This window comes from Malus domestica, chromosome 17 (genome assembly GCF_042453785.1).
Source record: "Malus domestica chromosome 17, GDT2T_hap1".
NCBI lineage: Eukaryota > Viridiplantae > Streptophyta > Magnoliopsida > Rosales > Rosaceae > Malus > Malus domestica.
The window spans coordinates 10,978,952-11,103,323 of NC_091677.1; the positions used below are offsets into that span (position 1 = coordinate 10,978,952).

At 37.4% G+C, this 124,372-nt stretch overlaps 8 protein-coding genes, 7 long non-coding RNA genes and 1 pseudogene across 25 annotated transcripts; 6 read left to right on the plus strand and 10 right to left on the minus strand.

Moving 5' to 3' along the window:
* Positions 1–9,096: 9,096 nt before the first annotated feature.
* Positions 9,097–10,976, minus strand: LOC103405098 (photosystem I chlorophyll a/b-binding protein 3-1, chloroplastic). The gene is made up of 3 exons (XM_008344062.3): positions 10,534–10,976; positions 10,378–10,439; positions 9,097–9,889 (listed from the first exon to the last, which is right to left on the minus strand). The coding sequence occupies exons 1-3, from the start codon at positions 10,687–10,689 to the stop codon at positions 9,274–9,276; spliced, it is 834 nt and encodes a 277-aa protein (XP_008342284.1). The 5' UTR covers positions 10,690–10,976; the 3' UTR covers positions 9,097–9,273.
* A 1,483-nt stretch (positions 10,977–12,459) lies between these two features.
* LOC103405097 (DEAD-box ATP-dependent RNA helicase 53, mitochondrial-like) lies at positions 12,460–16,574 on the plus strand. The gene is made up of 8 exons (XM_008344061.4): positions 12,460–13,036; positions 13,183–13,310; positions 13,454–13,865; positions 14,221–14,319; positions 14,403–14,627; positions 14,921–15,082; positions 15,506–15,989; positions 16,129–16,574. The coding sequence occupies exons 1-7, from the start codon at positions 12,620–12,622 to the stop codon at positions 15,944–15,946; spliced, it is 1,884 nt and encodes a 627-aa protein (XP_008342283.3). The 5' UTR covers positions 12,460–12,619; the 3' UTR covers positions 15,947–15,989; positions 16,129–16,574.
* A 274-nt stretch (positions 16,575–16,848) lies between these two features.
* LOC103405095 (vacuolar protein sorting-associated protein 53 A-like) lies at positions 16,849–26,148 on the minus strand. Its single transcript, XM_008344059.4, has 24 exons — positions 25,889–26,148; positions 25,652–25,746; positions 25,481–25,537; positions 25,191–25,341; positions 24,970–25,040; positions 24,494–24,618; positions 24,051–24,211; positions 23,800–23,941; positions 23,111–23,174; positions 22,007–22,192; positions 21,874–21,909; positions 21,364–21,468; positions 21,210–21,269; positions 20,767–20,844; positions 20,371–20,478; positions 20,216–20,281; positions 19,391–19,468; positions 19,180–19,313; positions 19,005–19,098; positions 18,672–18,749; positions 18,255–18,317; positions 17,920–17,988; positions 17,743–17,838; positions 16,849–17,450 (listed from the first exon to the last, which is right to left on the minus strand). The coding sequence occupies exons 1-24, from the start codon at positions 25,935–25,937 to the stop codon at positions 17,148–17,150; spliced, it is 2,469 nt and encodes an 822-aa protein (XP_008342281.3). The 5' UTR covers positions 25,938–26,148; the 3' UTR covers positions 16,849–17,147.
* A 1,709-nt stretch (positions 26,149–27,857) lies between these two features.
* Positions 27,858–33,169, plus strand: LOC103405094 (uncharacterized). Its single transcript, XM_008344058.4, has 9 exons — positions 27,858–28,268; positions 28,730–29,197; positions 29,283–29,454; positions 30,101–30,398; positions 30,957–31,029; positions 31,359–31,449; positions 32,066–32,145; positions 32,261–32,710; positions 32,879–33,169. Exons 1-8 carry the CDS (start codon positions 28,194–28,196, stop codon positions 32,672–32,674), a joined length of 1,671 nt encoding a protein of 556 aa, XP_008342280.3. The 5' UTR covers positions 27,858–28,193; the 3' UTR covers positions 32,675–32,710; positions 32,879–33,169.
* Positions 33,170–34,092: 923 nt separating this feature from the next.
* On the minus strand, positions 34,093–38,976 carry LOC103405093 (uncharacterized). 2 transcript variants are annotated; one of them, XM_070817660.1, is made up of 12 exons: positions 38,603–38,976; positions 38,315–38,450; positions 38,113–38,195; positions 37,903–37,978; positions 37,713–37,780; positions 37,055–37,136; positions 36,838–36,962; positions 36,660–36,743; positions 36,062–36,208; positions 34,991–35,099; positions 34,789–34,908; positions 34,093–34,549 (listed from the first exon to the last, which is right to left on the minus strand). In XM_070817660.1, the coding sequence occupies exons 2-12, from the start codon at positions 38,400–38,402 to the stop codon at positions 34,473–34,475; spliced, it is 1,059 nt and encodes a 352-aa protein (XP_070673761.1). In that variant the 5' UTR covers positions 38,403–38,450; positions 38,603–38,976; the 3' UTR covers positions 34,093–34,472. The 2 variants fall into 2 exon arrangements, with proteins under 2 accessions (XP_070673761.1, XP_070673760.1); XM_070817659.1 differs by having other exon boundaries at positions 36,838–36,974; positions 38,603–38,773.
* Positions 38,977–39,443: 467 nt separating this feature from the next.
* Positions 39,444–43,302, minus strand: LOC139193904 (uncharacterized). The gene is made up of 3 exons (XR_011578441.1): positions 43,089–43,302; positions 42,535–42,612; positions 39,444–39,720 (listed from the first exon to the last, which is right to left on the minus strand). It is a non-coding gene; the product is annotated as an uncharacterized lncRNA (long non-coding RNA).
* Positions 43,303–54,717: 11,415 nt separating this feature from the next.
* On the plus strand, positions 54,718–56,007 carry LOC103405258 (F-box/kelch-repeat protein At3g23880). The gene has a single exon (XM_008344235.3). The coding sequence runs from the start codon at positions 54,718–54,720 to the stop codon at positions 56,005–56,007; it is 1,290 nt and encodes a 429-aa protein (XP_008342457.3).
* A 4,216-nt stretch (positions 56,008–60,223) lies between these two features.
* On the minus strand, positions 60,224–62,066 carry LOC103436521 (7-deoxyloganetin glucosyltransferase-like). The gene is made up of 2 exons (XM_070817661.1): positions 61,419–62,066; positions 60,224–61,311 (listed from the first exon to the last, which is right to left on the minus strand). Exons 1-2 carry the CDS (start codon positions 61,948–61,950, stop codon positions 60,380–60,382), a joined length of 1,464 nt encoding a protein of 487 aa, XP_070673762.1. The 5' UTR covers positions 61,951–62,066; the 3' UTR covers positions 60,224–60,379.
* A 2,147-nt stretch (positions 62,067–64,213) lies between these two features.
* Positions 64,214–68,607, plus strand: LOC103405092 (uncharacterized). Of its 6 annotated transcripts, none has more exons than XR_011578386.1 (8): positions 64,214–64,379; positions 64,493–64,574; positions 64,704–64,811; positions 64,937–65,058; positions 65,164–65,261; positions 65,354–65,441; positions 66,858–66,947; positions 68,218–68,355. It is a non-coding gene; the product is annotated as an uncharacterized lncRNA (long non-coding RNA). The 6 variants fall into 6 exon arrangements; XR_011578388.1 differs by having other exon boundaries at positions 64,237–64,379; positions 64,713–64,811; positions 68,218–68,607; XR_011578385.1 differs by lacking the exon at positions 68,218–68,355 and having other exon boundaries at positions 66,858–67,060.
* Positions 68,608–71,811: 3,204 nt separating this feature from the next.
* Positions 71,812–72,918, minus strand: LOC139193869 (uncharacterized). Its single transcript, XR_011578390.1, has 2 exons — positions 72,306–72,918; positions 71,812–72,228 (listed from the first exon to the last, which is right to left on the minus strand). It is a non-coding gene; the product is annotated as an uncharacterized lncRNA (long non-coding RNA).
* A 10,258-nt stretch (positions 72,919–83,176) lies between these two features.
* Positions 83,177–89,744, minus strand: LOC139193802 (uncharacterized). 2 transcript variants are annotated; one of them, XR_011578285.1, is made up of 3 exons: positions 89,283–89,722; positions 88,935–89,144; positions 83,177–83,800 (listed from the first exon to the last, which is right to left on the minus strand). It is a non-coding gene; the product is annotated as an uncharacterized lncRNA (long non-coding RNA). The 2 variants fall into 2 exon arrangements; XR_011578284.1 differs by having other exon boundaries at positions 83,177–89,144; positions 89,283–89,744.
* Positions 89,745–93,365: 3,621 nt separating this feature from the next.
* LOC114821732 (uncharacterized) lies at positions 93,366–96,369 on the plus strand. 3 transcript variants are annotated; one of them, XR_011578364.1, is made up of 6 exons: positions 93,387–93,583; positions 94,130–94,224; positions 95,119–95,382; positions 95,567–95,764; positions 95,897–95,940; positions 96,019–96,369. It is a non-coding gene; the product is annotated as an uncharacterized lncRNA (long non-coding RNA). The 3 variants fall into 3 exon arrangements; XR_011578363.1 differs by lacking the exon at positions 94,130–94,224 and having other exon boundaries at positions 93,366–93,583; positions 96,062–96,369; XR_011578362.1 differs by lacking the exon at positions 94,130–94,224 and having other exon boundaries at positions 93,374–93,583.
* Positions 96,370–97,131: 762 nt separating this feature from the next.
* Positions 97,132–98,502, minus strand: LOC139193840 (uncharacterized). Its single transcript, XR_011578344.1, has 2 exons — positions 98,156–98,502; positions 97,132–97,949 (listed from the first exon to the last, which is right to left on the minus strand). It is a non-coding gene; the product is annotated as an uncharacterized lncRNA (long non-coding RNA).
* Positions 98,503–103,426: 4,924 nt separating this feature from the next.
* Positions 103,427–104,392, plus strand: LOC139193613 (uncharacterized). The gene is made up of 2 exons (XR_011577942.1): positions 103,427–103,603; positions 104,209–104,392. It is a non-coding gene; the product is annotated as an uncharacterized lncRNA (long non-coding RNA).
* Positions 104,393–106,308: 1,916 nt separating this feature from the next.
* On the minus strand, positions 106,309–109,248 carry LOC103436495 (7-deoxyloganetin glucosyltransferase-like; annotated as a pseudogene).
* A 2,823-nt stretch (positions 109,249–112,071) lies between these two features.
* On the minus strand, positions 112,072–114,498 carry LOC103436496 (7-deoxyloganetin glucosyltransferase-like). Of its 2 annotated transcripts, none has more exons than XM_008374930.4 (4): positions 114,293–114,498; positions 114,055–114,123; positions 113,402–113,961; positions 112,072–113,095 (listed from the first exon to the last, which is right to left on the minus strand). In XM_008374930.4, the coding sequence occupies exons 3-4, from the start codon at positions 113,904–113,906 to the stop codon at positions 112,164–112,166; spliced, it is 1,437 nt and encodes a 478-aa protein (XP_008373152.2). In that variant the 5' UTR covers positions 113,907–113,961; positions 114,055–114,123; positions 114,293–114,498; the 3' UTR covers positions 112,072–112,163. The 2 variants fall into 2 exon arrangements, with proteins under 2 accessions (XP_008373152.2, XP_008373153.2); XM_008374931.4 differs by having other exon boundaries at positions 114,055–114,104; positions 114,293–114,491.
* Between the last annotated feature and the right edge of the window lie 9,874 nt (positions 114,499–124,372).

The following is a 124,372-nucleotide window of genomic DNA, read 5'->3' on the forward strand; positions in this document are numbered from 1 at the left end:
CTAACAGATACTACACTTCACATATAACAAATTCACTTAAGAAATGAAAAATCAACAAAAACTATCAAAATTATACCTCATTTTTCTTGCTTTTTCTTCCTTTTCTAACAGCTAGAGGAAGATGAGTGGTAGGACATCTGGCCTTGTTGTGTCCCGAGGCCTTGCAAACACTACACTTCACACTTTTTTGCCCTATCTTGCTTAGATTGAATTCATTTTCATCACCTCCTTATGTCTCTTTTTTTTTGTCTCCTCGGCTGCCTTTTAAAAGTTAGAGGAAGAATGCATTTGTTTTTAGATTGCTCCCAAAATTTCATGCCTTGGACATGTTGAATCAAGTTTTCGTAAGCTTCAAAGTACTTCTCCTTCTTGTACCAAGAGGAAACAAATTCCTCAGGCTGTCTCCTTGCATAATAGATGGCTGAGTAACCATGTATGCAAGGAAATCCTGTCAAATCCCATCTTTTGCATGAGCAAGTGCACCCATTCAAATCCACCACAAATATATTGCCTCTACCTTCATCCACTTCAATTTTTTCTCCTCCAAACCATGTAGCTATAGTGTGTGAGCTTTTCAGTTTGTACTCCTCCAACTTCTTCTGGATTTTTGGGCAGATAGCTCATTTATCCTTCCTCATTGCATCTTTTCTCAACCATATCTTCGTCATCAATAAAATTCTTATAGTTTCCAACATGGTAATAATAGGTTTGTCCCTAGACCTTAGGATAAAAGAATTAAAGCTCTCACAGAGGTTGTTTAAGAGAATGTCACACTAAGTGTGTGTCTCAAAGTGTGACCTACTCCAATGCAAGACTTGTCTCTTCTCCAACCATTTATAAGCTTCTTCATTCAGCCTATTAACCTCAGCTATACTTTCTCTAAAATCAGCGATGGTTGTTGCCTTGGCAACATTCCATAAGGCATCCTTTAATCATTTCCCTTTAAACCCATATGCCATGTAGTTGGTGTATAAGTGCCTAACACATAACCGATGTTTACAATTAGGCAGCACCTTCTCAAAAGCTGGTATTAAACCTTTTTGTTTGTTAGAAATGAAAGTCCAAGCATGCAGGTTCACAATTCCCAAGTCAGCAGCTAGCAGTTCCAAAAACCAAACCCAACAGTCTTTGTTCTCGAGCTCTACTATAACATATGCAATAACCCTTGTTTGTATATTTGCATTTCCCACTGTAGACAGTAATTGGCCCTTAAACACTCATTTCAAGCGACAACCATCCAACCCTACAAGCTGCCTACATCCATTCTTAAATCCATTTTTGCAAGCCCCCAAACAAATATAAATCCTCTGAAATATCACATGAGCATCATCATAGGGTAGCACCTTCATCTGAATTATACTACCCGAGTTTGTCCTCCTAAGCTCATCACAGCACTCCCACAACTTTGTGTATTGATCCATATTACTCCCTTTAAGGATTTTCAAACACTGTGCTCTCACTCTGTAGGTTGTCTTGAGAAGGATCTCAACCATTCTTTCCTCATTCACTATCTCCATAAATGTAGTGATGGGCATGCTTGGATTGAGTCTGAACTAGTCCACATACCTCTTCACAAGCCATGCCACTTTGCAGTTAAGATTTTCCCTCCAAATCCTCAGACATTCATGTTTCCCATTATAGGTTTTCACTTGCATTGAATCTTCATTGTACATCCTAGAAGCATACAATCTCTATGGACAATTTTTCTCACACTTTGCACTAATCTTCCTTTTCTCATTCCTTTTTAGCTTAATAGAAGGTGCACCATGCTTAATGGAGTGAGACCACACTACCTTTCTCAATTGTGCAGCATCTCTAAACTTGAATCCTTTTTCAAACTTTGGATCATCCATGTCGGCTTCTTCATTAAACTTGTTTATACCATATTTAAGGCCTCGTATTTAGATCTCGTACAAATACTCGAGTGACTTAAATGTAATTATGTGATAAATGAAGGGGCAAATATGTAATAAGTGAGGAGTCCTTATTCTATAAAATGACCCATCACTCTCACAATTACCAATTCCTAGGCCCTCTCACCCTCTCTCAAAGCTCTCACTCTCAGAGCTCTCTCTCCCTCAGATAAATACATAATCAGTGTGGACATAGCCCAAACATTGGGGTGAACCACGATACATCTTTGTGTTCTTGGGCGTTTGCATGATTCACGGTCGGATTTACGTTGTTCCAAGACCTTCCGATTTTATGCATCAACATTTGGCGCCATATGTGGGAATCGACACGAAAAGTTATGTCGGTTTTCTTTCAATTTTTCACCTCTGCCGTGAATCTGCAAAAACCCAAGAACCCAAAAACCTCACTCTTTGGGTTTCTCCAGAAAACTTTCGCAGACCTCCAACCACCTCTGTCTCCTTTCTCAGTCAGTCAACACGGAAACCAAAGATTTCAGTTGCGAATTCACCTGCTTTTGCAGCCTATCCACGCCACTATGTCCTCATATTCCCACCGAGTTCCAAAGTGCTCACCAGAAAAAAAAAAAAAAAAACAATGGCTTCCATGTCATTCTCTGCAGCTTTTTCAACACCTTTATAGATTTTTTTTTTCTCAAGCAAAAGAGATGCAGAGATGCACTCCTGCCTTGCCATAGAAGGCATAACGAGGCCAAGTTCCTTCTCAGGTGGGGTCGAAGTTCTTCCACGTCCCCCAAGGTTTTCTTCACTGATTCCATCACTGAATCTGAGAAATAGAAGAGAAAATAAACTCAGAGGGTGTGAGGGTAGCAGATCTAGACAGCAAAAATTCCAAGTTCGGAGATTTCTCTCTCAGGAGCTCAAGCAGCTCATCCGCAACGTCCGGCGATGGAGCACACAGAACCGAGGGAGAGGAAATGTTGGAGCACTCAGTGTCTGAGGACCCAACAACCTTGCGCTACATACATCAACGTATCGAGAATCTTGATGGGCTTGTGCAAACTCTCCGAAGAGGATGTTAAGAGCGAGTACGCAAAGTTCCAAATGGAGCCGGCAGACAGTGGTTACGGAGGACTCGTGCATATCAAAGGCTGTTTCAACAAAAAGTACTTGAGAAGGGCGAACGATCACCAGTACTAGATTGTAGCTGGAGCTAACGAACCAGAGGAAGATAAAAAACATTGATCCTGCACATTATTCGAGCCTGTGGTTATCCATTCAAACAACAAGGCAGTCTTCTGATTACTCCACGTGCAACTCGGGCACTTTGTGACGTCATTCACTGTTAACAACTTCAACCAGTGCCCCTTCGCAGAAAGAAACACCCCCAACCTCTACAACGATATGGATGTGTACATAGTCGTCGACTTGGAACCGCTTGTACTACCGAGCCCCCTTTTGTGCTGAAATCAAACAATAACAACATGATCGTACGAGCGAGTTCGCAAAGTCCAAGTGGAGCGGGCAAACAGTAAGGACCACCAAAATAATCATTACGTTCATATCAAATGTTGAGGCACAAACGTGACCGTCAACAGCCGTGGGCCGAAGTCTTCTACTCCTTCTACAATCCCAGCCATGCCCATTACCTCAAAAAGTCGTCCCCGTCGCGGAGCGAGAGTGCCACTTCCATCCCCAGCTGGTTTTTTCGCCGACCCTTTCCGCCTCCGTCGCCAGTGAAGCACATCAAGGCCGGACTTCCTCCTCCAAACCTTCAGCAGATGCTGATGGAGATACCAAGAAAAGCAAAAGATGAGATCACCGTCTGCTGCCAATGATGAAAGTAGAGATACAGATAAGCTGTCTTACAACAATACCATTATTATTCCACTTTGACGTGGTCTGCCATCTGCCAAAAAAGAAAAGAGAAAGAACAGGAGTGGGAGAAACAAAAGCAAAAAAAAAAAAGAAATGGAGTGACAAAAGCAGAAAAGAAAAGAGCACATGAGAAAACAAAAGAAAAAGCAGAAAAGGAAAAGAGAAAAGCAATGGGAAACAGAAAAAAGAAAAGCAAAAGATCTTCCTATTATTATGATTCCTTATGTTTGCCAGATGAAGAGACAGAGAGAGTGCAGCAGAAAAACACTGCAAAAGTAAGGAATAAACACCCCACCATAATGATGTAATTTATTTTCCTTATCTTTCAGAAACATCTATATAAACCCCATCAAAGGGTAATATGTATAAACCCCATCAGAGGGTAATTAAAAAAAAAAAAAAGGCAAAGCCCAAAATATATAGGCTAGAATGTTGTGTGGAGAGCGAATGCCCATAAGCCCAAAATAGCACCAACCAGGTCATCAAAAGTACGCCCAGTACTCCACAATTATTCGACAACCCGCCGCTATTACCACCAACCAGGTCATCAAAAGTACGCCCAGTACTCCACAATTATTCAGCAACTCGCCGCTATTACCACCAACTAGGTGATGAAATGTACAACCCGTACTCTAATATCATTTGGCAACTAGCCATTCATGTCACCAACCAGGTGATGAAATGTACAACCCGTACTCTCCTTCATGCCACCAACCAGGTGATCAAAAGTACGCCCAGTACTCCAAATTATACATGAGCATTACTCATGCCATTCATACATAAACATTCATGAGCATCACTCATGACAATCATACATAAACATTCATGACCGTCATTCATGTCAACATTCATGAGCATCACTCATGTTAACATTCATGAGCATCGCTCATGATAACATCCATGAGTATCACTCATGTCAATCAACATAAACATTCATGAGCATCACTCATGTCAATCATCTTCAAAAGCTTCATTTACAGAGCTCTAGCTTCAAAGCTTCACATGCAAAGCTTCACCTACAAAGCTTCAGTGGAGGGTATACAAATACCGCCTCCGAACAACCGCCACTTCGGCCCATACATGGATTCAATTTGAAGTCTCCAGCCAACAGACTCTATTGACCGAAGACTTAGGGGACTACATTATGTACCATATATTGGGCCTCAACTGGGCCTTATGAAAAATACTTAGGGAACTTAGCCCATCACTTATGTATTGAGAAGCAAGCCCTTATTCTATAAAAGGGACTCCCTCACCATCATTAGAGAGCATTAACTCTAGCTCGTTATTCATGTATTGATGAGCGAGCCCTTATTCTATAAAAGGGACTCCCTCACCATCATTAAAGAGCATTAACTCTAACCCATATTTAAGTATTGAGGAGCGAGCCCTTATTCTATAAAATGGACTCCTTCACTTTCATTAGAAAACACCTATCACTTATGTATTGAGGAGCGAGCCCTTATTTTATAAAATGGACTCCCTCACCTTCATTATAGAGCATCGCCGCCAGCTGAGTAACCGCCTCGCCGTGAGCATCAACTCTAGCCCATCACTTATGTATTGAGAAGCGAGCCCTTATTCTATAAAAGGGACTCGCTCACCTTCAACGCCACAAGCCGAGCCAACTAAGGCAACATAAGCCACAAGCCAAGCAGTCTCGCAACATGTGCAACTTCTAGCTGAGCATCATTTCACTTTGAGCACCGCCTTATATCGAGCATCAGTTTAAGACAACATCTAGTTACTTCGGCCCCACACATGGACTGAATTTCAAGTCTCCAGCCAAAAGACTCTCTTGACTGAAGACTTGCTTGACTACTGTTTATACCATATTTAGGGCCTCGTATTTAGATCTCGTACAAATACTCGAGGGACTTAAATGTAATTATGTGATAAAGGAATGGGCAAATATGTAATAAGTGAGGAGTCCTTATTCTATAAAAAGATCCCTCACCCTCACAATTAGGGAAGACCAATTCCTAGGCCCTCTCACCCCCTCTCAAAGCTCTCACTCTCAGAGCTCTCTCCCCCTTAGATAAATACATAATCAGTGTGGACGTAGCCCAAACATTGGGGTCAACCACGATACATCTTTGTGTTCTTGGGCGTTTGCATGATTCACGGTCGGATTTACGTTGTTCCAAGACCTTCTGGTTTTGTGCATCAACAAAACTCAAAGTAGATGACTTTCTCATCACATTCTGAACCTGAATCGTCAACACTGTGCAGGCCATCTGAGTCTTGTCTTTCATCATCAAAGGGAACGTCTTCTACATCCCTTGCATCAATAACGTCTTATGGATGTTGGTTCTCAACCCCTTCACCCCTTTCCACATCTCTAACGACACTTTCTACAGCCGTATCATCTACTGCATGACCATAATCATCTTCCAAACTGTAATCACTGTCCACAAACTCACTATCTGTAGTGTCATCTTCTGTATTTACTACCACAAACAATGCATATTTGTTAAAAACCTAAACCTTGCAAAAATAATTGAATACTGAAATTAAAATTGTAAAAATAAATGTTTCAAAATTTTTACCTTCATTAGCTTCTACTTCGGTCCCTTCATTAACTTCTTCAGCTTCGTGACCTTCTTCAGTTTCATCACCTTCATCATCTTTATCACCTTTATTATCAACATTGAGAGGACCATCTTCAACCTCATCTCCACTTCCTTGTTCTCCCTCAGTTGCTTCAGCCTCATGTTCATCATCACCATTGTGGGCTATGTCATTCAAAAGACATAGCCGTTTTTCTAAGTCATCTACACCCTCTTTTGCTCTACCTTTCTTCAGTTTTGATCTACTTCCCTTTGTAATTGAAATCGCCACCCTCGATTCCTCAATATCTTCTATAATGACACCTTTTTTTAATATGGCACTCTTATCTAGATTCATCAAAAGCTTATGTTTCAACGTAGCTTGCTTCGAACTTAGATGTTCTAGGTACATTTCTATTTCCCTAACCCCTGGAACATACTTGCACATTTCAGCCACATCTTGGTCCCGTTCAATAAGCCTTAATCCCTCCCAATAAGACATCCCAGGAATCCTATAGTGATACAACATAAACCCATCATATCCTAACTCCTTAACCATTTCATCAATCTAAAAAAAAAAGACATGAAGTCTTGTCTACGTAATCAAACCAAGCCTCAAACCCTCTCGTATATGCACTTTCAGACCACTTCCCATCATGGTTAATTTTAAGACTAAATAATTCGGGCATGCCTGCAAAGTCAAGGAGAAAGGTGAAAACAACATAAAATCCTGGAGGCACATGGGGAAAAAGGTGAAAACACTAGTAGGACCATGAGGAAAAAAGGTGAAAACAAAACCATGGGGACCACAATTGAAGACAAAACCACATGCACAACCCACTACAAAACACAATTCCAGAAACCATAGAAAAAAAAAAGGGTTTGGAACTCACAGATCCCTAATCCCTAAAATTCAAAATTGAAAAATCGGAAAACCTAAACCCATATTATCTACACTTCGAAAAAGGTAGGTTACTTACAATAAAGTGGTGTTTCACCCACTTCGCTCCTTTTTTTTTTCCCACCCCATCACCAGCGATGGCTTCACGACAATGTTTCCCAGAAACGTCTGTGCAACATACAACGACGTGCTAGGTGGAGCAACGGCGAAGTCAAGTGACGGCCCATTGGTAGGGTTTCAGACGGAGATGGGGGGTCGGATTTACTGGGGGAGTGAAAAGTGATTTCACTTTTCACCTTTTCACCTTTTCACCTTTTCTAGGGGAGATGAGGGGTTGCGAATTTTGAATTTTGAAATTTTTTTTCACTGAAACCCTTTATCTAAAAAAAATAAAATAAAAATTCCGCGTGGCGCCCAGTCATTGTTCACCTGGGCGCCACTTCACAGTTAACGGGAGACTTAATAGTTTGACTAACGGATGTATGAGACTGTTCCAAAATTTACACTTTAGGTATGACTCTAGGACGAAAAAAACTTAATGTACTAAATGTTGAAAACCACGAAACATGAGGGTAGTAAACAGAGATTTACCCTATTTTTTTTTTTATAAAAAGGTTTTAATTTTGTAATCTTAAATGTTCCCGTGCATATAAATTTTCAATTTTTTTTTAGTTTTGAATGTACCCATTCTTAAATGTACCAATTTGGTATACGAAAAATGTATCATTTTTAAAATATAAAATGTACCTATTTTTTTATATTAAATTCATTCAATTTTTTCTAATCCATTTTTTAAACTTATATGTGTATATTCTCTTTCATTGATTTGAGGATGTATCCATGCAAAGTTTCATCGAAGAAATTTAATAATATTATTAAGCCTAATATCTTTTTTTTTTTGGTAGTTTTGAAAAATGCACTCATGTTTTGGTACAAGAATTTTTTGGTTAATTTTTAAGAATGTACCTATATATATATATTTACAATATATTGGACAGTATATATAATTTATCCTTAATATTTTTAATCCCACAACTTATTGGTTTTATTTAAAATTTCATAAATATAAACAATTACAAATTTCAATTTTCTATTTAAAATTATAATAACCTATATAGAAATACATTATTAAATTAATGTCAGGGACTTCGATAAAAATAAAAATAAAAACTAAATAGCTAAAAACCGCATCGGAAGTCTACCTAAAATAATTTACAATAAAAAATCACCTTGCCAAAAATAAAAATATAGAGTGATTGTGATTGACGGCCTTTTCCGTTTAATCATTATTATCCTTTATGAAATTGCATTGTTATCGTCATTATTATATGCTTGTTACAAACTTTAGTTTTTATCATTATCGTTTAATCTTATACCATTAGGGTGTGATTATGTAATATTGCCAATAACGTTGCAACCACTGTATTTGGTAGGAATGTATAAACATGGATATGCTTTTTACACCTTTGGAAGTAAAGGTTAGAAACTTAAACATCAAGCAAAGATGTGTCGCATACGAGATACGACCTTTATGTCATTTCTAATACTATCTTTAGCTGACTCACGATACCAATTACGTTTATGTCTTTATCTCGACCCGTTCTTGCAAAACATGTAATATAACAAAACGTTACGATAACGATGAATTCGTTCTGTTTAAGTTGTTCTCCTAGCTCAAATGCGGATAGTAGGGCTCTTAACCTTGTAATAGTGAGTTTGTTGGCCATCCAACAGGAGTTTGGTTACTTTATAGATACGAAATTATGTGTTACTAAATTCGAACATGAATAAGCAAAGAAAGTTCGAATAAATGTTTTAAATGAAACAAAGTTCTCAAACTTACAACAAAAATATATCTACTAAGTAAGATAAAATATAAATTAAGTACGATAAAATATAAATTTAATGAGCATCTGTATTATAATACATGAAATCTGATAACATTAATTAGGGTTCTAATATAGCTCTTTTTAACATGTCATTTCTTACAAAGAGTCACAGAAAACGAGAACAAATAACAAAGATCATATCATATAATCTTACACAATGAGAGGCCGAATTAAATTGTGCAAACTTAATGGAACTTGAGGCTGGTCAAGATGTTGTTGTTGACCGGGTCAGCCAAGTGATCCAGAAGGTTCTGGTAGGGCCCCACACCAGTCACAAGACCCTGAATAAAATAACCCAAAATTGCCAGCATGGCAAGCCTCCCATTCTTCACTTCCTTGAGCTTCAACTCATTCATCGACTTCTCGTCTTTCCCAAACCCTAACGGGTTGAACAAGGGCCCACCGGGGTAAGCTGGGTTACCCGACCCGCCCAAGTACTTCTCAAGGCCCAAGAAGTATTGCTTGCTCATGGACCCGGGGTTGTACCAGTCCTGGAACCTTCGGTGCTCGGCGAAGCCCATTAGGGCAAGCTCGAAGACAAAGAGTGTGTAGGGGTCGGCCCAGTAGTTGTAGGTCCCGGCTGGTGGGATAACTCCGGTTTGGAACCAGGGAAGGGCAGTCTCGGCCGGGATAAGGCCGAGCTTGCCCAGGATTTCTGGGGCAATTGCACCAACTGCACCCAGCATGGCGTAACGTCCGTTGATGACTTCACCGTAGGCTAGCCATCTGGGCTCGATGAACCCACCTGTGCCTTCTGGGTCAGAGAGGCCCAATGGATCGAATCCGAAGTCGCCGGGAAGGCTGCAAGTTAAATTTAACCATTTCTCAAAAGTTAATTTAGGTGATGACCAAGTGCAGTGCTTTAAATTTACATTTGTTTTTGGGAGAAAATTTGTCTTATAATATGTTATACATTTCGTCATGTTTATCTCTGTCATCACGGAATAAAGTCAAATACAATGCATACAAACACAATTGAATTTACAATTAGAAACAGCTAGTTTTTGTTCAAGGAGTACTAATTATGTGAGTCACGTCTATGGGCGGATGAACAATGAGTATGTGTCGTGATGGATTTTGGCCAGAAGCACAATCCAATTTTTGTAGATTTTAATTTGCTTTTCTCTGTGTTAAATTAAGCTTATCCTCCTGCTAATTGTCAACCCTAATCCATCTCCTACGTTCTCATCTCAGTCAAATAAAAAAAACCTAGTTCCGTCACTCAAACTACACTATATGAGTCATGACGGTGTTACAGTCATACTAAAAGGTGAGTCGAGCATTGGTACCTGCCATCCAAGTAAGAAAGGCTCTGCTTGGAAGCAAACCACAACTGTCTGTCTGCTCCTTGCTGCACCCAAATCAAACCACAAAATCATAAACTTACACTAATCGAAACCAAATAGTAACACCACGTGACGGTACCAAAAGTGACATCTACGTACCTTAACGGGAGGAGTAGATGCCGCCCTTACTACAAAGGAAGCAGATTTTCTCGACCCAAATGGAGATTGGACAGCCTTTGTTCCTCCAAATATCTGCCTAGCAACCTCCTTTGAGGCTGTTAAAGAAGATGATGAAACCAGAGCTTGTGCTGCCATTTTCTCTCTCTAGCGCTCTCTCTCTCTCTCTCTCTCTCTCTCCTCCGGCCACTCAAATATTTTGCTCAGTCTCTCACACACCACAACTTCCTACATGTAATAAGGAAGATACGGAATTGGTGTGGGCCAGGATGGAACCAAAACTTGTGGCAATGTGCCGCTGGGTTCTTGGGTGGACATTGGAGCTGGACTCAGGTTTCAGATTAGGTTGGGATCTCACTGCCCAACAAAGCTTGTACACGTGGCGCCATCACCTGGATAAGAGATATTGCAAATTTCTCAACGGATTCCTGATTTCACAAACTTGGTTTGGTAAAAGGATTTTTCTGTAATATACTATTAAATGATACATAAAAGTGAATAGCTGTAATTGAAAATAAAATATCTATATAGTTGTAGAAATTAAATTTAATGGCTAAACATCTGTAATGCCCGATTTTACAAACTTAGTTTACTACTACGTGACATTAAATGATATATAAAATGAATAGTTGTGATTAAAAATAGAATATATAAACAGTTGTAGAAATTAAATTTAACGGTTAAACCATTTGTAACGTTAACAATGCGTAGCATCAAAGCCACACTCTATATGATGAAGACATTCGTTCGATCAAGCTGATTATTTGAATTGATACTTAATTTGTTAAGAGTTGTTGTATGAGCAATGCTGCAAGCACTACAAGTTATCAATGTGCTTGGTTAGGTAGGTAGTACTCAATTCGTATGGGGGCTTTGTAATTATAGTGGTAGAGTATATGTATGCAGAGAATAACTTCGTTATTTTATATTGTACACAATTAGATGTCATGTCTTTCTTATTGCGTGATTAGTTATGTGATGATACACATATCAGTTACAATTATGAATCCATAATTTTGTTCTACTTTTCATAAGTAAGCATCTTGCTACATACATTGACTGCGCCTCTTTGTGACATTTTGTAAGCAGCTTGCTCCAAAATCATGCTAACATCAAAGTAAAATTGAGCCGTTCCATTGTATATGTAATATGAGACGGAGGCAATCACATATACTAGTCATGTGGTATATAAGCCTATGCATGGTTATATAATATATACAACTGGTTGCACTTGAATTATCTTCACAGTCATATGCTCATATTCAAACTTTTCATTTCCATTTTTTTTGGGGAAGTTTCTTCGACACTACTAGCATTAAATGATACGGGAATGAATGATTGTAATTGAAAATAAAACATCTAAACAGTTGCAATTTAAAAGCTAAAACACTTGTTGCATTGAATGATACGTAGCATTAAAACCACACCTTTTTTGTGAGTAACATCGATATGAGACTGATGAAAAGGGATCACCACCAATAAAGAAAATTATGATTCGTTTTAGGTGAGCCAAACTCCATGTGAAAACAATTATCGAACAACTGTCTTCGAACCTTACGACATTGAATTAAAGGAAAACTAATGAAAATAACTTGAAAACTTTGAGTTTTAACGATAAGGACAAAATAAGGGTAAATTGAATAGTGCAAGGATTGACTTTTTAATGTAAAATATGATTTTTGGTTAAAATGAATAATACCGGGAGCTTTTTGTTAAAATTCTCTTGAATTAATTGGCTAGCAAAAAATTGACGTGGGCCTCAAAATTCAATATCTAACCCAAATTAGACTTCAAAAGGTAAAGCTAGCCCAACATGAAGACCCAAATTACAAAGTAAAACGTGGGTCCCAAGGTCGAGCGCAGAGGATCCCAACCCGTAGATATCCCTTTCATTTCGTTTCCATAAACCCCCTTTCGCTTCGCATCAGAGGTCTCATTCACTCACTTCCTCGCCTCTCACTTAAACCCTAAACCCCAAACCCCAAATCTTAGGGTTTCTCTCTCTCTCTCTCTCTCTCTCTCTCCCTCCCTCCTCCGATACCCTTAACCCCTTCGGATTGGATAAAAAATGATGACCACCATCCTCCGCCGTACGCCTACTATAGCCACGGCGCGGACCTTTGCCGCCATCGAAACCCTCCTGATCAACCACCATTCATTTCTCGGGACGCCGGCCCCCGAACTCGTACTTCCTGAAAATGGCGCCGTCGGCGGCGAGGCTAGGTTCTACACCGTCTCAGCCCCGAAGACGAAGTTGGGCCCTTCGTACGGGTATCAAGTGAGGGACTTGCACGCGAAATCTGGGCCGTTGAGTTTTCGGGCGTCGACGCCTCTGGGCGCGCAGTTTGCCGTTGAGTACTCATCCGAAGAGTCGACCAGAAGGAGTGGCGACGATGAAGGACTCGAGATCGCGAAGCTAGGGATTGCTAAGGAGATCGTGTCGGCTTTGGCCAATAAGGGTATCAGCAAGCTGTTCCCCATACAGGTGATTAATCATTTCCCAATTTTGTGCTCTGTTTGGTTGATGAGAAAATGATTGAAAAAAGAAGATTTTTCTTTTTTTTTAGTTTATCTGTTGGTTGATTTGTGTGTGGACGATGTATTAATTCATTGTTTGGGGATTTTGTGTAGAGGGCTGTGTTAGAACCAGCAATGCAAGGGCGGGATATGATCGGTCGCGCTCGAACAGGAACAGGGAAAACTCTTGCGTTTGGGATACCCATCTTGGATAAAATCTTTAAATACAATGCCATACATGGGTTTGTTTCTCAAATCACAATCATCAGTTAGATTATTAATGTGCTCCGATAGGGGTTTTCAATATGACCATCTAATTTCCCCTTGCAGCATTTTCTTTTTGGTTTTTAGAGTTTGTATTTGATTTATGTTTGATTATATATAGGCGTGGAAAGAATCCTTTGGCTTTGGTTTTGGCCCCGACAAGAGAACTCGCAAAGCAAGTTGAGAAGGAATTCCATGATACAGCACCTGGTTTGGATACAATCTGTGTCTATGGTGGTACCCCCATTTCAAGTCAAATGAGAGCACTTGACTATGGAGTTGATGTGGCTGTTGGCACGCCTGGTCGTGTAATTGATCTTATCAACAGGGGAGCCCTGAATTTAGAGGAAGTTCAGTTTGTTGTTCTTGATGAAGCTGATCAGATGCTCCAGGTGGGATTCCAGGAGGATGTAGAGATAATCTTAGAGAGGGTGCCAAAGAAACGTCAGACATTGTTGTTTTCTGCAACAATGCCCGGTTGGATTAGAAAGCTTACTCAGAATTATCTAAAAGATCCAGCCGTTATTGATCTTGTAAGTATGTTTTTATTTGCCTGTTCTTCGCCGACCATGTGTAGCTACTTCTAGGATCAGATCATAAGCAATGGCACAACAAGCTTAAAACAGAAGGCTTTCTCTTCTATAACTGACATTTTCGTTAAATTGAACGAGCAACGTGTCTTCTCCATTTTCTGTCTGGATATTTAGTGATAGTTTGCAAAGACGGAAGAATTAGGTTTCTAAAAAAATTTCAAATTGCACCAGTGGCAATATATTTTCTTGTGATTTTTTGTTTGGTTACATGGAAACTACTAGTATAAAGATGGCTTATGGGATAGACATATTCATCTGATCATGTTTGCTAATTGAGAGCTGGCACGTGCTGTAGGTTGGGGATTCTGATCAAAAATTGGCAGATGGAATTTCTCTATACTCGATTGCATCAGACTCATACGGAAGAGCATCAATTATTGGACCACTTATAACAGTAAGTAATCTTAACCTTTTCAGCTCTTCTTACATTTTCCAACATCTGGTCCCTCTTCACCATCAAGTATGTGTGCCTGTTAGGAACATGCAAAAGGAGGAAAGACTATTGTTTTCACTCAGACAAAGCGTGATGCTGATCGATTGTCGTATGTCATGTCAAGAAGCTTTAGATGCGAGGCTTTGCATGGGGATATTTCACAAAGCCAGAGGGAAAGGACCCTTGCAGGTTTTCGAGATGGGAATTTCAATATTTTAGTTGCCACTGATGTTGCTGCTCGTGGGCTTGATGTACCCAATGTTGATCTGGTGAGATTTATTTAACTGTTTACTTTTGATTTAGTTTCATGTGTATTAATCTGTGTAGGTCTGCCCTAGTTTATAGTCACTGGACAAATGTACTACTACGATCTTTAAGCTAGTAGTTTCTACAACATCCTCTCTTTCCCTTCCCTTTCATTAGCTTTCATGACTTGATTAAAGCTTTTAATGCTCTGGTTAGGTCCATATATGGTTTTTCACTGCATTTGGCAGTGATAATGTTATGGATTCGAATTAAGGAAAAGGAGTTGGACTGACTTTCTTCGCTTTCTTGGTCTTAGGTGATACATTATGAGCTGCCAAATAATCCAGAAATATTTGTTCACCGGTCTGGCCGAACAGGTCGTGCTGGGAAGAAAGGAAGGGCTATTCTTGTTTACACACAGGATCAATCCAGGGCTGTTAGGACTATTGAGAGAGAAGTAGGATGCAAATTTACGGAGGTAAAGATGAAGTTTTTTTATCTATGCATCTTCCATTTACTTTTAGGCTGGACACTGTTCATAGTTCAAGGCATTGAGAGTAACACAATTCTGACTTTGATTATCATGTGCTTTTGGGTAATTGAATGATACTCATTTGACAGAAACAAATAGATGTTCCCATTAAAGATCTGTGTTTCCTCTAAAATGTTTGTGTGGATTCACGAGCATGCTTTCTGCTCATGTGATTTTATTCTTAGTTTGAGTCGAAGCTTAAAGGAGGTCTGACATGGTGCTCTCCGGTATAGTATGGCGAGCTTCGCAAAATTTTGCATGCTTAGATAACCGAAAAATTCTATTATATATATTTCTCCGAGAAAATGTCTGGTTTTGTGTATGTACTAGCATCCCAGACTGATTATATGATTACTATTTTATGACCAGCTTCCCCGGATTGCTGTTGACAGCAAAAGTATAGACATGATGCCAGACATGGGTAGAGATCGATTCACAAAGGGTAGTCGATTTGGTGGTCCATCAGGACCAGGTTTTAGCCGTTCTGGTGGGTTTGGTCGTTCCAGTAGCTATGGTGATTCTTCTGGTCAGATGGGTAGATCTAGTGGACCTCGTCCCGGTCGTTTTGGTTCCTATGGTGATTCTCAATCTGGAGGTGGGTTTTCCGGATCTAGCTCAAACCGCGGAGGAAACTTTGGTAACTCAGGTTTCGGTCGTTCAAGTGGTTTCGGTAATTCTGACCGTTCAGGTGGTTTTGGTAGTTCTGACCGTTCAAGTAATTTCGGAGGGTTTGGTAGCTCTGATCGTTCTGGTGGTTCTAGGAACAATAATTCTAGCCGTTTTGGCAGCTTTGGGGATGGCAAGTTTTGATGATGAACAAAACGCTAGAAGACCCTTCGAACTTTATTCAATGGTAAGTCTGTTTACGTATTTCTTATTGCTATCCCATACATTTACCGACTCAGGTTGGTTTCTTTTAATTGAGATATTCCCATGTGGGATTGGGTGAACAATGCTTACGATTCACTGACTCGTCTGTCTTGCAATGCCAGTTAGGAAGATACGGAACCCAGGAGGAAAGAATTACCAAGAACAATTATTTGCTTTCATGAACCGAAGTTAGAGGGGGGGCGTGTAGCGAATAATTGTTCTTGCAATACCACCCGAAGTTAGAGGAAGCAACAATAGGTGTTTTATTCTGTTTATATTATTAAGTTTATAAATTAGAGTATGAAACGAAAGTCAAGTCATCGTATTCGGATGATGAGAGGGCTCATAAAATGTAATGTATCTTTTTAGTATTATTATGTTGACGCTACTATTTTTTGTTGTTTATTTGGGTTGTCTTAATCCTTGAGACTTGAGATTAGTGGCTGTACTTGGCAGTGTTTGGTTACGTAGTCCCATAAAACGCCCCCCATGGACAAGGATTATCATATCTTACTGGAAAAATATGTTCGGATTAATGAATGTGGCTATGAGCTGTGATTGATCAGCATTTCAGATCTCTCTTTTACAGCGTCCCCTCTTTTAAGTTTTAAAGCACCGGGTTTGTCTTCGGTAGTTCAGCCGAAATCCTTTTGAACAGTAATCACCATTTCGATTTTTGAGTCAATATTCACCTGTATTTTTTAGTGTAATTCTTCACTGTTCATTTTTCGGACTACTCAGGAAAATATGTTTTAAAGTTACTCTCTTCCAACAAAGTGAAAACTGCGGGTCAATAAAATGTTAGACGTAATTCGGGTTAACAAAATGAATGGAAAATTAAGGACAGTAATTTGAGGTTTATAATAATAAGATGACACCATGTATTCACGTTACAAATTTTGGACACGCTTCTCTCAAATTGATTGGAATTTCGTATCGTACTGTACGCCAAAGCCAAAAATAGCAAAAAGTGTACAGCACTAATCTAATTCTACTTGACCATTGCGAGATTTTGAATACGATATTTTGTGTTACAAAAATTCCCTCCGAAAGCGACACGAGATTAGCAATACAAAAAATGAAAAAAGAAACAAGGTAAGAACCAGTACATGATTTACATTTCTATAGGATATAAATGTTGTCATGCGTTGAAGAGCTTTCTGAAAGGCCCGTCTTTTCTATCTTTTGCAGCTTCGGTTAACGCCAGGAACCTCTTGAACCCTGTTGTGGCTGCACCTCGCCCGAGTGCAGCTGCTCTGGTTAGCACATCGTCTCTGGATGCAATAAGGGCGGCTGAAGTAGGATTTTGTATCAGAGCAGCTGCGGGGGCAGTTGGGAGTGGGATAGTTGGGGCAGCCGGGGGTTGGAGAGCAGGTTTTGTGATTCCCGGGCCATGCTTGTTAAAGTCATCTAGTATGCTTTGCTGATCTGCTTTCTTAAGACCCTGCACATTCATACTCAAATTCAGTGAAACATACATTGAATTAACCGGATTATCCAACTCGTAACTCTTTTTGAAAAGTAAACATTTGTTCCAACTCTTGAAGTGGTAAAAATCTGCAGTTTCCTTTTGTTCAAAATAGTATGAACAGAACAGAAATGCGCTAAAATTCAACGTCTGCTTGCACGTCAGTCTCCTCTAGTTTCTTAAGAACTTTGAATTGATGAATGGAAAGAAAAAATGTCTCATGTGAAAAATGAATGGATGTGAAAAGGCAGGAGAAGTTGATGACCACCTTGAGCTCCAAAATTCTCTGAAACTCCATGGGCGTTCCCTCTGGTAGCAACGCACGATATGTATCCGCAACAGAATCAATTGGCGACAGAATGACCTGTATGCAAAAAAGAGATAAACCTACTTCTGAAAAGAAACCAGAGGCTGCCAGAAAGAGCACCAATAGACTGATACCTACCTTCAGAAGTGCTTCAGCTTTGCTCATCTCCCGGCTTACAAATTTCGAATAGCTAGCAGCACGTGAAGTCTGTTTGAAGAAATTATATTGATCTGTTAACAGGTTTGATTTGTGTGCTAAGAAAAATAACTAGTCAATTATGACGAGAAAGCTATCACGGGCACTTATGAGTAGGAATCAAGAAATGATTTTCATGCTTTCAACCCTGGAATGATACTTTAGGTGGAGTGTGACACTAATAGGATCATAATAGCCGTAAACAAGGAAGGGGCTACTTGTACTTTATAGTTCTGATCATACTCGTAACTATAAACATATATCAACAATTCACTCACTTGGTGACCAAGGGATGGTATCTCCAAAAGAATTGTCTTTACAGCTTGAGTATCCAGTAGCATCTGCAATAGCATCCAAAGCATTTTTATTAATCACATGAATCAATCACGAAGTTCACTTCAGATATAAACTATAAAATTGCTTGGAGAAAAAAGATATACATTTGATACATGTATAAGAAAGATACCCTAAACTAGAGAGATAAACATATAATAATTCAAGATGAAAGTTTGATTGATTTCTATCACAAGGTAAGATTTAAACTACTTCGAATTCAAGAATCGAGGGAAATCCCCGGTATATATCCCTCAACTCTCATTTGTGAAGCGGTTATATATACTTGTTCTCATCTCTTAAAATAAACAAAATCAGGTTTAAAAGGAAACAGAGGCGATTATTAGGAATGCAGTCCCTACTTGTTGAGCTCCAGTTTCTGATATTTGCTTGCATTTGAAAATGTTAGTATAGAAACGCGGACCAAGAGATGATGCAAGCTGCACAGATGAAGTCAAGAGATTAGAACTACATTAGCAAAATGTTCAGAACGGACTTAGTGTTAAGTATAAGGTAGATAACTGAGTGAAGGATGGCGCTACACGACTTTAAAATGCTTGCAAAAAGCATGTCATATCAATAAAAGAAAGAAACATAAAATTATAGAAATAAATAATGACTCATGAACCTTGGGAAGCAAGACTAAGATCTATGGTAAAAAATATAACATAAAACACGTCAGCCCCTTGTACTACCTTGTCCAAGAAAAATTGGAAGTAAATTGGTGAGAGAAGTGTTCCAAGTATAGGAATACTACTAGCAAGGATCATATTTATGCCATTAACATACCTGCAAAACGGTGGGTTTAGTCATTTGTGGAAAGTGTGTATTTGATGTAAAGGAGCAGAATCTAGATTAATGCTAGCTTACTCTGATTGGTCACCAACACTTTCAAGCGTAGCCCATGGAACTCGTGTCATTGCAGCCATTTCAGCATCAAACTTAGTTTCTAGGCCATGCACCAAGGTTACCAATGCTTTTGTTATAACGGCTGAAAATTCATCCTGCACGATTGCACAACTCTTGTAGAAAATGAACAGAAAAAAAAAATGCATTAGGCTACTTATAAAATAGCTTATACCTGCACTTCCGACATATCCACCCCATCAGCAAACTGAGTATCAATTATTTTGGATACACTTTCAGCCAGTTCACCAGACTGCAAATAATTAAACATAAATTATCAAGAATGTAAAATAGTTTTCATTCTTGTACTATAGTTGTTTATGCATACACACACACACACACACACACACACACACACACATATACATACATACATAAATCATGTGAACGCCAGATTCAGTGCTAATCATAAATTAATCACACCTCACAGTGATTTCAGAAAGAAGACATGCAATACCAACTAACTCAGATAGAAAACTGAAAAACCACCAAGTACTGACAACAATTTCCATCGGAATTCAGTGTACATGGTAATTACAAGTTTTTTTTATGATAATTACGAGCACATATGTTTCACACCTCATGTGAAAATTTATAAGCTGATCAAGATAACAAGATTCACACGACACATTATGGCAACATACTAATGGACTCGGTGATGCATACAATAAGCCGTGCATTCATTTTTCACTCAAGTTATTATGGAGGTATGTGTGTCAGACACCCTACAATCAGAATGTAATGTAAATCATTAATTTAATCAGTGCCCTTGTTAGCTTCTACCTTTTGTAATGCAAAAAGATAAGAAAATACATTAGACAAAAAGAATCATCTAGTTCTAATTTATCCAGAAATTCCCATCGGACATAGTACCCCTTTCTCAAAACAGCATCTGCTGTAAGTTTTAGTTGAGACGAGGCATTACAGCTTCACACGCAGATAGGAATTCAGCTAACACTCAAAAGTCAGAGCAGTTGCATGTCTCCAAAAAACTGCTTACCGTCTTATGGCAGTATTCTGCCGAGTTGACAATGTAACAAATCACCTTTTCATCTCTGTCAGATGTCTGCTTAAGCATAAATGAAAATTAGCACCTATTCAGAATAACAAGAATTTTGTGAAATAGTCATGAAGCTTAAAATTGGTCTTTTATACCTTTATCTGTCCATCCATACCAGTTGCTGCTGCAACAATTCCTGTACCACCTTTAGGTATTCTTGCAAAAAGCTTGGTAGCATATCCTTTGAGAATCCTTTGAAACACCTAAACTTGGAAAGACACATCATATCTGATTATTTAAAAATATCTATTTACTTGTACAGTTCAAGTCACAAGGAGGAAATTTGAACAAAAAAAAAGTCGCAAGGAAGAAACATGCATTTTTCTTCTACGTTTGAAGGTGGTTGAAGTAGAATAGTCTTGCAACAAAATATGATGGCCTAATATCACTAGGCATCCACAATAGAGTTTTGTTTATGGATATGTAATATTATATGCACTATGTGTGTCGATACCAATTAGGATATTAAGCGAGGAACTTCAATAAAGTACCTTGAACAAATTAAATAATGTCTGGTTCTTTGTCAAAGCACTGCATCTCTTTAAGCTCCTCTTGATTATAAGAAACAACTGCAAGACCAAAACGTGCAACCAAGTCAACATTATTAACATCATTAAAGAAATAACCATAACCTAAAGAAAATTTAGCCATATAAGATTCTAAGGCATGGTTCTAAGAATTCAGTGTCCTGAATAAAAAAAGTTTCTTGAAACAAATAAAGGATCTACAAGAATATAACGATTTGAGTATTGAATAACATTTTATATGTTCATATCACATAAATAAGTTAAAGAATGACATCAATAAACTAAGAGTGACTGAGAACAGTGGAAACACGCCCTGGGGCCAAATCAAAGGCACTCAGTCTTATTCTAGTCATTCTCATTAACTGCAACACTAAACTTCTAAAGTGACGGTAGGAAAATGTGCTTACCTGCATGCTACTTGATAAAACATTATTCTGACTTCCCTCCTCAATGTCCCATGTTTCCTCCTATTGGAAAGATGAAAACAAAACCTAAATCAAATGGGAAAAGACACTAGCAAACTATTGAACATTTGTTGTAGAAGTAATAGATCTATTCTACCTGAACAAGTTTCTCCAAATTCTCCATCAGTGTCTTCTCTTCTAGTTCTGTGTAAACATTCAAGTGAGGCTCAAAGCAAGATGAAATGATTCCACGGAAGTTGAACTGCCAAATCAAACAGTACAAGTAATTCTCAGAAATTATATGTATGAGAAGATAGACTTGGCACTAAAATACAAAAGGACCATAATAATAGACTGTAACTGCAAACATGATGATATCTTAGTCATCTTATACCAAAGTGACAACCCCAAATTTTTAACCAGGATACAACAAGTCAACATCTTGATATAACTTTACATGGATTGCTTAAAATTATTTTCAACACACACTCAAGCAATCTCACTATATAAGAGTCACCATTATGGTATGATATAGGTAACGTAGAAAATATACAGGAATGACATACAAGAAAAGTCAAATCTAATTATACACACATTAATCGCTCATTTCATATATATTACGAGGTTACTTATTATGAAAGAATACATGTAGAAGAAAAAAATTTACCCCAGCTGCAGGAGCTGATAACTCTTTATCCTTTTCCTGGAAAATGAAAATCAGGAGAGCTTATTAACTTGCTGTTATAAGGAATTCACATTGTGAATTTTCAACCATATTAAGCAATACATAACATCCATACCTCTGTGCTACTTTCCTGATGTGCAGCAAGCTTCTTTTCATACTTCTTTCTAATATCTGAGGCACTTTGACTAGAGTTTTCCCCTCTACCAATTTCTTCAATCTCATTTCCGATCTCCCTGCCTCGAGTACCACCACCAAATTTCTCTGCCAATTCATCCTCAAATTCAAGAGTTCGCTGTAGTGCCTATAGGCAGCAGTCAAAGCATTAAAAAAACCAACAAATGAGAACGTTTTGAAGGCCATGAGATTGGATATAAAATGTCAACAACAATAAAAATTATTGCGTTATATTTATCACAACCATATCCTTACAAAAACCCTAATATAGATGTGCCACTTGAGGTAAGGAAATGCTTAATGATTATAGTTTCCCATATGAAGTCCAATTAGGCAGATCTAACCAAACTTGCACAGACAATCCAATCACGACCATAATTGGGTTTGGTTCAGTTTGCTCTTGCTATTGTTTTTTCCCTAGTATAAACTTCATTGATTCATTAAAGAGAGCACCCATACAGATTAGCGACTGGAAGATCTAAAGAAGACAAGCAATGCATGATCCATGTGGCTCCTAAAAAATTACATATGCATGCACTATATCACTCATGGGTTGTTTAAAGGTTTCAACAGATGTACCCAATATTCTTAAGGAAAAAACTAAACTAAGCTTTTGTACTCTGCTGATTGGTTCAACATCTTTCGCGTGGTTTCTAAAAAAAAGGATCTCTCACTTGTTTAATGCCCATTTCCAGTTATTTTCAAGAGGCAAAACAAATGATATCACATCATATGGATATGGAGTTGAAATAACAAATTGAAGAGAATAACTGGCTGCAACAAGAGACGGATGGCTGCACTTATACCTAAGCCAAAAAGGAAGTGGATTAAAATAGTGCAAGACGACATGATAACATAATGATATTTGATTCAAATGCCTCAAAAAAAGTTGAAATTGGGTTTATCTGAGCTTAGGTTGTTTGTGCTGCTTCTACAAGAATAGACAAGAGTCAAACTAATCTAAGACAAACTAAAGAAGCACCAAATATCACTCCTCAACTACATGTAAAATCAATCCAAAACATAAATAAGAAATACGGCTTACCAACAATAATATGCCAACATCAGGATTTTCTTTCTGATTATTATGTATATCTTCCAGCTGCTTTCTGAAAAAAGAACAATACAAAAAAGTTTTCAACTTTTTAAGTTTCTTTGAATTCATTCTCAAAAACTAAAAAAAAAAAAAGGAAAGAAAGAAAAAAGTTTCTTTGAATTCTCTGGTGAAATCAGATGTAAACTAGAACCCCCTATGTCCAGAGAGTCAAGTAAACGGCAAAAAAGGAAACAAATAAAATGTCAACCTCAAAAGTAAACTAGGTTGTGTCTTTTATGGAATTTTGCTTCAAACATTTTTCTTCTCCTCTGATAAAAAAAAAATATTAAGGATACTAAAATCTCAAAACGTTAATGGAGGAAAGGAAGAAACATGTATTTTATCTCTATGTGTGATGCCATCACTTGCCTTCCCTTCTACTTAGTTACACGTGTGACCACCAGCACAGAGAACACTACAATGTTCAGATTTTTTCTTGGTTCACCATGTCGAAACCTTGAATATCATAAGGACGGCAATAGGAACGACAGTTTCCAAATGCTAACAGTTCTTTTTGGGTATTTAAAGAAGTTGATGGCTACATTTTATGTAAATGGAAAACTAAGAAAATTCCACCCTCTGTGAAAAGGAATTGAAGCTATCGACAAACTTTGATATCAGAGGGAAGTAGATTGTACCTTGTTTTTTTACAGAACTGAATACAGAGCCGATAAGGAACATGCCATGAAGTAGGAAAGATTTTCCAAATTTCTTCATTTGTTCTCATACGACGCTTGATCCATGCATATCTTCGTTCAGTTTTATCCAACTTAGCTAGTTCTACAAATAGAGAAAACAAGATGAAATTCAAAATTAAGGACAATTAAAGTGAAGTCTTCATACATACTGAAAGCATCTGCTAAGAATAACATCAAACATGAGCACACACCAGCTCCTTCAAATATCTGCTCATATGAAGTAAGCTCCCTGCTGCAAAAGTTATTTACTAGTTCTTCCCTCACAGATGGCTCCAAAGCATCAACAACCAGGCAAGCATCAGATAACTGCTGAAGTAAATTTGTTTCCTCCGTCTCCTTTCCAGTACCTAAGCTGAGAAGAAACCGCAATAGAGAAGATACTAAGGATACTAAAGAGTCAAAGACAGCAAAAACATTATAGTTGCAGCAGTTTAACTAATAGACATACACAAACAACTCCATTATATAGTTCTAGGCACACATATCCTAACAAAGAATAAAGAATATGACCAAATGCTATAATTACTAAACCCCAAAACCTAGTATCAATAGTTGTTCAATGATCTATCCTTTTAATGGTTTGCTTAAGCATTAATTTGTATATACGGCACTGCATATTATTTCAAACACATACCTTGAGAAATCAGAAAACACGTGCGACTTTAGTATTTGTTTGATATTCTTAAATTTTTCCCTCAACTCTGTGATCTTTGGAATGTCCTGATAAGCTTCAAAATGGCTACATAACTGGTTCACTGCCTGATACGCATCATAAACTCGAATCAAAATGAAGCACTTTCTCAAAATTCATATAACACTAATCTTCTAAAACTAGCAGTTACTTTTCAATCATCTTTGTATAATGCAAAAGTTCGTATCACGAAAAATACTATTCTATTCCCAAAGATATAACAAAAGGAAAATAACACAGAATGCATAAAAAAAATGCACTTCTTATGAGGATCTTCCAATCGCTTAAATAGAGTGTAACAATAACCAGATGCTACAAAAGACCAAAGCATAATTGAGAACATCAAACAAAAGGAGTCACAAAGTAAGCTCCTGTTTTATCTACAGTAAAATGACACTGTATACTAGGAGATACCTTACCTCCAACTGTGCGGCTGCCTTTTTATATTGTCGTTTCGAAGCCATTACTTGAAGCTGCTCAACAGCAGAGACTGCCATGTTACCAAAAAAGAAAAAAGTGCACTCCCATGAGAATAATATAAAGGCAAAGGCATTCATCATCAGTTTCTAATCAGGGTCAAACAGTTGATCTATAAATCTTGATCAATCGTCACTGTAAAAATCATAAACGAGGAACTAACCAAGCATGGTTAGGCGATGAAGAGCAGTAATCGTCGTTGTTATATGCTTCTTTGCAGAGTCTAACTTCTTAATATCCCTACATATTTCTTGAACCATTGTCTCGCTTTGCTCAGCTTTCGTTTTAATTTCGCGGATTTTATACATGAGTTCCTGCCTTAGAGCATCACAAAGTAAATAAATAAAACAAAAGAAAAAAAACTAAAAGCCAAAGAAAATCCATTTACATCAATTACAACCCTTTTATTCTGCAAATTGCATCAATGCTTATGAACCGAGTTTAAGAACAGACCTCCACGGCACGTGTAGCGGCAGCAAGATCTTCTTTTGCTTTCATGCCCGAATTGCTCTGGAAAACCACACCAGCCAATCCATCAAAAACTACAAAACTAGTAAAAAAAAAAAAAAAAAAAACGTGCAATTGCAGTTGTGAGCTCAGAGCTCAAAAGGCAAAGGCGACGACCTGCTGGCGAACCGCGGCTAAAATTCCAGCATCTACTCGCCGAATCTCACCGTGTATCTTTTGCATTAGCGGCTCCACACCAGATAAAGACGCCTCTGTTTTGCACAATTCAAAGCATTCAAAAAGTAAGTTCAACACCTACACATTCTGCTTATACAACACAAACAGATATATATACGCATATAAATATATATATACAAACACATAGAGAGAGAGGGAGGGAGGAGAGAGACATACCTGTGGGGAACATCTGGTTGATGTATTCCAAAGTGCTTGACTTATCCATGGCTGCCAAATTAAGCTCGAGCTCGTTGCGTTGGAGTAATGAATGGGAGAAACAGTTGGAAGGAGGAGATCTGACAATTTGGAGAGTGGATTCTCTCTCTTCTCTCTCTCTGTCTCTGAGAGTTGGAGCTTTGCTTTTGATTCAGCTGTGGCGCTGGAAAATGGGTCGATCTAGGATCGACGTGATTGTGTGAACCGGGTTTCGGAGGAGTACCGACTCTGACCCGAAATGTTTGGAGCGGGCTAGAAAGCGCGGGTTTGTATCTAGCTTACATGGGCTGGGCCTCTACTTTATGAACCCGTGGGCCGAAGAATTTTGCATGAGTTTCTTTGACGAATAAACGATTTTTTAGTAAAATCTAATTAATGTAGTTTGCAGCTACTTAGTACTGCAGTTTAATGATATTTTTGTTTACTTGTAAGTGAGAGGTTTTAGGTTTGATTCTTGCCGAATACGAATTTGAACAATATTATTGCTAGTCTATTGTGAGGCTAAACTCACCCCCTCCTCCTTAATCTACATAATATCGTTTGTTAAAAACAAAATAATAATAATCTAGTCTTCATATACGGTTTCACTCGGTCGCTAATGACATTGTTTACGTCTGTTATACAAATTAGCTTCTTTTATCGTAAATTAGAAGATTACATTTTATTAAAATGAAAACTAATGAAAATGGTTTGAAAACTTTGAGTTTTAATGATAAGGACAAAATAAAGGGTAAAGTGAATAGTATCATGATTGACTTTTTAGTGTAAAAATATGATTTTTCTTTAAAATGAACAGTATCGGATGCTTTTTGTTAAAGTTCCCTTTATTAAAACCCATTCTAGCCTTATTTCGGGTGGGGCACATATTTTGAGAACTCTTCATCATTAAGCCTAAACTCTCTTAAAGAAATTGCTAATCAATGATTTATTTTTTAACAAGACAATAAACTATTCTAAACTACTCTCGTTTCTTAATAGAACTTAAACTCACATTAGTTATACTCATATTCATAGAGAGAAATGTTAAAGAGTTTCTTTCAAAGTGAGACTCTTCATGGATTCTGTCACTTCACTGTTTAACGTTGATTCTCGTGTCAATATTATAAAATATTGTACAAAAAATTCCTGAAGAGTTTTACTTTTAAAAGAGTCTTTTTAATATTTGTTTGATTTCTTATCAACCAAATAATAGAATTCATTTCTTTGTACAATTTAATATGATCTTGTTTTAAATGGAACGCTTGTTTCGATGATTCCTTCCCCTCTTCAAACTCAAACTCTGATTTATTATGACATAGGGAAATCTTTGATAAGTAATAATTTAATTTTCACTTTACCAGACAATCGAATATAATATGAAAATTGATAGAAGGAGTTTATGAGTTTGTTCACCATAAAATATTTTAGTTATTTTGTAAAAAATCTGTTATTGTGCTCGCTAAGTGAATGCGAATACCTATAAAAAGGTGATCACATGATCGTTCACGTGATAATTTAACGAGAATATTAATAAATTTTTCCTTGAAGGATCAAAAGTGGACAAACTTAGAAACCAAATTATCCAAAAACCAAAATGAAGAGCTGAAAAGTCTTACTTCAAATAAAAGAGTAAACATATCTAATTAAAAACTTAAAATATTTCACTACTTAGTACTACAGGGTAATGATATTTCTATTTACTTGTAAGTGAGATATCTTAGATTCAATTATCGTCAAATGAGAGGTTGAACCATATATTACTAGCCCATTGTGGAGTTAAGTTCATCCTTCCCTAGTATAGGTAATTTTTTTATTAAAAAAAAAAAACATTTCTAATTTAAAACTCAAAACAGGACCCATAAAAAGCTATTTGATGTGTCATCCTTTTTGTCCTAAGCCTTTGTTTGTCTTAACAAGTTAAATTAAAGCAGCTAATCATGCTTAATTAATTAACTAAACAAATCAAGTAGTAAAGTAAAGCAGAAGCAAGGGTAAAGTCAGAAAAGAGAATCCACCACCACCAGCATTGAGCACGCAGATTACGTTGGCGGGGATTATAAAGACAAAAACGATTTAAAAGTTCCCAAATCCAAAAGGAACAAAATCTGACTTAATATTTGATAATTTTGATTCATGTCCGATCGCAATTTGTTGTCTCCGTCATTGCCACTGTTTTCTGTGTTTTTCAATTTATGCTCAATCTTGGTGACTGCCAGCTGAAAGCAGACTCTCTCAGTTTTCCAGATTAGGGTTTTTTGGGTTCCATTTTTGGTAAAGTTCTCTGGTTATGACGGAGAATTCAGCTTCCGAGCTTCGGCAGGGTGAGGAATTGACTTTGGAGAGCTCCTCTGAGCAGTCCCAGGTGAGTTTTTGCAATTTTCAGGTCCCAGATTTTACTCTGTAGTAGTTGCAGAAGTAAAGTTTTGATTTTTTCTGTTTGTTTCCTGCATTTTCTGGGTAACAAAACAAAGTATTAGTATTTTGCCTTTGTCTAGTTACTCTGAATTGGAAAATGATAACTTTAAAAGGGTTATTCTCAAAAGATGATTTTTTGGTTCTTTGTTGCTGAAATTTGGGTTCCATGACTTCCATTAGTGAAAACCACTTTGAGTTATATACTTATATGCACAAATTACTTTGCTTTCTTGTTTTTAGCATATCGGACTTCGGTTTCTTGACAGTTCAGATGTGGATATAATCGTATAAAGTTTTTAATTTTAGTTGTTGTCCATGTATTTACTTATGGTGAAGTGATTGGACACTATAAATTTTCGATCTCATTGTTGAATTGCGTAGCGATGGAATCGTTTGATGGTTTTGCAGATTCATGATCAAAAGTTAAAGAATGAAGAAACCTTGTTGGTTCAGCAGTCTAGACGACCAAACCTTTCCTCATTGCAAATACCGGCAAGGACACTGGAAAGTAGTTTGTCCACTTTTACGAGAATTGATATTCCCTTTGCGCCAAGTCCAAGTTCTAGTAGAGTTGGACTGCCGCCTAGGCCACATTCAGCTAAGATCAAATCAACGGTGAAAAATCTGTTTCCTCAAAAAAGCTTTAGGGTGAAAAATTTGCCCCTGGATGGTGAGAAGACCATTCTCATTGTACCGGACACCCCCCCATCAGATAGTCCTTTGGAAAAGCCTTCTACTTCGCAGTCTTTCTCTCTTAATAAGGTTTTCTTGTCTACATCAATGAAAGGGACACATTCTTTACCAGTTACACCAAGTGCAAATCTGGGTTCTGAGACTGGGCAGGGAAGACATATGGAGAGTCATTCTGATTATCCTGTAAGTGATTCTAATTTACCGTTTTCGTTTACCAGTGCCCAGTTTAGAAATTCTTGTGTCACACTAAAAATGAATTTTGTTTCAGAGAATTGAAGCTAAGCATCATATGTCCCGCTCATTCTCAGTTCCAGTAAATATTACAGGCAGAAGTTTAAGGCGGATGGATTCTGGAGGCATGATCCGTGTAATTTCAGCAACTCCACGTCCTTCAGCAGTTGAGGGTGCCTCACCAAATGCTGACCCAGCACTGGAAACCGGTAAATGCTACCTCTTGTCATGAAAAGAATTTGAAAATTTTGGCTTCTAGGAGATTGAGTATATATGGTTAATATACTTTTGTTCGAGTATTATATGCAATAATCATGCTGGAAGGAAGAATGAGCATCTTCACAAACCTCTCCTACAGACACGATTACTGCATAGATACTCCTACGGGTGTCAAAATTTGGCTAGTAAGAGAATGATAATATTCACAAACCTCTCCTACAAGTAACTCCGGAAGTATAGTACATATAATACTCCAATAGACTTTCTATTGGTTTATGTTCCTTCACTTGCAACTGGGAATGTCATTCGTAGTTTTAAAATAAGAAAAATTCAAAGCCATGGTTTTCAAACTTGCTCGGTTGAAGTTTGAACCATTAACTTTTATCAAATTCTTACAGATTTATTAATTTACTTTTCCCATATTTTTTTTTAAATTTATTATTATTAAGGGAAGGGGAGGATTCGAAACTATTACAAAATTTAGGGGAGGAGGAAGTTTTGAACCCGAGACGCATGGGTGGAAACTCAACAACCTATCCACTAGGATATCCACATGCATTACTAAGCCCACTTTGAGTGCTTCTTAAATTTTTGTATAATCTAAGACATATATCTGTAATTTATGATGGCCTTCAGCTACTGAAGATTCTGGTGAGGATATTCCCGAAGAAGAAGCAGTTTGCAGGATTTGTTTGGTTGAGCTCGCAGAAGGTGGTGATTCTCTTAAAATGGAGTGCAGCTGCAAAGGAGAGCTGGCGCTTGCTCACAAAGACTGTGCAGTAAAGTGGTTTAGCATTAAAGGGAACAAGACCTGTGATGTCTGCAAGCAGGATGTCCGAAACTTACCTGTAACACTACTCAAAATACACAATCCTCAAACTGTTACTAGACGACCACCAACAATAATGGAGCATAGGGAAGTTCCTCGTTACAGGCAAGTCCGAACTTTTCTGACGTTCATAATGATCCCACATTCCCAGCATGGCGTCGTAGTTATGACTCATTGTAAAAGAGTCCTAAGGCTCCATGTTTCCAAATTTAAAAGAAATGCATGTGGTCTGTTCACCAAATAATGTTTCTGCTAAAAGAAAAACTACACACAACCACCTCCCTCCCTAGTAAAAATGAAGAGAGAAGACAGGTGTTATGCTGTTGTATCTATGAAATGTTCACAGATATCATCACATTGATATGTTAGTGATTCTGGTTACTTGATGGCTGACTAAACTACGCTCCGTTAATTCACCATGTTTTGTTTCTTTTTGTTATGTTCTTCATTTTCACTTTTAATATGAGTTACACTTCTGATAAAATGGATTTTCACACATCTTCTACAACTCCTGTTAAGGTGCATAGAAAAAAAATGAGTCAAACATATCACTCGGTACATTTTCTAGAAACTTTTGGTATCATGCTCTTTGTTGACACTTGAACTATTACCATTCGAGTTTGATTTTGGATTTTTCCTTGTTCCATGCATGATGCATGACAGGGTCTGGCAGGATATACCAATTCTTGTCCTGGTCAGCATGCTTGCGTATTTCTGCTTTCTGGAGCAACTTCTGGTATGTTTTATGCTTTTTTACTATAAACTCAAGCTCTTCATTAATAGAATCATAGTTAGGGTTGTAAGCTCACTCTTGCTGGCAAAGAAGAAATTCGACTAGATTCTGAAAGTCACCTCAGTTGTCCAGTCATGCTTCATATTGTCCTTGATCTGAGCCTGATTTTGTCAAGATTTAATAATTTAACAAACATAACTTACGGGAGGAAACATGGCAATGCATTTTAGAAAATTTTCTTAACCTCAACAACTTACCAGTTGTGGTTTCTACATCTATGGTGGTTGTTTAAACATTTTACTAGTGACGTTTTCTTTTTTCGTTCTGAACAGGTATCTGACTTGGGCCCTCGTGCTCTTGCCATTTCTTTACCCTTCTCTTGTGTTTTAGGTCTCCTTTCATCCGTGATTGCTTCCACAATGGGTAAGTTTTTTCTTCCTTTTACTATCAGTATGTTTTTAATTTTCTGTCCTTTCATTTAATAAAAGATAATGCCATACAGCTCAATTATTTTCCTCAACCCATCTGTGAAGTTACTAATTTCAGTCTGTTCTCTTTAGTAAGAAATGGAAGCCTTGTCATATCAAGCTTTAATTAGGTAATATTTATTTGCACCCTTTTAAGAATAGAGTTGTGGCATCTATTGCCAACTTGAATTTTATATTGTCAATCCGATATGGCCTCGAAAGTTAAGAGGGGACAAAAAGGAACATCAAATCTTAAAAACATAAAAGTACACTGGATAAAAAGTACCCTAGGAGTTCATTTTGTACAATTGAAACAATAAAGGAGGAAAATCAGGAATTTTGACACGTGAGAAAGATATTATTCTAAGGAATTATTTTCTAAAGCGGCTTTTTTTTCTTTCAATGAAACGACCAGAGTGGTCCTTTACTGAGCAACTCATGAGTCATGATGTTTCCTACTCTCTCATTCCGCCCCCTTTCAAGCTCTATTTTTGCTTCAAATAGGTGGAGCATTCTATTTTTTCATGAATTATAGTTGAAATACGGTACCTGATTATGCATGATGGTGGCAGTGAGCAGGAGCTACATATGGGCTTATGCCTCCTTCCAGTTTGCCATTGTGATCCTGTTTGCTCACATATTTTATACTGTTGTAAGCAGAACCGATTTCTTTCAAGAATTTATAGACCCCACGTGTTCCTTTCTTTTCCTTTTTCTTCGTATTCTATTGGTCTCTGATGCAGCTTCTCATGTTCACTCACCGGCAGCTTAATGTAAATCCAATTCTCTCGGTTCTACTTTCCTCATTCACCGGGTTTGGGATTGCAATCAGCACAAATTCCCTTCTGGTGGAGTATCTTAGATGGAAAACCAGCAGACAACTGCAATCTTCCCATCAACACACTAGCAATGCATTGCATCGGCATGAACTACAACTGCAGCAGCACCGGCAACAGCACCAGCAGTGGCAGCAGCAAGAAGAGCAATATCAACGCCAATACCAGCAACGACGGCAACAATTGATGGAAGATTCACATAATCAGTACCAGCAACTACAACGACAGCTGCAGCAGCAAGAAGAAGAGCATCGTCGACACCAACAGGAGCAACAGCTGGAACAGTTTGACGGAGATCTAAATACTGATGGTTCCAGGCAGCTAGAAGTTGGACAGGGTGCATAGTTCATAAAGATTGAGCAATTTTGGCTTCCTTGATAGGTAAATTTGAGCTCTGTATACTGAAGATCATTCATCTTTTCCGATGCACATTAACATTTAATAATTTTTGTAAGATGGGGCAGCTGACCTTCTGTTTTCCTTGCCAGCCATGTAAAATCTGTATTTACTTTTTAATATGATTGCTTGTTTTATTTGAACTTATTGCAGATTTAAAGGTTATACAATGGGGAATCAGAGACTCAAATGGCGAGTAACCTAACAAGAGGAATGTTGTAGAAATACTCAGATTCTTAGGCAAGGCAGACCTGATGGTATGTTGTATTCACTAGCCTTGTGCTTGACTCATTTATGAACATTATTGTAAGCGAAAACATCTCGGGCACAACGAGGTACTCCCTGCCAATGAGAAAGTGAAATGCCCCGTCTTTGATGGACTGTGAAATCTTGACAGTAGCGACGAGAAATTTCAGAATTTTGAAAGAAGAAAATTGAGCCTGAGTTTTTCGCATAGTTTTATCTGATTATTTGTTGCGTTGTGCATTCCTTGTAATTTACAAAGCTTATCTTCTCATCTTGTCTCTGTCCATTTAAGGAACGAAGTTTTCTTTTAAGGGTTTTGCAAAGTCTCTGCCCCTTGCGCAAGCAGGGTTTACGCTTTTGGGGTTGTTTCACTTTAGTCGTCCAAATTATTTTTCCTGACAAGTTGGTCTTCAAATTTTTAGTGTGTACTAATGAGAAACAAGGTTCTAAATGACATTAGAAGTTACTCGGGCGGATGGTTGGGACCTAGCGCCTAGGCGGTTAGGCGGATTTAAGTAAATTTATTATATCGTATAAATAACTATTGGTTTATTCTTTAAAAAAAGTACATAATTGTTTTAGGATACATAAATTGCAAAATAAAATGATATATAAATTATAAAGTATCAACAAGTCTTTTGCATTCGCTAGCCCATTGTGGCTTAACTCACTCCCCTAAGTGAGAGTCGCGACCTAAGTAGATCTAGGCATGTTAGGCAAACGCCTAAGTAGTTTTAGGCGTTCTTTCTTAATTTTCAAACGCTTAAGAATTAATCGCGTCAATGGTCAACCTCTTAGTGCCTAGACAAGGTTTAAACAACAATAGGCGGAAATTTTTAAAACAGTAATAAGTACAGCAATGAAGCTTGCTACAGAAGTTGACACAAGTGAATAGGCCTGGGCGCGAAGCAGGTTGGCTCAGGTTTTGGACAGAATTGAACCTCACATGAACTTATAAGCTTGGACAGAATTGCACATCACATTAACTTATAAGTTTGAACATTCTTCAAAACGAATAACCGAAATATATGGTCATCGACGGTAACTCATCACTGCCCTCGATTGTTAGCACAATTCAATTGAAGATAATTCCTAGAGTGCAAGATTTTGACAACTGGAACGAGAAAAATTTAACAGAAAATTAATAGCAAGAGCTTATAACTGCTCGTAACATGTCACCAAAATTTGAACAGTGCCTAAATCGAAACTACGTAAATTGAAGGAATCTGTAAAGAATCATGCGTGTATCGATTTAGCTACAACAACCATGAGTTTCCCTCTGGCAGATCGAAAACTATAATAATATGTATAAAGAGATGCCAATGTATTTTCACATATTGGTCATCACTAAGAGGGGGAGCAAATAAGTGAGCTACATGAGCAGTAATGCACATTTCAGGTCTCGCCTCCGTTTTACATCCAATGTCACTTGCTAACCGGGAAACGTTAGTGTCCATCTGTAGATGCGCTTGAGTAAATTGTATTAGCAGACTCCCGGAATTTATCGCAGTACACTTCTAGCATGTGGTTTGGCCGTCAATGCTTCAACAAACCTGTACATCCATCTATCTAGCATTCCTGATGCAAGAGAAGGAATTACAGAGTTAAATGGAATGGGTAATTAATGAAAAGAGACCCTCCCATCTGCAACAAAATATGGTACGAATGGAAGTTTCAACTTTGATGGCCTAGACTCTGACATATAGCAGATCGATTAGTTGGAACTTCAATAAACAGAAACGGAAGTTCCAAATCCACGTTTATTTTGATAATGTTGACTTAAATAAAATGATACAGAATGAGCGAAAAACACAAACCTGTCAACGCAAAGGTACCACCCAATACAGCACAAAGCCGAGTGATGAAATGGAGAAAACTGCGGCGTTCTTCTTTGATAGTTACAGTAATTGGTGAGAGATCATACAAGAAGTATACAGCTGGACACAAACAAACAGGGTCGATATTTAACACCATGAACTCAATAAAAGGGACAGACAAATAAACTTCTTATAAACCTACCTGGCCATGTCCTATCAAACTGCTTCATAGGAGAGAAATATTCTGTGACAGAGAATTGATTGGTTGGCAAAACTTCTTTTGAGATATACCTATATTCAGTTGGAACAATCTGCACAGCAATGAAAGGAAACATTTTCAGCATAGATCATCAAGCTTGCTAATTTATTCACGAAAACCGTCTATAAAGAATATATCAGAACATGAAACAAATCCTTCTGGTTTTCTTTTCCTAGCAATTGGATCGTTTGAAAACATTAGTTTGAAGACAGATGCTTAATATTTCAAAAAATGAATCTTCTGAATCCTCTTCACGTTCACGACTTGTGGTGCTGAACTATATCAAAACGCCTACTGACAAATGAAGCAAAACTCCATTATACTTTGATAAGGAACTAACCAATTAACAATACAAAAAGCAAATCAAATCAAATAACTAATATTTGGTTGGTAATGACATTGACACATGAGGTTGATTGACTTTTTTATTCTAAAGGTAAGCGGTACGTATGTCATGCCTCGACGTTGAGGCAGAAGAACTGACAGGATACAGACCCGGGAAGTGTACAACTTTCTTATAGACGTTAGGTATAATTATTGTGATAAAATCAATTCAGGTATCCATTTCTGAACGCAGACATAATTATTAATTCGAGAAAAAGGTAATGAATACCATTACTCGACTTATTTCGGTATTAGCAAAGTATTGCAGACCACTTAATGAAAGAAACAGTATAAATTCTTGATGGGAAAGACAAGTTCTTGGCTAGTATGCCTTTTTGGATGCAAGTCTCTTCCTAGCCGGGAAACTTTCTTGCTTTGAATCTCTCCTATCTGAGTTAAAATATGGGACATCTACTTTATCTTCCAGAAGTAACAGAAGGGAGAGAAAAAATAGCGTTCATTTTAAGGCTTAGACTCAAGCAAGCAGTCCTGATTGGGCGAAAAAAAAGAAAGAAGCAAGCATTCCTGCACAGACGTGCATGAAATAGGCCAGCGTATATTGCAGATTCCAGATATTTAAATCTACCAAATAGCTGTATATTAACCCAGAAGAAGTTCAAGTATTCAAACCTTTATATAATATTTGAAAGTGCCACTTGTGTCATGCAAAATTCGGTCTGTCCCATCAAGTGGGTTGTGAATTCCTGGATATTTTGGGCCAAACGACAAGTCATGTATGATGTGGCTTACATTTACATTTCTAGATCCTTCAAAAATCTGCACAGAAACAGTAAGTTGGAAGCTGTAATAAACTAGAGTCAGCAAGCTTTAAAGATATGCTATAGTAAAAAAAGCTAGTTGGCACAATACTGATCCACAAAGCACCCCCATGATACAACAAGTGAGACGGATAAGTTTACTCAAGCACCTTCAATCCCCAATTCCCCATATCATTTCGAAACCCAAAAAGTTGAAAAAAAAAGATTAAAGATATCTAATAGGATTTAAACAAGAGTTTATCTAGTCAAAATGAACCGATCCTATGGTTTGGCAGTTCAAAATGCCAAAAACCAAATTTTATCAAAATTTTCATTCAGGGGACGATAATTTGTATCAACCATAAGTACTTCAGACCAGGCACAGCACTTTGCGTGTTCTAGAACACATGGAATCACAAAATGGAAAGAAATTGGAGGGAGAAGAAAACAAGATAATAAGGCAAACTAACCATTTGCGCAGCAAAAATGTTTAACCCATGAACTGATATATGAAAGTTTCCAGCAACCCTTTGGACATCTAAAACACCAAAAACCTGCAGCAAAATTTTATATCAGATATATGCAATATCAGAAGGAGCAAGTGCAGTTCATTAGTACAAAAAATGAAGATCTGTGTTATGAATATACCCGGCATCCTTCTCCATTTGCTATTGCATGCTTTACCCTCTTGATAAGATCTTCTGCAGCTTGATCAAAAGCTCCTTCTGGATGAACTTCCTTGTCCTTATCGTCGTGATGATCTTTGCCGTCACCTGGCCAAGGTTCTTTATCAGAAAACAAAAATCTAAAAAGCAAGACATACAATCAAAACAAAATGTGATATGTAATGCAACACAGACGTTACCGTGCTTGTGAGAATGCTCCTTTTCCACAAGGTCAGACACATATTCAGTGCCGATGATGTGTCCATGACTGTTCAGGCGAAGCTGCAGCCACTCTAAACTGGTTAGGAGAATAACCATGAGAGAAGGGAAGGACAGAGACAGATCACAAGTTGCCAATTTTAAAAACTAAATCTTACAATATAAATGCATGGGTAAAGGTAGTCTAATAGCTATGAGATTATAGTCAAAATTTAAGCCAGTGGATCAAGGGAAAGAACAAAAATAGTCATCACTACCAACTTTTCGAAAAGCCTAAAACCAATGATGGCCCAGCAAAGAATCACCACAAAAAAAGCTTGAGAAAGCACTAAGTAAAGGAAGATCCAAAGAATCCCATATGAAGTGGTGCAGGTTAAACGAATTATGTTTGCTTGTCTCATACTTGAACAGTTAAATTGGTACCTAGCAAACAATGTGCAGCATGTGTATGACAAACGTGAGGATAAAACTTAGAAGCCAAAACCTTTGTAATGCATTCATAAAAGTTTAAACAGATATAACACTTTTTTTTATCATTGTACAAATGCAGTTCTTTACTTTTTGACATGAAACACCATATTACATTGCACCCCAATATCAAGAAAAGGAAAATACATAAGAATCAATAAAGTCTCTTACTTTCCATATGTTTGTGTCAAGATCTACTTCATGCTTGCCTGACATATCGATTGCATCAACACTCAAGACTGCAATCAAACGTTGAAAGCCGAAGATTATCATCACACAAAGCTACCAAATGATGAACATATTAACCTACAAAGAAATCGGCATTCACTTAAATAGCAAGAGAAAAAAAAAACATGCTAACCATCACAAGGTAAAGCTGGAAATGTCATATTTATGTGAATCGGAAGAGTCTCTCCGCGCTTCAAGTCTGCAGACATCTGCCAAAAAATACAACCCTTTTCAATTAGACAACTTACAATCCCATGGCAATGGCATTTCTTTCAATTCATTACCCACTTATTCACCTAACAAAATCCCCCGAAAACGAAAGCAATGCATTCGAAATTCGAACCTGATGGACGGTATATGTAGTGAGATAATATCTCAGCTCGTGCACAAACAATGTCGCCATTATAAGCAGCCCAACAACAGAAACTACAAAATAAAAAAAACAATAAATTTCCAATCCAAAACACAATTCACAAAAAACCCAACCATCCAAAACACAATTCACAAAAAATACAAAACAAAAACGAAAATCTGGAGAGAATTACCGAGTGCCCCCGATTGTGTTTTCTGCAGCAAGTGCTCCTCCGCCCGAGGAAACGCATCCAGGCTCTTTAACGCTTGTTTCACTCCCATTTTTTACCGCGATTTTCACCAACAACAACCGATTAATTTACCCAAATCCTGCACCATTTTCAAAAATTTCAACTTTTGAAGCATAGAAAATTTACTCGGATTCAATGATTCCAATCAAATCAAAATGAAGGTGCTTTTTTAGAGAGGGAGAGGAGAGAGGATGGGATTTAATTGGAATTGAAGGATGGAGGGAGGCGTACCAGTAGATTTTTTTTGAATGAATCGCCCAAATTTTGCGTTCCGGAAGACCGAAGACCGAAGTCTGGAGAATTGAAGCTGTTGGACTACCCCGATTTTATAGTTCTGAGTTGGGTTATGGTGCGCGCGCGTCTAACTTGGTCCTCTCCTGAGCTCGCGCCTCCTTCTTTACTACTTTCATTTCTTCAAGATTTCAAGGGTCATTTTCTTTTGGAGTAAATTGTAGGGGTAGGCAAACGGTCCTGGATTCGTGGGTACCCACTGTTTGGGGCGTATACGGGGCTGGTCCAAAATTTTTAAACACAAAACGGAACCACCGGGGGGGGGGGGGGGGAGGTGGTTCAGGTATACAAAATTAGCAGGGTGTGGCAGATCTTAAAATAGGAGGGAACATGCCCCCAGCCTGGCCCATTTCTAGCATGGAATAATAGAATTGAAATTTTTTCCTCATCCAAGTCTTCTCGATCTCTCATCCTAACTCCTCTCATTACACCCATTGGCGGATCCAGGATTTTAACTTAGGGTAGTCCCAATATAAAAGTTCCAAAAGGGTAGTCCCAATATAAAAGTTCCAAAAAAAAAAAAGACGAAAATATCATTGAACAAATAAATGGCAAACTACAAATTTCATTAATAATTTTTGTGCTAAACAAGCTAGAAATACTAAATTTGTTCACGACGGGATCTCATACTTTGAAAACGTGTCATGATAGTTTTATTGTCAATACAAGAAAAAACATCTTTCTCAATATAAACAACTAAGCTATCATTTAACCATTGATCCCCCATTCTATTGCGGAGTGGACTCTTAATGATATTCATGGCAGAAAATGCTCTCTCCACTGAAGCAGTTGCAACAAGTAAAACCAAAGCCAATTCAATAAGTAAATACACATTTTGAAATACTCGATGCAACCTTGTTTCCACCATTTTCTTTGCAAGATCACTAATGCTTTGCAACTGAGAAAAGTCACTTCTCGAACGCATAAAATGAATATAAATATCGAGTTGATCTTCAAGTGCCAATAGGTCTTGCTTCGTAAAATCTTAAGGGTACAATTGAGCAAGGCGAAGTAGCTTTTCTTTGTCAAAAGCTGCAAAAGAATCATTTGGACTCAAACTAGCCAAACAAATGAGCAATTCGGTAATTGTTTCATTGAAGCGATCATTTAACTCTGTAAGTTGGGAATCAATGACAACAGAAAAGAGCTCCACTTTGTAACGATGACGGTTGGTCTTTTTGTGGGTATTACGGCGCAACCTCCCATGAGCTACATATGTCTCATCCATGTTAATAACCTCAATATGATGTTGGACACAAAATGACAATACTTTGTCAACCAAAAGGTCAAACCCCTCATCATTCCTCATATAGAGTAGTTGTACTTTACTTGTGTTGACTAAAGCCATTGCATTCATAATTTCTTGATCATCCCTTTGTAATGCTTGTGATAAATCATTCGTGATTCCCAATATAGATTTCATAAAAAATAAGAGAAACACAAACTCCAAAGATTGTATGTCTTTCAATAACCTATTTGCTTCTGCCACACTATCATTGGTATTATCATCAACAATCATTTCAAGCATATTGACCACAGATGAGAACATAGTAATCAAACTAATCAAAGTACCATAATGTGAATTCCATCTTGTAGCTCCGGCACGTTTGAGACTAGTTTCTTGATTTAAGCCTCGTCCCGTCATAAGAGAATCATTTTCAAGAGCTTTCATAAGTTCTTTTTGTTTCATCTCTCTAAGTGCATCACGACGCTTACATGAAGCTCCAATATTATTTACCACATTATTAGCCAATAGAAAGAATGTGTTAACATCAACATTATTCTTTGCTACAACAACAAGAGCTAATTGGAGTTGATGAGCAAAGCAATGAACATAGAATGCACAAGGTTGATCATTCAAAATCTTTGTCTTGAGTCCATTGAACTCACATTTCATATTACTAGCACCATCGTAACCTTGCCCTCATAAATTGGAGAAGCTTAACTCATTGAAATGAAAGAAGGCATCAATAGACTCCTTTAATGTGTTTGAAGTGGTGTCGGGAACATGTTGAACTCCTACAAACCTTTCAATGACTTTCCCATTTTTGTCCACATAACGCAAAACCACCGCCATTTGCTCCTTTATAGAACCATCACGTGCCTCATCAACCAATAGAGAAAAGAACCTAGCATTCTTCATATCACTTAATGGTGTCAATAGAACATGAATGAACAAGATATTTTTGTATTGAAGGAGCTATTAGTTTGAGATTTCCCAGAGCTTTATCTAACACAACAGCCTTTATTTTCTCATCATGATCCGCAAGGAATTGCAAGAGCTCCAAATAGTTACCTCTATTGTTTGAAGTGTCACTTTCATCATGACCACGAAATGAAAGACCTTGTCGCAACAAAAACTTAGTGCAATCAATTGATGCATTCAAGCAAGTGTGATAAGCCATACGAGCTTCTTCTGACTGTTTGACCAAAACTGTTTCAATATGTGTATTTTGATTCATTAGATTACCAGCAGCTTCAACAACTTTATTGTGAAAGCTACCAACCATTCCCACATGTTTTTCAAAACAGGCTCTTGCATGCTTCCAATTTTGAAAGCCTACCTCAGTAAAGACGTCACTGCCTGATTGTTCAAAGTTGATTTGAATAGATAGCAATAAAAGCAAAATGCAGCATCTTTAGATATACTATATTCCAACCAATGAAATTCCTTCAACCAATTATCAACAAACCGTTGTTTTTTATTCGAATGCAAAGTGAATGGAAAATCATGATCTTTAGCTCTAAAAGGCTCCATTAATATATATGCTATTCGGACCTCATCTCGAATATCTGGAGGATAATCCTTCATTGGAATTCTCTTTCCGGGATCTCTCTCAAGATTATCCAAATCAACTTTTAACTCATTTTGTTGTGGAGTGGAATTACCCCCAATTTGATTAGAACTACATGGAATTGGAGGGGAACTGTTCGGAATAGGACTGGAACTATCCAAGTTTGGAGATGAACTATTTGGAATATGATTGTCCGAACTAATTGATGATGATTTTCGCTTGTAATATTGTTCCATACTTCTAATTTCTACACATATCAATTAATAAAAAAATCTATATCAATTGATGAAACTAAACAAATATTATATGAACACTATGGCAATGCTAGAGATGCATATAGCAAAAATGCAGACACAAAGGCAATGCTAGAGAGGTGAACGAAAACATACCTTGCACTTGTGAGAAACGTACAGATTGTAGAATATATAGTTTATGCCTTCCAAAGGCTGCAGCTTGATCAACTCACTATACTCTACGAAATAGTCCCTGCAATTCCACTACCACCTCAAGTTCAGAAAACAAGCATGGAAACAATATCGAAAGAAAGCACATATTTTTACACACCATTTTAGCATCACAAACTAGTTGGACTCTCCAATTCACAATACATATAGCCAACACATTACACACCCTTTTCTAGACAATTTCTGCCTAATGAACACTATGCTTGTACATGAACCCTGCCCTTATTCCTTTATTATGATCCCAATAAGGCAGTGATAACAAAACTTAAGTATGCTATCAAGTTCAAAATAATTTACACTACCAGGGCAGTTGGATGTTAAAGGAAACCAATCCCTAGTCCTCTTGATCAAACCATATTATCAAATCAACCAATTACCATCTTTAACAGTCCAATTAGACCACTTAAATAGTAAAATACATACGATACAACCTCATTACATTATTGAAGAAAATAAAAGAATAATTGACACAGTTAAGTTTTAGTTCCTAATAAACCTTGCATTTCAAATTTGACCTTCTGACAATGGCCTTTGGATCAAACGGAAATTTTAAAATAGCTACAAATCAAATAGAAATATGTATAAAGAACACTCTTTGTGATCAATCACATACCTGAATTTCAGAAGACCAATCCTTCTTCACTAGAAGAAACTCAGTGTTTGCCAAATTTCGCACATCTCCGTTTTTAATCTGCAGAAATTAAACAGAAGGATTGACCAACAATGGAAAACGAAATAGCTGCTTAAACCAAGTAATTAATTGCACAACATTATAGCCTTTCAACACTTCAAAATACCAATTAACATACTGAAACTTCAGTCGAAAACAACAAAATCATCCTATAAACTCTTTCAATTTGAAACTTTAAGAATGTGATCAAATAATTTGCATTTCATAGTTTTCATCTAATACCCATTTCACAAAAGCAAGCAAAATTACAAATTTTTAGAGAGAGAGAGACAACTAACAGATAATAATAAGGCAATTAGAAATATAATAAGGCAATTAGAAATATAATAAGGCAATATCCGACTGTAAATGGTGGAGTAAAATTATTTAAATATCTAACACCACAAACACAAATAATTTAATATCAGATTCAGATAGTGGATGGAAAAATCATTTAATGGACAGAGTTAAATAGAGCAGAGTAGTAAAGTACAAACCTGAAGGAACGAGAGCGAGAAGAGAGTGAAGTTCTGATTGCTGTGCAGTGCAAGCAATCAGATTCAGATTCAAATTCAGAAACTAGAGTGCAGTGCAATCAAAATTACAATATCAGATTCCGAAACTAGAGTGCAGTGCAGAAGAGAGTTGATCGATGCCGACACCGTAAGGAACGAGAGCGGACCTTGTTGTGTGAAGGATTTGGTAACGAGAACGAAGAGAGTTGAACGACTTGGTAAAGTGAAGTTCTGATTGTTGTGTGAAGAAGCTGAGTCTGAGGGTTCTCGCGTGAGGTTTTAATTTTTTTTAATGACTTGGCTCAAAATGACGTCGTTTTGGCCAAGTCATTTAAAAAAAAAAATTTGGCTTTCTTCTTCCTCATTCTAAAATGCACAGCGACCAGAGCAGCCATGGCTGCTGTTCTTCTCCATCACTGCCCAGACTTGGGTGGTCCTTGAAGATCCTCACAGCCATTTTTTCGAGCTTCGGGTGGTCCCAGGACCACCCTGGTCCCTTAATAGATCCGCCCCTGCTCCCACCGTCCCAGCTCCGTACGCCGCCACCATCTTCATCAGACCTCAATCTCTCATCCTGATTCGCTTTTGTCTTCCTCGCTCCGTCCGTTGCCATCATCATCAGGCCTTGATCTCTCTTCCTAACTCACTCTCTAGAAATCAGTCTCTTTCTCTTTGACGAACTCAAATGGATGAACGACGAAGTCGAACAACTCGAAACGATGAATTAGTCATCTCATCCGTCTGACTTAGACCCATATTTGTGGTGCACGACTCTGCTCATAGTTTTCTTCAGTTGAAGAACCGCTAGTCCAATGGTCAGGGACATTGGCCGGTTAAGTCTGCTAATTTCATTCTTGATTTGCTTGAGAATGCTGAGAGTAATGCTGAGGTAAATGTTTCTCGTTTGTTGGCTTGGCTTTCGCCTCTTTGCTTGATGTTTTATATTAGCATTGAATGCAAACTAAGCTGTTTTCGTATTCTGTAGGTAAAAGGGTTTGATGTGAATGAGCTCTACGTCACTAACTTCCATGTAGTGAAACAACACCTATGCTGCTGCAGTGCTGTCGTGCACTGCAGTTTATAAAAATTATATATATATAAGAGTTGGACCCATGGACCCGTCTCGAATCAAACGGGCCGGGTTAGGTTCGGTTTCAAAACTCAAAATCCCTCGTCCCCCTGGGTTACTGTTTAAAACGGGTAAGGCCCGGTACCTCCAAAATTGGGCCCGACCCAGCTCGTGCCCAACCCTGGTAAATTGTAGTATAGGTCCATCAATTTTAACTCAATTGGAACAATGGTCTCTTAACTAAAAATTCATTACCATTGGTCCCTCAACTTATCAAAATGTGCAACTATGATCCCTCAACTAAAAATTCATTACCAATGGTTCCTCAACTTTAATCCAACTGGAGAAATGGTCCCCCAATTTTAACCCAATTGGAGAAATGATCCCTCAAGTTTAACCCAATTGTAGCAATGGTCTTTCAAACGTAACTCATTTTAACAAAATTTTGATAAAGTTGACGAAAATGACCATCTACACGTTTTGATGAGTAAAAGAACCAATGGTAATTGATTTTTAGTTGAGAGACCATTGATCTAATTTGATTAAAGTTTAGGGACCATTGCTACAATTTACTCTTTTCTTTTGCATTTATGTACACTAAAGGGTGGATGAATGTGCTAAACCTCACAATGGGGCTAGCAGTAATGTGGCTCAAATTCATCTTTGGCAAGAATCGAATCTAAGACCTCTCACTTACAAGTGAAGAGGAATACCACTAGATTGTAGTACTAAGTGGTGTTGGAAAATTTTATTTTAATTCATATAATTTCACTTTAGCAAGTGACTTTTTACCACAGTGGTGGAGATAAATGTTGCCCTTGTACCACGACATAGGTTCGAATCCCGTCAGCTCCCTATTTTAATATTTAATCGGGTTATTATACAAAATAGTCTCTGAGATTTGCATGATCAATAGAAATTGTCCCTGAGGTTGAAAATTAATAGAAATGGTCCCTGAGATTGTCCACCATTCATGATTTTGGTCATTCCGTTAAAAACTCTTTGGGCAATTTTCAAAGCTTTGTAACTCAATCGTTTCTTAACCAAATTCGACCCATAATATATCAAAATGAAGATAGGAAAGTGTAGAATAAGATTGTACTTAATAGGAAGCCCAATGGTTGTCGAAGATGGTCAAAAAATAGCCTAAAAGGTGATTGGTCTGCGGGAAAACTGGAAAACTCGTTGGAAACTGGGTAAATTTTAAACGTTCATAACTTCTTCAATACTCAACGAAATCGAATGATTCAAAAATGAAAATCATACTTTCTTGACGATACGAAGAGAATGAGACCTTTTTCGAAGGCTAACTCGCCATGGTTTGGTCAAACAACGGCTCGAATGAATAACTCGATTTCGTTGAGTATTGAAGAAGTTATGAAAGTTTAATTTAAAGTTTACCCAGTTTCTGGTGAGTTTTCCAGTTTTTCCACGGACCAGTCACCTTTCAGACTATTTTCTGACCATCTCTAGCAATCATTGGGCTTCCAAATAGGTATAATCTTGTTCTACACTTTCTTATCTTCATTTTGATATATTATGGGTCGAATTTGGTTAAGAATCGATTAAGTTACGAAGCTTTGAAAATTGCCCACAGAGTTTTTAACGGAAGGACCAAAATCATGGATGGTGGACAATCTTAGGGACCATTTCTATTGATCATGCAAATCTCATGGACTATTTTGTATAATAACCCTATTTAATCTAACAAATCTATCATTTGACTAAAAAAAAAATAATAATCTTACTCTACATGACACACCTCGACCCAGGATGTCCACTAGGATTCCGAATCGAGTTGTGTTGACCGACACCTGGAAGGTGAGGAGGCCATAAAGTGTAGTGATGTGGAAAATGTGAATAGATTTAAACCTAAAAGTGCCTAAATACAAGATTGCGCTGTGAGCGAGAATGAACCCATTTCACACGTGATGACAGAGCATAAGTACAGTACGGTAAAATAGGGTGAGAATTATACCAACGATGGTAATCGTCTACACCAAGATTTGCCAATAATCATCGTCTATATGAAAGCTCAGTTGCTAGAACCTGGAGGGGCGAAAAACAAGGGTGAGTATGCCTGAAAATAAAGTTTTAATAAAAACCTTTTGAAAGCGTTATAACCCCTTGCCGTAAAACCTGTATAGTTTCCAGAAAATCATACTACATATAAGTACGAAATCAAATGCAAATAGCAGTAAATCCAAAACTAAGCCATATCACCATATCTCAGCAATAATATAAATAAAATCCAGTGTACAACAAACTATGCTAGCACATAAGCTAAAGTCCCCTAATGCGACCTGTATGACTGAACCTATTACTCATCAATCTATGTTAGCACATGAGTTGAAGTTGCCTAATGCGACCTGTACGACAGGGCTAAGTGTAATAATATACGCTCTAGTGCTACGATCACGTGAAGACTGGCGGTTACCTACAAGTCGGAGTCGCTTAATGTGACTTGTACGACAGGGCTAACACCTACTTGGATCTAAGGCGAGCGTGCGGTGCAAGAGGTGAACCTATACGTGAAGGACTGGCTCTGGCCCAGGCCCGGGGCGGGAGCATTAACACCGTGGTGCAGCAATGATGAGCACTACATAAATATAAGCATGCCATAATGATGCAATGATTCCAACCAACACAGTAAACTTACCTGAACTTACTTGCGCATCCCGTAGGGTCATTTTGGCATTTCACAAATTCACAACAATGCAACATTTCTTAATAATGGCATGAAATGCATAAATCAATTCAAAACCATTTGTGGTAACTATAAAGTTTATATATATTTGAAGTTCGCGCTACAACTTCCTAGCACGAATATCGAGGCATCACAAACGATTGGCGCCTAGAACAATTATCAAATCACGTCTCAAAATTCTTATTGATAGAACACATAACTTACATAAAACACATCCTCAATGATATTGTAGAATGATTTGAAACCCATTGACCAAAAGTCAACCGTTGGTCAAAGGTCGACGGTAGGGTCCACAACCCTAAGTAATCCGATTTGGAAGATCTGCATCTTAGATTTCTGATCCGTAACTTCCAAATATCCACATTATGCTTCTAGAACAATATCCTAAAGTTTTGGAACGATCCAACGGTCGGATCTCCGCTAATTGCTAAAATTAAGTGGCGGCCAACGTTTTATTTTACAAACTTACAAATCCAATTCGAGAAGATCAGTACGTCGGATTCCTGATCTATAAGTTTCTAATATCCTTAAATATTACGTACTATAACGTATTAAAGTTTAGTGACGATCTAACGGTCGGATCATCAATTCATATAAGGATCAAGTGGCGGTCTCTATCAAAACTATGTTCAAATGATGAGATTTCATCAATCGGACTTCACCTATGGAATTGGGGTATCAAACTTAGCCTAGGAAGGTCAGGGGGTGCCTCGACCCACTCGCCACTGCCATGCACCACCACAAGTAGGTCTTAGTGAGATGAACAAGTTTCATACCTGTGGCCAAATCCAATTTGGCTGGGAAAAGCCCAAATTTCACTCAATCCAACCGAAAACACTAGAAATGGTGTACTACGATTTGGCGGAAAAACAACTTCTAATGCCTCGATCTCAGCTTGGGTTCTTTTCTTGGGGTTGAGAGAAGTTGTTTGATATTGGTGATCGACAACATAACTTACAGAAACGGCGGTTCGCCGTCGTGGGTACCCTAGGAGTTGACGTGGGTGTTCGTCATGAAATCGCGACCAAACGCCATCAAACTTAGGTGGGAATGGAACCTAGCACGACGGTGAGTTGTTTGGTGGTGGTGGTTCCCCGCGATTCGTTGGAGAAATTGATGGATATCATCAGAAAAGGCTCGGGGAGGTCTGGGTCTGAGTTGGGTCAAAGGCTGGGTCGAGGGGGATCCGGGTCCTATCCCCTCATTCTCTTCCCTTTCTTTTCTCTCATTTCTCTCATTTCTTATGTCTCTCATTGGTTCCTTTTTTCCTCTCTCCTTGATTGGTCAGCGATACCCCTTTCTTCTCTCATTTCCTTCTTATTGGGCAGCCCCTAATCCCTTATTTCTTTTCTTCTCTTTTTCTCCGTTCCACTTCTCTTCCTTCCCTCAATTCTCACAAAAAATTTTAAAATAATAATATCGTAATTATGAGAAATATATAAAATAATAAATAATAATCTTTACAGAAGTACTTTTCGGATTCGTAGTTCCATAAAACCTTCGTCATAGTTCCAATTTTCAATTCTGCTTGCGTTTATGCGTTCGCACCGTCGAGTGCTTCTGGAATACGGTAAAGTAATAGTTCATAAGCGTCATGAACTAACGGTCAACGAAAGTCAATAATCTCGCCTCTAGGGCATTTTCGTCAATTCACTCATTTAAATTTTTTTAAAAACATAAAATTAGGGACGAGTTATCACACTATATCCAATTTAAACTTTAAAATTTTAACTCTGAATTGCCTCTTTTATCTTATTGCATAATTGCTATTAAGTACAAGATGAAATTAATAATAAAACTAAAATTTATCAATAAACCCACACAGTCTTTATCTTACGTTAAAACCCTAAGATGATTTCAAAGAGAAAAGAGAAAAACAAGCTTTTTTTACCGATGCATAGTGATTTTGAAGTTTATAATCTTCCAACTAATGCATGAATTGGTTTATGCAAGTTTTTTTCCATTTGATTTCAATTTTTTTAGGGTTTATGAACAAGAATTCGGTGATTGTGGAGTTTCTTATATTTATGTGCCCTCTTTCTGGTTGATTTTTTTATTAAAATGTTTTCAGTTCACAAGACCTTAACGAACTTGAAGGCTGTAAGTTTTATTCGTGCAGAGTTTTAAGTGTTGTCACTACTCCCAAAATGTCTACATTTAAAGGTTGCATCACTTATAGTTTGTGTCTGTTTCTATTTGTATGTTCCTTTGAACATCTTCTACTTTTAAACTAAATTCATTTTAGGCTTAGAATTAAATTCGATTATGGTTATGTGTGTGGTCATTGCCACAGTTCCTAATGCAACCTTTGGGAATCTAAGTTCTTATGAAAACTGAAGAGTTGAGTGTCCTTGCCTTCTCGAATGGTAGAGAGATTTGAAATCCAAACCTTTTGACTAAGTAGCCATGTCTAAGTTCAATTAATAATGAAAACAAGTCTTTTCTGTTTATAACGGTGTCACTAGTCTTTCATCTCTCAAAATGACTTTTAGGAAGAAGAACCCCATACAATGGTGTCACTAGTTTTTCATCTCTCAAAATGGCTCTTAGGAACAAGAACCCTATAGAAGGGTTAGATTTTCCATCTCTCAAAAGGACACTAAGTTGTAAGAATACAAAAATTTTAGCAGAACTACACCATGTTTGTATAAAAATCATTGTGAGTGTTCTATAAAAGAAAGAAGGAAGGAAGGAATCACTCCCCATTTCAACGTCAGACATACTCCACAACATAATGAGATTGCTAAGAAACTAAATAGAACTTTGCTCGAGAAAGTTCGTTATTTGGTGTCTCAAGCTAAGTTGCCAAGAGATTTTGGGTAGAAGCTCTAACCTATGCATGTCGTATTTTGAACCGATTGCCATCAGCTACATTAGAGAGGAAAAATACCAATTGAATTGTGGTATGGAGAAATAGCTCAGGATTATGATAAATTATGATTTTTTGGATGCAATGCTTGCATTCACATGAAGGAAAATAAACTGGATCCACGAGCAAAGAAAGTTGTCTTTATGGGATTTAATAGTAATGTGAAAGGTTATAGACTTTGGTGTCCTGAGTTGAATAAGATTATAGTTAGCAGAGACGTGATGTTTGATGAAAGTTACATGAGGTTAAAAGAAGATGTTCAAATGGTAGAGCTTGAGGAACAAGTCATGGTGAACTCAAAGCCAAGTGAAGAAGCTGCGGAAGAAGAAAGACAAGGAGATCAACATGAATTTGAAGAGAATGTTCACAAAGAAGAGACAATACCAAAAGAACTGAAGACACAAGATAACTACATAGCCAAAAGGAAGGGGAAAAAAAGGGAAACATCCTTACCTACAAATACAAGGATTGCATGGCATGGATGTTATATGCACTGCTATAATTGAGGCTAAAATTCCCACAAACTTTGAATAGGCATCAAATAGGGAAAAAGAGAGTCTATGTCATGAAACAATAGATGATAAGATGTTTTCTCTTCACAAGAACAAAACTTGAGAATTGGTGGAGCTGTCTAAAGGAAGGAAAACGCTAGGTTGCAAGTGTGTTTATACAAAGAAGGATGGAATGCATGACAAGAGCTTGGTAAGATTCAAAAGCTAGGTTAATGGCTAAAGGATATGCTCAGAAGCATGGAATGGATAATTACAATGAGATATTTTCTCCTGTGGTTAAGTCCTCCTCCATTCAAATATTGCTTGTCCTAGTTGCACAATTCAACCTTAAGTTAGCACAACTAGATGTAAAAATTATGTTTGTACTATACTTGACCAATCCCGAAACTACTGAGCACCGGTTAACGTTATGCCGTCAAGGACCCAGAAGAGTTTCCCTCCAACCAGGAGGCTAATCACAACGCAACACGTGCCGACATCAGAAGCCAATCATAGGGCGACATGTGTCAACATCAGAAGCCAATCACAACACGACATGTGTCAATGTTAAAACAAAGCTAAAAACTCTTTTCTATAAAAGGAGATCATTCTCCCACAATATTTTCTAATGTCATTTATACTAAATCATTCACTTGTACTCACTAAAGGAGAGCTTGAACTTATGTACTTGTGTAAACCCTTCACAATTAATGAGAACTCCTCTACTCCGTGGACGTAGCCAATCTGGGTGAACCACGTACATCTTGTGTTTGCTTCCCTGTCTCTATCCATTTACATACTTATCCACACTAGTGACCGGAGCAATTTAGCGAAGGTCGCAAACTTAACATTTTCTGTTGTACCAAAGTCCCCACTGATTTTATGCATCAACATTTGGCGCCGTCTGTGGGAACGACACTTATTCCCACTCTCTTCGACTTTGTCAAGCTGGTTTCCACAATTCGTACATTCTCTTTTGACCAGACATCCCTCTCCAACATGGGGAGCGAAGGAAGCCACAACACACAGAATGACACCCTCATCGCACCTGGTGCGAAGCAACGAAAGAATGAACAAAAGAAGTTTGCTCTTTAGGCTAAAGTTGATGAGCTGGAGACTCAGAACAACAAGATAGCGATGAAGAATGAGATCCTCCAAGAGCAGTATGAGAAAGTCTTCGAGATGTTCCATGAGGCTAGATATACTAAAACACACAAGCTCATCACCCCTGTGGAAGTCAACCATCAACTAGGTGCCCCCCAACACGGAGGGTCATTTGCCCTCGACATGGGTATTCCTGTTGAGGAGCGAGCTACTCATCGAAATGGCGACCAACATGAGACTTCTCTCAACCCAGCTGCTTTGACCTGAAGCAGGAGGAGTGGAGGAAGACACCTCCTTACAGAAGGAGTGGAAGGATCGAAAGCCGTCTTTCGTTATTGTCGAGACTTCCTAAAGAAACGTCGAGATAATCTCATCCATGTAAGCTCAAAGATCAATGACCCAAAGGTCTCTGAAAGACTCGGTCCCCTCCCATGTCCTAGGCCGGCTACCAATTTGGGGAAGGGGCAATAAGTCCTAGAGAAACAAAAAGGTATATGGGACTCAGAGATGTTCTGACAGACATACCTTGGAAGTCAGTACGGTGAGTCCAGGGAAAAATCACATGCTCTTGATCAAACATTCCTACTTCCAAGAGGAGATGGAGATTTACGAAAGAAAGCTCCAGTGGTACATGACTCCACTCAGGACCCTCTTGTCATACAGCTCCTTAAGGAAGTAAACAAGTTGAAGGCCGAACGACAAGCTGAGATACCTGATTGGAACCAACCTAGGCCTGGCCCTCTTACAAGGAGGATCATCGACACCCTCCTCCAAGCAAAGACAAAGAAGAATCTTGGCTTGCAACTCTATACTGGAAAGGAGGACCCGATTGAACACATTAACCTCTTTAAGTCCACCATGGCATACCGGATGCACACCGATGAAGAATGATGTCTTCTCTTCCCCTTCACCCTCTTTGGCAGAACTCTAAATTGGTATTGCCGTCTTTCACCTGAGACGGTAGACTCATTTGAGGAATTGAGGAAACTGTTTGTTTCTCAACACATTTTATAGACCAATCACTTGCACTCTGCAGATGACTTATACATTATTCGCCAGAAGCCAGACGAGTCATTACGCATGTATGTTGGCCGTTTCAGCCATGAGTATTCCCGTTGTGTCGAGGCAGACGACAAGACTGCCCTCAAAGCCTTCACGGCAGGCCTACGTGACTGTTTCTTTAAGTACATGATCAATGCCAACACTTGGAAGACTTAATCTGAGGTGATGGCGCAGGCTTATAACCATGCCTCAGCCGAGGCAAAGATATACCAAGAGAAACCCCCAACAACTATCCCTTATCAGCAAGTGGGAAGTGGAAGCTAGACCCACCCAAATGAGAAGACCTCAACCTTCCAAACGGCAGCGGTGCCTCCCCCTGCCTTACTTAATACTTTGCCAAGTTAACAGACATATCAATCTTAGGGCAAAAGGAAAGATTTCCATCTTCACCAGTCTCATTTTAGTAAAAGGAGTAAGGGACACTATTGCGATAACTAAGGGTATCACCACGATAATCCCCGACCCTAGGCAGTCAACACAGTGGGTCAAGCACGTGTCAGGACAGGCCCTACCCCGAGGTATGATGCATACATTCGCCCTGATATTACACACGCAACTGTAATTGTTAGTAGGTTCATGTTTAATCCTGGAAGAGAGCATTTGAATGCTGCTAAATGGATATTAAGGTATCAATACTACAACGAACAATGGCAATATCAAGCATAGAAGCAGAATACATGGCGATCCTTGAGGCCATCAAATAAGCAATCTGGACTTTGGGGTTATTAGGAGACTTAGGTGTGGAACAACACAAGTTGGTGGTATATTGTGATAGTCAAAGTGCAATTTATTTGGCCAGGTATCAAGTACATCATCCAAGGACTAAGTACATTGATGAACGATACCATCTTGTGAGAGAAGTGATAGCTGAAGATGAGATTCGTCTTAAAAAGGTTGCTACTGAAGATAACCCAACTGACATGTTGACAAAGATGGTTAATGCAGCCATGTTCGAGCACTGTTTGGATTTGGTGCAGATGAATCAAGTTTGATCTTGCAAATATGGTGGAGCAACGGAAGCAGTTATGTTGGATGCCTCAGTATGAATTTCATGCCAAGATGGATATTGTTGGATTTGGCATTAAATCAACATGTGCCTAAACTAAAACAAGAATTAGGAAAAGTGTTGTACTGGGATAGCTTGGACGCAAGTTATCATTGAGTACAACTTTCTAGTTTGTTTTGGATTTGGTTTTAGTCTATGATTTGGTTTCCTATATCCTATAGGATCTGTGTAAAACCCACGGTATCTATTAGTATAAATAGATGGCTTTGGGAGAGATTTTGTATGTGAGTTTGAGTGGCATAAGTTTGTATACGTGAGAGTGCTTTGTGTTTGTGAGTTCTCTTGTATTCGTTGACAATCAATAAAGCTTCCGTTAGGTACTCCTATATTGGAGGAACTCTAAATCGTGTTGTGTGTTTTATTTATTGCTTGATTGTTTGGTCTAGTTTTCAACAGGAACTTCTACTAAAATTTGAAGGCAGTTGAATGAAAGGCTTATAGAAGTGCATAGCTTTCGAAGAAACAGAAGAATGAAAAATGAAGCTAAGGGCTTGTTTAATACTCTATTTGAATCTAACTTTTCAACTTAAAAACACTTTTCAAGTTTTAGTCATTAAAAACTTGTTTGGTAGAAATATTTTCAAAAACTGAACTAAAGACTAACTTAAAAATAGTCTACTCTCTAAAAACACCAAAAGTGAGTTTTTAGAGTACTTAAACTTAAAACTCACTCATTTATTTTCCCGCTCTCCTCCCCTCTCACTCCGAATCCATCTCTCTTTTCTTCTATGTTTCTCCTTCTCTTTTTTTCTTCTTCTTTCCCTCTCCTCCAATCCCCTCTCTTCATTCTCTCTCTTCTTTCTCTCTCTCCTCTTCCTCCTCTCCATCTCCTCTAATCCTCTCTCTTCTTTCTCTCTCTTCCGACCCTCTCTTACTTTCTTTCATCTTCTCTCTTCTTTCTCCCTTTGAGTCCCTCTCTTTGAATCTATTTGTCCAGTATAAGTTTTAATATTTAAAAATTTTAAATCTCATACCAAATGAGTTTTTGAATCTTAAAGAAAAATGATTTCAAGAGATGTTCTTAAGAAATATTTTGAGAAATGATGAAATTTTTTTAATATGATACCAAACAAACTCTAAGCCAATCTCACGATTTGTCTATAACATTTTTTTTAGTTTTAATTTTTTATAATTGTACAGTTTAGAGAGTTTAAAATTGGTATTAAAATTATTTTTAAAGCTTGTGTGTAGTAATGAAATATGTGGGCTCATTCAGACATTCCCATTTTTTTATATATAGTTCATGAAGTACCTTGTCGACACAATGCTTTCTGCAATGACAAACTCAAGGGGTTGTTCTTGTATTTACAGCCTTTTTCCAAGAATCTCCACTTCGAAACTCCCGCCAGCAGCTGGAAGCAACACTACCACTGCGGACGGCCCCAATAGCCCCCGGCAGCTGAAGCAACCTCCCCCCTCTGATGGTAAACTCCGTCAACGAGTACCTCTCATTGACTACAACGACATTATTATCGAGATCCTCTCAAGGCTCCCAGTCAGATCTTTACTCCAATTTCGGTGTGTATGCAAGTCATGGCGCGCTTTAATCTCCAATCCTCATTTCGTTACGAAGCACCTCAGCCACGCTGTACTCACATGCATGAACAACACCAGAACCTTCACCCTCTTTATCTCGTCCACGCGTATCCACTCCATTGTCCACATCGCATTGAATGATCAGCAGTGTGATTCTCATGTTCGTGTTACAGTTAAAGAGCTTGATTTTCCAGTGATGATCCCGGATATTGTTCTTACACGAATTGTGGGTTCCTGCAACGGCTTGATATGTCTACAAGTAAACTGCAACAAAATTATCATATGGAATCCTTGTACTGGGCAGTCCAAGGTATTACCAAAACCTCTTTATTCCGGTTCGCTGTTTTATGGATTCGGGTATGATTCCACCACGGATGATTACAAGGTAATCCGAGGATCGTCTAAAACAACACTTGGTTCTAAAGAAGTCACGATTCAAGTTTTCTCACTCAAATCCGATTCATGGAGGAGTGCTGACGATGATCACGAAAATTATATTCACTTGGAAGGGAAGGGTTGCTTCTTAAACGGAGCTCTACATTGGGTAGAAGTTAGTATGGTTGCTTCGCGAATTTTGTCTTTCGATTTAGCAGAGGAGAAATTTAAGGAGAAGTTGCCATTGCCCTACCTTGGCAACAAAAACTGTGTCTTTGTGGGAGTTGGTGTTAGTAAAAATTGTCTATTTGTGTATTCTTACCCGTTGGAAATGGATCTTCGGATATGGGTGATGAAGGAGTACGGAGTCGCAAAATCTTGGGCTGAAGTCGTGAAAATTTCTTTGGATCAGATCCTACCTGAAGAGCGCAACGAATCTTTCAAGCCTCTATGCATTTTAGAGAATGATGAAGTTTTGTTGGACTACAAGCGAAACATATTGGCGTTGTATAATCCGAAGGGAAAGACGTTTAGAAACATTGCTATCGGGACTCAATCGGAAGTAGTGGTTTACATGGAAACGTTAGTCTCGCCGGTTACCGGCAGGGGAACGGACATCTGAATCAGACCAAATGTGAGCCCTTGCAATTGTTTCCTTCACACTTTTTGCTTCATTTCCTTCGCACATTAAGCATTGTATTAATTAGTGTATTCGACATGTGTATTTGTCAATTTTTTTTTCTTCCATATATATGATTGCCTAATATGTTCCTTCGCGCTAGAGATTTGATTAATCATATGTTTGATTGCAGACAATTGTGTGTTTTTAGATATAAAATGAGCAGTAGTTTTCAGCTTGGTCAATTTGGCTTGGATAGAAGGATGTACTGAAAACAATGCACGCATATAGCACTTTGCATTACAATATAATGTTATTTTTATTCATTTATAAGTAAGAGGTCTTAGTTTCAAATATTGTGAATGTTGAATTCGATATTAATTTATTTCTCTCACCCCTTATTGTAAAATATTGTTATATCATTACTCGTCTCTACATACGATCTAACTATCAAATTAACTGTTATTTACCATTATCATTTTTTCTCAAATTTTTTTTTGACAAATGATAGGATAATGTACATTAAACTACGGGAAGGGAAATTTGAATCTGGAATCTCAGGTGCAAGGACAAATGCTCTTAACTAACTGAGCTACAAATCACTTGCAAGTAGGAGTGGGTGTGTGAAATCCCGTCCCCGGAATTTCACTATCCATTACGTATCCCGTAATTTAAATTTGTAATTTACCGTTTACGTTATTTTTATTAGTTAATTTTAATTCCGTAAATTTTGGGAATTAAATTGAATCGTTATTGGGTTTGAATTTTTGTAATTAATCTTAAAAATTCGTTGACCTTTCGAGGTCACAATTAATGTTTTCGAATAGATTTCGAAACCACAAGCACATAGGTGAAAGATGTTTGCGAATCAAGATTATAACGGAAAAGTTACAGGCGTTTGGATTCATGTTTTTTTTAAGTGAATTCCCACCTTGTCGGAGGGCTGACCAATCAGACTCAAGGCAAGGAAGCCACGTGAGTGGCTGGGAAGGAAAAAAAAAAAAAAAAAAAGAAGCTGCCTGATGGCAGCAAAGAAGAGGGGAAAAAAAAGGAAAGGTGCGGGAGAGTGAGGGATGAGGGCATTGGCTGCCTAATCAGAGAAAAAAAGTATGAACCAATTAGGAGAGGAGGGGGAGAGATGGATGAATGAGAAACAAGGGAAAGGAAGGAAAGGAGGGAAGGAGAAAATGAGGGGGAAAACCGGGTTTCCCCTTGAGTCGTGCGACCCGACCGAGCACCACGGCCAAATTTGATCATTTTTCTGACAAATCAAGGCAAACCACTACCTAGAAACAACTCCCTAGCCTGCCCTCTTCCATTTCCACCCAAAATTAGAAGGAATTTGGTAGTAGTTTTAGGGAAAAACGAACGGTGGTTCGTGTGGGTGTACGGCGGCGATCCGCAAATCGTGAAGCTAACTCAACCAATAGGCTCCCCTCAACCTCAGGAACAAAGCCTAAGCAGTGGTGGAGGCGTCGGAGCGAGTATGGAGGATGAATTGAAGCACACCTAATTCTAGGGTTCCACATGGTTCGTGGGAGGTTTCAGGCGTTTCCTGACCGAATTAAACTTCAGCCCAGGTATGAAAATTGCTCCCCTCACTGAGATCTACTTGCCTGTAAAATTTGGTAATTTTCGAAAATAGTTGAATTTTTCGACAAGACAGGGTAGTCGGCCGCCATGTGCGGCGGCGCGTGGGAAGAGACCCCACCTGCCCTTCCTAGACTAATTTGGATACCTTGATTCCATATGTGATGTTCGATTGATGAAATCTCATCATATGATTATAGTTTTGATAGAGACCGCCACTTGGACATTATATGAATTGACGATCTGACTGTTGGATCGGCACTAAATATAAATACGTAATAGTACATAATAATTGAGGATATTAGGAACTGATGGATCATGAATCTAACGTACGGATCTTCTCGGATTGGTTTTGTAAGTTTGTAAAATTGAACGTCGACCGCCACGTAATTTTATCAATTGATGGAGATCTAATCGTTGGATCGTTCCAAAACTTTAGGATGTTGTTCTAGAAGCTTAATGAAACTCTTGGGAAGTTATGAATTCGAGATCTGTGGGTGGATCTTCAAAACTGAGTTAGGTAGGATTGTCGATCTTACAAGTGACCATGTTGACCGAGGGTTAACTTTTGGATAAAATGTTCCGAATCATTTGTAAATGATGAGTTTAGTGTGACTAGAGACCCAATAGAGCCTAGTGGATCTATCTTGGTTAGTGAGCTATTCCAGTTAATGCTTACCTCGATTTACGTGATTGGAACACCTTATTGTGACATGCATTTGTATATTTAAATTTTTGATAATATGAATGATGTCTATGATTATTTTTATGACGATGTGAACCTAGAATCTTATTAGAAGTATTATGTAGATCTTTTATGCTTGTATGACAAGATAGTTAGTGTTCATGATAAGTTGATAGTGCAGGTGCCTACTTTGGAAATCATAGGGATTGAGGTAAGGGTAGATTTTGTGTTGAACTGATTGCACCAGGTAACAGTGGTGCTTAGGCAGTCCTGCTTGATATATCCGCGATGGGGGACTGTTAGGGGTGATCATGCTTGGTATATCCATAATGGGTGATCACTGCCTACGTTATTAGACTATGCCTATGGTTCTTCTTGGTTTATCCGCGATGGGGGACCATACACATTTTAGGAGTGATCATGCTTGGTATATACACGATGGGTGATCACTACCTAGAGTTAGGATGTGGTCCTGCTGGTATATCCGCGAAGGGGGACCATACGTATTTCAGGGGTGATTATGCTTGGTATATCTACGATGGGTGATCACTACTTTCACGAATAGACTATGCTTATAGTTCTGCTTAGTATATCTGCGATGAGGGACCATATGCATCCTAGGAGTGATCATGCTTGGTATATCCGTGATAGGTGATCACTACTTAGAGCTATAGGATATAGTCCTGCTTGGTATATCCGCGATAGGGGACTGATATGGGTTTTCATGCTTGGTATATCTGCGATGGGTGATCACTGCCTACGTTATTAGACTATGCCTATGGTTCTGTTTGGTTTATCCGTGATGAGGGACCATATACATTTTAGGAGTGATCATGCTTGATATATTCGCGAAGGGGGACCATACGTATTCAGGGGTGGTCATGCTTGTTATATTCGCAATGGGTGATCATTGCCTGCACGATGAGATTATGCTTATGGTTATTCTTGCCAGATTCACGATGGGGGACCATACACATACCAAGGGTGATGAGGATTAGTGGTACTTGGGACATTTCAGTAGGTGACATATTTTAGTTGGATTCTGCTGAGTGGTCCGGAATCATATCTTGGTTTGGATTCTGTTGAGTGGTCCGGAATCACCTTTGGTGTCTTAGTTTCGTTGAGTGGTCCGAAATCACATCATTTAACTTGTTGGTTCCTTGGTTTTGATCCCATTCTTCGGAGATGTAGGCTTTGGCCGAACTGTGTCACTCTAGCCCCGCATTTCAGTGTTTTGTACGTGATATTGTTTGGTGTGATTATTGAATGCTGTTGGATATAGTTGTTATGATTATGATTAGACTCGTTGACCAATGTGGCTAGAGATTATGTTGCGCTTCGTTTAATGTTCCTCGTGATGTTACATACCTGTGGTGTGGTTTTATGTTGAGACATAGTGAATTATGTGATGATTGTTCGAGTACAGTGAAGGACGAACTATGAATGACTTGATCCCTGTTTAGGATACGTAGGCAGTCTAACGAGGAGGTTAGATGCAGACATAAAGTATACAAAAATTACTACGCAATTTGGATCGTGAGCTGTGCTTTGCACATATCCTAAAGGCGGGGTATGTTAGATATACGGATACTTGGTGACATCACGTGTCGATCTTGGACGTATGTCGGGATCTGGGCGTGACAGGGTGCTGGTCGAGCCGGGTTCATTTTTGGTGGATTAGGACTCGACTTGTTTTTTCTGTAATGAGCCCGAGCCGGTCCGGGTTTATGTATTTTCATTAGTGGACCAACTCATTTGGATTGTTTGGAACAGTCTGGCTTATACCTATTAACGAAACTCTCAACTAAAAAGAGGTGAAAAGACTAAACTAACTCTGTCAAAAAAGCTAAAGAATGAACCAAAATATAGTTGTGGGCAATAATAAATTAAACATAAATCCCATAAAAACCACCGCAGGTCAGGAACTTCATGTACGCTCTAAAAGAAGTCAATCTAACAGGTGGTATTGCCTATAGGAATAGTCTGTTTTAAACAACATACAATAGCCTCTAAGCACTACATTTTTGTAAGTTAATTAAGACCAACAATAACATCGACTACAACAAAGTTAAGCCGAATAAGGGTTGCCAAGGACAACACCTAGCCTTTCCTTAATAGCACTTGACTCACTAAATAGTCTAAGTTGGTCCATGAAGAGCCATGTGGATCAGTTGCCTTTTCTGCTAGTTTCTTCAACTCCATGGCCTTGTTTTTCATTTTCTTACCCGTCTCTCCCACAATCATCTCTTTGACAATGTTCTCGACGTCGTCTCTCTTGGCATCCTTACTGATCTCCATGCCAATACCCCATTCACTACAAGTATAGAGACAATTTGTTCGTTGTTCGCCGAATAAGGGACAACAGAGCATAGGCACTCCAGCAGACAGACTCTCAATGGTTGAATTCCAACCACTGTGTGTTAAAAACCCTCCAACTGATGGATGGTTAAGGACTTGCTCTTGTGGGCACCAACTTGTTATTAGACCTTTTTCCATAGTTTCTGCCACAAACTCGGGTGGAAAAATCGTCGATTCACCAGCTACCAAATCAGGTCTTATTACCCAAAAGAATGGAAGCTTGCTATTTGCAAGTCCCCAACCAAACTCAATAAGATGTTGTGCCGTGACAACCGCTAAACTGCCAAAATTCACATAAACAACAGAATTTGGCGCCTTGGCGTTTATCCATTCCAGGCACTTTGTTTCTTCTTTCCGCAGACTGTAACCCATAGGCTCCAAAGGGTCTTTTGGTATCTGATTGAGAAGCAACTGGAGAGGGCCAACAACATAAACATGTGGAAGCATAGATGACAAAGCATCCAAAACATCTGGCTCCAACGCATCAAAAGTATGAACAACAACTGCTGAAGCTTTATGAACTCCAACAGCTGCTTCCAAGGTGAAGTTAAAATTGATGTCATTGGGATTAGTAGTTTGAAAGGAAGCCGGAAGATCCCTTAAACGGATAGCTTTTACTCTTAGAATCCAATCTATGACCTTATCCAGAAAACCATTTGTGAAATAACTCTCATCTGCAACGCAACACTTAAATAAGTCAACGAAATTTCATTATTTGTTTAGGAACAACCAGTTCACCATAAAATCAAAAAGTTGCTTCATTAGCATTTATATATCTGACCTTTGAGTGGTGCAAGTCCTTTTTCCACCAAAGTGGGGTATTGCTTACAACTCATGAATCCGACCGCAGCCAAAGTGAAGAACACTGCGATAGGGAGTCCAAGTTCCTCAGCAGCTGTGATGGCAAAAGGCATGAAACCATCTGAAACAATGGAAGTCACAGGAGGTCCAACACTGTTGTTGGAACTCGCCGCTTCATTGAGTTTCAAGAGGAGGTTACGAAATGGAGCCAAGAAATTTTTTCTCATGGAATCACATAACAAAGGGATGTTTTGGGTTGTTGCATCAGCCTCTGAATCTGGAAGGCCATCTGGTATTGTTTGAAACCGAAAATCGGGGAAGTCATCAACAGAATTTGGTCCTAAAGATTTAAGAAAGTGCCTGTGGTTGAACTCCGTATTGACAAAAGTTACATGAAAACCTATGTAGTGTAGGAGCTTTGCTAACTTGAGCATAGCCTTTATATGGCTTTGTAATGGAAGGGGAATGCATACAGTGTGAGGCTTATTACAGACTACAATATTGGAACTCATATCTTAGATTGTGTGGTTTTAACTCACACTGAGGTAGCTCAAGTTTATACGTCTAACAACATTTTTGTGCAAGTCCGGCCGCCATCTGACAGAGTTGTAGAAAGAGACAAGGGTATGGAAATAAATAACGGGTGGCGTCGACGGAGTTTTGTCTATTCTATTGTCATATATATATGTTAAGTAATCTTCAACTAAAGGGGTTAAATATATTTTCGTTCAGAATTATAATCTTACAAAAATAATTCTACTAATAAAAAATTTTAAGATTGAGACTCAAAAATTATTTTTGAGTTAAAATAATTAAATTTAAGTTGAACATCAACCATGCCAACCACAACAATTTTCTTAATATAAAGGACATTTTCTCAATTGCTGGACCTACTACAATTTCTCGTCGATATGATTGCTTTACCATGTTTTATAACTAGTGTATGTCCACACGTGTTTGTTTGTTTTGTTTTTTTTAATTGAAGGAAAGAGGAAGAGAGTGAGAGAGAAAAGGGAAGAGAGGGAGAGAGATTTATTTTTTTATTTTTTTATTTTGTAAATTAGAGATGATAAAATCACCTCTAGGTGAGGATTAAGCAAAAACAACAATTTTGTTTTGTTTTGTGAAGTTACATTATTTTTCTTAATTTTTTTGTTGTGGTACAAAACAAAAAGTTTTTTTACCGTCTTTTGGTTGACAAAAAAAGTTCCATTAATATGTAGTTTATAATAGCTGGTTTCATGTTACTAACATGCAAGCCATTTGCACATCTCCACCTAAATGACCCCCCTGTCTAAAAAACTTGACTTTGTCTCTTCTATTCCTACTCATAAATTTAAAGGAAAACTAATAAAAATTGTTTAAAAACTTTGAGTTCTAACGATAAGGATAAAACAAAGGGTAAAATAAATAGTACCAGGATTGACTTTTTAGTGTAAAAATGTGGTTTTTCGTTAAAGTGAACAGTACCAAAAGCTTTTCGTTAAAGTTTCCTAAATTTAATTTATACTAGTATATGCCCACAGAGGTAGATTTTGCCATCCTGTTTTGTGTGGTCACGGTTAAGTCACGTCAACATTTTATATTTTTTTTTATAGAGATAATAAGACAAAAAGGAATAGTAATATAAAATGTTGACGTGGCTTAACCGTGACCACACAAATAGGAAGGCACGGGAGGGCACGAGAAGTGGGAGGGCAGAGAATCTACCTCCTATGCCCACACACAAAGTGTGTGTGAAGCTTTTTTACTTTTATTTTTAAAATTGAAGTAGAGAGGAAGAGAGGTGAGAGAGAACTGGGAGTGGAGAGAGAGAAGTTAAAAAAAAAAAATATTAGAAATGATAAAATCACCTGTAGGTGTAGGTGAGGTTTAAACAAAAAATAATAAAATTTGTTTTGTTAAATTACGTTACTGTTTTTAACTTTTTTGTTGTAATAGAAGATAAAAATGTCTTTTTACCCTTTTTTAGTTGACAAAAAGAATTTCATTAATATGTAGTGTAGATTAGTGATTAATTGGAAACGATAGTTAATCAATATGTTATTAAAACATGCATATTACTATTTCTTTGTCCTTATTTGGTGGGTAAAATATTCCCAAAATGTTAATATAGTAAAAATAGCTTGCGTGCTAGTAGAATCTACTTGACTTGTGTAGAAGTGAAAATGTTGAATAAGAAAGTAAGTGAGAAGGTTGTTAACATTCTTATGGAGTTCTAGAAATAATTCGTAAAGGGATATGGTCTTTCAATCTTTATGTATTAACTGAATAAATGTTAAAAATATCAACCATTCAAATTACTAATGTGTATAATTTCATAGGCTTTTGTTAATCGTTTATGTAGCATGGGTAGAGCTTACGTTTTGTATTTGAGGATACTAATGTGAGAAAATTAGAACGTTTTATCGCCGTATTGGAAATTAGAAGCACTCTTCAAAGTGCATATGCAATTTAGTAATACTACGTAAATTAATTTTTTAGACTAAATTTATAAATATTATAATGTGTCACAATTAAAAAAGAAACACGTTAATCAGTACTTAAGTAATAATTTAATTATCAATAATCATGTTTTAGAGTACCCTTTGCAATTAGTACTACTGGTAAAAAAACGTGAAGGTTGCTTCTTATCAAACGGACGACGTGAAACTAAGCGTTGTTTCGCCTTCTCACCGACCGGGTCTATTGGGCCGCGGTCCACCGAGAAATTTTTTAATAGCCGTTAGAAAGAAAGAGCTCCCTTACATTTAAACCGACGGCTCAGATTCACTCAATTCAAACCTCGATGCAATCAAAACACTACCCTCACAAATCCCTCCGATCCTATCAACAAACGGTCTCTTTCTCTCTCTCTCTAGCTCTCTGAGATCTTCGTCTAAAATTCACAACCCTCTCTCTCTAGAATTCGCATTCTTGCTGTGATTCGATTCCATGGAAGGTACTCTCCTGAGTGTCCTCTCTCCCCAATTATTTCTTGTTTTTTTATTTAATTTCTCGTTAAATCGTGGAGCGAGTGGTGTAATAATCGCTAATTTTTCCTCTTTAATTCAGATCAAGCGGTGGAAATGTTCCCCAAAACTGCAAAGACTTCGTTCCAAATCATGACTCCAAGCCCTCTTCGACCTCTGAGCAGGTTCCTTTTGTTTTATTTTATTCAATTTGCCCACTTTTTAATTTTTTGAATTACAAGAAAGTGTTGAATTTGAGGTTCGGATTCGATTATTACTGCTTCTTATAGTTTTAATTTTGTTTCCGGTCCAAGAAAATGTAGAATCGGGAAAATTTCCGACTCAATTTCATCCCTCTTTTTTTTGAGTTAGAACTTAAAACCCGATTACAACACGGTTGGACAGTGACGTAAGCGACAAAGGTGGGTAATTTCTGAAATTCTTGGTTTTTTAATCTTTAATTTCTGAAACTTTTCAACTAAACTGTTACATTGTGAATTTCAATTGAGTAGTTGAAGTCAGGCTCTGATTATATCATTATTTTCAGAATGTACTCCTGATAGTCTGATTATGTTATTGGTGAGAGTAGCACGTCGAACGGAACTCAACAAGGTTCTCCATGTCAGATGGTCCTTCCAGTTTTCCAGATGATCTCAACTGGCGTATCAGGTATATATAAACCATGAATTTCTGTTTGTTTATTTTGTTTTCATTTCCCCAATCCAATTGATGACTTTGATTACTTCGCCTTCGTGTTCCTGTAATGTCTTACAGGATAGGTTTAAGGACCGGGAATCTTCAGGTGTTGAGATTGTGCCGGTATTATCACAACCCCATGGCTGTTGGACGGGACAAAGTGGTTATATGTGCAGGTAGACTTCACCCCATCCGCCCTAAGTTTCATTCAAAGTGGTTCCGCTTCTGAAGTACAGAATTGATGCTTTCTGTGGTTATACATTTTCAGGCTGGTTTTTCCAGAGCCAAGCAAATTTATAATCCTCTCTCTCCACAGCTGCTGTGCTGTGTTATGCGGGCAGAAGCAGATGACTGAGGTATCCTTACTGTTCTCGTTCACATTTCTCAGTTTGCTTTTGTTACATTTGTTGTCGTTATATTTCAAGTATGCGTGTACTTGTTTATTTGACAATTGGGTTCGTATGAGATCATTTGGCTGAATGTCGATGTACAAGTTTGGTTATGGCCGGACCGGCTGAATCCCTTTTGTCATTTTGCTTGCTCAAAGTTGAACATGGGATTGAAGATAGATATTGTTCTGTGAATATATAACTTCGAAATCGGACAAGAACCTATTCTCAGTGGCGGATCCAGGAAATAATGTTTGGGGGGTTAATAAGGATAGCGCGCGCAGCGCGCAATTTTTTTTTAACAGAAACGGCATGCATATCGTCATTTCATACCTGGAGGAAGAAGCTATGGGCGTGGACGTGTTTCAGATATTTACCGACTAGGTGACTCCCTTTGTTACGTTTACAAACAAATATTCTCCTCTTATTGTACATTGATGAACTGTATTGGTGGCTATACGACCATCATCAGTTCACATGAATAAGCATATTGTTTGGATTTCTGTCGTCATATCCTATCTACCATCGAGACATCTTCGACTTCAGCAAACCTCGGTGCAAACGCATAAGAATATTATGCTGCCATCTTGGTCTTCTTCCTCTAGTTTCCTGCCCTTCTTTGGCCGCAGAATTTTGTACTCGGGTTTAAAATCCTTGTTCAAAGGTCCTGAACGTTCAAACCTGGAGGAAGAGATTGCTTCAACTTGTCGGCCTTCTCGAAATCAAACACACAAAGTGTGTAAAGGTACTTGGAGCACCGAACCTTGAACTTGACAGCATCCTTGGTTCTTTCAGACCTTTCGTCGAACACTTGGTGTGCAGCCAAGGGGTCTCACCAACAGCTCCAAGGGGTCGCACCAGCAGCTCCAATGGGTCTCTACGGTTGTTTCCATGGCTTCCAAGGGGTCGTGTGACCCCATTGACCCCACTGTGGATCCGCCACTGCCTATTCTTGAGTCTTGACGCCACTGTGGATCCGCCACCGCCACTGCCAGACAAGGTGCTACCATTGACTTGTTTACTAGTTTAACTCACAGTTTAGGTGTAAATAATTTGTTGCAACATCACTTATTGTAGTCTTCACCCCGGGGCCGATTTTTGGCCTCTAGGGTTCCTCATCAATAAGAATTTTGCTCTAGGGTTATTCTAAGTTTAAGTAGTAAATATATCTGAAAATGCCGCACGCTTTAATGGTCTTGGACGAAGCCATTTTTTCTTAAGGAAGCAAAGCTGCAAGGCGCACGTTGGAGGGAAGGTTTCTTCATTGGATGATGTTGAGGTCATTGTCTATTTATGTGAAAAAGGTGACATATTCATACTTGCATGATAGGTGTAAACAAAGAAAAAGAAATATGAGTTTTTGGTTTTGTTCTCATGCTTTAGGATTTGAAGAGAGAGCCTTGTCTGATGAAGTCAAGCTCATTACAAATTCCTTTTCGGACCCTGCAGTTCTAAACACCTTTCAGCTGCTAAGTGAGCCTTTTATTTTAATTACTCTCAATTACTTTCGAACTTTCCTTCTCTTTTTAATTGTAATTTGTTGTTTCTGGATTTACAAATGCCGAAGCTTCATCCGAATTGCCCTAGTATGCCTTCTGAAAACTCACTTTATAACTGCTACTTGTTGTGACTATGCTTAGAAACATGCATAGGAGTTAACTGCTAGATAAACAAGATCATGAATGATCTTAGAGACTTAGCAATTCAATGATAGGCTAGGAACCCATATCTGCTAGTCTGCTTTGACTGTACTCTGCGTGAAATTTGATTGCATTGAACTGCTTAAATTTTTTGCAATATGATAGTCTTAGAACTGCTGTGGTTGATGTGAATGAATGAATTGCTGCTGGATGCAGGATCCAATTTTTCTTTATTTGCCTTGCACGTCTTAGATGAAATAGGGCCGCCTTGTATGTCTTGATTGCAACCTGCAAAAGGCCAAAGTTTTTCAATCAATAACCTGTTTTTATCAACTCAGTTTTTCACAATAGAAGTTTCTCCAAGCAAAAATTTACTTTGAAAAGATAAGAATTTTATCCAACAAAACAAATACTTTTTCGAATTAAAAACACACCTAGGCAAACAAAAATTTTATTGCAAACAAGGATTTTCAACTAGTATTATTGAAAGAAAGCAAAACTCAAAGCGAAATGTATTTTTGTTGGATTTTTTTTCAAAGTGTTAAGAAAGTTGGGCTGCCTTCCAATAAACGCTTTATTTATTATGTCTATAGTTAGACATGGTAGAAGTCTGATGGTCAACTGATTAGTTTTTTCAGAGTCATTGACTCATGTGTGACATCGTATGATGACTGCAAGTATGGTTTCAGCTTGTGATCATTCACTTTGAATGTGTTACCACTTTACTCAGTGTTGCTCGTTCCAACCGGACTTCAACTTCTATGGAAACAACTTAAACCTTAATTTAAACTACAACACTTTTTGCCCTGGTTGAAACTCTTTTCTAAATTTGATTGTCATGAAACCCCTTAGTTTTCTCCTTGTAGATCTTTGCACTTTCAATATGCCTCATTACGAATTTTGTCTAGCTTGTTGAGTTGCAGTTTACGCTTATCACTAGCAGAATCATAGGCGAAATTTAGCTGTTTGATAGCCCAGTAAACCTTATACTCAAGCTCCATAGGTAGATGACACGCTTTCCCACAAATGAACTAAAAAGGAAACATCCCAATCAGAGTTTTATACGTTGTTCTCTAAGCTTATAGAGCATCGTTTAATTTCAGATTCCAGTCCTTGCAAGTGAAGTAGGATGCGCTTTATCTCTTTGTTGGAGTCTTCAATGTGCCTAGATGTCTGAGGATGATATGCAGTGGCTACACAATGGGTTATCCCATATTTCTCAAGGAGTGCAACAAAAGGCTTATCCAAGAAGTGCTTACCTTCATCGATGATAATAGCTCTTGGAATATTGAAATGCAGATAAATCATACCTTGGAGGAAGTTCAGGACCACTGACCTTTTGTTAGTAGGTGTTCTAATTGCCTAGAACCACTTAGAAACGTATCATATAGCCACAATAATGTATTGGTCCCCATGGGATGATGGGAATGGTCCCATGAAATCAATGCTCCAAACATCAAATAATTCAACAACCAGAATACTCTGTTGCGACATCTCATTCTGCTTAGACTGAATGCTCACTTGTGGACAACGATCACAAGCTTGACACCAATTATTTGCATCTTTGAAAAGTGAAGTCCAAAACAACTCACTTTGCAAAATCTTAGTCGCTATCCTCTTCGGCTCAAAGTGACCAAACGGCTCAAAGTGACCAAACGTATAGTGATGGGCAAATTTCAAAATATGGTGTTAACATTGTGCGCTTTTAGGCGCACACAATGGCGCATACCAAAGAAAAGACCTAAGAGCATAAGGCTCAAGGAGTTCATAGAAGGCCGCCCCGAGCACTCGAGTTGGCTGAGACAAAAATGGAGTTTCCCTCGATTGCATGGAACACGTGAGCAAACTGACAGCTTTATAGCAAAAGCCTCCAAGGGCATAACGACTCAAGTGCCATTTGGATTATGCGGTGGCTCGTAGTAAGCAAGATGCTTAGTATGAGACGTAAAGGTAGTCAAGATAATGCTCGACGAGAAGTGGCAGAGTAATTAAGGTTTGAGTGAGATGCTTGGCTCATTTAGACCTAAAAAGGCATGCCACCCTGAATGGGAAAGGTTCATTCCACTGACGAGAGCTTAGTTAAATAGGTGGAAATGTGTAAGTGAGTTAGTACAAGTTGTTGGCGCATTAAATGCCAATTTGAGAGGCTCAAAGACTGAGAGGCCTATATGAAGAGATTAAGACATGATTTAATATGTGGGTCGGACAATAGAAGAGAAAAAAAGTGATTGTATGAGCTGGGCGCTATTTAGTCTTAAAGCTAATACATTATGAGAATATAGTGGCCATAACCCAATTTTGAGGGGTGAACCCCTTATATCTTTAAGTCCATTTCATTTCAGTCCATATCCTAAGCTTACCCTAAGGGATTTAATTAAGTTTGTTAACCTTACAATTTTGAACGTTCAATCCTTTGTCTGGAAGAATATCGTTCGTCGATTCAAAATTCCACATACCATACTCATAGATAATGGACCACAATTCATTATCCTTGAAGTCACAGACTGGTACAAGGAACTTGGCATTCGCCACTTCACTTCTACTTCGCAATACATGCAAGGTAATGAGCAAGCAGAAGATTTGGCATCATCTATGGGAAACGCATATGATTTGGTTGTGTATTCTACGCTGTTATCTTTGCGCTATAGTTTATAGTCCACCTGCAAGATGACCAATAGTCTCGAGCCGACACACTGAAGAAGAAGACGAGAAGAGATGATTAGGCTAGCCATTTATGGCAAGAAGATGAATGACATACTTGCTGGTGTTAGAAAGATGAATAAGGTGGGGAGCCTCATCCATGCCCAAGACACCTTACTCCAGGAGAAGCATGATGACCGCCTAGAACAAATCAACCAAACGAATGAGAAGATTGACAACACATCTAAGGGAGGGGCTTGTTCTCCTTTTGGGGATGTTAGAAGCTGGGGGAGGGGGCAAAGATGCATGTGAATCAACAAGAAGCTTAGAGCAGAGGAGGATGCTTGGGACGAAGGGGCGAGAGTTGTTGAGCAAGCACTAAAAGGCTCGACGGGAACCCTGGTCGGCCCTCTCAACCTGAGAAGCACATGGAGAGAAGTTATGGGTAAGAACATAAAAAAAAGTGTGGGATCGGCTTGGAGACATTGAGTGATTATATATCCAAATTCAATAACGAGTTTGCTAGATGCATAGGATGTGATGAGGCAACAACAGATAATGCCCTCATGTGGGATTTGTTGGAGGTGATTTATACTTTTATCTGACTTGGAATCATCCTGACACTTTCAAGGATTTGCTGTGTGAAGTAACCACTTACTCTTGGGTCGAACAACTAAACAAGATGAGAATACAAAGGCAGTAAGGATTGATCGACTGAGCATGTCGGCTAAAGCCAAGCAGGAAGTTGTGTATGACCGCTTGCCAAAAAAAAAAGGTAACCCAAAGCAGATAGTCACCCCGAGCGATATAACAAGTACAAATTATATGCCCCCATGAATATGTCTTAGGGGAAGATGTTCATTCTTGTGGAGCGTCAACTCCCCACTACTTGAATGGTGTAACCTAATTTTCATGGATGGAGAGATAATACTAGGTATTGCCAGTATCACAGAAACCACAACCACTTTACGGACGATTGCATAAATCTCAAGGACGATAAGAAGTGCTCGTTCAACGAGGATGACTCACGAAATACGTAGCTGATAAATTGTCAGCCCAGTCGAGCTTTGTTTACGTCGAGTGCCACTGCAAATTGTGATCTGGTAGAAAGGAATGTGATCTACACTTTGTTTGAAAGATCTTCACTTTCGAGGAATTCTAACCGATCTAGGGGCAGTTTCGCATACCTACTTGGTCGTATATGATGCTAGTGATAAAGTTCCCAACCTATGCAGGGGTAGGAATGGTCAAAGGCGATCAAGCGTCGGTAAGGGTGTGATATGCGTCATAAGTAAAAGTGAAGACCGAGGTGACAACCAAGCAATTTAAACGAATGTTTGAAGGTCGCCACACCAGATCCCAGTACTTGTTTAATGGTCTTGATCTCCCTGAATGGACCCTGCAAAGGGCTTGTCGAATAAAAAGAAAAAAATTATTGCAAAAATTATGATAAAGGGGCTGGTCTGGTCTTGTACATTGTAGTTGCGATTGCTGGGTTGACAGCCAAAGAGTCTATGGCTGGTCCAGTTTGGTCAATAAGGGTTTCTCCAGCTCTATCTTTTTTATCCCCGCTCTTCTTAGAGCTGTCGTCATCATCCCTAACATCCAGATCATAATCAAGATGAGTTATCTTCACCTTCTTCTAAAACTCCGCATAGCCTTAGAAGTGAGTTTGTTGGTAAGCTTTTGGCCGGCTACCGTTTGGAGGTAGTTGTCTATATATCCTGACTGCCGATATGGGAGGATTCATCCAAGCCCTTTACTACTCGTTCTCCTTCCTAAAGGCCCGAGCAGTATCTTCAACTTATCCCTAGCTCTAGAAGCTTGGAGTTTCTTTGTGGCAGCTTCGCTCATCTACCACCCCAGGTGCTGGTTCCTTTACTTCAGCCAAACACTTTTCTTTTTTACCGTCTTAACTGTCGTCTTGGCGACCCCAAGCTTTGTCTTTTTAGTTTCCAAGGCATCCTGAAGCCTCCTAGGTCTCGCTCGAGTTAAACACTCAGCTTATTTTTAGAGAATCGGTGTCAGATCATTTGGAATTGAGCAAAGAGAGCATGTACAGGAAAAATACTACGAAAATTAACCAACAAAAGAACGTTTCGTAAGCATAAGGAAGTGAAATGGGAAGAAGAACTTCAGCCGGTAGATCAAAGGCAATGGCAAATTGTTTGTGGGCGTTCCCCTTTGTGCACCCTTAATTCATCCACGATGTTCGCTCCCCGAAGGATCTTCTTGCAAATCTTCATGAAGGAGTCGATATTTTGGGGTGAGGCATCTCTTGAGCGAGATACCATTATGGCGATCTAAGTTGGCCAGTCTCCTAATAACTGGGGCTTCTGGCTCATTTCTAGCTAGCGCTTGATCGAGGATTTGCTTCTGCTAGCGCTTAGAATGGTTTGCACCGACGAAGAAGGCCTTGATCGCTGAGCTGAATGCCTGACCTACTTTCTTTCCCTCATAGCTCGGCGGGTAATCTGCTTGCAAAGTATAAATTAGTTAGAAGTGAGTCCATTCAGACCAGGGACAAATATTGAGAGATCATGCAATTTACCTCTTAGAAGGACAACCGGTTGTAAACAGGAGTCGGTTATGATAACGCTAGTGGAAATTTCTCTAGAAGACAAATAAGTGATGACAACCAACTGAAGCTATTCCTCTTCGGAGCCCAAAACAGTCAATTGCAAAGAAAAAAAAGGGAAATTGTATTTAAGTTAACATACTACGAGACACTAAGATATGAAAGAGGCAAACTATGTTGTTACAAGCTTTATTCTTAAAGCACCTAACAACCTGAGCGTCTATTGCTTCTACCTTAGCTGGGTTTTCCCAGTTGCAACTCATAAGGAAGCATTTATCCTTGTAGGGTTGTTGATTTGATGGGTTATCGGTAAATAGTAAACAAGAGCTGAGCACGTGGTAGAATCAAGCCTGGCAAGACTGTTTTGTAGTTTATAGTAGTTTTGGATAAGGGCAAGGTGATGGTCGATTTTGAAAAATTGGTGTGGGTTATCACACGGTAGAGGAAGGGGTGCAAAGGAATGCCAGATTTGAAAAACTCAGCAGAAAAGGCCATTCAGTCATGTAGTGGTTGGCTAGGTTTTTCCCTCGAATCGGGGTTGGGAATATGACATTAAAAGGGATGCTATACTAACGTCTTAACTCTTCTAACTAAGCACCTGTGACCGAACCTGAGACTTGTAATGCGCATTGCTCGGATGCATTGGGCAAGCCTACACCTCCCATTTGGTGAGGTTTATCAAGTCAACATAGTGCTCCAATAGTCTATCGGGTTTATCGGGCATTCCTCAAGAACAGACGCAGTAGGAGAATTCGTCAAGTCCACTATTGGCAGTTAGGTTTGTGGCCGATGAGGAGGAATAAAGGACGACCCAATCAAAGGCTCATCAAGCGTCTAGAAAGAATTGACAAAATTGGTGGAGTTGGCCGTTTCGCTACTAACTGACTGATCTTTAATTATGCCATTATGATACGCAACAGAACGATCGGCCAATTAAAAGATAATCAATATCAGATTTGGTTCTCCTTAACCCAATCGCCAAAAATAGTATAAGACATTAAATTAATAATACTAGCTTGTCCAGTAAAATTGCACTGCATTGTTCCGTTAGAATCACTTTCTCGAAGTCCACAAGTTTCTTCTTGTACAACATATCCTTCAAAAAAATTGCATATGAAGGAATCATCTTTATAGCATCCAACATGTTGATTTAAACATTCATCAATGGTTGCATGAAGTCCTTCAATTGATGATCTTTGAAATTCGATTTTAACCTCTCGGGGTATGGAAGAGGTGGTTCATAAACACGCCAGGGGTATGAAATTTGCGAAGGACAACTTCCCTTCCCATGAACTAGAGTTTCTTTACATTCTTAACGGTGGTATATCCATGCTTGGCTGCCAAGTTGTTAAGCTGGCAGAGTGTCGCAGAATTACTTGGAGAACAAATTAGTCAGCGCCCAACTTCTGAAGTACGCTTTTGAGGGGTAAGCTGACAAGGGAGATTATGGAGTGGGTTGAAGCAGAATCGGAGCCCAAGGTTGATGGTGTGCTTTAAAATGTAGCACCAATATCTTTTGATGAATGATTGCACAAATGGAGAACAAAAGTAATATCCCTCATTTTCCTTTTTGTTGGCTGCTCTCTCTCTTCTCACTTTGAAACCAAAAGATTGGTGCCTTATAAACAAAAGGCAACAAATTTTTGTTTATAAGGCCAAACAAATGGGCTGCTGGGCTTATAATATTGAAAGGCTCAATAAGAATGAGTTACCAAACAAAAGTAGCAACAAACTAGTGCCTGAACGTGTTTATGATCCCCCGCTTCCATACCCCAAGAGGTTAAAACCAAAGGTCAAATCAACTTACCATTGTTGGATGCTATAAAGAGGATTCTTCATATGCAGAATTTTTTAAGGACACACGTCAAGAAAGTGATTTTAATGGAACAATGCAGTGTAGCTTTACTGCACAAGCTACCACCAAAAAAGAAAAATGCAGGGAGTTTCACTATCTCTTGCATATTGTGAATTCTAATTTTAAACATGCTTTAAGTGATCTAGGTGTTAGTATTAATTTTAGCGATTGGATCAAAAAGAACTAAATCGTACATCAATTATCTTTCAATTGGCTAATCGTTCAGTTGAAGGTTTAATCATCAAAGTTGACAATGACTATGAACAGTCAACTGGCAATGGCACAGCCAACTCCACCGATTTTGTCAATTCTTTCAAGACACTCGATGACCCTCTGATCAGGTCGTCCTTTATTCCTTCTTATCGGCCACAAACACATAGTAGACTTGACGAATTCTCCCATTGCGTCTGCTCTTGGCGAAGGGTTTACCTCCGATTGTCGTGAAGAAGACTTAGTGCACTATGCTAACTTGGAACACCTCAGCAAAATGGGAGATGTAGGCTTGCCCAACGCATTTGAGCATTACGCATTACAAGTCCTCTAGGTTTAGTCGCAGGTGCCAAGTTAGAAGAGTTGAGACATTGGTATAACATCCATTTTAATGTCATCCTCTAAGCCCCGATTGGAAGGGGAAAACCTAGCTAACTGCCACACGGTTGGGTGGCTTTTTCTGCTAAGCTTTTCAAATCTGGTGTTTGGTTACCTTTGTCGGTTTTTCAAAGTCGACCCTTGCCTTGTCTGACACTACAATAAACTATGAAACAATCATAGCCAGGTCGAATTCTGCCACTTGCTCGACACTTGTTTACTATTTGCCGACAACCCATCAAATAAGAGCTAGTTTCTTACGAGTGGCAACTGGGAAAGCTCGGCTAGGTAGAAGCGACAGACACTCGGGTTGCTAGGTGCTTTAGGAATAAAGGTTGTAACAACATAGTCTGCCTCTTTCATATCCTAATGTCTCGTAGTATGTTATGAGTTTTCAAACTTAAATACAACTTCTCCTTTTTTTTTCTATGTAGTGTAAGATGTAATCTGAAAATCAACAAGTTACTAGAATCACAGATAAAACAAATATAACTACAATAAACCAATCAAACAATTAAAAGGGAAATAAACTTATCTTCCGAAGTGGAGGAAGAAGAAGAAGCCATGACTGCTAGGGTTTCAAGGAGGAACTTCTACACTCTAGCAGCCGAGATTCCTTGTGCACAAAAATAGGGTTTTGCACTAGAATAGGATGATGTTGTGAGTGCAGGGACCTCCTAATATATAGACACTCATCCCTTTAATCCAGCCTATTAACTGATTAAAGGGATATTCCATATCAATTAGGATTTCATTATAGTCCTAAATGGTAACGAACTCTTTGTCAACTAAATAAGGTTTTCATAATTAATTGCACTAAATAAGGACTCCTAAACCTAACCAAATAAGGCTCCATAATTTTCTCAACCATTAACTCGGATTGACCAAGTTACTGTATGTCAAGAAACAGTAAGCACATGTTCTTTGACACTCACAACTTACATTCTCCCACTTGAGTGTCCAAGAACATGATCCTTATTTGGCTAAGTGGTAGGTGATCACTGAGTCCCACAAAATTTGCAACTATACCTTTAACAACTTGTCACTAGTAGTTTAAATATTGGATTATAGAAAATAACATGTAATTGCTTCTACATGTTTACTCTATTACCACGAATATCAAATTACGAGCACAATGTTGCTTGACATCATTCGTTAAATTCAGGTTGATAAGCAAAAGATCAACTCCTGAACTGAGCCTCATGCAAGCATGGCTCATATTTTCTGTCAATTTATAATATGATAAGAGGACAAGTAAAATATAACATACTATTTACAAAATTAGGACCTCTTATTAAACTTATAAACAAAACTTAAACAAAAACTCTTAAAATATCAGCCACTAACACTTCAAATTTTAAACACAAAAGGTAATCTCTTACTCCCACTGATTAAAAGAGACAAAATTATATAAATTATTATTACTCCCACTGATTAAGAGAGTAAAAAAAAAACTTTGTAAATGTCTACAAAATGAAACAGATACCTTTCCAATACTCCCATTAGCAAGACATTAGTCATGGGATCTAAAACATAAAATTTGTGAGCTCAACATCTTTATTCCAGATATCTGTAGGGAAGTGACTATTGTGACTGAAAAACTATACAAAATCATTTGGTCCGTTTTGTTCATCTAACATTTGACAGAAATAGAAAACTTTAACGGAACGTTTTCTGATTGCATCAAAAGCATATAATTCCAGAATCATCTTTGGACAGAAACTAATTATATTAGGTTTGCATAGCTAAAACACAAAATACAAGGGCAAACATATATAACTTCAACACTTTTGAGCAGATGAAGTATATGCAATCTTGTCAATTTCATGTTTCACTATACATTGATTTATATTTGTACTGAATAAGAAAACACTTTTGAGCAGATTAATTATTCATCAATAACATATAAATCACAAGTCCAATTTCTTGAACAACATATAAGAATTAATAAGTAAAACACTTTTGAGCATAATATACTCATTAACCATTCTTGAATTTCCTACAAGATTAGTTGCATATGTAACAAATAAAATATAAACAAGTATGATAATGTACGTTTTATCTACCAAAACTATGATCATTAAAAGCATGCAAAATTGATGAGTGTGAAGCCCATAATACATTATTTCTCCCACTTGGGCAAACACTCAAAATTGCAAGATTAAACACTAGAGAAAGTGGTTTTCATATAACAAAATATAGGCTAGTTGAATAAATAAAGATAGTATACACGATCCATTATATAATATAAGATGACAAATTTTTACAAAGTTTGGAGTTAGAAAATCTATCAAAATGGTAATCAAATAGAACACGTTGCAAGGTATGCAAAATTGCAGCAGTATTTCCCAAGCTCTACCACAATTTCAGATTTAATCATAATTTAAATAAAACCAATTTACAATCTTTAATATGCTCAAAACACAAAAAAAAAATTCTTAAATAAATTTGTTGAGTCACAAAATAGTTGGTTTGGACATAATAAACCAATCTATATGTATCAAAATTAGGCTTATATAAGGAACAATATCTCAACATTATTAATCGATCTAAAAGTGACAAGTGATTAGATAAACCAATGGCTACAAAATTTATTTTAGTGTATGAGAGAAGACCCACATATGTGTTAAATATTAGATCATAAATTAAAATGAAACCTAATAAGAGAATCCAAACTCAAAATTTATGTTTTAATTCTAAAACAAAGTCGATTAAAGTAAACACATAGATATCTCAACAACATCAATTTTTTTAATAATAATTTTAATCCAATTTAGAACTCACAGAAAATTAAGGAAAAAGATTGGCAAATTTACCTACTCATTCTTGATTCTGCAAGATTCATCATGGAAGTAGTGAGTTGTGGAGGATCGAACCAACTCCAAATTGCATGATTGTTACACCTTTGGGCAGAAACTAATCATGCAAAGAAAATACCTGCATAGCTAGCCAAAACATAAAATACACAAAATACATATAGCTTCAACAGCTTTGGCCAGATGAAAATATGTTAGAAGTACTTTATGATTTGCTATAATACTAATTTATAATTGGTGAGTGATTTCCTGAAATTCCCATTGGGACAAAGTATTCACCATATAAATTAGAATTCTGATTTTTCAGAATAATCCTTTAGAACAATATTAAATAACCGTTTTGTTGGATATTCAATGATTCTCAAAAGATTCAATCAGACACAAAAGTATGTCGTTGTTGACATTGAACAATAGAGTTCTCGAAAGAGGAAACATGGTTATTCAGTTGTTCGATAGGGACCAAAATGATCAATTAGTAAACTGATGCCACTTTCCAATTTTCTCTCAAAAGACAATTATCATCATAATCAGAATTGATGACCAAACAAAACATTGGTTTAAGCAAAACAAACCAATACATCTTTAAATCAAAATTTAATCAGTGTTGTCTATAAAATTCATTAGTGTTGATAATTTGCATAAAATAAGGACATATTTGAACCTTAAACTTGTATAATAACCGGTACCAATAGATGTGCACAAATCAGTGAAACAATATCACATAACAAAACTAGTTTTGAAGTACCAAAAAATTCAGCAGTACTATTTTAGTGTGCAAATTCACCAAACACTCAATTCTCTTTAGATTGTCATGAAAATTTTTTTTAGGTATGAACTAGACATATATGACTACTATTTTGCAAAATTTCATGATTTTTTTTAAAATCTTATAAGTGAGCCAAAAATGAATTTGAAAAGAGAGGTGCTGCAGAAACAGCAGAAAATGTTCAGTACATACCTGAGATTACAAATTCACCAAATATTCATTGTTCAACTGATTTGGATCAGAATTTTCAGACATAAAGTAAACATAAAAATATGTTATTTCCCAAAATTTCATAATTTTTGAGATTTTACAAGTGTACTAAAAACAAATTTGAAATAAGTTGTGCTGCTGAAACAACAGAAATTCTGCAAAACATACCCGAGTCTAAATAATTCACCAAAACTTCAATCTTCCTCCAATGTGTATGAAAATTTTCAGAAATAAAGTAGACATGTAAATTTATTGTTACCCAAAATTCCATGAGTTTTTCGATTTTAAAAGTGGGTTAAAGTAAAATCGAAATGGAATTTGCTGCAGAAACCGCATACATTCTGCAGGACAGTCCCGAGATTAAAAATTCACCAATAATTCTTTTTCAAACCAATGCTCTTCAAAATTTCCAGATTTGAAATAAATATCTCAATGTATATCATACTAAAATTTCATGAATTTATGAGTCACATAGATATGTCAAAATAATATCACAAGCAGACTATTCTGCGAAAGTCTGCAGAATTCCAGCAATATGGTATCAAACTTAAAAAATTTACCATAAATCCATTTCTTGTCTAGAAACGTGAAAAAAATACCAACGTCTACAATCCATTTGATATTATGACATGATCAAATTTCATAAAATTTGGAGTTATGAAAAATCTATCAAAATCAGAGACTAAAATAGAACAAATTGCAAGGTATGCTAAACTGCATGAACATAGCTAGTCTTGTTTTCATAACTTTACTAAAATTTCATTTTTCTTTTAAAACAACATTTAGCATGTCCATTGTGATATATCAAAATCTCCTTTTAAGATAGAAAACAATTTAAAAGTGACACCAAAATGGCCACGGCATTAATATGTGTATATAGATCAAGCTCCTTACGACGCAAGATTTGAGAATTGAAAGGGATCTCAAACCTTTCTAATTCCTGCAGAATGAGTTCACACATTCATCTAAGCTATGAATGAACATGTGTGCCTGCATAAAACATGTTAGTGTCATGGTATCCAAATTCAGAATTTTAAATCATGAAAATCCTATATAATGGCTCACCCACGAAGTCAGTATCCATAAGGTTAATTCAATCCATCAACTCAAAATAATTTCAAAAGGTTGCTTTAGACAACAACAAAAAATATGAGCAAGCTTACTAATTTTACTTCCGTTGGGTCAAAATTTATTCTCACCTTTGAACGGGATATGCTCACTAGGGTTTTGGGCGAGCCCTAGGAAACCCAACACTAACACTACCAATCAAATTAAAGCAAGATATGCAAATCTCGTAAAGCTCAACCCATAATAAAGCATGGCAAATAATTCATTATGCAAGACTTGGCAGCAAGCTTTTCATAATGGGGTTCAAGCTCGATGCATAAACCCTAGTGCATGGGTAATGAACCATGGCAGCATACTAGAGCTCTCTGATCCTTCAACCAAACAGATTTACTCCATCGGAGATATCATGTGATAGAAAAGGAATACTAAAAACTACAAAATCTTTGGAATAATGTATCTTTCACCCACCATACATCTTATGTATAAATATGTCGTATGATGTAACTTGACATCTAAATCATAAAGTTAATTGAACATGTTGGTCAACAGTCATTCACAAAGTAAATTTTGCCATGAATCCTTGTGATTCATGCCGCAAAACTGTAGTTAGAAAAGCAATTACAAAAATATTCTAAGATTAAGCGGAAGCCTCAGGATCCACAAGTAAAAGACATTTAAACAAAACAACAAATAATTATGCCTTTAATTTGTTAAGAATTTGTTCAAACTGATTACCAATAATCCGAACCCCCAAGCTTTGCAAATTCCCTAGCAGATTTGTATCAATATATTCAAAACCAACCATGATCGAAATTATGAATTCTAGGCGAGTTGAGAGGCTCTGATACCACATGTAAGATGTAATCTGAAAATCAACAAGTTACTAGAATCACAGATAAAACAAATATAACTACAATAAACCAATCAAACAATTAAAAGGGAAATAAACTTATCTTCCGAAGTGGAGGAAGAAGAAGAAGCCATGACTGCTAGGGTTTCAAGGAGGAACTTCTACACTCTAGCAGCCGAGATTCCTTGTGCACAAAAATAGGGTTTTGCACTAGAATAGGATGATGCTGTGAGTGCAGGGACCTCCTAATATATAGACGCTCATCCCTTTAATCCGGCCTATTAACTGATTAAAGGGATATTCCATATCAATTAGGATTTCATTATAGTCCTAAATGGTAACGAACTCTTTGTCAACTAAATAAGGTTTTCATAATTAATTGCACTAAATAAGGACTCCTAAACCTAACCAAATAAGGCTCCATAATTTTCTCAACCATTAACTCGGATTGACCAAGTTACTGTATGTCAAGAAACAGTAAGCACATGTTCTTTGACACTCACAACTTACATGTAGTTGACTGGCCTGGACATATCTCTTTCTCCGATGAGGAAGAGCTTCAGTTGGTAGCCATCACTTCTTTATCTTCTAGAGAAATTTCCACTACCTTTATCCCAATCGACTCTTGTTTATGAGCCTTCTAAGAGGTAAATTGCATAGTCTCTCAATACTTATCCGTGATTTGAATGGACTCACTTCTACTTGTTCATTTCTAACTCTTTTGTACTTTGCCAAACAGATTGTCTATCGAGCTATGGGGAAAATAGTAAGTTGCCAAGAATTGGTCGGTGTAGAGCACCCTTCCAAGCACTAGTCGAAGCAAATCCTTAGCTCATTTGAGAATAGAAGGGTCAGGTTCGACCGCTATGATGGTAGCTCTCACTCACGTGACGTCTCTCTCTAAGAGATCGACCTTATTTCTAAAGAATTTGCAAGGGCTTCGCAGATGAGGTAGGGGTGCGCCGAGGGGAATGCCTACGAGCAAGTAGCTCTTGTACTTGCCTTTGATCTGCAGGCTAGAGTAAGTTCTTCTTCCCATTTCATTTCCTTATGCTTACGAAACATCTTTTCCTTGGTTAATTTTCATAGTCTTTTCCCTTGCATGCTTTTTTTGCTCAGTACCGGGGGCTCTGACACCTCTTCTTCGAAAAGAAGCTGAGTGTCCAACTCGAGCTAAACCTAAGAAGCTTCAAGATGCTTAGGCAGCTAAGGAGATAGAGCTTGAGGCAGGGATCAACTCCACAAAGTAACTTCACTTCAAATTTCCATCTTCATCAATGTAATCACAGGCCTGAGCATTAAGACTAGTAGGTGGAATCTGGAGCATCTTAGCAGACACTGGAGAAAAATCCATAGTCCTGTTGTTACTCCAAAATCTTTTGGCAAACTCTGAAACATGACTTATAAAAAAAAATATTTTAATTGAGAAACTTTTTTTTTTCTTTTCTCACTTTTCAATATATACTATTAGATCAATTCTTTGGATCTTTTTTTTTTCTTCAAACGAAATGAACAAAAATAGAATCAGACCAATTCCCTAAATGCCTTTCTGGATATTCTTTAATGTCTTGTTTATTCATGAAAGAAATCGAAAAATTTCTTGGGAATCCTACAAGATCCATTCGTTCTTTTTTCTCTGATAGATGGTCATAACTTCATTTGGGTCCGGAAGTTTGCTTATGGCGACTAGCTTCTACCGCTAGCACTTGGACTTGGTAGCTTGGTAGCTTCCACACTTAGTAGTCGCCGTCTCTTTGGCCGTTGACTCTGTAGTAGTAGTTGACCAGTCTAAACCAGCCATATACTCTTTAGTCGCCTGCTCAGCAATCACAGTTGCAGTCAACTAGAGCAGACTAACCCCCTCAACATAATTTTTGTGCTTTAAATTTCTAAGTGTTTTGTGGCAAAACGAAAAAAAATTTAAGTTTGTAATAAATTTTTCTTTTTGTTGAACAAGGCCTTTTAGGGGTCTGATGTGGTAGAAACTAACACATAAATTAAACTCTATAAATTATTGTAGTACGAGTAAGTAGGGATCGTTCTATTCTGGGGATTAGAAGGGATGCTAATCAACACAAATTAAACTTATAAAACTGAAAACTAAGTTAAACTAACAACAAAACAATGACTGGGGGGGGGGGTTTAACCGAATTTAATTAAAACAAAAGTAAATGCCACCAAGTAAATTCAGTTGTGAATGAAATATGGATGAAAGTATAGCTAAAGGATTCTCCACACATGAAACATATGCATACAAATCGATTTCTAGTTATTCTTCCTATAAACCATGAATGATAATGCCCTAAATTAACCGTGAATAACACTAATTAACTCTCAGATTTTCCTAAGTTCATTGAATTGGACTTAGCGATGCAACCAAATTATTCTTCTCAAGTTCCCTAACTATGAAAAGCATGATAAAGATATATCTCAAAGATCATTAAGTTCTGTGAAAATCATAAGCATTGACAAAACATTCATAACTATGAAAAGTATGATACTCTTGCCAATAATTTACTTAACTCAATCATGACTAGTGACTTTTACTACTTACAAATATAAGTTCATAACGATTAGGTGGAATTCCCTTATATTCTAGCATCAAATCCCTACATGCAAACTAAGTATGCATCCTTAATAAACATACAAGAATAAGTTCTCTATAAAGCAGATAAGTAAATCGCATTCATGTTTTATGAAACAATAACTGGATGTAATCAATTTATATAAAACATATGATCATGGCCTTGAATTCACCTCTAGCTAAAAAGAAACTTAGTTACACATGTTCATCATAACTGAAAAACAATCTAAAATAAACATTGAAACTTAAAACAAAGATAGAAAGAACTCTAAAAATTCTAGCAACTTCAATGGATGAATGGTAGGCGCAGCACCCCCTAAATCGTTGTAGGAATTTCATATATAGGGGGGAATGGCTGAATCCAAGGAGGAAAGGGTTTTGGCATTTTGAATTATTTTAGGACTCTAAGAATCAGGTAAAGAGTGTTGGAATGTGACTAGAATTCCTCCTTGCAACTGGAGATAAGATAAGATAAGATAGAATAAGATAAGATAAGATGAGATAAACATAATGATGGATAAGATAAGATAATGTTCCTCTCCAACTAGGATTCCTCTTTCTTGTGTAATTCTTTGTCTTCCAAGCCTCAACTTTAATTTCTCCAATTTTTAGCACATATCTAGCACCATTTAAACACCAAAAACGTTCAGCCCATATGCTATCCAATCCAAGTCCAAAACTACCCCAAATTGCTCCATTTGGCTATTTATTGTCATCTTTACCAACTGGACCTACAATAATATGAAAATAACTTAAATTACCAAAATAAATAGAAATTATCTAAGTAAATGCAAAGAAATAAGATAACAAAGTCGCATAAATATGCTCCTATCAAATTCCCCTACACTTAACTTTTGCTAGTCCCCAAGCAAAACAAAGAAAACAAAACAAAACCTAAACCTTCCAACAATTGTCTTAGGGATTTCCAATGAAACATGACATGTTAAAAATCATTACTTACATAGATTTTAGCCATCCTTACTCTTGAGCTTATACTTAACCGCAGTAACCACTCACTAGCTCGCATTTAATCAATTAAAACAACATTTAAAAGTAGTAACATGCCTTAGAGAATTCACTCAATTCCTCACTGGATATACTCTCTATTTTCGCACAGATTTTTTGACTACACTCCCTTTACTAAGTATATGTGAGAAGATTGATGTAAATATGTAGACTAGCACTCACATATGTTAAACCTACAATACATAAGCAAGGGATAAGGCTTTTTGGCTTTGGTGGTAACTAAACAACTTCATCTTGTTATTTGTTATGCAATCAATTTTATGCTTTGAATGAAACAGACATGAGTTATAGTATTTAGAACTAAAATGATGAAAAAGCATTCTACGTAGCAACCAAGCAAAGAAATAATGAGATCATGCAACAACTTTAGAAAACAAGAATATCACAAATTAATAACTCTCCAAACAAAGAATAGGCTCAAGTCTCACAGGGTTGTAGCGTTAGTTTGAGTTTCTTCCTTCAAACATGTTACAAAAACTGATTTTTTTTTTCTTTGTGATTACATGTGAATTCGTAAATAACAACTACAACTAAGTATTAACCAAAGAGCATATCAAACTTCTACCCATGTTTGTAACTTTCTTTAACAGTCATACAATTAAAAACCAAATCCTCATCATTGTGTTGGAAGGTACCCTAAAACACACACAAGCAACAAAAATGACTCTTTTTGGTATTTTCTCAAGCATTTTCGATTTTTTTTCTTCAAAATTTTGTTATATGACACACAATAAAACACTTTAAAATAGTGAATAACAATATTAATAGTGATAGATGGTGAAATTCGAAGAGAAATCATGAAAAGCAATCTGTTTACCCCCCACACTTAAACCAAACATTGTCCTCAATGTTTCAAAAATAAACTTAAACAAGAAAGCAACAAAAGATAACTAGCAAACAAAACAATCATGGCAAAGTAAAAAAAATAAAGAGAAGGGTAAAAGAGAGCAAATCTGGTTGTAGGAGCTGGAAAGTCCATGGTCTTTTTATTTGAACACATGGGTTGCCTCCCAAGAAGCGCTTGCTTTAATGTCTTCCAGCCGGACGATACCTCCATTTAATCCTCACTAAGACCAATGGCATGGAGTTGATCATTGAATGGAAGGTGATACTTAAAATGATTCGATTATGGTTTAAATTCTGTAGTGGGTGCCTGAATCATTGAAATCAACATCATGTTAGTAGAAAACGAAATTGAAATTTGAGGAGGTGGCTTACATGTGTGCTGTGACAAGAACTCATGGACAAACACTACTTCGAAAGTTTCAGGAATGTTGCTTTTAGCCAAATTTGGTGTGAAGGCAGTGACTTGTCCTGTGTTATAAAATCTAACTTCTTCGAGGATGGTTGTCTCAAGTACATCATTTTCGAAAGTAAAAATTGCCTCCAGCAAATCCCTCATGAGGGCATTATGTGTTGTCGCCTCATCACATCCTATGCATCTGGCTTACTCATTGTTGAATTTGGATATATAACCGCTCAGGGATTCATCTAGACCCTGTTTCACAGAGGTAAGGTCGGTCCGTGTGTACTACCTCTTAAGATGATCATATAGGTGTCCAGGAAAACTTGTCTCAATCTTAAGATATTTGTATGGACCGTAGGGCTATTTGCTTAACCCAACCTTTGCAGCAGCTCCTTTGAGGATAGTAAAAAATAGCTTGCATTTGGTAGTGTTGTTTTCTCGACCCTTGGTAGCATATATGAACCCATTGAGATGGTCATACAGATCAAGAAGCCCCTCATAGCTTGGCATCTTAAGCACTCGAGTGTCCTTGCTCGTCAGCTTGTCAATAGCTCATTGGAGAATGAAAGTGACTCTTTATCCTCAGAATAATCAAGGTTTTTTGGTTTGGACAATCGCTTAATGTCTCCAAGCCGATCCCACATGCTTTTAATTCCTTACCTATAACTTCTCTCAGGATGTTTCTCAGGTCGAGGAGGTTAACCAGAGTTCCCGTCCAACTTCCCAGCTCTTGCTCAATGACTTTCGCCCATTCGTCCCGAGCGTCATCCTCTTCTCTGAGCTTCTTGTTAATGACTTCACATACATCTTTGTTCCCGACATCCTAGGGAAAATACGAGCTCTTCCCTTGGATGTGTTGTCGATTTTCTCGTTAGTTTTGTTGATTTGTTCTATGAGGTCGTCATGCTTCTTCTGAAGTAGGGTGTTTTACGCATAGAAGAGGTTCCCCACCTCATTCATCTCTCCGACACCAGTAAGTAATTCATCTTTTCCTCATAGGTGGTGAGTCTAGTCATCTCTTCTCGTCTTCTTCTTCGGAGTGTCGGCTCGAGACTGCTGGCCATCTTGCTTGGTGGTCTACAAACTATGGAGCAAAGGTAGCTAGGCAAAAAACACAACCAAATTGTATGTGTTTCCCAAAGACGATGCCAAAGCTTCTGCTTACTCAGTTGACTTATGTGTATCGCAAAGTAAAAGTGAGGTGGCTAATGTCGAATTCCTTGTACTTGTCAGTCGATTATCTGTAAGTATGGTGGTATGTAGAATTTTGGATCGACATGTGTTCTTCTTAAGAAAGGATTGAACGCTCATAATTGTAAGGTTAATAAACTTAATTAAATCTCCCTGTGGTGGGCTTAAGATATGGAATAAAACGAAATGAACTCAAAGATATAAGCGGTTTACTCCTCAAAATTGGGTCACATCCATTGTATTGCACATAATGTTACTTTAAGACTAAATAGCGCCCGACTTCTACTCGTCCGACCCCTATATTGGATGAGGTCTTAATCTCTTTATATTGGCCTCTCAATCTTGGAGCTTCTCAAATTGGCATTTAATGCGCCAACAACTTGTACGAACTCATTGTCACCTTTCCACGGCTAAGCTCTCATATAAGTGAAATGACGTTTTTGAAACTTGGGTAGCATGCCTCTTTAGGTCTAGGCGAGCCGAGCTTCCCACTTGCCATAAAGATATTAGTTAGCTCACGTGTTTCGTGCGATTGATGGCAACTACTTTTTTTGTCTCAGTCTGCTCGAGTGTTCGGGGTGGCCTTCTATGAACCCCTTGACTCTTGGGCTCCTAGGTTTTTCCAAGCCTGCCCATTGTATGGGCCTAAAAGTGCCCAATGTTAACGCCATACTTATACCAGACCATTCGATGGTATGTTCCAAAAGAGGAGCAGGAAAATGTTTTTAAGTTTGCCCATTAGCATGTGGATGACACTTTGGGCCGAAGAGGACAAGAACTAAGATTTTTCAAATTGGGTTGTTTTGGCCTTCCCTTTTCAAGAATGCAAATAATTGGTGTCAAGTTCATGATCGCTGTCCACGAGTGCGCAATCAGATGTCGCAATAAAGTATTCTGGTCGTTGAATTATTTGATGTTTGGGGCAATCATCGTCCCATGGGAACCAATACATTCTTGTGGCTGTGGAATACGTTTCTAAGTGAGTTGAGGCAATTGCAGCACCTACTAGCAAAGGGTCATTGGTCTTGAATTTCCTCCAAGGTATGATTTTTCTGCGTTTTCCAAGTGCTATTATCAGCGATGAAGGTAAGCACTTCTTGAATAAGCCTTTTGCTGCACTCCTTACAAAATATGGGATCACTCATTGTGTAGCCACTACGTATCATCCTTAGACATATAGGTAGGTTGAAGACTCCAACATAGAGATAAAGTGCATCCTAGAAAAAACAGTCAGCACCACTTGCAAGGACTGGAGTCTAAAATTAAACGATGATCTCTGGACATACAGAACAACGTATAAAACTCTGATTGGGATGTCCCCCTTTCAGCTTATATACGGGAAAGCATAAGGCGTATTGGGCTATCAAATAGCTAAATTTTGCTTATGATTCTGCTCGTGATAAGTGTAAATTGCAACTCGACAAGTTAGACGAAATTCGTAATGAAGCATATAAAAGTACAAAGATCTACAAGGAGAAAACTAAGGGGTTTCATGACAATCAAATTTAGAAAAGAGTTCAACCAAGATAGAAAGTGTTATTGTTTAATTCAAGGTTGAAGTTGTTTCCACAGAAGTTGAAGTCCGACTGGAACATGCAACACTAGGTTACTAAGGTTTATCCCATAGGGTTGTCGACATTATTAATGAGTAAAGTGGTAAAACATTCAAGGTGAATGATCACAAGCTGAAACCATATTTGGAGTCACCCTACGTACGATGTCACACACAAGTAAATGATTATGAAGAAACTAGTGAGTTATAGAAATTAACTAAAGCGTTTATTGGGAGGTAGCCGAATTTTCTAACACTAACTTGAAAAAAATCCAAAATATACGTTTTCGCTTTCAGTATTTTTTTCTTTCAATAATACTAGTTGAAAATCCTTGTTTGCAATAAAACTCTTGTTTGCCTAAGTCAGTTTTGAGTTCGTAAAAGCAATTGTTTTGTTGGATAAAAGTCTTATCTTTTCAAAGCAAACTTTTTGCTTGGAGAAATTTCTGTGAAAAAACTGAGTTGATAAAAATAGGTTATTGATTGAAAAACTTTGGGCTTTTGCAGGTTGCAATCAGGACATACAAGGCGGCCCTATTTCATCTAAGACGTACAAGGCAAATAAAGAAAAATTGGATCCTGCATCCAGCAGCAATTCATTCATTCACATCAACCACAGCAGTTCTAAGATTATCGTATTGCAGAAAATTTAAGTAGTTCAATGCAATAGAGTTTCCCGCAGAGGACAGTCAAAGCAGACAAGCAGATATGGTGTTCCTAGCGTATCATTGAATTGCTAAGTCTCTAAGATCATTCCTACTCTTGTTTATCTAGCAGTTAACTCTTATGCATGTTTCTAAGCACATTCACAGCAAGCAGCAGTTATAAAGTGAGTTTTCAGAAGGCATACCAGGGCAATTCCGATGAAGCTTCTGGATTTGGATATCCAGAAACAACAAATTACAATCAAAGAGAGAAGGAAAGTTAGAAAATAATTGTGATTGATTAAAACAAAAGGCTCACTTAGCAGCTGAATGGTGTTTAGAATTGCAGGGTCCGGAAAGGAATTCGTAGTGAGCTTGACTTCATCAGACATGGCAGTATGCTCTCTCTTCAAATCCTAAAGCATGAGAACAGAACCAAAAACGTTTAGTGAATTTGTCGAATGATTCAAAACAGAACGAATATACAAATGCTTCCAATCACTTTCTTCCTCAAAGCGACGTTAACAAAACACAATGCTGGATTAAAGAATTACCTGAATTTTGGTAGTCAAATCAGATGATATAAAGTTAGATTGAGGACAAGCTCATATTTCTTTTTCTTTGTTTACACGTACCATGCAAGTATGAATCTGTCACCTTTTTCACACAAAAACAGGAATGTACGTCCATAAATAGACAGTGACCTCAACATCATCTACTACAGAAACCTTCCCTCCAACATGCTGTTGAGGAAAGATTAGAGTACACAACTCTAACATAAGTATTGAAGAGACAAAACAAGTAAACAAATTACTTGTATTACACTCACAAAATATTACAACACAAACTCTCAAGGACACACTTTAGAAGCTATGACACTCACTCATTTTCTAGAGACAAACTCTAGACAACTCACACTCCTACAAAACTACTCTTGCTTCTCACTCTCTTAATTAGCTCTCTCTTGATTCTTACTTCTTCTTAGTTACTTACATAGCACCATACCCATATTTATAGTGAGGTTTGCCGACTTTGGCATTGCTAGAACTTTCTAGCTATTAATCATGCATTGCCACCGACATATGGCTTTGCTAATTGGCCTCATATTTTCCTAACTTCTAGTATATTCTACAAATGCCCACTGACATGCTTGTAATAGCCATACGTTACCTTCTAGTCCTTTCTACAAAGAACTAGTTTAACTTGGATAATCTTAGCTAACCGACTCTAGTGAACTTTCTAGAATTCTTTATTCTAGATTTGTGTAGGTCTTTCAATGAGATTGGGTTGATTTCTTTAACACTCCCCCTCAACACCATCTCATTCTTCTCTTTACGTTGGGTTGACAACGCTTTATCTTGAACACCCATTTGCATGATATGGGTTTCGCATCTCTTGGCCTTGCCATTGGATCCCAAGGTTGATTTTTCTTTAGAGCAGCATCCTCTTCACCCAGATGTATGCCACTCGGAATTTTGTGATGCTTCTTTATGCATCTCAAGTTCAACTTCTTCTACTATGGCTACGTTGGAGTATTTGGGGTTTGGCTTCGGTATTCCTGTTGACCTCCTTAGTTGTGATTGTGGAGTTGATACTTCCACTTCACTAAGTCTAACTTCTCCTGGTTGTTGATACACACCAATTTGCCAAAGACTCTTAGGTACTTCTTGTTTGATATCGTCACCATCAAGCAATTCCTCGAGCTTTTCTGGACTCAATTGGATTTGGGCAGCTTGGTCTCCCATTTTCTCCTGCAACATATCTTCAATCTCTTTTGAGTCAGGCAACATCTCATTTTATGAGCATCAACACGATGATGTTTCTACATCCCATTCTTCCTCCATAGCTAGATATGCTACGGTGTCCCAATCATCTTCAATTTTCTTCTTTGAGTTGGCAACGTTACTTTCTGCGGGCTTTTAAATCAGTAATCTTTCGCCATGTGGCCCTTCTTTCAACAATTGTAATATTTGCCCTCAAACCTTTTATTATAGGATTGACCATTAATGTCGTGATACTTCGGAGCTCCCCCTAGCCGAGAACTCCCTCCTCCTTGATGACCTTTTTCTTTGTCACCATTTCTTTTAGATCCACCACCAGCATGCTACTTAAAACTGCCTTTACTTTCGGTGTAGAACGCTTCCTCCTCACCTTTTAATGAGACCCCTCCCATTTGCTTTGCCAGAGCTTCTTGATCGGCAAGCAAATTCTCAAACTCAACAAGTGATGGTTGGGTCGGCCATCCTACGAAGCCTTGATATTCGGGTCTCAATCCATGGATAATTATTCTTTTTATCCTGGATTCTACAATGGCAGCACTATGATCTAATTCAGAAATAAACTTCTTAAGAAGAAAAGATTTGTTTAAAGAAGCAAAATTACGAATACCAAGATTCCCTTCACTATAAGGAACACAACAGTTTTTCCAAGAGACTGCCAAAAATCCTTGCGAATCTGTAGAACCAGTCCATTAAAATTACAAGCCCAAGAACGTACTTGAGCTAGAATAGAAGCAGGCCATGTATAAATTGAAAAAAATATGTGATAACATACTGACTACCACAAATTTAACCAGTGTGAGGCGACTCGCTATAGATAGAGAGTGACCATTCCAATGTGACATACGTTGCCGCACCTTATCAGCCAGAGGTCGGAAAAAATAGCGCTTGGGTCTTCCACGAAAAAGAGGAACACCTAAATAAGTGAAAGGTAACTCACCATAAGAAATCCCCAACCAAGAAACAATTAAAGAACGATGTGGCAGAGCATATTTTCCGATGTAAACACGAGACTTTGGCTTGCTAATAAATTGACCAGAGTTAACACCGTACTCATCCATGAAAGCCATGAGGTTCTGTAAACTTCTCTTATAACCTCTACAAAACACAAGGATATCATCATAAAAAAGAACATGTGATGGAGCCACTACCCCGCGAGGAGAGGACATAGAATTAATACAGCCTGAATTACGAAGTTCAAGGATTCCTCTACTAAAAACCTCTTCAGCAAGACAAAAAAGAAGATCAGAAAGCGGATCCCCTGATGAACCCCTCGTGAACAACCAAAAAAGCCAATTGGAGATCCATTAAAAATAATAGACAAATGTGCTGAGGCAAAATAGCACCAATCCACTTGACGAACGTTGCATGAACCCAAAAGCTGATAGAACATTTGTGAGAAAACTCCAGCTTAACGTACCAAAGGCCTTAGCCACATCATATTTAATGGCCATATTCCTGCCATAATTCATATTATCAAGCAAATTAATACCTTCTGAAGCTAATAAGATACAATCTAAAATATGTTAGAGTATGAGTGTGATTCTTACAGTTTAGTAATAATCATTGTTATTTTAGATTGGTATAAAGAGGCCTTAATGTGTTTATAAGAGTTAATTCAACTTTGGTTTGGATTGAAACTCTACTGTTGGCTCGAGAATAGAACTCATACTTATACAAGGATTTGGTCTTGTATTCCTTGTAGGATTGTAATAGGGCAATCTATGTTTAGTATAAAAACATAAGCCACTGCTCTCACAAAACATACGCTCAATATTGAACTAAGACCTATTGTTAGTTTGAGTACTTTTGGTTTTGCAAGAGAGGAGAAGGTGCACTGTTTGAAGTCTGATTTGGCTTATTCTTCTACTGCTTTTACGGGTTAGTTTGTTATTGTGTTTATCGAATTGTGATTTTAATACTTGTATAAATTTGTGGTTCATGAGCTTAATCTCTTAACTTATATTTTTGATAAGTTTAATCTTACAAAATATTCCTGCCTTTGAGAAAAGCAAACTGGTTTGGCAAAATAATTCTGGTAGCAATAAGAGCAAGACAACTAGCAAGTATCTTGGTAATAATTTTAAAAGAAAAATTAGCCAATGCAATTGGACGTAATTGGGATATAGTATTAGCCTCTGGTGATTTCGCAATCAAAGCCACAAAATTAGAATTGAGATTAGGGAGAATATAACCAGACAGAAAAATGAGCAAATTGCTCTCACAACATCAACACCAACAAAATCCCAAGCGGCACGAAAAAAATGCCCACCAAAATCATCTGGACCAGGAGCACTGTTAGGATCCATAAAAAATATTGTGGAACGAACTTCATCAAAGGTAGGGACAACTAATAATGAATCATTTTCAGAGGTAGAAACCATAGGAGAAATGAGCCTTGAAACCATACCTATATTAGTAGTGGAGCCATCATCAAAGAAAGCAGTAGAAAAATGATCAACAACCACTAGAACAAAACAATTCATCTACCACATCAATTCTATCACGGGCATATATAGCTCGTGGTAAAAACTATTCAATTACCACGGCTAAGTTTAACTCGTGGTAGATAACATTAATCCACCACAGTCAAATTTTGGCCCGTTGTTAAAATCGAATAATCTACAACGAACATTTATATTTGTGATGAAATATCATAATTACCACGAGATATGCTCGTAGTGGTTATTTCAAATTACCACATCGTCTTTTGTGAATTCATCACGCCTTTGGCCCGTGGTGGATGTTTTTATCTTCATAATTAAAAATATTTGGAGGAGGCGGGAGATTAAAAATTTGGAGGGCTGCCAAAATTTTGGCATGGCACCTAAAATCTCTAACTCCCTATTTTCAAAGAGTGCGCGTTAGCTCTCCCTCCTCATTTTCATCTCTCTCTTACAACTTCTCTGTTCTCTTCAGAAATTTCCAAACGCCTCCACCTTTGCATACTCGAGCCCAATTCAACCTTTTCGGAATCAGAAACAAAACCATCTCTAATTGCAAACCCGGCGAGTTCCTCGCGAACTCGTCCTCCCTTCCGTCGACTGCGCACCCAAGTCCACGGCTTCTTCTGTTAGGTAAAAATCCCAAAGCGTGTTCCAATATGCTCATGTATGTGTTATGTATATGAAAATCCATACGAGAATTCTCTGAAATTCGATCACGGCGTGGCTCCGATGGCTCCTATTTAGATGATAGGTATAGGGGATACAAACGAAGCCGATCTGATTTGGGTTCGGATCCATATGGGAAGCGGTATGATGTTGGTCCCGATGCGGGTATGGAGACAGTGTTTATGCTTACGGAGGTGATAAGGTGGAGCCGTATGGGTCGTGATTTTGAGTGCCCAAAATGGAATGTAGACATTCTGCATTTGAAGTCTATTCGTTTGTTAGCATAGAAGGTTTAATGTTTAGGAGGGATAGACAATTTCATTATGATAGGTTCGGTTTAGTTATAATTGTCCAATAGCCGGCAAATCCTCCCATATTTGTGTGCAAATCATCACTCTATCGCAACTAGTTAGTCATGTAAGATGATTTTTAATGAATTAAGATGATTTTTAATGAATTACTCTGGCTTCCTTTCTTCGATTCTACTTCTGAGAAAAGCAGGTACGGCAGTGCGCCTCTCTGATATCTGCTCTCACCACCATCAAGGTTTAATCATCAAGTGAAGTATCAGAGCTTGGTTTTCAACTTTCAGACTTGCACACCAGGTGTTTGTTTTTTGTTCTCAAAGAAAACTGATTTGTAACCGTGCCTTGGTTTTCAACTTTCATTGCTTTCTTTGATTCTCCATTTTCTATTTATCCATTATCCCCAGTTTTTCCCCTCAACACCGTTACAAGATGTGATGTAAGTTCATTTTACTTTAGCATCAAGTTCGTTAAGGAACTTTTAATTTATGTATTGAGGTAAAAGTAATTTGTATGTTTATTTTTCTTCAAATGCAATCAAATAGTTACACTGCCAACACCTTTTTGGATAAAGTGACTGCTGCAACTGTACAGGTTGGAAACTTGGGAATTTTGCCTTTCCCTTTGTCCTAAAAGAATAATGGTCCCCCTTATTTATTGACAACATGTGATTAATTAGGGCCTAGGTGATGTTTTCCTTGTTTATGCTCCTGTTATTTGATATGTTGTCATGTAGTAAATATAAACATTGATACTTGTTTTGAGATGTATGTGATGCTTTGGTTCCATGTGAAAATTATTGAAGGTGGGCTGGAGTAGTTATGTAGTAAGTATAAACGTTGATACCTGTTATTTGATATACATAAGAAAATTAAAATTTCAATATATATACATCACTCTACCCTCTTTAGAAATATAATTAGCTAGAGTAGTTATGATTTCGTTATGTACTCAAGTTCGAATTGTTCTTCCGTAATTTAGTGGATTTAGTGTAAAACAAATCTGCATTCCTTGTAGTTTAGATGAATTTGTGTAAAAATAGCTTAAATCAAAAGAAAAACAGTTTGTTATGTAAGTTAAATGGTATCATAGAATTAAAATGTTGTGTCAATCATGACCTAGCTAGGGTTTGGTGCTACTATATTAGTATTAATTTGTTGAGTTAATCACATTTATGTACTTATATAATTGCAGAGGAAGGCACCGGAATGGCTAAGAGCAGTAGCAACGAAGAAGATGAATGTGATTAAGGGTGCACTGCAGCAAATGTGGCATAGAAACAGGACGAGATGTCTGAGATGAACGATTACCATACGGCAGAGCACAGTGGATGATGTGCTGAGGGCCAAGTCTATGGTTGACTTTGGCAAGAAACAGCACCGTACCCTAAACATTACTGTTGATCTTGCTTCCATACACATTGATGCCCTTGATGTAGTCAGCGGGAATGGCCATGAGGTAAACCCTAACTATTTAAGTATTCTAAATTGAGTGTTGTTTCTTGTTACCTGTTAGGGATATGCAAAAAGGATAGAAATTTCTACAGCAAAGTCAATTTACAAACAAACAGTTCAGTGTAAGAATGTCACAGAAAATACAGATTTTCAACTTCCAAGTAAATGGTGATTAATTGATTATGTAGCATGCAATCGTGTACATTGGAACATCCCAAGGAGTGTATGGCGCTCGGGCGACAATCAATGTGTGGTCCCCTTTGATCGAACACGTAAACGAGTTCAGTTTCGTACACATCCAGTTCTCAATTACTCATTGACGCAATCTCATGGTTTTGCAGACTCATGTGAGAACAAAAGGTGATGATCTACACGAATGCATAAAGGTATGGATGAATTCTGATATCATGAATTTTGATCGCATTTTCATTTATCCATTTAAGTTCCTAAGAGTTTCGATTGCAATTTAATATAATCATTGTATATTAACGTAGCTGTCAATGTGCTACATTTGACAGAGTCTAGAGTGGTTGTTAAAGTATATATGAGAGTATCCTAGCAGGTAAAGGAACATGTAATTTTTCAAGAGTTCTATTCACTTTTCTTGATTGAGATCAAATGTATATTTCTACCTCTACAGGTACAGGATTTTTTTCTTAATCCATATGCTTATGTCCATCCAGATAGAGAGAGGTAATAATTACTGAGGCTCAAGCATTAGGGGTAGTAATTCACTCTCAAGGTCCTTTGTTTGGAGGTGTTCAAAGAAATATGAAGTCTTCAAGTGACAATGTCGTTGTTTGTTAGAGGTCTCTAGATAGTTTGGTATTTATTTGTATATATCTCATCGTTTTGTTGTTAGCTTTAGTTTAGTGTACAACTGTAATGTTTGAATGTATGATTTTTTATTTAATTGTTATATTATAGTAAATGTGTAATTTTGTTTATAAATATTATATAATACATTTATTAAACAATATTTTTTTTTTAATTTTTAGAATTTTTTTTATAACGGGCATTAGCCGTGGTCAATTTGTAATCCACAACGGTTATAATGCACGTGGTGTTAGATCTTAATCTACAATGGGCACAATCTGTGGTTATATTACAATTGACAACGGGCATAACCCGTGGTAGAATCTGTGACTTTCTATCACATCCAGATTACTAACGGGCACAGTGTCCGTGGTGGATTGTAATCTACCACGGGCATCGACCGTGATAGATGAGCTTTTTTCTACTAGTGAACAACATGATATCGCAAACAATCAACATTTTCCACCAAGTCCGAACCAATTTGCAAAGAGGAAATAAAATTACGAGTGCGACGAATTTTAGCAATCTTATGAAAGTAACTCATATTTCGATCCCCATCTTGTAACCATTTTAAACGAGCCTTATTACTAAAAAAAATTTCCTGAACAATTAAAGCATGATAGAGATGAGAATGCACTTGTAACTCAGCCTCATTTTGAATCTCGGGAAACCCCAAAGTAGAAATCTCAAGCTGAATAGATTCTAATGCATTCTGAGCAGAGTCAACTGCGGTGTTAACATTACCGAAAATATTAGAATTCCAAGCTTTGAGAAGAGGCTTCAATAATTTAAGCTTTGCTTGCAAAACATACTTTGGACACCCAAAATCTGGAAAGAACCCCAAGCCTCCTTTACAAAATTGATAAAATCCGGTTGGTCCAACCAAACACGCTGAAACCAAAAAGGTGTTGTGCAACGTAATGTTGAAAAGAGACTGTTGAACAAAAAAAATACATGACATATAAAAAATAAGGTCCATACAGATTGGGTCAAACTACAAGGCAAAACAAGATGTAATCCAGCCCAACAAAAATGAGGATGGGCTTTACATACATCCATAAATAAATAAAATATGCATTTCCCTACAAAAGAGGGAAGAAACATACAAAATCAACGGCTCCCCCATTTTCTGCAACAAAAAGAAAAGTGGAGTCAGTTTAAGAGAAAGTGGCGAAAAGAAAGGCCTCTATCCTCCCCCACGTAAGAACTCTGGAAACCTCCTAAGATGCCTATAAATAGGCATCAACCACAGCAAGGAGGGGACGAACAAAAAAAAGAGGGAGACGCTGCAGAAATTGAAGCACACGGGGGACGGAAACAAGAGAGGAGACGCTGCAGAAATTGTGAAGCACAGAGAAGACAACAGAGAGACAAAGCAAGAGAACAAAGGTACAACAAAGGAAAAGAAAGAAGAAGAAGAAGAAATCAAACGCTACACAGCATTTGAAGGTATGAAGCCATCTCATTTAATTTTTTTTTTGGGTTGTTTCCTTCTTCTGCTTTGTAGGAAGAAAAGAGGCACTTTGCTTCTTCAACTTTTCCCACTCCCTAGCATTTTCGAGTTGCAGTCCAACAAAGCCAACGAAATCACCACTTCCGCTCCCCGCCGCTGCAGTTTAATCCCATGAATTTCTTCGGGGTCTAAACCACCCCGTGAAGTTCCGATCAAATCCAAGAGCTCCGCTCCGTGCTGCTGCAGTTTAATCCCATGAATTTCTTCGGGGTCTAAACCACCCCGTGAAGTTCCAATCAAACCTGAAAGTGAAGGAAAAATAGAGATTGTAAAGTCTGCTAAAAGAAAGCTACGGCAGGGAATAAAAAAAAGGAAGTTGTCTTCAAAGTTGCTGGGAAATTTGACACAAACACAAAGAAAAGATGAGATGGAAATGGATTGATAGAAGCTCCAAATCAAAAGTAAAGGAAATAAGTAAGTTTTCATCAAGAAAAGTTTTGTGCAGTACTCGAGATGACGATACTATAGCACTCACTGCTTCTGGAAAAATCGAAGAAGTCTTCTGCTTGAGAAATGTGAAGAAAAACAGCAAGATGGGCGACTGCTTTTTCCAATTTCATATATGTTTCTCTGCACAAGGAAGGAAAAGTTTATACAATGAGTTTAAAAACTCTAAAGGAAGAAAAGTGTTCCAGATACCTTTATAAAGCTAAGTATGATTTGTTTTTTTTTTTCCTGATGCCACGAAAGGCCTACACCTCACGTGAAGAAGAACAGAGAGGTTGAAAATTGGAAGTTGTTGGATTTGGAAATCAAGACTGCACCCCACGTGGAAAGTTGCCTAGTGACTGCCCCATCTAAATTATGGGTTTTAATTGGAATTGAGGAATGGAGACAACTGACAAAAGGTCCCAGAAAAGTAAGAAAAAAACAAGGGGCCCGGCCTTTCATTCTTTCAAAGTATCAAAAAGTTTTATTTCAAAGTTTCAAAAAGTTCTATTTCAAGGTTTCAAAAAGTCCTATTTCAAATAGGATGGGATTGTTAACCGTGTGAAAAAGTCATGCAAAGATGAATCCTAATTCACTAAGGATTTATAACACAAGGGAAGCCCTTCAACCAACCAAAAATAAAAGGCTGTTTAAATGCCTTTTTAGTCCATATGGTGTGAATCCCACCTTCCACTCAAAGAAAGGACAAAGTCCCATTTACTTTGTACTGCACATCCCTCGTGGGTTGCTATTTAAAGAAAAAAAAGTGAAGTCCCATTTCACAAAAGGTCATGTATGGGTTTCAAACAAGTCTGAATACCCAATTGACTTCTCATTTTTTCCAAGTCTGAACACAAGAATGCAAACCCAAATCAAGCAGTTATGAACTACGCCGGTTTGATTCCGTTAAGGATACGTATGCAGTCTAATATCAAATTATAGACGCAACCGTGAAATCAAGACGAATCCATGGTTTATATAAACTAGATTCATTTATGTTACTTTGACCAAGTAATTACAAATTCTACGAAGAGAAAGAGAAGCGAGCCGGTTCAAATTACGAATGACACAAAGCCGCTTCAAAATTCAAATGGCATGAAGCCGCTTCAAAATTCAAATGGCATGAAGCCGCATCAAATCCCAAAAGGCACGAAGCCGAAGAAAAATCTCGAATGGCATGAAGCTACATCAAATTTTCAAATGCTCCTCGCCCGCAGGAGCTAAAACTGCATAAGGCACCAATAGCTCCAACGGCTTAAAGTCCTCGCCTGCATGAGCTAAAACTGCACAAGGCATCAGTTGCTCCTTGCCTGCACGAGCTGAAACTGCCCAAAGCATCAAACCTCAACAAATACATGAACTACGAGTGACTTGATCCCTCAACTAGGGTACGTAGGCAATCTAGGATTCTACCTAGATGCAGTCACAAAATCAAACAAACACCCAAATCCTCAAGTTATGATTTATTCAAATTAGAATCAAAGGGTATGCCTTTCCAAAAGAAGGGTTGTAATTAATAGGCGCGTAGCCTAGAATGGGTCGAACTCGAATTAATAAAACCCTATTCGGAAAAATGAACGAGGGTGAAATTGTGTCGAGTGAATTATTTGTTTACATATTATGTACAATTTTTGCTCAACAGAGACTAAAAGTGGATTATGGTCCGAAGAATGACGTGCAAGAGTTGAGCAATTAGTAATTGGCCAGGTGTCATACCAAGAGGAAGAACAAAAACAACGATTAGAAGCATTTCAATGTGCGAAGAAATACCATGACCATTAGTCCATGTAAAAGGGGAGCCTTAAGTGTCAATCGGTAAAAGACCACGCGTATCAACCATTGCCTGAAATTCCTCGCAAGAAGAACATCGTGGTAGAATGCCACCAATTTTTTCATGCGCACCCAAAACAGCATTAAAATCTCCCAAAATAAGGTGAGGTCTAGCAAAAATAGAACAATCATGAGCAAGTGAAAGCCAAAGGGAACGACGTTCCACCACAGTAGTAGCCGCATAAACAAAGGAAATACCATGAGTAATACCATTCAAATTAAAATGAACAAAAACATGTTGATTAGAGCACTATAAGAAAACAGTTCATTTACCACATCAAATTTACCACGGACACCATGTGCCTGTTATAAAAAATGAACATTTATCACAGGCCTAGTCAGCATGTTATGGATAACAATATTTTACAACGGGCAAGTAGTAGCTCGTTATGATAAAACAACTTACTACCACGGTCTTAGTCAGCACGTTGTGAAAGTATTAAAGCACCACGTACATTGTCCGTGATCAATATTGTTAGTAGCCACACTGCATTTTTTTATCTACCACGGACATTAAACGTGATGCCGTTACACACTATTTTAAAAAGTTTCAGAAGGTGGGACTAGAAATTTTCTCAAATTTTCAAATCTTTAAATTTTCACAATATTCCATTACTTCCCAAAATTTAAGTGAAATCATTCCTCAATCTTTTTTACTTCCTTTTTATTCTCTCCCACCGACGCCAACTTCAAAACTTCCCAACCGTTCTTAGTTAGCCAAGGTACAAACTACCTTAGGAGAAGAGGCTTGCACTGAATGAAAAATCCATAAGTTAGGTTGCTGAAGGCCACGATCATTAACCCCTAGTAAATTCATACTAATTGACCTCCAAAAGTAAGGATGAACCCGTTTGAGAGGAACAAATGGTTCGGCAATACAAATAATATCTAGAGAATATTTATGGACAATACTACGAAGAGTTCGGCGTGTTGGACGATTGCCAACGCCCCTAATATTCCAATAAAGCACCTTCATTGAGTAATTGTTTTTTTAGAAGTAGTCCTAGCCCGTGTCTCGATGGGCTCAGGACGCGAATCACCATCATGAAGTTTTTTTTGTAATCGTTGCTTCTGTAATTTCGAAAGAACTAGAGTCATGTCGGTATCATCAATATCCTTCCCAAGAGTGGACGCACTAACGGTATTCGAAGGTACCTCCGATTCTGCCATATCAAACCAAGATGTAACATGTTGAAGATCCCTTTGTGCCCTTGAAGTAACCAAGTTCACCAGACTAGGCAAAATGATAATCTCATTAGCACAAGCATGGGTATTTTCAAACCCTGGAGGAGGGCCAACAGGTTCCACAACAATAGAAAGTAAATCTGAATTGCTCAACTATTTATATGCACATGCAAAGTCCCTTCTTTTCTCAAGGTGAAATTCACTCTCAACACCAGATACCAGCTAAACCTTGTCTCTCTATATATACCAGGCATTTCAGCCTCCCCCTAGTGAATCATACAATAGTGGCTAGGGGGAAACTAAAATGCCCCTGTGAGTTTTTCTGGCTCCCGAAAAGGTGAACTATCGTGGCAAAACCACCAGCTGTTCCCTTTTTAAAAGAATACACACACACACCACTGATCATTTTTTTTTTCTTTCCATTTATCTTTTTGAAACCCCTGCACTTTTTTTTTCAAGCTACATCTAATTATTTCGAACCTCACAACGGGTTTTCAAACCTGTGCGAATACGATGAACTTGTCTACGCCAGGTCTTCTTTGAAACCCTTAATTAACAGACTAACAAACCACATTACAAACTACAAACGAACATATGTTTATCAATTGAGAAGAAAAATTGTCATGACGACTATGCACTAAGGGTGTGTTTGGTTGCTATCACTAGCCTTCATTGGACTAGACTGGACTAAAACTTAGAGCAATACTGTGTTTGTTACACAGCAGGACAACCTTTAGTGGGATTAGCCAGAACTCACCTCGACAAAGGACGTCGCTAGACGGTCTTAGCGAGTCCCATCCAAAAGCATCGGATTGCTAAGACCATCTCTAAAGAAGATGTCAAAGTTTAAACACAAAATTTAAATTTGAAAGCTTATGTGGCATAGGGATGACAATTCTAACCGTTAAACCCGATAACTGTGGATAACCGCTCAAATGGAATGGATTTGGGTATATTCTGGATATGGGGAAAAACCGTTTATATTATTCGGTTATGGTTTTGAATATGGTTATAGAGGTCCCCAAACCGTATCCATAACCGAATCCGACCCGATTAGTAAATAATATAATATATATATAATATTATAGTATAATATATATATTTGTATATCTATTATTCACCGAAACAAAAGTTGCATTTTGTAGGAAAGTAAAGTTTTGAATCAAAATCAATGTGAACTCAATGGTGCTTATGAGAGATATCAAAGATAAGCCAACATCATTAGTGTTTTAATTTTTATACTCAACATGATCCATTCATTGGATCGTTTTTTACGTCAATATATATAGATATAGATATATTTGTATATCTATTATTCATCGAATTATTACCTTGAAAATACAAAAGTTGCATTTTGTAGGAAAGTAAAGTTTTGAATCAAAATCAATGTGAACTCAATGATGCTTATGAGAGATATCAAAGATAAGCCAACATCATTAGTGTTTTAATTTTTATACTCAACAAGATCCATTTATTGGATCATTTTATACATTAAATGTTTAATGACGAAATTAATATCTACTAACTTATAATGTCTCAACTGAACGAATATATTTTTTGTATTGATGAAGATGGATATACCCGTTAACCGATGGGGAATCCGTTACCCGGTGGGTATGGTTATGGATAATACCCGATGGTTAATTTACGGTTATGGATATGGTTAATTTTCGTGGTTATAGAGATGGATATAGCATTTCCGTCCCCAAACCGAACCGTTGCCACATTGATATTTTTATAAATTTTATTTCCCAACCGATATGTCAAATTTAAACTATTATTTATTACATTATTTACTTTTTATAGTTGTAATTAGTATTTGAAAACAAAAGATAAGTATAAAAACTATGAAAAGCATTTATTAATTACTAAAAATATATTTGAAGTCTGCTGACAAATTTGATAGCAACTTCCTCTGGTGCTTTTTCATGTCATGCCACATAAGAATTGACATTTCGATTGAAAAACATTAATGATGTCTTTTATTACCGTTATTGCTAATGTGAACTTTTTAACAGCAACTTCCTCTGATGTGACCTTCGCTGCTTCTCTTCATCTACTTGTGATAAAAATATATTTGAAGCCTGCTGACAAATTTGATAGCAACTTCCTCTGCTGCTTTTCCATGTTATGCCACCTAAGAATTAGTATTTCAATTGAAAAACATTAATGATGTCTTTTATTATTGTTATTGCTGATGTGAACTTTTTAACATTATCTTCGGACATGCTCTTAAGACCTTCGCTTCTCATCTGCTTCTCTTCGTCCGCTTCTCTCCCTTGCTCTATCCATCTGCTTCGTCTGCTTCTCTCTCCTTTGCCCTATCTATCTGCTTCTCTCTCTCCCTCCATTCATCAAGCCGGTCGAGATCGGCGCCCCTCTCAATTGCTTCCCGGAAGCAAGAGCCGTCGAGCACATTCGAGTCGTGGCCCAAGAAATCGACGACCGCCAGGTGAGCTCACTTTTCATTGCCCTCGCTGCATTTTTCTCCCCTTTTTGTCCAAATTGATTACTTGTTTTACACGTGCTTAAGGGATTGAAGTCATAAGAGTTTGGGATAAACCATACTTGTAAAGCTATCAGGGAATGTATTTGGATTGATACACAGCTATAAGTAGTCTCAGTTTTCAATGTTAACTATTCTGATATGATAACTTTGGTTTGTGGTGATAAGGATACTTGTTTATATGATTTTATTAGGATTACATGATGGGAAGTAACCTAATCAAATACCACCACTGAAGATATATAATAGGGGTCCTGCATTCACACTAATTACGCAAAAAGAACAAGCCCCGTTATTTGTTAATTGCATACAGTAGTGTTGAGTGTAGAAGAGCTCTATTTTCTTAAGCTGCAATGGTTTCGCAAGGTTAGTGGTTAATTGTATTTGTGTTCATGTTTGTTTCCGCAATAATAATCTTACACTTGATGCATTAGTTTAACTTTAGGTTCATAAATGCCAATGCATTATTCTTGTGAGCCCATAAGTTTCAGATGTCAGCAGCAAGCTTGGTTCTTTTTCTCATGGGTTTACATATTCTGGACACTCTGTAGACTGCGCTGTTGCAATTCAAGCACTCAAGATGTAGACAAGTGGTTGAAGGGCACTGAATATGTACTGAAGGAACCTAAGTTTAAGCACTAAGTAGTTGCAATTTGTAAATGTATTGGTGGCTGACAATGGTGAAAAAAATATGTAGACTTTCATCTAGAGCAAATGAATGGTATTCTGAATGAAGCATCTTCTCTCTTGAAAAACGTTTTTTGACAAGAAAGTGGAAGTTTTCATAAGGGATACTTTGGATGTGATCCCTAATCCTTAACAGTATTTGATTAAAACCTTAATAGTATTCAAAGTTTGATCTAAGTCTCTTGAATTTGTACACCTCATTATATTACTATTAATATTTATATTTTTATAGTTTTGACATTAATTGTTTGATATTTTATGAGATTTATAATCCTATAAATTTAAAATCCCTCATTATAATACTATTAGAAACGGTTACAATAAAAAAATTCAAACATTTTGATATAATAAATGGATAAAAACTATGTAAAAATAAGAAATAATAAATGGCAAAAGAATGTATCCATAGTGTTAAAAAAATTAGTACATTTTACAAAAAAAATAGGTACATTTCACATATAACAAAGTGGTACATTAATAAAGAAGAATAGATTCATTATAAATAAATTAGGGTACAGATAAAAGATTAAAAAATTATGAGTACAAATGAATTTTTTTAAAATATAGGTGCTAAAAGAAATTAATACATGGGTACAAAATAAAACTAAAAAGAAAATACTACAAATTTAAAAAAAAAATGTTTCAAATTAAAAGTGGGTACAAACTAAAAATATAAATATATGATACAAAGTTTAGGCATAAAACATAAATATATCATATGTAATTTTTCTATCATTGATTAAATATACAATGTCACGTGATGGTATACACATGGGTACAAACACAAATAAAACTTTAGAAAATTGGGCACAAAAAGAAGCTAATATATGGGTACAAATTAACAATGAAAATAAAATTGGTAAAAATTAAAAAATATTTGCAAATTAAAAATAGAGTAAATTGTAGCTATGGTCCCTTAACTTTAACTCAATTGGAGCAATGGTCCCTCAACTAAAAATCCATTACCTTTAGTCCCTCAACTTATCAAAACGTGCAGCTATGGTCCCTTAACTAAAAATCCATTACCATTGGTCCCTGAACTTTAATTCAAGTGGAGAAATGGTCCTTTAACTTTAATCCAATTGTAGCAATGGTCCTTACAATATAACTCGTTTTGACAAATTTTTTGACATAGTTGACGAAAAGAACCATAATTATACACTTTGATGAGTTGAGGGACCCTAATTATATAAATGGTCATTCCAACATAGCTTATTTTGACAAAATTTTGACAAAATTGATGAAAAGGACTATAGCTACACATTTTGATAAGTTGAGGGACCAATGGTAATGGATTTTTAGTTGAGGGACCATTGCTCCAATTTGATTAAAGTTGAGGGACCATTTGTACAATTTACTCTTAAAAATAGGTACAAACTAAAAATAAAAATATATGATTAAAAATTTAGCCATAAATATAAATATACTAATTGTAACATTTTTAACATTAAATGAATATATTTAAAAATAAAAATAATTTATTATTCAAATAATTAATGATGTTATTAATACCCAAGGACCTTGATAAAAATTGAAAATGAATAGGATTTTAATCAATAGAGTAACAAAAAGAAGGATGTGAACCTAATTTTCCCTTTTCATAATTAAAAATAAAAAATAAAATTTAGTCTAGGCTAGTCCAGAACTGCACTAAACGTTTCATAATTTTAGTACTGCTTAGTTCACTAATACAGCTTAGTCCCTGAAATTAGTTTAATCTGAGATAGTCCAATGCAACAAACGCACCCTAAAAGATTATATTGACTCATTTATTGTAAAATAACTAATATAAAACTCTTATTTATAGGAGAAAACGAAAGCAAACTCAAACTTTTTTTTTTTGAGGTGAACCAACCCCTGTTAAGAATACTAATTCATGGTCCACAAAAAAATCAATAAAATAACAATAAAAATAAAACTAATTTTCAACAGGGCCTCAAGAAGCATAACAATAAAAATAAAACTAATTTTCAACAGGGCCTCAAGAAGCATTCAACAAATGCTTTATACATTCATTCTTTTTCTGGCGTGAGGAAGAAGACAGAGGACCACTATCGCATTCAATTCCATTTGTCTGTATCGTTCAAGGCTGATAATGAATGAACAGGACTAGTAGATGAATGTTTCTATCATTTGGTATCACGTCATATCATCTTTACTAGCTTTGATGAAAACAGGTTAATTAATCGCATTCTTATGGATAACGTCCAACTTTTCTCTTCGCTGTATTCGATTCACCAAATTGTTTAAGTTTACGGATGAAGAACCGTGTGGACTGGTGGCTTCTTCTGCAAGTTTCTTCCACTCCATGGCCTTAGTTCTCATTCCCGTAGCTTTCTCTCCCTCCATTAACTCTCTAACAAGCTTCTTCACTTCCTCTCTCTTCACATTCTTATCCATCTCCATACCAATGCCCCATTCTTTGCAAGTATAATGACAGTTTGTTTGCTGATCAGAATGGAATGGGCAGCATAACAGAGGCACTCCTGCAGACACACTCTCAATTGTTGAATTCCAACCGCTGTGTGTTAAAAACCCTCCAATCGATGGGTGGTTAAGTACTTGCTCTTGTGGGCACCAACTCGCTATCAGACTTCTTCCCTTAGTTTCATCCACAAACTCAGGTGGTAAAATTGCGGATTCACCGATGACCAAGTCAGGCCTAATTACCCAAAAGAAAGTAAGCTTGCTATTTGCAAGTCCCCAACCAATCTCCAGAAACTGTTCTGGTGTAATGAACGATGCGCTGCCAAAATTCACGTAAACAACAGAATTTGACGCCTTGGCGTTTAGTCATTTAAGGCACTCCGTTTCTTCTTTCCATAAGCTGTATCCCATAGGCTTCAAAGGGTCTTCTAGTATCTGATCGAGAAGCAATTGCAGAGGGCCAACCACGTAAACATGTGGAAGTATGGATGAGAGAGCCGCCAAAACATCTTGTTCCAGTGCATCAAAAGTATGAACAACAACTGCTGAAGCTTTATGAGCTCTGTCCACTGCTTCTAAGATGTGTCTAAAGTAGATATCGTCGGGATTTGTAGTTTGAAAGAGGGTCGGTAGGTCCCTTAGACGGATAGTTTTCATTCCCAGAATCCAATCTATTACCTTGTCTAGAAATCCATTTGTGAAATAACTCTCATCTAAAATATTCAAGTAAAGAAAAATGATCATTTGATTAGGACAAGAAATTAATAAATCTAGTTTAAACAATTGCTTCCATTATTTCTTCACCTTTGAGTCGTGCAAGTCCCTTTTCCACCAAAGCGGGGTACTGCATAAACCCCATAAAGCTGCTTGCTGCAAAAGTAAAGAACAGTGCTATAGGAATGCCAAGTTTCTCAGCTGCAAGGGTCGTGAATGACATGAAACCATATGAAACAAGTTGAATATCAGAGTGCGCAATGAATAAAACTAACAAAATAAGAATATTATTAAACAAACGAGAATGCCGAAACGGCTACAAAACCCTAAAGGTTACATTGTGAATGACTTGTTTTCAAACTAAATTACAAGCTCTATTTATAGAGAACCAAACCTAAGAAACCCTAACTCGGATGGGTTAGGCCCAAATCCTAAATTAACAAGAAGAACCCAAATATTAAAATAAACCTAAATACTAATATTTTCCAACATCCCCCCCCCCCCCGGTCAAACTCATGGCGGTACACAACATGAGTTTGCCAACAAGCAGATGTGGATGCAAGCCTCCAAATTCCAATGTCAATGCCGATGTTGATGCCGGTACACAACATGAGTTTGCCAACAAGCAGATGTGGATGCAAGCCTCCAAATTCCAATGCCAATGCCGATGTCGATGTCAATGCTGATGCCGATGCTGACTTCCGAACAAACAAACAAAAAATCCAGCCAAATTTTTTTTCCCTTTGCCGGTATGGGCCTCAAACAAGCAACCAATTTTTTCTTGTTTCTTCCTTTTTTTTTTTTTTACTCCCCTTTTTTTCCTTCTTTTTTCATTCCATTCTTCTTTTTCCTCTTTTTTTCCTTTGCAGCAATACAGACTTGCGGATACTCCTACAGGCTGCGGTGTTCAAAGGTGCAGAAGCAGAGTCACGGGACAAAAAACGAACGAACAATTGTTTTCTTCTTGCAAACAATCAATACCAACTAACAATCTAAACACGAACGACAACGGAAACAAGCAAATAGATACCAACCCGAAGCAGATTAAATCCCGAAGGATCAAACTTGCTCTGATACCAAGTTGAATATCAGAGTGCGCAACGAATAAAACTAACAAAATAAGAATATTATTAAACAAACGAGAATGCCGAAACGGCTACAAAACCCTAAAGGCTACATTGTGAATGACTTGTTTTCAAACTAAATTACAAGCTCTATTTATAGAGAACCAAACCTAAGAAACCCTAACTCGGATGGGTTAGGCCCAAATCCTAAACTAACAAGAAAAACCCAAATATTAAAATAAACCTAAATACTAATATTTTCCAACAAAACAATGCAAGTCATTGGAGGATTAACATCATTGGACGTTAATGCAGTGTTGAATTTTTCGACGAGGCTAAGAAACGGAGGTAAGATACTTTGCCTGATGAAATGAAAGAGCAAAATTATGTCTTCTGGGGTACGTTTATCCGAACTAATTGTATGACCATCTGGGATTGTTTCGTATCGAAAATCAGGCAAGCCATCAAGCGAGTTGGGTCCAAGGGATTTAAGAAATTGCTTGTGGATGTACTCCGTGTTGACAAAGGTTATATGAAAACCTCTATGGTGGAGGAGCTTTGCTAATTTAAGCATTGCCTTTATATGACCTTGAAATGGAAGCGGAACATATACAGCATGAGGCTTCTTGCCTTCTGCCATGGAGTTCATCTTGGGTTGTGTGGTTCGTCTAGTCTGACCCTTTTATCGAATACGGTAGATTGTTGTACATAACACCGTTTGACAGTGAGTAGTGAGAAGCCTGTGGGTTTATCTTGTCCCCGTACGTATGTGGTCGAGTTAAACTCAATTGTCAATTCTTTAGGTTTATCGTGTTTCAGTTTGTACATGTGGTTGTATTTAACCGACAAGGCTCGATCGTTCTATTCTTATAGAGACAACGGGCTACACACAGTTCATATAATTTATTTTTGGGGCTTTTTGATCCATTTCCAAAAACATAAATGATTTTTAGAAGTGAGTGAGTCTAATTATCTAATTACATTTTTTTATACTCTTTTTATATTTTCTAAATATATTAAAAATCAATTAAAATCTTCGGCTAAACCACACAATGAGCAACCTAATTTGGTATCGAATTCGCCATCCACGAAATTCGAACTTAAGACCTCTCACTTCCAAGTGAAAAGGAATATCACCAGACCGTAATATTGAGTGACAATTGAAGAGAGAATTATTGATAATAAAATAATTAAATTTAAGGAATTGGACTTATTTTATTAAATTGGACTATTCTCAAAAGATTGGACTAATATCAAGTTTCCTTTTTTTTTTTTTTAAGGAAAACTAATGAAAATGGCTTGAAAACTTTGAGTTTTAATGATAAGGACAAAATAAAGGGTAAAGTCAATAGTATCAGGATTGATTTTTTAGTGTTAAAATATGGTTTTTCGTTAAAGTGAACAGTATCGGGAGCTTTTCGTTAAAGTTCCTATTTTTTTTATTAGTTTGGTAAGGGCCTTGAGGGGTTCGTTCTAGTGGAGTTAGTTATTTCTAATTTCTCTTAGCAAAAGGGAGTGGCCTATACTCGTAGTTTCCCAAAAAAAAAAGAAAAAAAAAGGAGGTTACAGTTGTCTCCGAGATGTCGTTTAAACTTCCAAAATTGCATTTTAAATTCTGTAATAAAAATCAAACTTCTCATTTGTTGTCCGATTAATGTCGTTTTGCTTTCATTTAATTTCTCAAGGCCTTTGAGTTGCCCATTGGGTGTTGTAATCAGGTTATTTAAGCCATTCATTGACTCCTATTATGGTGATCTTTCAATCTTAATCTAACAAATCCTTTGGGACTATTCTCAAAATTGGTGGATTCCAAAATTTTGCCTTTAAATTACGTTTGCAATCCTTTAAACTTAGTATTGCGTCAGTTTCGCCCCATGATATATATATGGGAATTGTTGTTGGCACTCCAAACTTTTTATAATTAGAAAGAAAAATACACTTGTGAGGAGTGTAGAATGAGATTTTATGAGTGTTAATAACACTTCCCTATATATATATCAGAGTATAATAAGGTTCCATTCAAGCATATTCATATGGTATATATGCAAAGGATAAAATTCAAAGCTACGTACTTTCCAGTATAGGTCAAACCACTCGATTTGATTATGAAAATATCTTGTGCTTGATTAGGGTTTTCGTACTTTTGTTTTTCTTTTCTGAACAAACGACATTATCTACATTAAGGGAAATAGAGTGATTTATACTTGTAGCTCTTTTCAAGAAGGTATTATGCGCTCAAAATGAAGCACAGGCGCCAAATTTGTAAATTCCCATTGTGTCCTATTGTTTTGTCAATTTTATAGCGCTTCCTTTTTTTTACTTCTCCTCGTACAAATTCACCCAAATCTTGTCCTAGATCAGTCACCTTCACTTGTAAAGAACTCGCCCTCGAGTTCATCTTAAAAGAACTAGCGTTGACAGGAATCTTGATAAGTTGTTAGACATAGGATTCAATCCGAAGAACCCAACTTGGCCTTTAGTTGGAATCACAAAGGAACTAATATACAAAAGGATACATGCACAGTTACTTGAAGGAAAAATTTTACTATCGTAATCCCAAAGGGTTTGTTTGACTAATGATTGAAAAATCATTACAATAGGAGCCATCCAATGACTTGCATAACCTGATTACAACACTTTGTGGGTAACTCAAAGGCCTTAGGATACTAAATGAAGGAGAAACGACATTAATCGGACAACAAATGAAAAGTCTGATTTTTATTACAAAATTTAAAATGCAATTTTGGAAGTCTAAAATCAATCATAGATCACTGGAAAGTAGTGAGTTAGAACAAAGACGTCGTGCTCTTTTCAAGAAGGTATCATGTGTCTAAAACGGAGCTCAGATGTCAAATTTGTAAATTCCCACTGCGTCCTTTTATCTTGTCAAATTTAAAATGCTTTTTTAAGACCCACTTCCTAATGTATTTCAACTATCCGAAATATCAATATTTTAGATATTCCGTCAAAAATCATGTCTACCAAAAAACACCTAAATATGAACCCATATGACCATTGGAATAAGGATTTAGAGTTTCTTTGTAGAACTGTATTTGTCTATTTTCTTCACTACAAATGAATGTCTTAATAATGATATATGAATTATGTTTTAGAAGATAAACGGTTCAAATCGTTAAAATACATCATAGAGTGACCCCCACAAAAACTCTAACAGAAGTCATGCAAAAAATATAGTGCAACGAATCCATCCCTTATAAATATAATCATCAGATTCCGCTCTTCTGTAAAATTTGGGCTTTACAATGGTTACAATAATTTTTAAAACTTGCATATTTTTCTCAAAAATTCTGAAAAGGGACATTAATTACCAAATTATAAATTTCATTCTCAATGTGGGTTTTAAGAAAAGCCCTTGTGGTTGTATTTTGATTTCAACACCGTTTGACAATGAGATATTGTATGTTGTGATACTCCATATTCTTTAGGTTCGTTGTCTTCTTTTTTGTTCAGGTCTGTGTATTTTGATTTCAACACTACACTCTACATTCGCACTCCTGCACGTGCCAAAGTCCTTATTTTAATCACGCATGCTATGTAATTTCAAAGCATTGTTCTTCCCATTGTAACAGTAGATATTTTTATGGATACACGATCTACCTTTTTCTTAATAGCACTTGATTCACCAAATTGTCTAAATTTCTAGTCGAAGAACCCTGTGGACTGGTAGCTTCTTCCGCAAGTTTCTTCCACTCCATGACCTTGTTTTTCATTTTCTTGCCCTTCTCCCCTTCCATTAACTCTCTAACAAGCTTCTCCACTTCATCTCTCTTCACATCATTATCAATCTCCATGCCGATCCCCCATTCATTGCAAGTATAGTAACAGTTGGTTGTCTGGTCGGCAAAGAAGGGCCAACAGAGCATAGGCACTCCTGCAGACAAGCTCTCAATGGTTGAATTCCAACCGCTGTGCGTCAAAAACCCGCCAACCGACGGATGGTTTAGGACTTGCTCTTGGGGGCACCAACTCGCTAGTAAACCTCTTTCCTTGGTTTCAAACTCAAACTCTGGTGGAAAAATCGCTGATTCACCAATAACCAAATCAGGCCTAATTGCCCACAAGAAGGGAAGCTTACTATTTGCAAGTCCCCAACCAAACTCCAAAAGCTGTTGTGGTGTCAGGGATATTAAGCTGCCAAAATTCACATAAACAACTGAATTTCGCGCCTTGGTGTTTAACCATTCAAGGCACTCGGTTTCTTCTTTCCACATACTATATCCCATAGGCTTCAAAGGGTCTAGTGCAAATTGATTGAGAAGCAATTGGAGAGGGCCAATGGAATAAACAGGTGGAGGTATAGATGACAGAGCACTCAAAACATCTGGCTCCAATGCATCAAAAGTATGAACAACAACTGCTGAAGCTTCATGAACTCTTTCAACTGCTTCCAAGGAGAATTTAAACACAAGGTCATTCGGATCTGTAACTCGAAAGCAAGTTGGGAGATCCCTCAAACGGATACCCTTCATTCCTGGAACCCAATCAATTACCATCTCCAAAAATCCATTTGTCAAGCAGCTCTCGTCTACAACACAACATCCAAGTAAAGGCAAATTAATCTCATCAATAGTTTGTCTGATAAATTGGCAAAAGGAGTATTTAGGGCCTCTATGGAACTGCATGACAAAGCTAAATGCACTTTCTAACAACCAAAAGCACTTCCAACTATATTTCGAAGAAAAACTTAAAAGTGCTTATGATCATGTAGAAGGGTGTTCTGGACTCATGAATAAGACCACTTGGATTTTTAATAAATTTCGTACAAATTTATAATAGAAGCTGAAGCACTTAGGCAAAAAATCTTACTAGGAGAAGTGCTTCAGCTTCTCACCTTTCAAAGGCGCAAGTCCTTTTTCCACCAAAATAGGATATTGTTTAGAACCCATGAAGCCGGCTGCAGCAAAAGGAAAGAAGGCAACGATAGGAATTTCAAGCTGTTTAGCAGCTGTGATGGTCGATGTCATAAAACCATCTGAAACCATACAAGTCACTGGAGGATTCCTGTCATTCAGTTTCTTGAGGAGGTTAAGCAACGGAGCCAAGAAGTTCTTTCTGATGGACTCCTGAAGCAAAGGGAACTCTTGGCGGGTATCGTTATCTGAAAGGCCATCTGGGATTGTTTCATACCGGAAGTCAGGCAAGCCATCGAGGGAGCTGGGGCCAAGAGAGTTAAGAAAGCGCTTGTGGTTGTACTCTGTGTTAACAAAAGTAATGTGAAAGTCTTCGTGGTGGAGGAGCTTTGCAAGTTTTAGCATTGCCGTTACATGGCTTGGAAGTGGAAGCGGAGTACATACAGCATGAGGCTTATTGCCTACTACTTCTTTGGAACTAGTCATCACGTCACGGCCGGTCTTGAGTTTTTTGGTGCCTGAGGCGAACGCTCAAACTTTGCTGTTCTCAATACAAGAACAACATATTAAAAAGAAATATTCAAAGCAAATATTCACAACCAAAGCACAGATTCACAATCAAAGCACATGTTACCTGAGGGGTATTGCAGCAGCTCTGTGCTCTTCTGGTACTTGCGGATTTCACTGCGGCGCATTCACACACCTTACAATCACAATCCAGCAACATAAAACCATATATCTTAAAACACCCAGAATTCAAATTACAAAACAAGAATAATCAATTACCAAATCTTAATTTATTTCAGTATTAGCCAGAATCAATACAAATTTTAAGATTAACTGGGCAGCTAAATGCGGGTTTGATTACATACCCAAGAGTAACAGTTCCAGGACCGACGGGACCGTTGGTCAGCGTGTGGGTACACAGCCACTGGGTGGACGGTGCAGCCGCGCAGGACCGTTGAGTCTGGGTCTTGCCGTCTTGGCCGAGCTCATGTTAACACCGACCCAATGCCGACCCTCCATCTCATATTATATGTATATATATGTGTGTGTGTGTGTATGCGTGTGTATATATGTATATATTATATGTGTATTGTATGTACACATATATTTGGTATATACTTCAACTTTGTATGAATGCGTGTGTGTATATGTATATATTATATGTGTATTGTATGTACACATATATTTGGTATATACTTCAACTTTGTATGAATGCGTGTGTATATATGTATTTATTATATGTGTATTGTATGTACACATATATTTGGTATATACTTCAACTTTGTATGATGGTTATTCATATAAACAATGGACGGTCGAGTTTGCTCTTTGTATATGTATATATATGTGTGAGTGTGTGTGTGTATATGCGTGTGTATATATGTATATATTATATGTGTATTGTATCTACACATATATTTGGTATATACTTCAACTTTGTATGATGATTATTCATATAAACAATGGACGGTCGAGTTCGCTCTTTGTATTTTTGACCTATGTGGCACATGTGGTGGCACTTTAGCTTTGTCGTCTATGCTCATTCGTGTGGTTCGTATTCATTTTAATTTTTTTTTTTAACAAACAGTATTTTCTATACTAAAATGTAAGGGAGAGGATTAAGTCTCATACTGGACTAGATGTAATATTGCGGTTCAAATTCGTTTTTAGGAAGAATTGAACTTAAAGACCTCTTACTTACAAGTGAAATGAGAGTTCGGCTAAACTATATAATAGGCAACCTAATTTAATATTAAATTCGTCACCTACGAGTTTTAAACTAAAGATCTCTCACTTACAAGTGAAGAGTAATACTACCAGACCGTAGTACTGAATGACAATCTTTTCTTCTCTTTAAAAATGATTTATTTTTCTCTTTTTAGATTCTACCATCTAATTCTTGGACACTTACGCGTTCCCAATTGGATTGCTTTCTTAGTGTAGCATCTTTTTGTTCGCTGTACACGTGATATTTTCATTTCTCTTTACAGCCCCCTAATTCCCAAATCCCAATTGACTCACCCTAACCCAAACGGATCCCTATCAAACCACCACCACTTGGTCCACCTATCTCCTCTTCACCGCCATCTGGTACATCTCTATCCACCACTGCCTAATCTCTAATTTCCAAATTAAAATTGATCTGTATTTGATGAAAATTTTGAATTTTAGAACAGATTATAGTTAATGCTATGATAATTGGGATGCAATTTCTGGTTCTTGTTTTTATATTAATTTGATCATGTGTTCATAGCTCATTTATAATTTTTTTTAGCTTAATTAACTGACATAAAATTTTGTTTTTATCAACTGACATGTGTAGAAATTAAAAGTATGGAATGATAAGCCTAATTCCGTAGTAACGGAAAAACATCTTTAACACCAATTTGGTGATGGCGTGTAGGCGCAATGCTGCTTTATGCAAAAGATTATCAGCACATAAGATGTTCGATCTAGTGCATTGAGCTAAGTACTACAAACGCCAATTGTACTTAGATATGGTTGCCTCACGTTCCAATATGGAACCTTGTGCTCCATATCCTCCATAAAGGTTGCATTTGCATCTAGTGTACAAACGATCAGGGTATACTCATACATGACACTTTATGGGTCTAGTTCAACTGGTAGACCAGAATATCATTAGAACTAGCTTGAAACTTCAGGTCGAGGTAATGTTGAATTTGCCTAAGATCATTCATCTTAAAGTCTGATTTTAGGTGTGAGTCAGTTTTCTCAACTCTAGCAATTTTGGATTTTGTATATCCCTAACTGATCAAATATTCACTTAGACGGATATACCACATATGCCCGGATAGTTCTGTATCCGCAAAGTGAATACCTCATCCGAACCAAGATGGCATTCTTGTGGTCTAGAACTATTTGAATCAATACATGTAAGTCATTTGGAAACTCCATGTAGGTTTCCTTTTAGAATCCCAGAGATACTATAACCACATTTGTAATGTTGTAATCAATCACATGGCGTATGAGAGAAGCCTTGCACCACAAGTCATCATATCGGACTATTTCATTCATCTCATTCGTCATGGATTGATTCTTCTAGTTGACCAATCAGTTCTACGTTGACACTAATCAATGGAATGCGATTTGTTATCGTTGCTTTTCATTTATGTCGGTAGTAACCATATAAATAAAACATCATCTATGATAATCTCATTCCAATTCCATATCTCATCCAAACTAGTGTAATGGACCAAGAACTTCAGGTCTCGAGAGCAATTTAGATTTAATCTCATGAGATGGAAATGATTGAGATAGCGATCGAGGGGTGGATTCGTTCGTGCCATGTTCTTCCAATTTCAGGGAGGTGAATCCTTCGAACCGAGTGATCTGCCATGCTTCTGGCACATGACAGATTATTTGGCTAGCTACCAATGTACGATAGTCGGCCATAGTAGTGGCGTTACTGCTTTCAGGGATGAAGGTCGATCGTACATTTAGTACATTCATCTTTGCAAGCACATTTGCAGCTGGTATATGTGATCTTGTCACTTTTGCTAGATAAGAGGAAGTGTCTGGTTATACACTGACGATCTAGATTGGGATTGAGATGAGACATAGTGGTGCCATCCAAATGTTGACGTTTTTATCTCCCTCTAGAGACGGGAGACTGTCTCATAAAAGTAACAAACCACAAAACGAGCGGTAAAGAGATCGCCTGTCAAAGGTTCTAAGTAATGAATATTAGAAGGAGAATAATAACTGACATAGATTTCCATCATTCTCTGAGGACCCATTTTTGTACATAAAGGCGGCCCAAATGGCATATAGACCACATAACCAAAGACACGCATATGCGATATGTCGAGTTCGTATCTGGTAACCAACTAACACGGGATTTATAAGATTAGGTCATGACGGGCCTCAGGTGGACCAACATGGTTACTTGCAATATTGCATGGCCCCAAGTAGAGATCGGGAACTTGGTACGTATGACCAACGATTACACAATCATTTGAAGGTGTTTAATGAATGCTTCTGCTAGGCCATTATGGGTATGAACATGGAATACTGGATGTTCAACTTCAAAACCTAACCGACATACAATATTCATTGAAAGTTTTCGATGTAAATTCTCCAACTTATCCAATCGAATTGATTTGATCAGATAATCAGGGTGGCCAGCCCTGATCTTGTTAATCTGAGCCACCAGTGTAGAGAAGATTGGTTGTGGACAATAGCCACACGTGTGACAAACGAGTAGAAACATCAACCAATACCATAAAGTATCTAAATGGTCTGCATGATGGTTGAATTAGTCCACAAATGTCCACTTGAATTCTTTGTAGAAAAGATGGAGGGTACTAAGGCATAGTACGCTTCCAGATATAATGTTTTTACTTCTGGTAAAATGATGCCCAAAACGGCGCATCACTGTTCATCCTAGATAATCCCAATCGTACATTCAAAGTGAAAATTCCTTTGGAATATCGGGCTTCTGGCTAGCCACATAGTGGGCCTGAATGGGTGTAATCTACTCGTTAAGCATTCCTAGAATACGCTTCTGGCTATAATCATTGGAAGTGCAAAGGAATTTTACTCCATTTTCTAGATTGGTTTCAATATGGTAATAGTTTTCTCAAATATCCTTAAAGCTCAAAAGAGCGTTAATCAAGAACGAAGTGAGTATAAGGCTTCCCATTATATGGTAAAATTATTGCCATTGGACAACATAGGGCAATGCCATGCCCCACACTCAGGTTGGATAAGCCTGAAAGGGTTATTAAGGAATGATTAGGCATGAAGTTAGCATAGAACTAGACAGCTAACTTCTCCACAAAGCATACCTAAGCATGAGTTAATTGTATTAGTCACATGTGGTATTTTCGTTAATTAACTCTTATTTGAGAATAATAGTGACATCCAAACACCAATCTTAAATCCAAGAACAAAATAAATTGTTCACAAAGTAAACCAAATATACAAAGGGGTTCAGCCAATAAGCCATCCATGTCAAATTTCTCTCTTCCAAATATGTTAGGTGGAGCAAAATTAGTCTTACGGATTGACTGCGGGAATGGTACTCCTCAATAACATATGTAAAGGCACAGAAAAATGCATGACCAATGATCGATTCCGTCAAAACGGATTCTGCAGGGTTGAGGTTCGGGAATACTATTCCTTATTCTTGAAGTTTTAGGTCTTAGGTGCCAAGGATCATGCTTCAAGCGTGATACCACCTTTTGGCAAACCCTGATTCTACCATATGTTGTAAAACAAACTTGAAATTAGATTATGAGAGAGAGAGACAGACCCAGACTTGGGTTCAATAGATGTCTGTTCAATAGGCTTCTGTCGAAAAGCAATACCGTTCGGCACACCTCTGCCGAAGCAAAGCATGCCCTTCGGTGCACCTCTACCAAAGTAAAGCATGCATGTCGGTGTATCCCTACCAAAGTAGGGTACCACCATTCAGTAAACTCCAGCCGAAAACTGGGTTTATACCGGTCAGTACCTCCCAGCCGAATTGCTGGGGTACCTTTCTCTCACAAGTGTGTTAGTAATCAAATCCAAGGATTTGATAAACTTCCGTTCTCTATAATGCTACTTCAGGAGCAATTTAGATATAGAATGACGAGAAAGATTGTCTTCCAGTCAAAATTCGATCGGATATAAACTTCATAATTGTACCTATTCATGGACGTAAATGGTCCATAATGAGTCATAGAGCCATGGAGTCCTCAGCAGTGAGGTACTTCCATTTGATAGTGAGTCATAGCTTCGGGACTTTTGTGTGAAAGTTTTAGGAAAAGGCCTTAAAAGTATGGAACTTCAAGTCCAAAATATTATTTTAATCAGCTGGGTTAATAAAACCCGGACCCAAATATGAGTTAAGAAAGAAAAAGTAAAAACTAAATCCTGACAATAGGGTTTAAGGTTTCATATGGGCTAAACTAAATAGTCTCAGAAAGAAAAATATTTTTCTCACATGTGGGTTGGACTACAGGTCCATGGGAGAAAACAAGTGGGCTGGAAAAAGCACAAAACGGGTAGGAGAGCCAAACTGGGCTTACTGCCTTTTTTTTGTTTTTTTTTTCTTGGGGTATGTTGTCAAAACCTGGCCCAAATAACTGAGGGCCCAAAAAGAATAGGAACCAAGCCTTAGGCCCAAGATGTGGGCTAGGGTTATAGTGGGATGAGCACAAATATGGAGGCCCAAGGCCTCGAGTCGGGTTGAAGACACCCCATCGATGGTTGGGTGTGCTGCCGTCGACAAAACAAGGCACAACGCTGTTGAAGACGGCAATTTCCGGGCATATGTTGTCGAGGTTTCGTTGGGATGGTGTTCCAAACAATTTTGGAGTATTAAAAACTCTAAATTCCATTGAGAATTTGAAGAAATCTTGAGGAGGAGATCGGACGACATCTAGTCGTCTGCTTTCACCACTGCGACGACTTCAGGTCATCGAGAAATTGTGGGTCTCACCTGGAAACGACTGCAAGTCGTTTATGTTTTTGGAGATCATATATCTCGACATAAAATTGCACAAAGGCGATAAGGTGGATAGAGAAGAAGATGTGAACGACAATTCATTCGGGACCCTTGTATCTGGCTTAGCGTGAGCTTCGGCTCAACGGCTCCAGTGTGAGTTGCATGCTCAAGTTGGGGATTTGTAAATCAAGCCTAGGCTAAAGTAGACTAGGGCGTCTAAGCCCATTACGAGTTCTAGGGTTTCAAAATCCCTTTTTTCTTTTTTTTTTCTTTATTCACACATATTTAATTCACATAATAGCAATATTATGATTATAATGCATATACAATTTATGTAGAATCTAAAATTCGTAAAATGTAAAGTTGGGTCATGCATTATGGTGAAGGGTCATGCAATCAAGGCTGAAAAAATATAAAGATAAACACTGTTGTTTTAGAAGAACCTGGATTGCATGATGAATATTGTGAACGGGTTTTGTCTTCAATTTCGGCTTTCCATCTCCAAAGCTTGTATCACGTTCAACACAAAAAAATAAATAAATAAATGGAATCGATAAAACTATATGAATCAATAAAAAAACTCAAAATTTAATCAATTAAGAATAATTGAAACGTAATACTCCCCTAGTTGAAGACAAATAATTTCTACGTCAGATTCCTTAAGCGCAGCAGTAGGAGCGTGGTGATAACGTGTTGTGGCCTATATTTAACTGAGAGGTGCATCATGGAGAGAAAGAGAGTGGATAATAGACTTCAGGAATTGTATGTTAATTCCTCAGTTCTTGTGCCTCTAATGATAATAATAAGGAGGACGGAAACTTGCTCTTCAAGTAATACAAAGTATTTTAGGAAAGATCTTCTAGATCCTAAAGGATTCCTAATCTATCTCTGATTAGGATTTACACATTCATAATATGTATTAGAACATATGTCACAACATTTCCATATTTTTAAGAACATATTTAAAGTTTGGCAGTAGTAGGCTAGTGGTAATAATAAACAGAAAGAACATGTTCAAAAGGTAAAGACGTTGCAACTAATATAGGATTTTAAGTTAGTGATGGTTTTCCAGATATGTACTGGTTGCTCTTGGTGCTTGAGATGGTTATGTGGATTTCTTTTCAGATTAAGAAATTGGTCACTAGTTAGAAGTTGTACTCATTTGTTACCCTCTGTATCTCTTTAGTTCTTATTAATGAAATCACTCTATCGTTTCTTGTAAAAAGTTATTGATTAATGTTGTCACTAAATTCGACAAATATATAGTAAAGCAAACCTAGTAACGGATGAATTAGCTTCACAAACCTAATATTTCAATTTCGCATAAAGTTAAAACATCAATACAACCAATGGGTAAAATACCCAACCTCTTACTCAATTCTAGGGTTAATTACACTAACATCTCCTGAGGTTTATCGAGTTTTCACAAACCTCCTCACGTTTGAGACGTTACACTAACACCCCCCTTCACTTTTTATTTCACTTTCACAGTAACCCCTTCAGTCAAAATTCTTCTAATATATTGACAACTTTACCCTTATAACTAATTACTTAATTAACAATAAAGAAATCCTTACAATTATATAGAAAATGACAATATTAAAAAATATATTAAACATTAAAAATTGTCACTAAAAATACATTAAACATAAAAAAGATTACTATTGTTGTAGTTCTTCATCACAAAGTGGAGGCTGTGACCCAATTATCTTGCACAAAATATTTATTCTCTTTGAACTCTAAATTTTTGTACAGTTTAGTTTCTAAACGTTTTACATCTACGTTTAGTTCTACCTTATGTTATACAATTTGCGCCATATGAAATCATCAACTTAAACGCTTAAACAACGTTCCAAAAGAATCCAACAAAAATTTCGAACAGATTCAGAGAGAGAGAGAGAGAGAGAGAGAGAGAGAGAGAGAGAGAGAGAGATAGGGAGAGGGAGAGATGAGGTGTAAATGGAAGATGGAGTCAAATTCAGAGATGTTAGAGTGCTGGATCTGAAAATTGGGAAAACGGTTATGAACACAGTTGACGCAACAAATCAGAATCCACAACGTGAACGTGATGGTCTGAAATGAATCGATTTGATCCGCAACGGCTAAGCGATGCATAGTGGCTGGCCACAAATCTAATTTGACCCACGAAGCAAGATCGGCTTTTTTCACTGGATTGTTGACGTCTTCTTGTCCCGTTATATCAGCTTTATCAGCGAGGGGTGGTTGTTCTTCATGTTTAGAGTTTGAATTTGTGGTCGAAGTTGGAGTGGTGGTTTTGGGAAAACACACAAAGGAGGGTCCGAGGGTGGCTAGGGTTGTAGACTAGCAATGGAGTCGAAGGGAGGAGATTTCATGGAGTGGTGGTTTTTCTATTTTTATTGTTTTTTTTTTATATTTTTTATATTTTTTTCTATATATAATTATAAAGACTTTTTTAACGTTTGCATAATTAATTATAAGGGTAAAGTGGTGAATTTGATAGTAGAATTTTGAGTGAAGGGGTTATGTGAAAGTGAATTAAAACCTAAAGGAGTGTTAGTGTAATATTTCAAACGTGAGGGGGTTTGTGAAAACTCGATAAACCTCAAGAGATGTTAGTATAATTAACCCCTCAATTCTAATGCATAAAGTTAATGCTATAAAACACAACACACATATGTTCATCATTAGAAAACAATCAAAGGAAGAACTCAAGGCAACTCGCCTCCAATTTTCCCTGGAAACAAAAATGAAGGAACTCTATATTTTGGGTAAGTTCTACGAATTTCTTGGAATATTGGTGCAACTCAAATTTTTATAAACGAGTCGATTCTGCTTATATAGATTTGAAAGCTAGCACTCTCTTCTATCCTAACATTATAGTAACTTTTATACTATACTAAAAACCTCTAAAGTTGGAATCCTAGATCCGTCACTGATAAGAGTGCGATACACTCAAATTTTTTAATTAATTCAACTTTTTAATTTCTTTTGGGTCTACCCATCGTAAAATGAGATGATCCTCTAAATACGAGTACGATACACTCGTTTAAATCAACACTGTTCAATTTTTATCATGCAATTACGTGGGTTTGCATATACAAGCAACGCACTGAGGGTGAACAGTATGTATTAAAAAAATAAAATAAAAAACTCCAACAGTTTTGTTAAATTTTTACTAGTGTAGTGGGTGAACAGTAGGGTTAATAATACCAACACCTCTTGAGATTTATCGAGTTTTTACAAAATCCTTTCACGTTTAAAACATTACACTAACACTCTCTTAAGTTTCAATTTACTTACATATAAACCCTTTAGTCAAAATTTTGCTAATAAATTGACAACTTTACCCTTATAACTAATTATTTAAACAACAACAACAAAAATATTAGAAAAAGAAAATATTTAAAATAAATAAATTAAACACTAAAAGAATAAATTCATTAAAAATAATTTTAAACAATAAAAGAATAAATTAAACATAAAAAATAATTATAATATTGAGAACTTCCTCCCCGCAGCCCACCTCCATCCCTTCCTCTCCCCATGCCTGCCCGCTGCCCAGGTCCTTCAACTCCTCCCCCAAGCAGAAGTCATATATCTATCAAGAAAGAAAGAGTCATCAATTGACCATTCCACTACGGCGAGAAGAGTTCTAGATTTTGGGTTCTTCTCTGTTTCTGAAAATTTGCATATAATCTCATCTGAGTTTTGTTCAAATTGATCAAAAACCCCAACTTTGGTGAAAAATTTGGTGTTAGAATTTCTGGGTTTCTCTCAAAAATGGTGACGGTGGAAACTGGCAGTCCAAGGTCGAGCTGCGCCACAAAGAAACGGGTGTTGAAATGGGCTCGAGATCAGGGTGGTTGCTCCACCAACCCTCTTTTTACTGATTTTTTTTTTTTTTGTGATATTTACTTTTTCTAATATAATTCTTTATTGTTTATGAAATTAGTTATAGGGTAAACTTGTCATTTCATTGCCAAAATTTTGACTGAAAGGAGTTATTTGAAAGTGAATCAAAATCTGGAGGGTGTTAGTGTAATGTCTTAAACATAAAGAGATTTTGTGAAAACTCGATAAACTTCAGGGGGTGTTAATGTAATTAATCAGGGAACAATATTAAAAAAAATTAAAAAAAAATTAAAAAAAAACTACTTTAATTCGTTTCTTTAAACTTTTCTTCTAGTTATGTGACAGTTCAAATGCCTACCCTCCCAATATCTTCCTATCAAGGCAAATAAACCATAATGTCTAGCTTCCATGAAAAAGGCTTCGACCATACGTAATGATAAACAATTATTTATGCATTCGAATTCTTGTGACCGATCCATCCTACACAATAATTTGAATCAAGAGAAACATGTCCACACATTAAAAAAAAATTAAAAAAAAAGAAAAGAAAAAACACATCCAATGTTCAACCTTGTTAATTTTTTGCTATTAATTTTTTTTCAACTCATTCAATCAAACAACTGAAAATTAAGAAAGGTGCTTGAGAAGTAAAAATGAA

What these genes read in the sequence shown, in the direction of transcription:
- LOC103436496 (XM_008374930.4), bottom strand. Translation starts at nt 113,906, where the DNA reads ATGACTAGTTCCAAAGAAGTAGTAGGCAATAAGCCTCATGCTGTATGT. An exon ending in AGGACTTGCGCCTTTGAAAG is followed by an intron (nt 113,096 to 113,401) that starts GTGAGAAGCTGA and finishes GTTGTGTTGTAG; the next exon opens with ACGAGAGCTGCTTGACAAAT.
- LOC103436521 (XM_070817661.1), bottom strand. Translation starts at nt 61,950, where the DNA reads ATGAGTTCCAATATTGTAGTCTGTAATAAGCCTCACACTGTATGCATT. An exon ending in AGGACTTGCACCACTCAAAG is followed by an intron (nt 61,312 to 61,418) that starts GTCAGATATATA and finishes GTTGCGTTGCAG; the next exon opens with ATGAGAGTTATTTCACAAAT.
- LOC103405095 (XM_008344059.4), bottom strand. Translation starts at nt 25,937, where the DNA reads ATGGATAAGTCAAGCACTTTGGAATACATCAACCAGATGTTCCCCACA. An exon ending in TCATCGCCTAACCATGCTTG is followed by an intron (nt 25,041 to 25,190) that starts GTTAGTTCCTCG and finishes GTAACATGGCAG; the next exon opens with TCTCTGCTGTTGAGCAGCTT. An exon ending in AAGCTGAAGCACTTCTGAAG is followed by an intron (nt 17,839 to 17,919) that starts GTAGGTATCAGT and finishes TTTTGCATACAG; the next exon opens with GTCATTCTGTCGCCAATTGA.
- LOC103405098 (XM_008344062.3), bottom strand. Translation starts at nt 10,689, where the DNA reads ATGGCAGCACAAGCTCTGGTTTCATCATCTTCTTTAACAGCCTCAAAG. An exon ending in CATCTACTCCTCCCGTTAAG is followed by an intron (nt 10,440 to 10,533) that starts GTACGTAGATGT and finishes ATTTGGGTGCAG; the next exon opens with CAAGGAGCAGACAGACAGTT. An exon ending in CTTTCTTACTTGGATGGCAG is followed by an intron (nt 9,890 to 10,377) that starts GTACCAATGCTC and finishes TTTAACTTGCAG; the next exon opens with CCTTCCCGGCGACTTCGGAT.
- LOC103405258 (XM_008344235.3), top strand. Translation starts at nt 54,718, where the DNA reads ATGAAGTACCTTGTCGACACAATGCTTTCTGCAATGACAAACTCAAGG.
- LOC103405094 (XM_008344058.4), top strand. Translation starts at nt 28,194, where the DNA reads ATGACGGAGAATTCAGCTTCCGAGCTTCGGCAGGGTGAGGAATTGACT. An exon ending in AGAGTCATTCTGATTATCCT is followed by an intron (nt 29,198 to 29,282) that starts GTAAGTGATTCT and finishes ATTTTGTTTCAG; the next exon opens with AGAATTGAAGCTAAGCATCA. An exon ending in CTCACATATTTTATACTGTT is followed by an intron (nt 32,146 to 32,260) that starts GTAAGCAGAACC and finishes ACTCACCGGCAG; the next exon opens with CTTAATGTAAATCCAATTCT.
- LOC103405093 (XM_070817659.1), bottom strand. Translation starts at nt 38,402, where the DNA reads ATGGGAGTGAAACAAGCGTTAAAGAGCCTGGATGCGTTTCCTCGGGCG. An exon ending in AACACAATCGGGGGCACTCG is followed by an intron (nt 38,196 to 38,314) that starts GTAATTCTCTCC and finishes TTTATTTTGTAG; the next exon opens with TTTCTGTTGTTGGGCTGCTT. An exon ending in GGAGCATTCTCACAAGCACG is followed by an intron (nt 36,975 to 37,054) that starts GTAACGTCTGTG and finishes TTTCTGATAAAG; the next exon opens with AACCTTGGCCAGGTGACGGC.
- LOC103405097 (XM_008344061.4), top strand. Translation starts at nt 12,620, where the DNA reads ATGATGACCACCATCCTCCGCCGTACGCCTACTATAGCCACGGCGCGG. An exon ending in ATCCAGCCGTTATTGATCTT is followed by an intron (nt 13,866 to 14,220) that starts GTAAGTATGTTT and finishes CACGTGCTGTAG; the next exon opens with GTTGGGGATTCTGATCAAAA. An exon ending in TAGGATGCAAATTTACGGAG is followed by an intron (nt 15,083 to 15,505) that starts GTAAAGATGAAG and finishes TTTTATGACCAG; the next exon opens with CTTCCCCGGATTGCTGTTGA.